The 115474-nt window shown below is 46.4% G+C and overlaps 4 protein-coding genes and 5 long non-coding RNA genes across 11 annotated transcripts; all 9 read left to right on the top strand.

Moving 5' to 3' along the window:
* Positions 1–8904: 8904 nt before the first annotated feature.
* LOC144100058 (uncharacterized) lies at positions 8905–14349 on the top strand. Its single transcript, XR_013307507.1, has 4 exons — positions 8905–8995; positions 12823–12933; positions 14054–14143; positions 14276–14349. It is a non-coding gene; the product is annotated as an uncharacterized LOC144100058 (long non-coding RNA).
* A 1154-nt stretch (positions 14350–15503) lies between these two features.
* On the top strand, positions 15504–18237 carry LOC144100057 (uncharacterized). Its single transcript, XR_013307506.1, has 4 exons — positions 15504–15630; positions 16014–16105; positions 16775–16848; positions 18077–18237. It is a non-coding gene; the product is annotated as an uncharacterized LOC144100057 (long non-coding RNA).
* An 8003-nt stretch (positions 18238–26240) lies between these two features.
* LOC144100056 (uncharacterized) lies at positions 26241–27809 on the top strand. Its single transcript, XR_013307505.1, has 3 exons — positions 26241–26324; positions 27461–27550; positions 27684–27809. It is a non-coding gene; the product is annotated as an uncharacterized LOC144100056 (long non-coding RNA).
* Positions 27810–29549: 1740 nt separating this feature from the next.
* On the top strand, positions 29550–49493 carry LOC144100055 (uncharacterized). Its single transcript, XM_077633103.1, has 12 exons — positions 29550–29598; positions 31082–31220; positions 32264–32391; positions 34413–34528; positions 36927–37000; positions 38530–38704; positions 40776–40848; positions 42690–42738; positions 43165–43308; positions 44058–44152; positions 48154–48264; positions 49410–49493. The coding sequence occupies exons 3-7, from the start codon at positions 32313–32315 to the stop codon at positions 40818–40820; spliced, it is 489 nt and encodes a 162-aa protein (XP_077489229.1). The 5' UTR covers positions 29550–29598; positions 31082–31220; positions 32264–32312; the 3' UTR covers positions 40821–40848; positions 42690–42738; positions 43165–43308; positions 44058–44152; positions 48154–48264; positions 49410–49493.
* A 147-nt stretch (positions 49494–49640) lies between these two features.
* LOC144100054 (uncharacterized) lies at positions 49641–53046 on the top strand. Its single transcript, XR_013307504.1, has 3 exons — positions 49641–49773; positions 51373–51420; positions 52920–53046. It is a non-coding gene; the product is annotated as an uncharacterized LOC144100054 (long non-coding RNA).
* Positions 53047–65145: 12099 nt separating this feature from the next.
* LOC144100052 (uncharacterized) lies at positions 65146–71463 on the top strand. Its single transcript, XR_013307503.1, has 5 exons — positions 65146–65225; positions 65975–66069; positions 69876–69986; positions 71106–71195; positions 71328–71463. It is a non-coding gene; the product is annotated as an uncharacterized LOC144100052 (long non-coding RNA).
* A 493-nt stretch (positions 71464–71956) lies between these two features.
* LOC144102158 (uncharacterized) lies at positions 71957–81601 on the top strand. Its single transcript, XM_077635473.1, has 9 exons — positions 71957–71992; positions 72137–72228; positions 72899–72973; positions 74309–74483; positions 76955–77027; positions 78583–78631; positions 79275–79420; positions 80963–81091; positions 81588–81601. The coding sequence occupies exons 1-8, from the start codon at positions 71957–71959 to the stop codon at positions 80980–80982; spliced, it is 666 nt and encodes a 221-aa protein (XP_077491599.1). The 3' UTR covers positions 80983–81091; positions 81588–81601.
* Positions 81589–91243, top strand: LOC144100051 (uncharacterized). Of its 3 annotated transcripts, none has more exons than XM_077633101.1 (8): positions 81589–81690; positions 81894–82006; positions 83299–83430; positions 85387–85560; positions 85933–86047; positions 89585–89730; positions 90437–90544; positions 91012–91243. In XM_077633101.1, the coding sequence occupies exons 2-6, from the start codon at positions 81909–81911 to the stop codon at positions 89654–89656; spliced, it is 591 nt and encodes a 196-aa protein (XP_077489227.1). In that variant the 5' UTR covers positions 81589–81690; positions 81894–81908; the 3' UTR covers positions 89657–89730; positions 90437–90544; positions 91012–91243. The 3 variants fall into 3 exon arrangements, with proteins under 3 accessions (XP_077489227.1, XP_077489226.1, XP_077489228.1); XM_077633100.1 differs by having other exon boundaries at positions 81891–82006; XM_077633102.1 differs by having other exon boundaries at positions 81589–81694; positions 81891–82006.
* A 2883-nt stretch (positions 91244–94126) lies between these two features.
* On the top strand, positions 94127–115200 carry LOC144102157 (uncharacterized). The gene is made up of 17 exons (XM_077635472.1): positions 94127–94215; positions 95244–95361; positions 96136–96267; positions 98037–98206; positions 99147–99331; positions 100016–100145; positions 101156–101290; positions 102382–102485; positions 103384–103508; positions 104323–104435; positions 107169–107297; positions 108699–108798; positions 109420–109520; positions 110048–110197; positions 112096–112242; positions 112365–113213; positions 113613–115200. Exons 1-17 carry the CDS (start codon positions 94180–94182, stop codon positions 114516–114518), a joined length of 3630 nt encoding a protein of 1209 aa, XP_077491598.1. The 5' UTR covers positions 94127–94179; the 3' UTR covers positions 114519–115200.
* Positions 115201–115474: the final 274 nt, after the last annotated feature.

Here is a 115474-nt window from a genome sequence, read left to right as displayed (position 1 = left end):
AGATGCGGTCTTTTCCTCATCACATGCCAGAGTGTTTGTGTGCAGCATCCGTGATGTGGCTAACTACGCCCGCCCTATGAGTTTGTACTTTCTAGCCTTGGGCCTTTGATCCGTGCCGCTTTTTCAATTAGATTCTTACAGCCGTGCCCACTCTTACTGAAATCAGTAGACCAGCACTGGTCTATCTTGTGTATACGTGCGCTGCCACTACGGCGTCTCTCTCGTTATGAGTACGGTCCTTAATGCCTAAGCTTCTCAGCATTGTTTTTTGCATCCTTTTATTTGTGCTCCAGTCTGACTGTTCTGCTTGGAAGCCAATGCTGGGCTCTCATAGGCCACTCTGCTCTGAGCAAAGTTTGAGTCTCTGCGGTCTGCACAGACTTCGTCACGGCAGTGGATGCGGATCCGCGCGGAGCATCTGCTGTGAGCCCAAGGCAGCTGGCATGCAGGAGGTGAAAAGGTAACGCTGTTCTTAACTTCTACACTTCCTGCAGAATAGCCTGCGAGGAGTGCTTAAGGCTGCTTTTTTTATGGAGGCTTTAGGATTGCGAGGCTGTGGAAATTATATAAAATCTTTTTTTTTTACTCAGTTACAAATGTGAGCTGAAATCAAGGGCGACGAAGTCTAAACACAAAAATGATTTTGCTCATGAGAGCGGTACACAAAGGTTCGGGAAAGTCTTCTGTAAGTGAGGCTTCAGCAGAGCAACACCCCCCCGCCCCCCCCCCCCCCCCCTTCCTTTATACACTGAAAAGCTTCAGCGTTGTCTGCTCAGTGCATTTTAGCCGCATGTTCTTTGTTTCTACATCAAACTCATGAGGGCCTTAACTTCAGGAGGTCCTTCGGCAGCAGCCTTGTGGTCAAATCCTAGCAGTATTCACTAGTCTGCATGAGTCTCCAGGAAACAAGTAATCGATGAATGGTAGCGCAGCGATCGCGCTTCGCTGCAATGTGCATAGCCAGACTGTCACGTATATGAGGCGTTCCGGAATTCAGCAATGTCTGGTCAATGGTACACACGATAATAGTTGTACCACGCATCAAGTAAGTAGGTAGCCTTGATTAGAGACAATATCTCTGGAATTTATGGGCCTCTTAGAGGCAATTTCGCTGACTGAAATCCTTGATAACGCAGGAGTGTTCCCTGTGATCCCTCAGAATATCTTTCAACGCCTGCTCTAGCTCCAGCAACCCATCTTCCCTTCAGGAGTCCACAGCAATGTTCCTCTTCACCTTAAGCATCATGAGGTTTAAAATATTGCCGGTATTGATAAGACTTCACTTGACAAAAACGAGGTCATTAAAGTGGTAGCTGAGCTAGTTGGTGCATTCTTCAAAGCATTGCAATCATACAGATAACAAAGTTGGCACACAGACAGGACTTTTATTTAATAGCTAATATTAGTGCACTTCGGTAATACGTGCTTGATTTTCAATATTGATATGCACGGCTTGAGAAGATGGGCAGTACAATAGTTTAAAATAGAGTGTAAATCATTTCGGATCAATAAGTAGTTAATAAAGTCGAGTGGAGAAGGCGTTTACATTTCTCGGCTATGTTAATATTTTTGTAGACATCCGCGAGTAAGCTTGTCCATATCAGCTCTTGTAGTCCTCTCCGGAGCAAGCAGATTGAATGTTTAAATAAGGTACGGGAATTCACGTACCCTTTTTGGATTTGGATGTAGCTTCACAATCACTGAAGGAAGAGAGGCACGAGCACAGTGTTCTTATCGCTGCAGTTGTGACATTAATTACTTAATTTACGGCAAGCCCCCTGCTCTACCGTTGAAGAAAAATATGCTCATATCTTTAGAACCCTGGTACGAAGTGTACGGAAAGAATAATTGAGGGAAAGAAAATGGCATCAGCTTGTTTAACATAGCATGGAATGAAGATGTGTGCAGCCTAATTCGAATTTCGCAAACAATGCATAATGCGTCATGAAATCTCAAGCAATGCACCTTGCAAGCAAATAAATAATTTCTCTTATTTTCGAGGCAGGGATTCATAAACCTTTAGAAGGCACATTGACCCACGTGCCGGGGTAATTAAAGTACTATTATAATCTTACTGTAATAGCGCCAGGATCCTCGAGATGCGACTTGTCTTCAATCTATATAGGGTACAGGATTTCGCGGACAAAGGAAATGGTCACTACTGGCCTGAAAAGCAGAACATGTGTCCCGAAAACTTTGGATCAACCCTTTATACATGCACTCCTGAGGTAGCGTCAGTTCGTCATCTCAGTACTAGCTTGCTACTAATCAAATAAGAGATCGTTGCGGCATTTCAAACTAAGAAATTTCATTATTCTAGAGTATAGATGCACACCAGTAGACAGCAGCTAACAGTGCTGGGTATACATGCATGTTTGCAGCGCCCATCCGTGGCCTGAATGCCCCCCTCTATGGCGAGGAGCTCATTAAGGCTGTTTGACCATCCTGAACAGCGTAAGTTGGCTTGCTTACTCCGCGTTTCGAAGGTGTCGTAATGCAAAACTGCCTGCGTGCTGTGTGATGTCGCCGCACGTTAAAAAACCCGAGGAGAGCTAAGTTGATCAGGCGCCATCATATACGGTGTCCGTCGTGGCCTCAGATAATTGGGGACGTTAAGCCCCCACAAGGCGAATCAACCATTACAGCATTCACTGAATGCAAACGATAATTTGCATATACGATGGAAACTGTAAGAATGCGCTGCGTGTATTGGTGTCGCGTTCTTCCTCTAACCGATTCGGGCGCGCAGTGTACAAAAGGGAAGAGCAATCGAAAAGACAATCAGCACTTATCGCCCGTTAGGACGGTGCAACTGTGCCTTGAACTGGCATCTTAAGCAGTTTGACCACGGCCGCGGCGGCTGGCTTTAAAATTATAGACGACCGTGTATTGTTCGAGTTCAGTGCACGTTAAAGAACTCCAGGTGGACGAAATTTCCGGAGCCCTTCACTACGGCGTCACTGCACATAACCGTCCTGTTATTTCTTCTTGCATGCACAGCGCCCCTCTCCAATATGTGCACGAATGCAGGGTAGCACCTTGGGTAGATAGATGAAGCATGGTTTGAGTGAGACGCGGCTGTGCAAGTCTGACACAGGAATAGAAAAGGGCGGCAGCAGAGAGCATCAGCTGCCCCGTGTTTGACCTCTTGAAGGTTTCTTTTGTGTCCCTATATTGTACACAGAGCCGAGTTTGACTGCTGTGCCTGCTGCTTTTTCTCGCATGCATAGACGGAGCTGCCTTGGCTCTCCTGGAATCGTAGCATTTGTAACAGGCAAAGGCAGTCTAGATGGTGGTTAACAATGAAGTGCATATTGCAGCCGCGCAAAAGTGCGAGGGACACATATTTGTACTGTGCTTTTTTCTCTTCGTCCCTCTTCGCTTTGCACGGTTGCAATATGCACTCCATTGTCATGGCTTCTCGTCGACTGCCACGGTTTGGGCGCCCGCGAAGATAGTGAGACTTGGATAGCCGCCTACACAGAGACCTTGAAATGCTCAGGGCCAAAGGTGCCTGTGTTGGTGGTTCTGTGTGCACCTCAGCCCACGATGCTGCTGCTGCAAGGTTGCGGCAGCTAGGCAAACTTTCGTCACCTTTTGAGCAAAGACTAACGAGGTTGCGTTGGCCCCTCTTCTGCACGATGTCGCATAAAATGCAAGTGCTCGCAATTATTGCTTCGGGCTTCCATTGACTTCCGACTTGCTCGTCATCTTTGGCGTGCTAAGAAATGGCAATGCGAGTGGGATTGTTAGTGACAGCGGGAAGGGGTGCCTTTTGCCGAGTTTTCGAGTAGTCTGGTGCGGTAGCGAGAACGAGGGGTAAGTGGCCTACGCACAGTCACTTATCCATTGGTCCGTATTCATACATATAAGGCGTGGGTCCACCGTGACAGACGCAGCCTGGAAGAGGGGCAATAGAATGGGGGCGAAGGAAATGGCGATGGCACAAGTGTCATCATTGTGTTCGGATTGATACTCTACTTATCCGCGTGTCTGGTTGTCAGGACGTCATGCTTGAAGTCGCTCTGCTCTGACCAATCAGCGTAAGTACCAGTGACCTTCTGCACAAAATGAAGATGAAACATTTTCTAGGTTGCATTATATAATGTGCAGGTTTACAGGCCAGTTATGACAAATCTGGCACCAAAAGAAAACGATGGGCTGCTTTTGGCTACTCTTGGCCTATGTGCGGATACTTTCTAAAACTGGTGGAGGGCTTAGGCAAAGATTGCTATTGTGTGTGTTTTATGCAGACGAGATAACACACTCGTTAAGGCCATTTCGTGTCTTCTGCAGATACCTGCACCTCTTCCTGACGTCAGCCTCACGTTGTGGCCTCCATGACGGGTACGTGGATGACTTTTCTGAACCTTTTATATTCCCTTGGTGATTAGTAATGCTCCTTTGTGACGCTAAATTATGGCCCCGGTAGAGTAAATACGTACGTGTAATAAAAATAACTACATATCCTGTTACTCAAAAGGCGCCCGAGCTCTCTGCGATGTGAGCTCATGTAAGAGATCCCCGGATTGCCTAAATTAGTGATTAGGTATTTTGAATAAACCCACGATTGCGATGTCTCTCTAGGCCATGTGTAGTTTCGGGACCTATAACCCTATGATTTAAATTTCATTGCAGCTATAGCCAGTAACGTAAATGTTGTACTAAAAACCGTTTTTGATGAGATTGTTCCTTAAAATGGGGCACATTCAGGCTGAAACCTTCACATTCGGGCTGAAAACGGTACACTAACGTCCTCTCTCTCTCTTGATGCTCAGGCCGATTCCGTGGTGAGCCTGCCGTCACTGTTGGACCAAGGTGCGGCTGCTGTGCCTGGACCGTTATCATCACGTGGGCACCCCTGACCTCCTGATTTCGCCCAGCACCGATCCATGAATCCCGACATCGGGAAGGTGAGGAAGACTGCCAGCCGATTTGCCCACGCACTAGACGCAGCCGTTGCTCCTTCGTCCGTTCTCCAACAAGTGGAATGTCAGGCACTATGTACAAGCCTTAACTCATAAAGGATAAGCATCTACTTCACTGAAACTTGTCAGGAAAGCGGCAAAAGGTAGGCAGTCACGATTATTGAAATGCACGTGGTAGATGCTACAGTGACCCCAGTTCATAATCTTGATTCTCAATTCAGTAAATGCGCGTAGTTCATCAGAAACATAAAGGCAATTGCCACAGCAGTCGAATTTCACTGGAGGTGAAATTCTAGACGCCCATGTAGTTTGCGATGTCAGTGCACATAGAACCACAGGTGGTCGAAATTTCCGAAGCCTTTCACTACGGCATTCTTCATTGCGTGAGGTTGCTTCGTGACGTTAAACCCTATTAAGCAAACCAAGAATAAAAGCAGTCATTGTATTAGACTGTTAGACTTTGTGGAATGCTCGTAACGTGCCTGTGTTTCGAGATCATCGCTCCCAGAGTATACAATCAGCCGAATTACACGCTTGCGAGCCGAGTAGTATTGGCGAGGAACTTTTAAGTGCTATGGGTTAACCCTAACGTTCGGAGTTTGTTCCTTTTCTGCTGTGGTCACTGTTACCTCTTGTTCAAGCAAAAAAAAGCTTGTATTTTTTGTGGCGTAGGATAACAATCAACCTAGAGAGGAACCATAGGTTTGTTGAAATCCATGCTGCGTGACGGCAACACTGCTGAAATGGATGTGTGCTTCTCTGATTTTTTTTATTATTTCCTATACTAAACAAGCTCTGCGCAAATCAGGCATGTGCGCTGCAAAGAAAAGGCATGAATGGAGGATTTGAGGGCTGCTGGAAGATATGCGCAGTGCGGTTTCGAAAAGAAGTGAAAAATACTATGAAGTGCACTTAAGTCTCCTTATGTGCAAGCTGTGCGTGGTCTGCCATCTGAATATGCATCTTGGGAAATGGCTAAGTGGCCGAGCTGGCCTCCGCTGCGTTACTACGAGCGCCATCTGTTGGGCGAGTGTCGTAAATTGCTAACAGGGTTTTCAGTGGGTGCCGCATGATGACGCAACGACACTCCAAGCAAGAGCATCTAATTTATCCGCCTATTACTTATATACGCCTCGGTACATATCTCGAAGATGCGCTTCTGAGACAACCCTGCATTCACTAGACATGCGTTTATCAGTAACAGCTGCAAACGTCGTACTGTCGTGGTGCACTGAAATCTTCCCCATCTTGCTAGCCGCAGGCCTGGTGCCAATTCCCGCATAGACTGCAAGTTTATTTTTAAAATGAAAACTTTAAACATAAAATTGCAGTCTATGCAATTGCAGTCTATGCAGTCTCTAAAATTAAAATAAAATCAGAATCAGGTGACGCACCAAACGACGTACGCTATCTTTGAACTCATAAGCGCAGCGTAGGAGCCCTCCAGCGTTTCTTCTTCCCGTACTGTGTAAACTTCCGCTTGGCGCTCATCAAGAAAGAGTGCTAGCTAGAGGCGGTCTGCTGATAATCTGCGTCTTTCTGCTCTATAGCAACAGCCGGAGGCCATGGCGGTTGGACCCTTGGTAGGACGCATGGGCCGGCAGCGTTCGCTTGCCATCGTCGCGTGGGTGTTACAGCAAAGGAAGCTGTGCCCCGCTTTCTTGGCACTAAGGCTATGATGGCAGCAAAGGCGGGGGCATCAGGTGAGGAGGAATTTCGAATAGCTCAACTATCACTTGAGTCATGTGACTCGCGGGACAGGATATAGGATATACCATTTTGGTTACCAAGTGCTCTGGACTCACCGAAAGAATGCTTGGCATCACTCATTACCTTGCCTTGGTTTTTTATAAACAATTTTTCTTTTGTAAGCTCTAACGTATGCGTCGAAGTAATCTCTCTCGGCGGTTTTGATGTCCACGAGTAATGTCCAGGCCAGAGTTAAATTACAAGTAATTCACAACTTTGTACTCGCCAACAACCGCTGCGATGGCTCAGTGGTTATGGCGCTCAGCTGCTGACCCGAAAGACGCGGGTTCGATCCCGGCCGCGGCTGTCGAGTGTCGATGGAGACAAAATTCCAGAGGCCTGTGTACTGCGCCATGTCAGCGCACATTAAAGAACCAAAGATGGTCGAATTTTCTCGAGCCTTTCACTATGGCGTCCCTCATAGCCTGGGTCGCTTTGGGACAAACCCCCATAAAATCAAACCAAACAAAACCAACCCATCGATGATGCAACCACCGTGGACGGGATTGAAGCCGCACAATTATGTATACTGTACTATGTCAATGCACGTTAAAAACTCAGTTCGAGATCGAAATTTTCCGAAGCGCTCCACAGCAGTGTCCCTGATGATAGCCTGAGTCGCTTAGGGACGTTGATCGTATAAAACCAAAGCAAATGTTCCATAATCCTATTTTGCTCACGTATTGAAACCTACACACATTTTTCGACATGCCATCCATGCTTCAGCACGAGCTAAAACGCTACACATCATAATAAATACACTCGAAATAGGTCTACATAGGTCTGCTTCAGCCTGCATGCAACAGAGGCGATGAAAAAAATTTTGGTTAATTCTGAGCTTCCTAAACTTTCGAGCATGAGTGTACTTGTCAATGCCTGTTGCTGTGCCTCCTCATATTCTTGGTATTCGCTTGCTACAAATGGTTTGTATCAGCGCATTGTTACGATTGAGAAGCGCCTCTAGAAAGAACTTTTAAATACAGACTGATGGCCCGATGTAGCTCTAACCTTTCGGGGGTGGATATGTTCAACGCAGTAGCCATCGGCACTTTGGATGCGCCTGCGTCTTGAATGCAGCTGGTATGGTCATCGTCTTGTCTGCCCTGAACTGATCGAGCTGCCCAGCATGCTCAGCGGGCCGCAGGGCATAAGTCATGAGTATTTTCAAATGAAACAGGGCTATTTCTAAGGGAGAGGTTTGAATCCCTTCCCAATAATCGGCCCCTGCGTTCTCAGACACTGTATGGCATAGGTTAATTGGGTGCAGAACGAGGGTGGAATCTGATGATCCCCGAGCGCTACACATCTCATTTCGATAGTAATGGTAAAAGGAGATTCTGTACTTAATACATTTTGATAAGCGGGTGAGCTCCTCGTATCAACTTCCTTTTAAGGCTGCATGAAGAGCGGGATAATCGGCGAAGGTTCCCACATCCTCCAACGTTGCCTTACGGTTCCTTTCATTCTGATTTTATTAATACGAAAGCATTAGATGGCTATGTCCCGATTGTGGTGTCAGCAAAACTTCTCCGCATGATTACGTCGTGCAGCCAAGATAAATGTGCAAAAGCTTGGTTGTGTTAGATAGCGTATGATGAGAAATTTGGTTGATGTGGTGTAATTAAATGGCAAAATTACACTTCGACTTCACCAGAGCCACGGACGTCGACGTAGCTTCTCCGCACGATTCTGTCATTCTGTAAAGATATATGTGGGAAAGCTTGATTAACATGTTAGGCAGTGCGTGATGAGATATTTTTGTGGAAAACTTTAGCTTGATGAATTGTTATTATTACACTTCAACGACACAATACCCGCAGGCGTCGACATAACACCTGGACGTGAAAAGCAAACTAACAATAAAAGACAATAAAAAACAAAAAATAATTGTAAATAGCAATAAGAAATAATAAAAATAAAAAGGAAATACAAACAACAACAAACAACAGGTTGCGTACTGGCGTTTTGAATAAAACCCGCGTTACAGTGTTTTCGCATTCCTCCACGTCAGCACTTGAATTCCCTGGTATTTTTCGAAATTTTTTATCGTCCTCCCCGGTCAGCTAATGCAACAGCACACTTCCCAATTGCTTAGTTCCAGTGAAAACATCAGATGTGAGCGTGTTGAAATAAGGTACCAATGAAATAGTTTTGTAACGCCCACTGTGTTCACTCGTCGCCCTGGAAACCACGTTTTGCTTCCCATCACCCACCTCTCTGCAGCGAAAGAGAAGGCGTCCGCTGTGGCGCTCATCCTGGAAACCCGCCATCTCCTCAGCGGACATACATGCCTTCAGCGGCCACCCCCGTACGTGAGGGTAAGAATGTCTCTTTTTTACAGCAGCACCAGTTGAGGCCACGTTTCCCCGTTTCTAGGGCCTGGTTGGCGTCGCACGAAGAATAAGCGATGTGCAACGAGGAACTGCGCTGCTCGGTGTGTTAAGGACCTGTGGCGTCCTCTATGCGTAGCGGCGTGAACTACGCTGGGTTTCTTTGAGCACTTGATTATTTGGGCTGTCATCAAGAAAGCAGTCAATGCTTCATCGCGAAACCTCCTGTTTTTTTTTCTTGTCTAGCAAAATTACGAATAGCGTCAGTCATGCCTTGGGAGTCACGTGAGTTGCTTTAGAACCATATAAATAAGCACTTAGGACTCCAACAAAGACAGTGCCATCTCGAAAGGTGGGGACGAAGGTTTTCCTCACACTGCCAAGAGTCAGTGCTTCAGGTCGGCCACCGCTGCCCCATTGCATGGCAGGGAAGCACACAACGTGCACTATAATAGTGAATTTTCTGTTTCGTCGGTGAGCAGGAATGATTGCAATTAGCTGATGCTATGTCGTTTCTGAGTCTGTTTGCTACATTGTACTGTCTTTACATGTGCAGAAAAAAAAACGAAATAGTTAACAAGAACCGTGACGGCCACACGTGGTAGCAGCATACTTGCCATCAGGTAGAAGTGACATTCATATGTTTGAGGAACTATAATGTTACATGCACAAGAGCCAATGAACGGAAAGCAGCTCTCTCGTCTTGCAGATAACCTGCAAGCAGTCCTAGGTGAACTTTAACATGAAATGAGTGCTACAGCCTGCCTTTGCTGCAGTCCGCATAGCCATGTTAAACATTCTAGGACAATAATATTGGGTATTTAAAAATTGTAAGATACTTTTATGTAAATATTGGAGGTAATGGTCCGTTCTTATGATGTGTAACAAAATGTTTTGAGATATTTCCATCTCTCGCATCCAGCAGTTAAGACGGCAGTAGCATGGAAAACTGATGGGGAACGCTTTTGATGATAGCAAAAAAAAAGGGTCTTGCCGTCGGGTGGTATGTAGATACATATATGGATTCTTATACTGTTCCCCGCTCAAAAATACTTTTGTCCAGAATTGTTGGGTGTGCGGGTTTCTTCATATGCTTGAAACGATTATAGTGCTACGGTAAATGGAAGCAAGGGATTTCACTTGCATAGCTGTGAAGTTTTTCATTATTGAGCCTGGAACGCCCCTATGAACATAGCTAGCCCAAAAGGTGTTTACATTATTTTCACACCATCTTTACCAGAGCTTCGGTTCCCAACCCTTAAAAAAACTTGAGACACTAAATAGATTCTCCATAAGCTTCTGCCTATAACGTCTATAGATGCTCTACAAACGAAACCTAGAGAACAGCCCATAGGCAGTTAAATGCTACAGTCTATAGACAATCTACATATTTATGACCATACACTTTTAGTAGACTTTTGTCTGTAGACAAGTCTTTAGACTACGAATGGAAAAAATTACCTATAGAAAGATAATTCTATAAGAAGTCTACGGACTGCACATAGGCCATTTTTATAAGGGCAAGGCACTTGATAGACTGCACTCGTTCGTTTTCGTGCCATTGATTTACGTGCGGCATCGCCGCATAAGAGACCCTGCTTCAGTGACAGCTTGAAGATTTATTCCGGCATTTAATTACACTGCATCGTGCTGACGAAATACTATAAAGCAAAATGCATTATATTCCTAAATTTTCCCGTGTTTTCTACTTTTTTTTTCACGTGAGTAGGAGTGCGATACAGATATCCTATCGTGTACAGATATCCTATCTTATGCTGATATCCTCTCCTGTTGCCTTTTTATTGCTTGTAAGACATTCCTATTTCCTGTTGGTGTTCTTATGTAGCAGTCTCTGGAAAATCGATTTGGGATATCCGGAGCTTAATATATATGTGATTAGTTTATACATATATACAATACGATTGTGGTATAGTTCGGTCGAAAGTTCCCAGGCCACAGGGTCTGCTTTTCTTCGGTATATCCTGCCACTTACGATGCCGATAAAGTTTTCAAAGTTCTCACAGGTTAGAATGATACCTCTTCTACTATCTACAGACATCTTGAGTTTCGGGGATACCGTAACATCCTCACTGTATTGCTCAAAAGAAGACCCTGTGGCCTGGAAAATTTTCGCCGACCCTACACATGCCGCAATAACTTCAATGTGTAGGGAGCTCATCTACTGAGTTGTAGGAATCGAATTCAGTCCAACCCCGGCAGCAGCTTATCGATAGAGGCAGAACTCAAAAAGCACCCGTGTGCTGTGTGATCTCGCGAACCGCTACAGATACCCAAGTCGTCCAAATTTATCCGGAACCCTCCACTACGGCGTCCCTCTTAGTCTGAGTAGCTCCGGGACATTAAACCTCATCACACCAAACCATGCCACACACTACTCCGTACCGTACCATACCATACCATGCCGTACCATACCATACTATACTCGCTAACTTTAACATGGCTTCGTTACTTCCTCTTGCATCGCCAACAGTTCGTATTTGTTAATAATCTGTCCTCTAACCTTTCCCCAGTTAACTCCGGTGTACCGCAAGGCAGTGTGCTTGGTCCCTTATTATTCCTTATTTATATCAATGATTTACCTAATAATATAACTTCTAGTATGCGAATTTTCGTGGATGATTGCATTATATACCACCCTATTAGATCTACTAATGACCACCTGGCGCTCCAATCAGACCTCCTTACTATTAACGACTGGTGCAACTCATGGTTAATGACTCTTAATGTATCCAAGTGCAAAGTCATCTCTTTCACCTGTAAAAATAACAAACTAGCTATACATACCGTATTCAAAATGATCTACTCTCTCACGTATCACATTACAAATACCTCGGCGTTAACTTTTCTTCAGATCTTTCATGGTCATACCATATCTCATCCATATGTGCCGTCGCCTCAAAGTCATTAGGATACCTACGCCGTAATCTCCGAAATTCACCATCTAATATTTGAAAACTAGCATACCTCACTTTTGTTCGTCCACAACTTGAATTTCCTTCTCCCATTTGGTCTCCCTATCATAAGAAATGATCATCGCGTTAGAATCTATCCAAAACAGAGCAGCACGATTCATTTCACGAAACTTTAACTGCCACTCAAGCGTCACTCAGATTAAAACAGATCTTTCTCTACAATCATTAAGCATGCGCCGTGACATCACTCTCCTCACACTATTTCACAAATACGCGCACTTCAATAGAACTACCTCATTTCAACTCGATGTCTCATCCCGCACGTCGAAAAGATTATATAATCAGTTTAGTTTCGCAAGAATATATGGTGACACATTGGCTTTTAACTCATCTGCATTACCACGAGCCATCAGATTATGGAATGATCTCGCAGACAACATCGCTTCCGCGTCTAATCTAGAATCTTTCCATTCTAAACTCGTCACATATTTCACTGAAACAGTCATTTAGCACACCTACGTTCAAGTCTATTATTGTTCTTTGCTTTGCTGCTACACTCGTGCCATTCGGATGTTTTCTTACTTATGTTTGCTTGCCATGTTTCCGTGTTTGCCTTAATCGCGCTTTGTTTCCACGTTCGGTGAGCACATCATCCTGTATTGTAGTGAATTATTTTGCGTCGCGTACGTTTCCTTTTGTTTCCTTTGGTTATTAATGCACTGTATTATATCTTTTTTTCGCCCCCCTTACACAATGCCCAATGGGCCTGTAAGGAATTTCAAACAAACAAACAAATATCAAACCCCCAATATTTTTTAAATACCTGACAAGTGCGCTGGAAGTACGCCACCAAAGCTCTCCTTATTTCATCCTGATTGACAGCTGGATGCTGAGCCTGTGCCTGGAGTGTTACCATCACATGGGTGCATCGACCTCCGGTTTTCGTCCAGCAACGCCTACCGCCAAAGCCCTGCGGCTGCACACAGGCTGAAGGTGAGGACGACTGCCCATGACTTTGCATGACTCCATTGTTCATGGTCTGAAATCCGCGACTAACGAACTGAAGAAAAGCCTGGGTATATCCAGAATTCCATACTAACATTAAATTCGATGCAGAACACTCAAGACACAAGACAGTCTAGTTCCCAGTCTGACGTTTTTCAGTCCGACTGGGAACTATAGACAAAACCCTCTCTCAGTTTTGAGAGAAGTAAAAACATAACTCATTCACTCTGTCGGTAGACGCCTCAAGAGCACCACGAACGCTGACTAATAACTTGGCAACTCAAGCTTTTAGTCGGCGTTCGTGGCGTGCTTGAAACGTACATCGAATAATTGAGCCAGCTATGCGTTATTTCCTTTTCTCAAAACCGAGCGACGGTTGAGCCGCGAATAAGGTCAGACTGTGAACTAGGTATTATTTTTGTAGTGCAAGTGAGTTCCGCGAATCGCCAAATATAATTAGCATGTACAGCACTACTCAGAGATTTTGCTCCCTTGAATATGCGTGCGTCATTGTGCCTGAAATATAAAGGTTGTCAAACGTACAGCCTGTCAAACATGCATACAGGCTTTCAAACATTTTGATTTTTGAGCTTTTGATTTCGGTAGATATCTCTGAGCACGCCCGTATTTTAAATATCCGCAGTGTCATTCAGCTTAATCATTTTAACTAGGAAACTGCGAAATCAGTGCGAAATATCCGTTTAGTGACGTGTGGGTGGTAAGCCGGGCGTTTTTTTTTTTCAATTTTCATTCAGAAAGCGATAAAGCAGGTACCTTCATTTGCTTCGCCTAGTTATCTGCATGAAAAATGAAAGGGGGGGGGACATGATTTACAGGATGATGTAACGCGACCAACCTTCAAAAACTAGTAAGGCGTGCCTAGTCAGGCTGCTGTGCTCACCACACGTTTCTGCTGTGTTCATCATTTGCTACTTATAAGCTGTGCCTGCCTAGCAAGACGGTCACATATGAAACTGCTGGGGAGCGTGCAGAATGCATTTTCTAAAGACTATAGGAAAAATTAGTTAACCGTGTAGGCCACGTTGCCATGTGTTAGTAGCTGCGAGTCGATAACCAAGTGATTTCTAAAACTGGTTTCTTTTCATAGCGGGGAGGCCTGAGCTCACCGAACAAATGAAGACGCTGCCATAGTCTGGGAGGCTAGCCATGGCGCTCGTGGACGCTGGCCTCCACTCTGGTGAGTATCTATGTTGGGGCGGGGCTTTTGGCACCCTTATTTTTTTAACTTGAGCTTGTTCTCGTATAGCATGCCACCGGAATTTTCTTGTTCATGCTTTTATTAACACTTAAGTGTGCCACCTCAACGCAGCCCCCCTGGTGTCTACGGTCGCCTTCTTCATCCTGAACTGAGAGCGCTGCCGAGCAGGCTCCGTGGGCATGCCGTGGAAAAAAGCTGAAAGTCGCTTTCCTCGCCTCCACGGCAATCAGGAAACTGAGGGAAACATCTTCGGGTAAGGAGGACCACGAAATGTTTTCCTATTTCGAAGCTCACTTAAATCGCATGGGCTGTTAAGTACGCGAGCGTTCTTAGTTGCATCAAAGCGCGCCGCTTGCACCGAAAACCTTTCCGATCTAACTAATGCTATGTATAAGCTTTTGGTTTGACAGCTACTAGGCATTGCTCTATGAGGTTACTGTATCTACGTAGTTGCTGGCTTCGGCCTCGTGTCAGGACTTATCCGGTGTTTGCAGCGTTCCTTTGCTGGCCTGTGAGCGAGAACGTATGATGTGCCTTCCTCGAGCACCAAGGAAAAGCTGCGCTTAAAGCTGTTTTAAACTAAAATAAACTTTTCGGACAATACATGGCTGGCATCAAATTTACTGCAGTGCGTAATTTTTTTTCTGTCTGTAGCAGTGACGCAGTATCTATAACGTTGCTGTGAGCCACAACTAGTCTGAATTTAACTGCGCAACACTGGTGTTCTTAATCTGTCACGTTCGATAAATTTGCTTCTGTTTATGAAATCAGGCTCCACTAATTCACGTTTCCAGACGCTGAGTGGGGCGCAGCAAATATTTGGTTGCTCCAAAATTTGTTTTTGTTTTTCATAACATGCACAAATAGAAAAGCAAATAAAAATCAAGGCAAACAATTGGAGTGGTATGGAGGGCATATGCAACAAATGTAAATAGCAATGAATGATTATTTCTTCACTTTATAAAGCCCCACATAGCTCGAGTCGCTTTGGGACTTTAAACCCCCATAAACCATAATACCTTCACTTATAAAGAACCCACCTTAGAGGAGAGCGCTGCTCTTCACAGCAAGCCTACTCAACTGTTAGATAACCTGCTGGATTCCCCAGACAGCGTATAAGTATGGGCGAAACTGTCCAGCCATTCAAGCTATAAATGCATGAGTGCAATACTGAGGCAACACATGCCACTGGTTATCATTGCTTTGAAGAAGGCGCGTCCCTCACCTCCACATTTGCATTACTGTATCAGCCGATTGATAACTGGAGTTCTATTTCTGTTTCATGGCGATCTTTTCCTGCGTTTATTATCTTTCGCATGTCTTCCCTCTTTCAGCCTGGGTGCCCTTCTTGGAATCCAAAGTGATGGCCCAATCGGTGCCGAACCCTTCACCAGCCATCTGGGCAGACCTCGTCACGTGTGCTGAGTCACTCGTCCGAATACATCGAAGCGGCCCAGGCGCACATGGTGAGGACCGAGAGGTCGCTTTTGTGTCTACAACACACCGCAAGGTGGCCCTAATTCGTTCGCTCCATGCATATAAATGCACAATATGCGTGCGGGATCCTGCATTCCTCAGATGAGATTGCGATGTGCGAAAACGACACAGGCTCATCTTATGGCATGACAGCTTGTAGCGTTCTGGTGCCAATCCTGAAGTTCAGGGACTGATGCTGTGTCCCACTTGCAACAGTCACTACAGCCAAGCGAAGCAGTTACTGAATATTGATCAGTGTTTATTGAACGCTACCAAGAGAGAAATTAAGATGTCTACCTGCATTCATGTGGTTTCATCGTACCTCGCTTCCACCGTATCAGCTGGACTGAAGAGGGTTTTTTGTTTTCCGCAGACCGCCAGCTTTGAACATGCCTGTGACCCCCTTGTGGACAACCCCAGCTGTGCTCTCTGGTTTCGGCGAGTGCTGGACTGCCCGGCCTCCCGGTAAGCCCGTACTCGTGATGTTACTACTTTGTGTAAGGGCTTTTCAGTGGCCTAGCACACCACAGCGGTAGGCAAGCGTCGACGGCTCTGTTGCACGAGACACTGCAGAATTTCTGCTCGCTTAGGGAACCGAAATCCTCCAGATAACCTTACCGGTGACTTGTGACCCTAATCTTGTTCGAACTCTCGGGCCGTGTTTCGTCTCAGGTCAGAAGCGCTCTGCCGTCTCGCCACCTATCGTTTTCATTGCAAAGCTGATACTGACGCTGCAGTTGAAAGATGAACCAGTATTCTTTAGGGTCCAATTCTGAGTACATGTCCGATACGGTTATCGCCAGTTAGGTGAAGCTCCGAATACTGATGCGATGACAGCTGATCAGTCTTTTTCCTCCACCCTGCACCTGTTCGAGTGGTCTGACTTCCCGGTTGCGCTGAGTGAAGAAAATTGCTTAGACTCGTTTACTAAAGGATTTTACTGATGAGCCAAGGTGGCAGACCATGGAATGTTGCGCCGCCGTCAGATATTCATGTAGCTGACCAGATAAGGCATAGCTATCCGCAATGCCAATTTCAAAAAGGGGAAAAAACTAGTCACTCAGAAATAGCTCTTGCATATTTGCCTACGATGTGGGCAAAGGTCTTGATTCCTATATTTCTCTTTCCCATCAGAGGAGTACGGGATCGTCGCAGGCTAGCGACGCTTTCCTGATGGCTTCGCATACATCGTGCCAAAAGCAGCCTCGGTGAGTGGTCAGTCTGCAGTCCTTGTAGCGAATGTTTTTAATAAAAAGAACTTGTATGCACTTCTAGACAGAGCGAAAAGGAAATTCTGCTTCTCTTAAAGGAAGTAAGTCTGTCACGACTGAAATGGCCAGCTTTGCATTGAGGTGTTTGAATTTAGGGACAGAAACAGCTTCATAGTGGGGCCAGGGACAAAAGTGATGCTAAAGTAGTATATACACCTAATATTGGTGGCCACGTTCTATTGTCTAATATAATGCGGAAGAGACTACCACTCATTAATATCCATGTGGTATTCACCTACGACGTCTAAATAATTAATAATCGCATTTTCCTGTCATGCTACATCGATATCGGTGTAAACCGCCGAACGATGGCTGTGACGTCAAATAGTGGTTTAGATCACGTGGGACATTTAAAAACTTTGATATAATCGCTGCTTCAGAGTTCTATTTCACTACAGTGCACGGTTCTAATAATGACTTACGTATCGTTACAACCAAGATAACACGCATCCAGATGTTTTTTGTGTAGACTCATTTAATTTGATCTGACTGAAATAAGCAACTCGAATTTAACACGAGCATCGCATCCAGTGTGTAGGACAGATCGATGTCCCTCAGGATAACGAAGTGGATTCCAGGAGAGGGTAATTCTAATAATGGGTGCCGTTAAGTAAGGTATGATGATGTGAATGTGGTGGGTGAATCAACCAAAGGTGTCGGTGTGAAAATATTGATCGGGTAGGCTTTTAAACAGCTTGATTTTAGAAAGATATAAGAGCTTAGAGCCACATGCTCTAGAGACTTCTTGCATACGTGTAGCGAGGTGCCTCATACGAAACATGTGCCGATCTGTTTGCAGCCTGTGCCCTGAATATGAGTGTTGAAGGTACGAAACGTGCCAAGTCAGTCACTATAAGTGTGCACGTTCTCAAAGATGCTGTCTTCTCCTCATTACATGCCAGAGTGTTATTGTGCAGCATCCGTCGTTTGGCTAACTATGCCCGCCCTATGAGTTTGTATTTTCTAGCCTTAGGCTTTTGATCTGTGCCACTTTTCCAATTAGATTCTTCCAAACGTGCCCACTCTTACTGAAATCAGTAGACCAGCACTGGTCTTTCCTGTGTGTAGGTGTGCTGCCACTACGGTGTCTTTCTCATTATGAATACGGTCCTTAATGGCTAAGCTTCTCAGCATTGTTTTTCGCATCCTTTTCTTTGTGCTCCAGTCTGGCTGTTCTATTGGGAAGCCAATGCTGGGCCCTCATAGGCCACTCTGCTCTGAGCAAAGTTTGAGTCTCTGCGGTCTGCACAGACTTCGTCATGGCAGTGGATGCGGATCCGCGCGGAACATCTGCTGCGAGCCCAAGGCAGCTGGCATGCAGGAGGTGAAAAGGTAACGCTGTTCTTAACTTCTACACTTTCCGCAGGACAGCGTGCGAGGAGTGCTTAAGGCCGCTTTCTTTATGGAGGCTTGAGAATTGCGAGGCTGTAGAAATTATCTAAACTCTATTTTTTTGCACTCATAAAGTCGCAGTTGTGAGCTTAAATCAAGGGTGTCGCAAAACACCGTTTCTTTCATGAGAGCTGCACACAAAAATTTAAGTCTTCTGCAAGCGAGGCTTGAGCAGACAGCAACCGCTTCCCCCCCCCCCCCAGCGTTGTCTGCTCGGCGCATTTTATCAGCGTGTTTTCGGTTTCTACAGCAAACTCATGAGGGCCTTAGCTTCACACAGGCTACTGGTCGGCCGAAAGCAGGAGGTCCTCTTGCAGCAGCCTTGTGGTCAAATGCTAGCAGTATTCACTAGTCTGCATGAGTCTCCAGGAAACAAGTAATCGATGAATGGTGGCGCAGCGATCACGCTTCGCTGCAATGTGCATAGCCAGGCTGTCACGTATATGAGGCGTTCCGGAATTCAGCAATGTCTGGTCAATGGTACACACGATAATAGTTGTACCACGCATCAGGGAGTCGGTAGCCTTGATTAGCGACAATATCTCTGGAATTTTTGGGCCGCTTAGTGGCAATTTCGCTGATTGAGATTCTTGATAACGCGAGAGTGTTCCCTGTGATCTCTCAGAATATCTTTCGGAGCCTGCTCTAGCTCCAGCCTAACCCATCTTCCATTCAGGAGTCTACACCAATCTTCCTCTTCACCTTAAGCATCATCAGGCTTAAAATAGTGCCGATACCGATAAGACTTCACTTGACCAAACGGAGGTCAATAAAGTGGGTAGCTGTGCTAGTAGGTGCATTCTTCAAAACAATGGAATTATAGTGACAACAAAGTGGCCACACAGACAGGAGTTTTATTTAATAGCTAATATTAGTGCACTTCGGTAATACGTGCTTGATTTTCAATCTTGATATGTTCGGCTTTAGAAGACAAGCAGTACAATAGTTTAAAATAGAGTTAAAATAATTTCAAAGCAATAAGTAGTTAATAAAGTCGAGTGGAGAAGATGTTTACATTCCTCGGGTATGTTAATATATTTGTGTACATCCGCGAGGAATTTTGTCCATATCAGCTTCTGTTGTCCTCTCCGGAGCAAGCAGATTGGCTATTTAAGTGAGGTACTGGAATTCACGAACCCTTTTTGGATTCGGATGAAGCTTCACAATCACTGAAGCAAGAGAGGCAGGAGCACGGTGTTCTTATCACAGCAGTTCTGCCATTAATTACTTAATTTGCGGCAAGCCTCCTGGTCTAGCGTTGCAGACAAATATGCTCATATCTTTAGAAACATGGTACGATGTGTATGGAAAGAATAATTGAACAAAAGAAAATGGCATCAGCTAGTTTAACATATCATGGAATGAAGATCTGTGCAGCCTAATTCGAATTTCGCAAAGAATGCATAGTGCGTCATGTAATCTAAAGATATGCACCTTGCAAGCAAATAAATAAATTCTCTTATTTTCGAGGCGGGGATTCATTAACCTTTAAAACGCACGTGGACCCACGTGCTGGGGTAATTAAAGTACTATTATAATCGTACTATAATAGCACCAGGATCCTCGAGATGAGACTTGTCATCAATCTATATAGGTTAACAACACCTGCTGACGGGCTAGATGGTGCATTGCAAATTGACGGAATAATAAGCGCACAGGACAACACACACAATAGCAGAGGAAGACACGGACTGGCGCCAGTCCGTGTCTTCCTCTGCTCTTGTGTGTGTTGTCCTGTGCGCTTATTATTCTGTCAATCCATAGAGGGTACAAGATTTCGCGGACAAAGGAAATGGTCACTACTGGCCTGAAAAGCAGAACATGTGTCCCGAGGACTTTGGATCAACACTTTATACATGCACTCTTGAGGTAGCGTCAGTTCCTCATCTCAGTACTAGCTTGCTACTAATCAAATAAGAGATTGTTGCGACATTCCAAACTAAAGAATTTCATTATTCTAGAGTATAGATGCATAGCAGTAGACAGCAGCTAACAGTGCTGGGTATACATGCATGTTCGCAAAGCCCATCCGTGGCTTGGATGCCCCCCTTTATGCTGAGGAGCTGATTAAGGCTGTTTGACCATCCTGAACAGCGTAAGTTGGCTTGCTTACTCCGCGTTTCGAAGGTGTCGTAATGCAAAACTGCCTGCGTGCTGTGTGATGTCGCCGCACGTAAAAGAACCCGAGGAGAGCTAAGTTGATCAGGCGCCATCATATACGGTGTCCTTCGTGGCCTCAAGTAATTGGGGACGTTAAGCCCCCACAAGGCGAATCAACCATAACAGCATTCACTGAATGCAGACGATAATTTGCATATACGATGGAAACAGTAAGAAGACGCTGCGTGTATTGGTGTCGCGTTCTTCCTCTAATCGATTCGGGCGCGCAGTGTACAAAAGGGCAGAACAATCGAAAAGACAATCAGCACTTATCGCCCGTTAGGGCGGTGCCGCTGTGCCTTGAACTGGCATCATAAGCAGTTTGACCACGGCCACGGCGGCTGGCTTTAAAATTATAGACGACCGTGTATTGTTCGAGTTTAGTGCACGTTAAAGAACTCCAGGTGGACGAAATTTCCGGAGCCCTTCACTACGGCGTCACTGCACATAACCGTCCTGTTATTTCTTCTTGCATGCACAGCGCCCCTCTCCAATATGTGCACGAATTCAGGGTAACACCTTGGGTAGATAGATGATCATGGTTTGAGTGAGACGCAGCTGTGCAAGTCTGACACAGATATAGAAAAGGGCGGCAGCAGAGAGCATCAGCTGCTCCGTGTTTGACGTCTTCAAGGTTTCTTTTGTGTCCCTATATTGTATGCGGAGCCGACTTTGACTGCTGTGCCTGCTGCTTTTCTCGCATGCATAGACGGAGCTGCGTTGGGTCGCCTGGAATCGTAGCATTAGTAACAGGCAAAGGCGGTCTGGTTGGCGGTTATCATTTTAGTGCATATTTCAGCCGCGCAAAAGTACGAGGGACACATATTTGTACTGTGCTTTTTTCTCTTCGTCCCTCTTCGTTTTGCATGGTTGCAATATGCACTCCATTGTCGTGGCTTCTCGTCGACTGCCACGGTTTGGGCGCCCGCGAAGATAGTGAGACTTGGATAGCCGCCTACAGAGAGATCTCAAAATGCTCAGGACCAAAGGTGCCTGTGTTGGTGGTTCAGTGCGCACCTCAGCCCACAAAGCTGCTGCTGCTGCGAGGTTGCGGCAGCTTGGCACACTTTCGTCACCTTTTGAGCAAAGACTAACGAGGTTGCGTTGGCCCCCCGTCTGCACGACGTCGCACAAAACGCACCTGCTCGCAATTATTGCTTCGGGCTGCTATTGACTTCTGACTTGCTCATCATCTTTGGCGTGCTAAGAAATGGCAATGTGTGTGGGATATTTAGTGACGGCGGGAAGGGGTGCCTTTTGCCGAGTTTTCGAGTAGTCTGGTGCGGTAGCGAGAACGAGGGTTAAGTGGCCTACGCAGTCACTTATCCATTGGTCCGTATTCATACATGTAAGGCATGGGTCCACCGTGACAGACGCAGCGAGGAAGAGGGGCAATAGAATGGGGGCGAGGGAAATGGCGATGACACGAGTGTCATCATTGTGTTCGGATTGATACTCTACGAATCCGCGTGTCTGGTTGTTAGGACGTCATGCTTGAAGTCGCTCCGCTCTGAACAATCAGCATGAGTACCAGCGACCTTCTGCAGAAAATGAAGATGAAACATTTTCTATGTTGCATTATATAATGTGCAGGTTTACAGGCCAGTTGTGACAGATCTGGCACCAAAAGAAAACGATGGGCTGCTTTTGGCTACTCTTGGCCTATGTGCGGATACGTTACAAAACTGGTGGAGGGCTTAGGCAAAGATTGCTATTGTGTGTGTTTTATGCAGACGAGATAACACACTCGTTAAGGCCATTTCGTGTCTTCTGCAGATACCTGTACCTGCCTGACGTCAGCCTCACGTTGTGGCCTCCATGACGGGTACGTGGATGACTTTTCTGAACCTTTTATATTCCCTTGGTGATTAGTAATGCTCCTTTGTGACGCTAAATTATGGCCCCGGTAGAGTAAATACGTACGTGTAACAAAAATAACTACATATCCTGTTACTCAAAAGGCGCCCGAGCACTCTGCGATGTGAGCTCATGTAAAAGATCCCCGGATTCCCTAAATTAGTGAGAAGGTATTTTGAATAAACCCACGATTGCGATGTCTCACTAGGCATGTGGTGTTTCGGGGCCTATATCCCTATGATTTAAATTTCATTGCAGCCATAGCCAGTAACGTAAATGTTGTACTAAAAGCCGTTTTTGATGAGATTGTTCCTTAAAATGGGGCACATTCAGGCTGACACTTTCACATTCGGGCTGAAAACGGGACACTAACGTCCTCTCTCTTGATGCTCAGGCCGGTTCCGTGGTGAGCCTGCCGTCACTGTTGGTGCAAGGTGTGGCTGCTTTGCCTGGACCGTTATCATCACGTGGGCACCCCTGACCTCCTGATTTCGCCCAGCACCGATCCATGGATCCCGACATCGGGGAGGTGAGGAAGGTGAGGAAGTCTGCCAGCCGATTTGTCCATGCACTAGACGCAGCTGTTGCTCCTTCGTCCGTTCTCCAACAAGTGGAATGTCAGGCACAATGTACAAGCCTTAACTCATAAACGATGAGCATCTACTTAACTGAAGCTTGTCAGGCAAGCGGCCAGAGCCACGGACGTCGACGTAGCTTCTCCGCACGATTCTGTCATTCTGTAAAGATATATGTGGGAAAGCTTGATTAACATGTTAGGCAGTGCGTGATGAGATCTTTTTGAGGAAAACTTTAGCTTGATGAATTGTTATTAATTACACTTCAACGACACAATACCCGCAGGCGTCGACAAGCACCTGAACGTGAATAGCAAACTAACATAAAAAGACAGTAAAAAACAAAAAAAAATAAATGGAAATAAAATAAATAATAAATATAAAAAGAAAATACAAAGTTAATATTGCAAAGAAGCAAAAATAAAAGAGCAGGTTGCGTACTGGCGTTTTGAATAAAACCCGCATTACAGTGCTTTCGCATTCCTCCACGTCAGCACTTGAATTCTCTGGTATTTTTCGAAATTTTTTATCGGTCTCCCCGGTCAGCTAATGCAACAGCACACTTCCCAATTGCTTAGTTCCAGCCAATCACGAAAACATCAGATGTGAGCCTGTTGAAATAAGGTACCAATGAAATAGTTTTGTAACGCCCACTGTGTTCACTCGTCGCCCTGGAAATCACGTTTTGCTTCCCATCACCCGCCTCTCTGCAGCGAAGGAGAAGGACTCAATTGTGGCGGTCATCCTGGAAAGCCACCATCGCCTCAGCAGACATACATGCCTTCAGCGGCCACCCCCGTACGTGAGGGTAAGAATGTCTCTTTATTACAGCAGCAGCGGTTGAGGCCACGTTTCCCTATTTCTAGGGCTTGGTTGGCGCCGCACGAAAAATAAGCGATGTGCAACGAGGAACTGCGCTGCTCGGTGGGTTAAGGACCTGTGGCATCCTCTATGCGTAGCGGCGTGAACTACGCTGGGTTTCTTTGAGCACTTGATTATTTAAGCTGTCATCAAGAAAGCAGTCAATGCTTCGTCGCGAAACCTCCTGTTTTTTTTTTTCTTGTCTAGCAAAATCACGAATAACATCAGTCATGCCTTGGGAGTCCCGTGAGTTGCTTTAGAACCATATAAATAAGCGCTTAGGACTCCAACAAAGACAGTGCCATCTCGAAAGGTGGGGACGAAGGTTTTCCTCACACTGCCAAGAGTCAGTGCTTCAGGTCGGCCACCGCTGCCCCATTGCATGGCAGGGAAGCACACAATGTGCACTATAATTGTGAATTTTCCGTTTCGTCGGTGAACAGTAATGATTGCAATTAGCTGATGCTATGTCGTTTCTGAGTCTGTTTGCTACATTGTACTGTCTTTACATGTACAGAAAAAAAAACGAAATAGTTAACAAGAACCGTGACGTCCACATGTGCTAGCAGCATACTTGCCATCAGGTAGAAGTGACATTCATATGTTTGAGGAACTATAATGTTACATGCACAAGAGCCAATGAACGGAAAGCAGCTCTCTCGTCTTGCAGATAACCTGCAAGCAGTCCTAGGTGAACTTTAACATGAAATGAGTGCTACAGCCTGGCTTTGCTGCAGTCCACATAGCCATGTTAAACATTCAAGGACAAAAATATTGGGTATTTAAAAATTGTAAGATACTTTTATGTAAATATTGGAGGTAATGGTCCGTTCTTATGATATGCAACAAAATGTTTTGAGATATTTCCATCCCTCGCATCCAGTAGTTAAGACGGCAGTAGCATAGACAACTGATGGGGAACATTTTTGATGATAGCAAAAAAAAAAAGGGTCTAGCCGTCGGGTGGTATGTAGATACATATATGGATTCTTATACTGTTCCCCGCTCAAAAATACTTTTGTCCAGAATTGTTGGGTGTGCGGGTTTCTTCATATGCTTGAAACGATTATAGTGCTACGGTAAATGGAAGCAAGGGACTTCACTTGCATAGCTGTGAAGTTTTTCATTATTGAGCCTGGAACGCCCCCATGGACATAGCTAGCCCAAAAGGTATTTACATTATTTTCACACCATCCTTACCGGAGCTTCGGTTCCCAACCCTTAGAAAAACTTGAGACACTAAATACTAGATTCTTCATAAGCTTCTGCCTATAACGTCTATGGACGCTCTACAAACGAAACCTAGAGAACAGCCCATAGGCAGTTAAATGCTACAGACTATAGACAATCTACATATTTAGGACCATACACTTTTAGTAGACTTTTGTCTATAGACAAGTCTTTAGACTACGAATCGAAAAAATTATCTATAGAAAGATAAGTCTATAAGAAGTCTACGGACTGTGCATAGGCCATTTTTATAAGGGCAAGGCACTTGATAGACCGGACTCGTTTGTTTTCATGCCATCTGTTTCGAGACCCTGCTTCAGTGACAGCTTGAAGTTTTATTCCGGCTTTTAATTACACTGCATTGTGCTGATGAAATACTATAAAGCAAAATGCATTATATTCCTAAATTTTCCCGCATTTAATACTTTTTTCCCACGTGACTAGGAGTGCGATACAGATCGTTTATGCTGATATCCTCTCCTGTTGCCTTTTTATTGCTTGTAAGACATTCCTATTTCCTGTTGGTGTTCTTATGTAGCCGTCTCTGGAAAATCGATTTGGGATATCCGGAGCTTAATATATATGCGATTAGTTTATACATATATATAATACGATTGTGGTATAGTTCGGTCGAATGTTCCCAGGCCACAGGGTCTGCTTTTCTTCGGTATATCCTGCCACTTACGATGCCGATAAAGTTTTCAAAGTTCTCACAGGTTAGAATGATACCTCTTCTACTATCTACAGACATCCTGAGTTTCGGGATACCGTAACATCCTCACTGTAGTGCTCAAAAGAAGACCCTGTGGCCTGGAAAATTTTCGCCGACCCTACACATGCCGCAATAACTTCAATGTGTAGGGCGCTCATCTACTGAGTCGTAAGAATCGAATTCAGTCCAACCCCGGCGGCAGCTTATCGATAGAGGCAAAACTCAAAAAGCACCCGTGTGCTGTGCGATCTCGCGAACCGCTACAGATACCCAAGTCGTCCAAATTTATCCGGAACCCTCCACTACGGCGTCCCTCTTAGTCTGAGTAGCTCCGGGACATTAAACCTCATCACACCAAACCATGCCACACACTACTCCGTACCGTACCATACCATACCATGCCGTACCATACCATACTATACTATATCAAACCCCCGATATTTTTTTAAATACCTGACAAGTGCGCTGGAAGTGCACCACCAAAGCTCTCCTTATTTCATCCTGATTGACAGCTGGATGCTGAGCCTGTGCCTGGAGTGTTACCATCACGTGGGCGCCATATCGACCTCCGGTTTTCGTCCAGCAGCGCGTACCGCCACAGCCCCGTGGCTGCACACAGGCTGAAGGTGAGGACGACTGCCCATGACTTTGCATGACTCCATCGTTCATGGCCTGAAATCCACGACTAAAGAACTGAAGAAAAGCCCGGGTATATCCAGAATTGCGTACTAACATTAAATTCGATGCAGAACACTCAAAACCCAAGACAGCTAGCTTGGTACCCAGTCTGAGCTTTTTCGGTTCGACTGGGAACTAGAGACAAAGCCTTCTCTCACGGTTTTGAGAAAAGTAAAAAACATAACTCATTCCCTCTGTCGCTAATAACTTGGCAACCAAAGCTTTTAGTCGGCGTTCGTGGCGTGCTTAAATGTACATCGACTAAGTGAGCCAGTAATGCGTTATTTCTTTTTCTCGAAAACTGAGCGAGGGTTTAGAGCCTCGAATAAGGTCAGACTACGAACTAGACTTGGTTTTCGCACTGCATGTGAGTTCCGCGAATCGTCAAATATAAATAGCGTGTACAGCACTACTCAGAGATTTTACTCACTTGAATAGGCGTGCATGGTTGTGCCTAAATTTAAAGGTTTCCTGACATACAGCCTGTCAAACATGCATACAGGCTTTGAAACATTTTGATTTTTGAGCTTTTGATTTCGGTAGATATCTCTGAGCACGCCCGTATTTTAAATATTCGCAGTGTCGTTCAGTTTAGTCATTTTAACTAGGAAACTGCTTAATCAGCGCAAAATATGTTTAGTGAGATATGGGTGTTAAGCCGGGCGTTTCATTTAATTCTTTTTTGTGAGAAAGCTGTAAAGCAGGTACCTTCATCAGCTTCGCCTAGTTATCTGCACGAAAAACGAAGGGGGGGGGCATGATTTACAGGATGATGCAGCGCAGCTAACCTTCAAAAACTAGTAAGGCGTGCCTAGTCAGGCTGCTGTGCTCACCACACGTTTCTGCTGTGTTCATCATTTGCTACTAATAAGCTGTGCCTGCCTTTCTGCTGTGTTCATCATTTGCTACTAATAAGCTGTGCCTGCCAAGCAAGACGGTCACATATGAAACTGCTGGGGAGCGTGCAGAATGCATTTTCTAAAGACTATAGGCAAAATTAGATAACCGTGTAGGCCACGATGACATGTGTTAGTAGCTGCAAGTCGATAACCAAGTGATTTCTAAAACTGGTTTCTTTTCATAGTGGGGAGGCCTGAGCTCACCGAACAAATGAAGACGCTGCCATAGTCTGGGAGGCTAGCCATTGCGCTCGTGGACGCTGGCCTCCACTCTGGTGAGTGTCTATGTTGGGGCGGGGCTTTTGGCACCCTTATTTTTTTTAACTTGAGCTTGTTCTCGTATAGCATGCCACCGGAATTTTCTTGTTCATGCTTTTATTAACATTTGAGTGTGCCACCTCGACGCAGTGCCCCTGGTGTCTACGGTCGTCTTCTTCGTCCTGAACTGAGAGCGCTGCCGAGCAGGCTCCGCGGGCATGCCGTGGAAAAAAGCCGAATGTCGCTTTCCTCGCCACTACGCCGATGAGGAAACAGGGCAAAATCTTTGGGTAAGGAGGACCACGAAATGCTTTCCTAGTTCGAAGTTCACTTCAATCGCATAGTCTGTTAACTACGCGAGCGTTCCTGTTTGCATCAAAGCACGCTGCTTGCACGTGGTATCTGTAATGTTTCTGCGGGCCAAGGCCAGTCATAATTTATCTGCGCAACACTGGTGCTCTTAATCTGTCACGTTCGATAAATCTGCTTCTGTTTATGAAATCAGGCCCCTCTAGATCACGTTTCCAGACGCTGAATTGCACGTCGCAGATTTTTGATTGCTCCATTGTTTTTCATATCATGCACAAATAGCAAAACAAATAAAAATAAAGGCAAACAATAGGATCGATATGGAGGGCGTATACAACAAATGTTAATAACAATAAATCATTATTTGTTCACTTTATAAAGACCCCACTTTGGAGGTGCTACACAAGCGGTGGAAGTACAAAGATTGCATGTGACTGCCGGCATTACATCGTTTCAGCGGTATATCGGTGCATTCTCCTATATCCGACCTGAAAATAGTATAATGAGCAGCACAAAATGACGCGAATAACACTATTGAGCAGCTGAACTAGTTTAGCACGTAGTGGTGCCGTGCACTCTCTCAGGGATGATTGTCAAGGCGAGAGCGTTGAGGAGTTTTCACAGCTGAAATCATTTATTTTTAAGAAAAATGCCGAGGTAATGCAGGTAATGCTGAGAAGTTACAGTGACAATTTTGCCTTCATGCACGCAGTTTGACCAAACAAGTTTGGTAGGGGTTCGACGTAGTTAGGCTGTGTTCATTCTTAAACAAGAGGGCCACTTAAGCACCGCCTCAAGGGTATGACTGGTAGGGACTGAGTGACCCGTGTTCTCTTCCCGAGCAACCTCTCGCGCAGGTGGAGTGAAGCTCCTCCGAACTTATCAGAGGTTACCCGAGTAACTCGGGTTTCTAGGCAACGACACAAGATCACACGTACGCATGGTGACAAGATTCTTAATCGGTGTTGGCGAGCGTACGAGTGCTTCCGCACTAAAATGCTTGCAGTTGCATTGATCCGTTTTCGGTGCCGACATGTGGTTGGAAGGATTGGAGGGAGAATGTGGGCTGGGGAGGGTGGATTCTGAGAGGAAATTGGTGATGGTGGTTGGGTGGCCGCCTACCTATGGTGACGTGTTGGAGGGGTGACAGATAGGTGGTGCTTAGGGGATGACACTGGATTTCCTACTGTTGCTTTAAATTTGATTTCGACGTCAGTTTTCCAGTTACGCTCTTGCATGCACTTCTACCGAGGGAAGGCTTTATGGAAGTGCATCGGTTGGTGGTCATTGTTTTGTGGAAGTGCAGCTTGTCGCAGCATATTTTTTTTTCTCGCACGTTTCTTTGCCAGAAACCGAGCTTGGGTAGAACATGAAGCTGCTGATACTTGTGATAGTTTTGAAACTGAAGTTTAGGTTGCTGCTGCAGGATAAACTTCCGTCACAGTCTGAGGTTCCCCTGAACCTTCTACAGAAAATGAAGATGAACCTTTTTCTCCGTGGCATCATATGCTGCACATGTCTACAGAGCTGTGATGACAACGTGGTGCTAAAGAAAAAAAAGATGGGCTACTTTAGGGCATTCTTGGCCACTGTGTGGCTACTTTCTGTAACTGCACGAGGGCAAGCAGCTTAGTCAACTCTGGCTATTGGGTGTGCTTAATTCAGCCGAGATAACACACCTGTTGAAACAATTTCGTGTCTTTTGCAGCTGCCGGCTCTGTCTAACGTCAGCCTCACATTTTGGCCACCATTACGGGTACGTGGAAGACTTTGCTGAACCTTTGATATTCCCTTCGAGAATAGTAATGCTTCTTTGTGATGCTGAATTACAAACTTTGCAGTAAATACGGACGTGTGATGTAAATAAGTATACAACCTGTTACTCCAAAGGCGCCCATGTGCTCTGCGATGTGAGCTCATGTTAAAGAAACCCAGACTGCCTAGTCACAAATCCTCAATAACGGAGTTCCTCATAGGCCTCGTGGCGCTTCACGACGTGAAACCCCTTAGAATAAATTTGATTGCAATTTCCTCCCCCAAGCCTCTCAGGGTTATTTGGAGTTACATGGGAGAGGCCTTTGCCCTGCAATGGGCGTAGGCAGGATGATGATAAAGATAGCCAGTAACGTAAATGTTGCCATAACATTCACGAGGGTGTTGTTGCTGCCTAGTTGGTTTAATATTGCTTAAAAGAGAACAGTGCAAACACAGGACCGAGAGAGGAACGTAAAACGCAGGCATTGACTTACAAGTGATGTTTATTGGCAAGGTGAATGCATGCATTAAGTAGCCTGGAGGCAAGCTCTCAGCTGAGTCAACGTCAGGTGTGGTGTAAACGGCCGGATAAAAGGATAAATTCACAAAAGCTATAAAGTGTTACCAACGAACGATGCCTGCGGAAAGGGTGACATGATAGAATGAATACAGCAAGATGCAGGTGAAGGATGGATAATAGGCATGCGTCTGGGTAAAAAAGAACCTGTCTAGCGCTTTATGTGGAAGAGTAAAGTGGTTTCACTTCCCTTAACAGGCAGTCCCGGTTGACAGTAGGTTGGTGGATGGACTGCTGACACAGGTGTCCCCACGGTATTGAATTTGGTAAGCTTCACGTATCTCCCGTGCGCGTTTCCTTGCTGTCCGTGTGCCAGCCTTTGACGCGTCAAATATTTTGAAACGATAATAGGGAAAAAGCACACTTGAGATGTATGAAGCTTACCTAATTAAAAACCATGGGGACACTTGTCAGCAGTCCATTCATCAACCTACTGTCAAAGGAGATTGCCTACCTTGACAAGTGATACCACTGTTTAGCTTTTTAACACTTTTACATGATGTGCAAGGCAGGTTGCTCTTTTACCAAACCGCATGTCCATTATCCATAATTCACCTGCATCTTGTTTTCATTATCTAATGTCACACTTCCCACAGGCATCGTTCCTTGTTAAGTCATTTATAGCTTTTAAGAAATTATCGCTTTTATCCGGCCCTTTACACTGCTTCTGAACGTTGACTCAGCTGACAGCTTGCCTCGAGACTACATATCGTAATACCTGTGTGCACCTTTCCAATAAACATCAGTTGTAAGTAAACGCCTGTGTTGTACGTTCCTCTATTTGTCCTGTGTTTGCGCTGTTCCCTTTTAAGCCAAGTTACCATAAAAACCTTTTATGATGCAGTTGTTCCTTAAGATTTGTCACACTCAGACTGGACAAACGCTCTGTCTCTCTCCTGATGCGCAGCCCAAATCTTTGGCTGACCTGCTGTCCCTGCTGAGGCAAGGTCCACCTGCTGTGCCTGCAACGTTATCATCACGTGGACACCACTGGAGAATCCTGCCTCTCACGTTTTCCACACGGGATCGGGAAAGGCGTGAAGATGGTGAGGAAAACTGCCAGCTGATGTGCACACGATGTACGCGCAGCTGTTGTTCCATCGTCCGTTGCACAACGTGCATGCCTACAACCATACAAGAAGGGCATTGACTTCACTGAAAGTTGTCAAGCAGGCGGCTGAAAGATCAGCTGTCGCGATTATTAAGTACGCGCGGCAAGTGCTTCAGTGACCTCAGTTCGCAACCTTCCATTTCACTTTATTAATGGCGCGGAGTTTATCAGATACACAAAGGCGGTCATTGTTTAGGCTCTTCCTTTGTAAAAATCGTCTATAGACAGTCTATAGACTACTTCTATAGTCTATTGTCTTCCTATAGATACTTTAGTCAACTGATAGTATATAGAAAGGCTATAGAAAAATTACTGCTAAAATGTATGGCCATAAATCTTTAGATTGTATCTAGACTGTCTATGGGACTTTTATTGCATATAGACTGTTCATTGGGTTTGTCTATGGGGAGTCCTAAAATTTATGGATATAAATCTATTAACAGTTAGTAGGATGCTCGAGACGTGCCCGTGTTTCATGCATGTGGGATTGGGGATGGACTGTCTGTGTTTTGATTTCACTCTAAAGAATGGAGCTTCTTCGATTTCGATTAGTCAAAGCGAAAAATAAGTGCTCAGTTTTATCTCACATTCGAGAATAAAATGCTTGTTTCAAGTGGTTTAAAATAACAATTATGTTTAAAACAACAATTACCGAGAAGAGGCCACATAGGTTCCGTGTAACTCATGTGACGCCATGACAACACTTCTGAGATGTGTGCATGCTTCTCTGAACGGTCTTTCGTATTTACGATGCTCAACAAGCTCTGGGCAAGTCTCGCATGTACGCTACAAAGAAAAGGCACGAATGGAAGAATTGAGAAATGCTGGAAGATATGCTCAGTTGGCTTCCTGAAAAGAACTGAAGGAAAAAAAAACGATCACCTCGGATGCAATTGCGCGTGTTTGTGAGAGTTCCACACGTGGCATTGATTGCCAGCATGTGATGAAATGATTTCGCACACTGCTTCTCCCTTTCAGAGCCGGAAATCCAGTGGTGTAGGCGGCCGCTGCATAGTTCACCGAACAAATGAAGCAGCCGCCATTGTCCGGACAGCTGCCGTCACTTGGTTGGATGGCAGACAAGGCAGCCGTTATTTATGGCCAAGGTGAAGTTTTCCTTAGTTTATATATTGATAGAGAGTTTTGAAATCTGCAAATACCTGAAGAGAGAAAAATTATTGCATTTTATTACTGCTACAATGCAAAGGGCTAAAATATTTTGGTATTGAGCTGTAATAAATGTGACCGCAAATTTATAGGTATGTTTAAAATGTACATGCCGGGTGTAGCTGAAAGTTTAAGCAATTTTTTAAACTAGACGCAGCGTTCTCTGTGCGAACTGAATGATGATGAGTGCTGTTTGGCTTCAGCAAAATTAGTTTGCTGAAGAGCGAAAGCTGTTTACTTATCTTTGTAATACTGCTAGCGGGGAAAACTTGTGAATTTGGAACATGTAGATCATTTCACAAAATTAGAGGCTGAAAAGTTTATAGCAAGCTATCATTTAGGTGTATTTTTTGTCGGGGCCAAAAAAAAAATGTACCGCCAATGGGATGGCAGTTACTAGTGCATACATGGGGGCCACTGCAATCGCAAAGCACCATTGTAGACGGCGCTGCGATGTGAGTGCAATTTATTCTTTGAAAGCGTGATAGGGTGCTGGAGTGACTTGGGGATCGCGAGATAGGTTTTGTTTTCAGCGGGCTTTCTCCATTTGTCCGGTAGAAATATCTACCTAAATAGCACCTTGTTCTAGATATTTCAGGGTGCTGTTCTTTAACGCGATCTAGGACTTTTTTCCTGAAGCCTGGCGCTTAAGTTAGTAATCAGTCTTTACTAACTAACTTTGGGGAACAAAACATTTACTGCGCGTTAAGTTACCGCTTTCAACAGTACTCAGTTTGTTTCGCTCGCATTGCATAGTGTCATATCTAAAAACTTTGATATGTTAGCCTAAGACTCCTTGTATAAACTTGTTTTATGATCTGTAATTTGTGCTCATTTTAAAACATTTCAAGACATATTAGAGCCAGACTCCTCAGGGTAGAACTTCTGTTTTCGATGTGGGCAAGACAATGACCTTCAGTACCTCACAAGGTCAAACCGAGATTGACTGAGTGGTGTTATGGCCCAAGCTATAGTAGTATTACCACTTGAACATATGACTCTGACCACTGGCTACCTGACCTTCACCTTTGACTTTGACCCTTGACCTTGAAATTTGAAAAAGCTTAACAGAGCTTTGGCTCGTATAACTAGGTTCAAGCGACGTTGAACCCCAGTCATTTTTCTTTACTGTGGGTACAGTGTTTTTGTCGCAAGGTGCTAAGACAAGCCATCAGTGAAAGAAAGCGACAAATTGTGATGGCTTTTTTCACACCGCTGATCTGCCGCGACCAGGAATACAGATGAGGTATTCTATCTTTCAACAAGGAACTCTGTGGAGTCTACCTGCCATAAGTGACAGTTTTCTTACTAAGAAATTTCTCCTTTCCGGTTGTCAAATCAACAGCTCTTTCGCAGACATGTACGGGTGACAACAAATGTTTTTGGCGCCACTGCCAAGAAACTTACACCTAGTGGCTCTTTTGAATGCACGAAGAGCTTAATGGTGTGCACTACTTTTTAACCTCGCACCGCAGTGCTCAATATCTCACCACACCTCTAGGCAGCTAGGAGAGAGAGAGAGAGAGAGAATAAACACTGATTATGTAAAAGGAGACGACCGGATTGTGGATGGGGTCCGCTGTCAAGAATTCCAGTAGCTCCCGCTGCCGTTTCGGCGGGGACGACTAGCGCCTCCTGGTCTTCCAGGGTGCTGCTAGCCAGCGGCATGTCCTACTGCTCCAGGCCCACGTTGGGCGGCTTTAAGCGGTTGAGGTTAGCTGTGCATGTCCATGTAATGTGTGTGAACGTAGGAATACCAACACATGTGGCACATCTATCTGCATATAATGTTGAATACACACACAATCAATATGGTGCACCTCGGCAGCTAGAAATTCAGCTCTTTTGATTCTTCGCCGGTTCCTAGAATTTCTAAGGCCAGCTGTACAAGCGCATAAACTCTAGAAGCGGTATACCGAATAAGTGCAATACTCATGTTCTGATTTTTTTTTTATGTTAGCAGCTGCAATAGCCCGGTGTGATCGGACCCTCGGTGCAGAAGAAGAGGGCATTGAGATTGAGATGTGCGGTCGTCCCGTGGGTGCTACAAGAAGCGGAACGCTTTCTGCCACCACGGTGAGTATAACTAGGAGGAGTTCCCCCTTCAAGACTCTTGGGTGCCGTATCGAACCGGCATACTCGCTGACGAAAGCTTAGAAGGCAGCACTTGTCTTAACATACTGTTAACATACCGTGGTGGGATTTTTTTTTTTACAGCAAGAACTGTAAAACGAACGATTCCGTGGCATACACAATGAACACCCAGTCATGTGACGGCATGAACTCACGGTCACGTGACGAGCGCCGTGATGGCAGTGAGAGTTTCCACAATGTTTTTGTCCTAAATTGTCATACAGGCCTTACATGCTGGGACACAGCAAGAAGCACAGTGAAAGCTTTCGCTGAGTTTAGTGTATTACGAAGTCTGAATCTGGGTTTAGCGTGTTACGAATTTCTGCTTTGAATGTAAGTTTGGGGGGGGGGGGGGGTCCGGGTTTACACCGAGATTAGGACGTCTTCGTGCAATAATAGCCGAATTCGCTCACAAACTTTTTTGTTCTGATGGAATATCCTCAAGGTGTTAGGCCTTCTGGTTTGGAACATCACCAGTGGCGTAATCTGGGCAAAAAAATGATACTGAAATCGAACACCTGAAAGCTGCTCCAGTAGAGTTTGTGTATTGCTAGTGGGTCTCTAATTGCCCACAGAGATAATTGCTATCATGGACAAAATGTTCTTGAGTACAATGTATGATCTTAAGTGTTTTCATTTTTCTCTCCTTGAATTGTTACCTACGCACTCGATATAGCGGCATCTGGGCGGGTTTGACTCAAAAATCAGAGCTGCAACCTCTCAGAACGCAACAGTTTTCAATTGACAGGGCAGTCATTGTGCCGTCCGCTGAGGCTCACCATTTAAGCACTCCCGCGACTCCCTGCATCTGCGGCGACGAATAGAATACTCTGAGTATGCTGCAAAAAAAAAAGAAAAGAATCAATCCCTGTCTCGCGAGTCGCGCAGTGATCGCGTGAAACACTTTCTCTAAAGCAGTCTGCTCCCTTAGTTAGCATAAGCGATGCTTATGTGCAATATGTGAATACTGTTGGTGTGCAGAATGTGAATACGCTCTTCTTAAGCAGTTGGAGCGGTACTCTTCATAACAAGCCAACTCAACTGTTAGATAAGCTACTGGATTCCCCAGACAGCGTTTAAGTACGGGCGAAACTGCCCAGCCACTCAAGCTACAATTGCATGAGCGCAATACTGGGGGTACACATGCCTTTGGTTATCATTGCTTTGAAGAAGGCGTGTCCCTCACCTCCACATTTGCATTACTGTATCAGCCGATTGATAACTGGAGTTCTATTTCTGTTTCATGGTGATCTTTTTCTGCGTATATTATGTTTCGCATGACTTCCCTCTTTAAGCTTGGGTGCTCTTCTTGGAAGCCATAGCGATGGCCCAATCGGTGCCGAACCCTTCACCAGCCATCTGGGCAGACCTCGTCACGTGTGCGGAATCACTCATCCGAATACATCGAAGTTGCTTAGGCGCACATGGTGATTATCGAGGGGTCGCTTTCATGTCTCCAACACACCGCAAGGTTGCCCTAATTCGTTCGCTCCCTGCATATAAACGCACGTTATACGTGCGAGGTCCTGCGTTCCACAGATGAGATTGTGATGTGTGAAAACGACACAGGCTCATCTTATGGCATGACAGCTTGTAGCGTTCTGGTGCCAATCCTGAAGTTCAGGGACTGGTGCTTGGTCCCACTTCCAACAGTCACTACCGCCGAGCGAAGCAGCTACTGAATATCGATCAGCTGTTATTGAACGCTACCAAGAGATAAACTAAGATGTCTACACGCATTCATTCGGTTTCATCGCACCTCGCTTCCACCGTATCGGCTGGACTGAAGAGAATTTCTGCTCGCTTAGGGAACCGAAATCCTCCAGAAAACCTTACTGATGACTTGTGACCCTAATCGTGTTCATACTCTCGTTTTGTCTCAACTCTGAAACGCTCTGCCGTCTCGCCACCTATTGTTTTTATCGCAAAGCTGACACTGACGCTGCAGTTGAAAGAGTAATCAGTATTCTTTAGGGTCCACATGTGAGCACATGTCCACTACGGTACTCGCCAGGTAGGTGAAACTCTGAATACTGATGTGACGACACCTGACCCGTCTTTTCCTCCACCCTGCATTGTTCGAGTGGTCTGACTTCCCGTTTGCGCTGAGAAGAAAATTGCTTAGACTCATTCACTAAAAAATTTTTCTGACGGGGCATGGTTGCAGACAATGGAATGTTGCGCCATCGTAAGATATGCGTGTAGCTGACCAGATAAGGCATAGCTATCCGCAAAGTCAATTTCAAAAAGGGGATAAAACTTGTCACTCAGAAATAGCAGTGGCTTATTTGCCTACGATGTGGGCAAAGGTCTTGATTCCTATATTTCTCTTTCCCATCAGAGGAGTACGGGATCGTCGCAGGCTAGCGACGCTTTCCTGATGGCTTCGCATACATCGCGCCAAAAGCAGCCTCGGTGAGTGATGAGTCTGCAGTCCTTGTAGCGAATGTGTGAAATAAAAGGAACTGAATGTGCTCCTATACTCTGTTTCGTACATCAGGTGCAACTCTGTGAAAGGTACGCAAGTCGTCCGCATGGGAAAACAAAGGGAGGCTTGTTACTCCGCGCTTGTTTGGTGGCCGAGTGGTCTAAGGCATGAGAAAGCGACGGCGTGTCATCAGCGATGAGGGCGCATTTAATAAATTAGATGACAAATGTATCACGTAGTAAGCCTGCAGGCAAGGGACTTACTGTGTAGCATTTACTGCAAGGAGCGCACTACTGTTGGTCGCGGGTGCAGGCAGCGCAAAAAAGAGCGCTAGCTTTCACAACGTTGCATCTGATGTATGACACGGAATATAGACTAAGCGAACAGGAAATTCTGCTTCTCTTAAAGGAAGTAAGTCTGCAACGACAGGAATGGCAAGCCTTGTATTGGAGTGGGTGAATTTAGGGACAGAAAGATGTTCATAGTGGGGTCATTGAGGAAACTGATGCTAAAGTAGTATACACACCTAATTTTGGTGGCCACGTTTTATTGTCTAATATAATGCGGAAGACACTGCCACTCTTTAATAACTATGTGGTATTCCCCTACGATGTTTAATTTATAATGCTATATCGATATCGGTGTCAACCTCCGAACGATGGCGGTGATGTCAAAAAGAGGTTTTATGTCACGTGAGACATGGAAGAACTTTGCTATAATCGTGGTTTCAGAGTTTCATTTCACTACAGTGCATGGTTCTAATAATGCTTTACGCATCGTTACAACTAAGAAAACACGCACTCAAATCTTTGTTGTGTATACTCATTGAATTTATTCCTGGCTTAAATAATCAACTCGAATTCAACACGAGTGTCGCATCCGGTGTGTAGGACAGATCGATGTCCCTCAGGATGACGAAGTGGATTCCAGGAGAGGGTAATGCTAATAATGGGTGCCGTTGAGTTAGTTAGGAGGATGTCAATATATAGTGGGTGAATCGACCAATGGTGACGGTGTGAAAATATTGATCGGGTAGGCTTTTAAACAGCTTGATTTTCGAAAGATGTACGAGCATAGGGACACATGCTCTAGACTCTTCTTGCATACGTGTAGCGAGGTGCCTCATACGATACATGTGCCAATCTGTTTGCAGCCTGTACCCTGAATATGGGTGTTGAAGGTATGAAACGTGCCAAGTCAGTCCCTATAAGTGTGCACGTTCTCAAAGATGCGGTCTTCTCCTCATCACATGCCAGAGTGGTGTACAGCATCCGTGATGTGGCTAACTATGCCCGCCCTATCAGGTTGTACTTTCTAGCCTTGGGCCGTCGATCCGTGCCGCTTTTCCAATGAGATTCTTACAGCCGTGCCCACTCTTACTGAAATCACTAGACCAGCCCTGGTCTATCCTGTGTGTACGTGCGCTGCCACTACGGTGTCTCTCTCATTATGAATATGGTCCTTAATGCCTAAGCTTCTCAGCATTGTTTTTTGCATCTTTGTCTTTGCGCTGCAGTCTGGCTGTTCTGCTTGGAAGCCAATGCTGGGCTCTCATCGGCCACTCTGCTCTGAGCTTTGCTCTGAAGCTTGAGTCTCTGCGGTCTGCACAGACTTCGTCACGGCAGTGGATGCGGATCCGCACAGAGCATCTTCTGCGATCCCGAGGCAGCTGGAGGGCAGGAGGTCAAAAGGTAACGGTGTTCCTAACTTCTACACTTCCCGCAGGAGTGCTTAAGGCCGCTTTTTTTATGGAGGCTTTAGGATTGCGAGGCTGTGGAAATTATCTAAAATCCTTTTTTTTGGACTCAAAGTCGCAAATGTGAGCTGAAATCAAGGGCGACGAAGTCGCAATACAAAAATTATTTTGAGCGGTACATAAAGGTTCGGGAAAGTCTTCTGTAAGTGAGGCTTCAGCAGACAGCAACACCCCCCCCCCCCCCCCCCCCTCCCTTTATACACTGAAAAGCATCAGCATTGCCTGCTCAGTGCGTTTTAGCAGCGTGTTTGCTGTTTCTACATCAAACTCATGAGGGCCTTAACTTTCCACAGCCTGCCGGTCGGCTGAAAGCAGGAGGTCCTCTTGCAGCAGCCTTGTAGTCAAATCCTAGCCGTATTCACTAGTCTGCATGAACTTCCAGGAAACAAGTAATCGATGAATGGTAGCGCAGCGATCGCGCTTCACTGCAATGTGCATAGCCAGGCTGTCACGTATATGAGGCGTTCCGGAATTCAGCAATGTCTGGTCAATGGCACACACTATAACAGTTGTACCACGCATCAGGCAGTCGGTAGCCTTGATTAGTGACAAAATCTCTGGAAATTTTGCGCCTCTTAGTGGCAATTTCGCTGACTGAAACTCCCAGAATATCTTTCGGCGCCTGGTCTCTCTCCAGCCTAATCCATCTTCCCTTCAGGAGTCTACATCAATCTTCCTCTTCACCTTAAGCATCATCAGGCTTAAAATATTGCCGATACCGATAAGACTTCACTTGACCAAAAGGAGGTCAATAAAGTAAAGTGGGTAGCTGTGCTAGTTGGTGCATTCTTTAAAACAATGGAATCATAGAGACAACAAAGTGGCCACACAGACAGGAGTTTTATTTAATAGCTAATATTAGTGCACTTCGGTAATACGTGCTTGATTTTCAATCTTGATATGTTTGGCTAGAGAAGACGAGCAGTACAATAGTTTAAAATAGAGTTAAAATAATTTCGAAGCAATAAGTAGTTAATAAAGTCGAGTGGAGAAGACGTTTACATTCCACGGGTATGTTAATATTTTTGTGTACATCCGCGAAGAAGCTTGTCTATATCAGCTCCTGTAGTCCTCTCCGGAGCAAGCAGATTGGCTATTTAAGTGAGGTACTGGAATTCACGAACCCTTTTTGGATTCGGATGAAGCTTCACAATCACTGAAGCAAGAGAGGCAGGAGCACGGTGTTCTTATCCCAGCAGTTCTGCCATTAATTACTTAATTTACGGCAAGCCTCCTGGTCTAGCGTTGCAGACAAATATGCTCATATCTTTAGAAACATGGTACGATGTGTATGGAAAGAATATTTGAACAAAAGAAAATGGCGTCAGCTAGTTTAACATATCATGGAATGAAGATCTGTGCAGCCTAATTCGAATTTCACAAAGAATGCATAGTGCGTCATGAAATCTCAAGATATGCACCTTGCAAGCAAATAAATAAATTCTCTTATTTTCGAGGCAGGGATTCATTAACCTTTAAAAGGCACATTGACCCACGTGCTGGGGTAATTAAAGTACTATTATAATCGTACTATAATAGCACCAGGATCCTCGAGATGCGACTTGTCATCAATCTATATAGGTTAACAACACCTGCTGACGGGCTAGATGGTGCATTGCAGATTGACGGAATAAGCGCACAGGACTACACACACAAGAGCAGAGGAAGACACGGACTGGCGCCAGTCCGTGTCTTCCTCTGCTCTTGTGTGTGTTGTCCTGTGCACTTATTATTCTGTCAACCTATAGAGGGTACAAGATTTCGCGGACAAAGGAAATTGTCACTACTGGCCTGAAAAGCAGAACATGTGTCCCGAGGGCTTTGGATCAACACTTTATACATGCACTCCTGAGGTAGCGTCAGTTCCTCATCTCAGTACTAGCTTGCTACTAATCAAATAAGAGATTATTGCGACATTCCAAACTAAGGAATTTCATTATTCTAGAGTATAGATGCATAGCAGTAGACAGCAGCTAACAGTGCTGGGTATACATGCATGTTCGCAGAGCCCAACCGTGGCTTGGATGCCCCCCTCTATGCTGAGGAGCTGATTAAGGCTGTTTGACCATCCTGAACAGCGTAAGTTGGCTTGCTTACTCCGCGTTTCGAAGGTGTCGTAATGCAAAACTGCCTGCGTGCTGTGTGATGTCACCACACGTTAAAGAACCCGAGGAGAGCTAAGTTGATCAGGCGCCATCATATACGGTGTCCTTCGTGGCCTCAAGTAATTGGGGACGTTAAGCCCCCACAAGGCGAATCAATCATAACAGCATTCACTGAATGCAGACGATAATTTGCATATACGATGGAAACAGTAAGAAGACGCTGCGTGTATTGGTGTCGCGTTCTTCCTCTAATCGATTCGGGCGCGCCGTGTACAAAGGGACAGAACAATCGAAAAGACAATCAGCACTTATCGTCCATTAGAACGGTGCAGCTGTGCCTTGAACTGCCATCTTAAGCAGTCCGACAACGGCCGCGGCGGCTGGCTTTAAAATTATAGAGGCCCGTGTATTGTTCGAGTTCAGTGCACGTTAAAGAAGTCTAGGTGGTCGAAATTTCCGGAGCCCTTCACTACGGCGTCACCGCACTTAACCGTCCTGTTATTTCTTCTTGCATGCACTGCGCCCCTCTCCATTATGTGTACGAATTCAGTGTAACACCTTGGGTAGATAGATGAAGCATGGTTTGAATGAGACACGGCTGTGCAAGTCTGACACAGGAATAGAAAAGGGCGGCAGCAGAGAGCATCAGCTGCTCTGTGTTTGACGTCTTGAAGGTTTCTTTTGTGTCCCTATATTGTACGCGGAGCCGAGTTTGACTGCTGTGCATGCTGCTTTTTCTCGCATGCATAGACGGAGCTGCGTTGGGTCGCCTGGAATCGTAGCATATGTAAACAGGCAAAGGCGGTGTGGTTGGCGGTTCTCAATGGATTGCATATTGGAACCGCGCAAAAGTACGAGGGGCACATATTTGTACTGTGCTTTCTTCTCTTCGTTGCTCTTTGCTCTGTGCGGTTGCAATATGCACTCCATTGTTGGGGCATCTCGTCGACTGCCACGGTTTGGGTGCCTGCGAAGATAATGAGACTTGGAGAGACGCCTACAGAGAGATCTCGAAATCCTCAGGGCCAAAAGCACCTGTGTTGGTTGTTCTGTGTGCACCTCAGCCCACGATGCTGCTGCTGCAAGGTTGCGGCAGCTGGGCAAACTTTCGTCACCTTATGAGCAAAGACAAACGAGGTTGCGTTGGTCCCCCTTCTGCACGATGTCGCGTAAAATGCAACTGCTTGCAAATATTGCTTCGGGCTGCTATTGACTTCCGACTTGCTCATCATCTTTGGCGTGCTAAGAAATCGCAATGCGAGTGGGATTGTTAGTGACGGTGGGAAGGGGTGCCTTTTGCCGAGTGTTCGAGTAGTCGGGAGCAGTAGCGAGAACGAGGGTTAAGTGGCCTACGCAGTCACTTATCCATTGGTCCGTATTCATACATATAAGGCATGGGTCCACCGTGACAGACGCAGCCAGGTAGAGGGACAATAGAATGGGGGCGAGGGAAATGACGATGACACGAGTGTCATCATTGTGTTCGGATTGATACTCTACGAATCCGCGTGTCTGGTTGTTAAGACGTCATGCTTGAAGTCGCTCCGCTCTGAACAATCAGCATGAGTACCAGCGACCTTCTGCAGAAAATGAAGATGAAACATTTTCTATGTTGCATTATATAATGTGCAGGTTTACAGGCCAGTTGTGACAAATCTGGCACCAAAAGAAAACGATGGGCTGCTTTTGGCTACTCTTGGCCTATGTGCGGATACGTTACAAAACTGGTGGAGGGCTTAGGCAAAGATTGCTATTGTGTGTGTTTTATGCAGACGAGATAACACACTCGTTAAGGCCATTTCGTGTCTTCTGCAGATACCTGTACCTGCCTGACGTCAGCCTCACGTTGTGGCCTCCATGACGGGTACGTGGATGACTTTTCTGAACCTTTTATATTCCCTTGGTGATTAGTAATGCTCCTTTGTGATGCTAAATTATGGCCCCGGTAGAGTAAATACGTACGTGTAACAAAAATAACTACATATCCTGTTACTCAAAAGGCGCCCGAGCACTCTGCGATGTGAGCTCATGTAAAAGATCCCCGGATTCCCTAAATTAGTGAGAAGGTATTTTGAATAAACCCACGATTGCGATGTCTCACTAGGCATGTGGCGTTTCGGGGCCTATATCCCTATGATTTAAATTTCATTGCAGCCATAGCCAGTAACGTAAATGTTGTACTAAAAGCCGTTTTTGATGAGATTGTTCCTTAAAATGGGGCACATTCAGGCTGACACCTTCACATTCGGGCTGAAAACGGGACACTAACGTCCTCTCTCTTGATGCTCAGGCCGATTCCGTGGTGAGCCTGCCGTCACTGTTGGAGCAAGGTGTGGCTGCTTTGCCTGGACCGTTATCATCACGTGGGCACCCCTGACCTCCTGATTTCGCCCAGCACCGATCCATGGATCCCGACGTCGGGGAGGTGAGGAAGGTGAGGAAGTCTGCCAGCCTATTTGCCCATGCACTAGACGCAGCTGTTGCTCCTTCGTCCGTTCTCCAACAAGTGGAATGTCAGGCACAATGTACAAGCCTTAACTCATAAACGATGAGCATCTACTTCACTGAAGCTTGTCAGGCAAGCGGCCAGAGCCACGGACGTCGACGTAGCTTCTCCGCACGATTCTGTCATTCTGTAAAGATATATGTGGGAAAGCTTGATTAACATGTTAGGCAGTGCGTGATGAGATCTTTTTGAGGAAAACTTTAGCTTGATGAATTGTTATTATTTACACTTCAACGACACAATACCCGCAGGCGTCGACAAGCACCTGAACGTGAAAAGCAAACTAACATAAAAAGACAATAAAAAACAAGAAAAATAAATGGAAATAAAATAAATAATAAATATAAAAAGAAAATACAATGTTAATATTGCAAAGAAGCAAAAATAAAACAACAGGTTGCGTACTGGCGTTTTGAATAAAACCCGCATTACAGTGCTTTCGCATTCCTCCACGTCAGCACTTGAATTCTCTGGTATTTTTCGAAATTTTTTATCGGTCTCCCCAGTCAGCTAATGCAACAGCACACTTCCCAATTGCTTAGTTCCAGCCAATCACAAAAACATCAGATGTGAGCGTGTTGAAATAAGGTACCAATGAAATAGTATTGTAACGCCCACTGTGTTCACTCGTCGCCCTGGAAATCACGTTTTGCTTCCCATCACCCGCCTCTCTGCAGCGAAGGAGAAGGACTCAATTGTGGCGGTCATCCTGGAAAGCCACCATCGCCTCAGCAGACATACATGCCTTCAGCGGCCACCCCCGTACGTGAGGGTAAGAATGTCTCTTTTTTACAGCAGCAGCGGTTGAGGCCACGTTTCCCTATTTCTAGGGCTTGGTTGGCGCCGCACGAAAAATAAGCGATGTGCAACGAGGAACTGCGCTGCTCGGTGGGTTAAGGACCTGTGGTGTCCTCTATGCGTAGCGGCGTGAACTACGCTGGGTTTCTTTGAGCACTTGATTATTTGGGCTGTCATCAAGAAAGCAGTCAATGCTTCGTCGCGAAACCTCCTGTTTTTTTTTTTCTTGTCTAGCAAAATCACGAATAGCGTCAGTTATGCCTTGGGAGTCCCGTGAGTTGCTTTAGAACCATATAAATAAGCGCTTAGGACTCCAACAAAGACAGTGCCATCTCGAAAGGTGGGGACGAAGGTTTTCCTCACACTGCCAAGAGTCAGTGCTTCAGGTCGGCCACCGCTGCCCCATTGCATGGCAGGGAAGCACACAACGTGCACTATAATAGTGAATTTTCTGTTTCGTCGGTGAGCAGGAATGATTGCAATTAGCTGATGCTATGTCGTTTCTGAGTCTGTTTGCTACATTGTACTGTGTTTACACGTACAGAAAAAAAACGAAATAGTTAACAAGAACCGTGACGGCCACACGTGGTAGCAGCATACTTGCCATCAGGTAGAAGTGACATCCATATGTTTGAGGAACTATAATGTTACATGCACAAGAGCCAATGAACGGAAAGCAGCTCTCTCGTCTTGCAGATAACCTGCAAGCAGTCCTAGGTGAACTTTAACATGAAATGAGTGCTACAGCCTGCCTTTGCTGCATTCCGCATAGCCATGTTAAACATTCTAGGACAAGAATATTGGGTATTTAAAAATTGTAAGATACTTTTATGTAAATAGTGGAGGTAATGGTCCGTTCTTATGATGTGTAACAAAATGTTTTGAGATATTTCCATCTCTCGCATCCAGCAGTTAAGACGGCAGTAGCATGGAAAACTGATGGGGAACGCTTTTGATGATAGCAAAAAAAAAGGGTCTTGCCGTCGGGTGGTATGTAGATACATATATGGATTCTTATACTGTTCCCCGCTCAAAAATACTTTTGTCCAGAATTGTTGGGTGTGCGGGTTTCTTCATATGCTTGAAACAATTATAGTGCTACGGTAAATGGAAGCAAGGGATTTCACTTGCATAGCTGTGAAGTTTTTCATTATTGAGCCTGGAACGCCCCTATGGACATAGCTAGCCCAAAAGGTGTTTACATTATTTTCACACCATCTTTACCAGAGCTTCGGTTCCCAACCCTTAAAAAAACTTGAGACACTAAATAGATTCTCCATAAGCTTCTGCCTATAACGTCTATAGATGCTCTACAAACGAAACCTAGAGAACAGCCCATAGGCAGTTAAATGCTACAGTCGCCCCTATGGACATAGCTAGCCCAAAAGGTGTTTACATTATTTTCACACCATCTTTACCAGAGCTTCGGTTCCCAACCCTTAAAAAAACTTGAGACACTAAATAGATTCTCCATAAGCTTCTGCCTATAACGTCTATAGATGCTCTACAAACGAAACCTAGAGAACAGCCCATAGGCAGTTAAATGCTACAGTCTATAGACAATCTACATATTTATGACCATACACTTTTAGTAGACTTTTGTCTATAGACAAGTCTTTAGACTACGAATCGAAAAAATTACCTATAGAAAGATAATTCTATAAGAAGTCTACGGACTGCGCATAGGCCATTTTTATAAGGGCAAGGCACTTGATAGACTGCACTCGTTCGTTTTCGTGCCATCGATTTACGTGCGGCATCACCGCATAAGAGACCCTTCTTCAGTGACAGCTTGAAGTTTTATTCCAGCATTTAATTACACTGTATCGTGCTGACGAAATACTATAAAGCAAAATGCATTATATTCCTAAATTTTCCCGCGTTTTCCACTTTTTTTCCCAAGTGAGTAGGAGTGCGATACAAATCGTTCATGCTGATATCCTCTCCTGTTGCCTTTTTATTGCTTGTAAGACATTCCTATTTCCTGTTGGTGTTCTTATGTAGCAGTCTCTGGAAAATCGATTTGGGATATCCGGAGCTTAATATATATGTGATTAGTTTATACATATATACAATACGATTGTGGTATAGTTCGGTCGAAAGTTCCCAGGCCACAGGGTCTGCTTTTCTTCGGTATATCCTGCCACTTACGATGCCGATAAAGTTTTCAAAGTTCTCACAGGTTAGAATGATACCTCTTCTACTATCTACAGACATCTTGAGTTTCGGGGATACCGTAACATCCTCACTGTACTGCTCAAAAGAAGACCCTGTGGCCTGGAAAATTTTCGCCGACCCTACACATGCCGCAATAACTTCAATGTGTAGGGAGCTCATCTACTGAGTCGTAGGAATCGAATTCAGTCCAACCCCGGCAGCAGCTTATCGATAGAGGCAGAACTCAAAAAGCACCCGTGTGCTGTGTGATCTCGCGAACCGCTACAGATAGCCAAGTCGTCCAAATTTATCCGGAACCCTCCACTACGGCGACCCTCTTAGTCTGAGTAGCTCCGGGACATTAAACCTCATCACACCAAACCATGCCACCCACTACTCCGTACCGTACCATACCATACCATGCCGTACCATACCATACTATACTCGCTAACTTTAACATGGCTTCGTAACTTCCTCTCGCATTGCCAACAGTTCGTATTTGTTAATAATCTGTCCTCTAACCTTTCCCCAGTTAACTCCGGTGTACCGCAGGGCAGTGTGCTTGGTTCCTTATTATTCCTTATTTATATCAATGATTTACCTAATAATATAACTTCTAGTATGCGAATTTTCGCGGATGATTGCATTATATACCACCCTATTAGATCTACTAATGACCACCTGGCACTCCAATCAGACCTCCTTACTATTAACGACTGGTGCAACTCATGGTTAATGACTCTTAATGTATCCAAGTGCAAAGTCATCTCTTTCACCCGTAAAAATAACAAATCTAGCTATACATGCCGTATTCAAAATGATCTACTCTCTCACGTATCACATTACAAATACCTCGGCGTTAACTTTTCTTCAGATCTTTCATGGTCATACCATATCTCATCCATATGTGCCGTCGCCTCAAAGTCATTAGGATACCTACGCCGTAATCTCCGAAATTCACCATCTAATATTCGAAAACTAGCATACCTCACTTTTGTTCGTCCACAACTTGAATTTGCTTCTCCCATTTGGTCTCCCTATCATAAGAACATGATCATCGCGTTAGAATCTATCCAAAACAGGGCAGCACGATTCATTTCACGAAACTTTAACTGCCGCTCAAGCGTCACTCAGACTAAAACAGATCTTTCTCTACAATCATTAAGCACGCGCCGTGACATCGCTCTCCTCACACTATTTCACAAATATGCGCACTTCAATAGAACTACCTCATTTCAACTCGATGTCTCATCCCGCAAGTCGAAAAGATTATATAATCAGTTTAGTTTCGCAAGAATATATGGTGACACATTGGCTTTTAACTCATCTGCATTACCACGAGCCATCAGATTATGGAATGATCTGCCAGACAACATCGCTTCCGCGTCTAATCTATAATCTTTCCATTCTAAACTCATCACATATTTCACTGAAACCGTCATTTAGCACACCTACGTTCAAGTCTATTATTGTTCTTTGCTTTGCTGCTACACTCGTGCCATTCGGATGTTTTCTTACTTATGTTTGCTTGCCATGTTTCCGTGTTTGCCTTAATCGCGCTTTGTTTCCACGTTCGGTGAGCACATTATCCTGTATTGTAGTGAATTATTTTGCGTCGCGTACGTTTCCTTTTGTTTCCTTTGGTTATTAATGCACTGTATTATATCTTTTTTTCGCCCCCCTTACACAATGCCCAATGGGCCTGTAAGGAATTTCAAACAAACAAACAAATATCAAACCCCCAATATTTTTTAAATACCAGACAAGTGCGCTGGAAGTGCGCCACCAAAGCTCTCCTTATTTCATCCTGATTGACAGCTGGATGCTGAGCCTGTGCCTGGAGTGTTACCATCACGTGGGTGCATCGACCTCCGGTTTTCGTCCAGCAACGCCTACTGCCAAAGCCCTGCGGCTGCACACAGGCTGAAGGTGAGGACGACTGCCCATGACTTTGCATGACTCCATTGTTCATGGTCTGAAATCCGCGACTAACGAACTGAAGAAAAGCCTAGGTATATCCAGAATTCCGTACTAACATTAAATTCGATGCAGAACACTCAAAACCCAAGACAGCTAGCTTAGTACCCAGTCTGAGCTTTTTCGGTTCGACTGGGAACTAGAGACAAAGCCCCCTCTCACAGTTTTGAGAGAAGTAAAAACATAACTCATTCACTCTGTCGGTAGACTCCTCAAGAGCACCACGAACGCTGACTAATAACTTCGCAACCAAAGCTTTTAGTCGGCGTTCCTGGCGTGCTTAAATGTACATCGACTAAGTGAGCCAGTAATGCGTTATTTCCTTTTCTCAAAACCGAGCGAGGATTTAGAGCCTCGAATAAGGTCAGACTACGAATTAGACTTGGTTTTTGCAGTGCATGTGAGTTCCGCGAATCGTCAAATATAAATAGCGTGTACAGCACTACTCAGAGATTTTACTCACTTGAATAGGCGTGCATGGTTGTGCCTAAATTTAAAGGTTTCCTAACGTACAGACTGTCAAACATGCATACAGGCTTTGAAACATTTTGATTTTTGAGCTTTTGATATCGGTAGATATCTCTGAGCACGCCTGCATTTTAAATATTCGCAGTGTCGTTCAGCTTAGTCATTTTAAATAGGAAACTGCTTAATCAGCGCGAAATATCTGTTTAGTGAGATGTGGGTGTTAATCTGGGAGTTCTTTCGTTTAAATTTTTTTTCTGAGAAAGCCATAAAGCAGCTTCCCTCAACAGCTTCGCCTAGTTCTCTGCATGAAAAACGAAGGGGGGGGGGGGGGCATGACTTACAGGTTGATGCAACGCGACCAATTTTCAGCGACCAACCTTCAAAAACTAGTAAGGCGTGCCTAGTCAGGGTGCTGTGCTCACCACACGTTTCTGCTGTGTTCATCATTTGGTACTAATAAGCTGTGTCTGCCGAGCAAGACGGTCACATATGAAACTGCTGGGGAGCGTACCAAATGCATATTCTAAAGACTATAGGCAAAATTTGTTAACCGTGTAGGCCACAATGACATGTGTTAGTAGCTGCAAGTCGATAACCAATTGATTTCTAAAACTGGTTTCATTTCATAGCGGGGAGGCCTGAGCTCACCGAACAAATGAAGACGCTGCCATAGTCTGGGAGGCTAGCCATGGTGCTCGTGGATGTTGGCCTCCACTCTGGTGAGTGTCTATGTTGGGGTGGGGCTTTTGGCACCCTTATTTTTTTAACTTGAGCTTGTTCTCGTATAGCATGCCACCGGAATTTTCTTGTTCATGCTTTTATTAACATTTGAGTGTGCTGCCTCGACGCAGTGCCCCTGGTGTCTACAGTCGCCTTCTTCGTCCTGAACTGAGAGCGCCGCCAAGCAGGCTCAGCGGGCATGCCGTGGAAAAAAGCCGAATGTCGCTTTCCTCGCCACTACGCCAATGAGGGAACAGAGGGCAAAATCTTTGGGTAAGGAGGACCACGAAATGCTTTCCTAGTTCGAAGTTCACTTCAATCGCATAGTCTGTTAACTATGCGAGCATTCCTGCTTGCATCAAAGCACGCCGCTTGCACGCGGTATCTGTAATGTTTGTGCGGGCCAAGGCCAGTCATAATTTATGTGCGCAACACTGGTGCTCTTAATCTGTCGCTTTCGATAAATCTGCTTCTGTTTATGAAATCAGGCCCCTCTAGATCACGTTTCCAGACGCTGAATTGCACACCGCAGATTTTTGATTGCTCCATTTTTTTTCATATCATGCACAAATAGCAAAACAAATAAAAATAAAGGCAAACAATAGGATCGATATGGAGGGCGTATACAACAAATGTTAATAACAATGAATCATTATTTCTTCACTTTATAGAGACCCCACTTTGGAGGTGCTACACAAGCGGTGGAAGTACAAAGATTGCATGTGACTGCCGGCATTACATCGTTTCAGCGGTATATCGGTGCATTCTCCTATATCCAACCTGAAAATAGTATAATGAGCACCACAAAATGAAGACTCGAATAAAACTATTGAGCAGCTGAACTAGTTTAGCACGTAGCGGTGCCGTGCACTCTCTCGGGGATGATTGTCAAGGCGAGAGCGTTGAGGAGTTTTCACAGCTGAAATAATTTATTTTTAAGAAAAATGCAGAGGTAATGTAGGTAATGCTGAGAAGTTACAGTGGCAATTTTGCCTTCATGCACGCAGTTTGACCGAACAAGTTTGGTAGGGGTTCTTGTAGTTAGGCCGAGGTGACGAGCACGTGTTCATTCTCAAACAAGAGGGCCACTTAAGCACCGCCTCAAGGGTATGACTGGTAGGGACTGAGTGAACATTGTTCTCTTCCTGAGCAACCTCTCGCGCAGGTGGAGCGAAGCTCCTCCGAACTTATCCGAGCTTACCTGAGTAATTCGGCTTTCTAGGCAACGACACAAGATCACACGTATGCATGGTGACAAGATTCTTAATCGGTGTTGGGTGGCCGCCTACCTATGGTGACGTGTTGGAGGGGTGACAGATAGGTGGTGCTTAGGGGATGACACTGGATTTCCTACTGTTGCTTTAAACTTGATTTCGACGTCAGTTTTTCAGTTACGCTCTTGCGTGCGCTTCTACCGAGTGAAGGCTTTGTGGAAGTGCATCGGTTAGTGGTCATTGTTTTGTGGAAGTGCAGCTTGTCGCAGCATATTTTTTTTCTCGCACGTTTCTTTGCCAGAAACCAAGCTTGGGTAGAACATGAAGCTGCTGATACTTGTGATAGTTTTGAAACTGAAGTTTAGGTTGCTGCTGCAGGATAAACTTCCGTCACAGTTTGAGGTTCCCCTGAACCTTCTACAGAAAATGAAGATGAACTTTTTTCTCCGTGGCATCATATGCTGTACATGTCTACAGAGCTGTGATGACAACGTGGTGCTGAAAGAAAAAGATGGGCTACTTTAGGGCATTCTTGGCCACTGTGTGGCTACTTTCTGTAACTGCACGAGGGCAAGCAGCTTAGTCAACTCTGGCTATTGGGTGTGCTTAATTCAGCCGAGATAACACACCTGTTGAGACAATTCCATGTCTTTTGCAGCTGCCTGCTCTGTCTAACGTCAGCCTCACATTTTGGCCACCATGACGGGTACGTGGAAGACTTTGCTGAACCTTTGATATTCCCTTCGAAAATAGTAATGCTTCTTTGTGATGCTGAATTATAAACTTTGCAGTAAATATGGACGTGTGATGTAAATAAGTATACTACATCCTGTTACTCCAAAGGCGCCCATGTGCTCTGCGATGTGAGCTCATGTTAAAGAAACCCAGACTGCCTAGTCACAAATCCTCAATAACGGAGTTCCTCATAGGCCTCGTGGCGCTTCACGACGTGAAACCCTTTAATATAAATTTGACTGCAATTTCCTCCCCCAAGCCTCTCAGGGTTATTTGGAGTTACATGGGAGAGGCCTGTACCCTGCAATGGGCGTAGGCAGGATGATGATAAAGATAGCCAGTAACGTAAATGTTGCCATAACATTCACGAGGGTGTTGTTGCTGCCTAGTTGGTTTAATATTGCTTAAAAGAGAACAGTGCAAACACAGGACCGAGAGAGGAACGTAAAACGCAGGCATTGACTTACAAGTGATGTTTATTGGCAAGGTGAATGCATGCATTAAGTAGCCTGGAGGCAAGCTCTCAGCTGAGTCAACGTCAGGTGTGGTGTAAACGGCCGGATAAAAGGATAAATTCACAAAATCTGTAAAGTGTTAATTACCAACGAACAATGCCTGCAGGAAGGGTGACATGATAGAATGAATACAGCAAGATGCAGGTGAAGGATGGATAATAGGCATGCGTCTGGGTAAAAAGGAACCTGGCTAGCACTTTATGTGGAAGAGTTAAGAAGTTAAAGTGGTTTCACTTGCCTAAACAGGCAGTCCCTGTTGACAGTAGGTTGGTGGATGGACTGCTGACACAGGTGTCCCCACGGTATTGAATTTGGTAAGCTTCAAGTATCTCCCGTGCGCGTTTCCTTGCTTTCCGTGTACCAGCCCTTGACAAGTCAAATATTTTGAAACAATACTACGGAAAGCGCACATGGGAGATGCATGAAGCTTACCTAATTAAAAACCATGCAGACACTTGTCAGCATTCCATCCATCAACCTACTGTCTAAGGAGATTGCCTATATTGACAAGTGATACCATTGTTTAGCTTTTTAACTCTTTTACATAATGTGCAAGGCAGGTTGCTCTTTTACCAAACCGCACGTCCATTATCCATAATTCACCTGCATCTTGTTTTCATTATCTAATGTCACCCTTCCCACAGCCATCGTTCCTTGTTAAGTCATCTATAGCTTTTAAGAAATTATCGCTTTTATCCGGCCCTTTACACTGCTTGTGAATGTTGACTCAGCTGACATCTTGCCTCGGGACTGCATATCGTAATACGTGTGTGCACCTTTCCAATAAACATCAGTTGTAAGTAAACACCTGTGTTGTACGTTCCTCTATTCGTCCTGTGTTTTCGTTGTTCCCCTTTAAGCCAAGTTACCATAAAAAACTTTTATGATGCGGTTGTTTCTTAAAATTCGACACACTCAGACTGGACAAACGCTCTGTCTCTCTCCTGATGCTCAGCCCAAATCTTTGGCTGGCCTGCTGTCACTGCTGGGGCAAGGTCCACCTGCTGTGCCTGCAACGTTATCATCACGTGGACACCACTGGAGAATCCTGCCTAGCTCTCATGCCCTCCACACGGGATCGAGAAAGGCGTGAAGATGGTGAGGAAAACTGCCAGCGGATGTGTGCACGGAGTACGCGCGGCCGTTGTTCCATTGTCCGTTGCACAACGTGCATGCCTACAACCATACAAGAAGGGCATTGACTTCACTGAAAGTTGTCAAGCAGGCGGCTGAAAGATCAGCTGTCACGATTATTGAAGTACGCGCGGCAAGTGCTTCACTGACCTCAGTTCACAACCTTCCATTTCACTTAATTAATGGCGCGGAGTTTATCAGATACACAAAGGCAGTCATTGTTTAGGCTCTTCCTTTGTAAAAATCGTCTATAGACAGTCTATAGACTACTTCTATAGTCTATTGTCTTCCTATAGATACTTATTTTAGTCAACTGATAGTATATAGAAAGGCTATAGAAAAAATTCTGCTAAAATGTATGGCCATAAATCTTTAGATTGTATCTAGACTGTCTATGGGACTTTTATTGCATATAGACTGTTCATTGGGTTTGTCTATGGGGAGTCTTAAAATTTATAATTATAAATCAATTAACAGTTAGTAGGATGCTCGAGACGTGCCCGTGTTTCGAGATCTCTGCTCCCAAAGTTGACAATCAGCCTATTTACAGGCTTGCGACGCATGTGGGATTGGGGATGAACTTTCCGTGTTTTGATTTCACTCTAAAGAATGGCGCTTTTTCGATTTCGATTAGTGAAAGCGAAAAACAAAGTGCTCTGTTTTATCTCATATTCGAGAAAGAAAAGCTTGTTTCGTGTGGTTTAAAATAACAATTACGTTTAAAATTAAAATTAACCAGAAGAGGACACATAAGTTCCGTGTAACTCATGCGACACCATGACAACACTTCTGAAATGCGTGCGTGCTTCTCTGAAGGGTCTTTCGTATTTCCGATGTTCAACAAGCTCTGGGCAAGTCTCGCATGTACGCCACAAAGAAAAGGCACGAATGGAGGAATTGAGAAATGCTGGAAGATATGCTCAGTGGGCTTCCTGAAAAGAACTGAAGGAAAAAAACGATCACCTCGGATGCAATTGCACGTGTTTGTGAGAGTTCCACACGTGGCATTGATTGCCAGCATGTGATGAAATGATTTCGCACACTGCTTCTTCCTTTCAGAGCCAGAAATCCAGTGGTGTAGGCGGCCGCTGCATAGTTCACCGAACAAATGAAGCAGCCGCCATTGTCCGGACAGCTGCCGTCACTTGGTTGGATGGCAGACAAGGCAGCCGTTATTTATGGCCAAGGTGAAATTTTCCTTAGTTTATATATTGATAGAGAGTTTTGAAATCTGCAAATACCTGAAGAGAGAAAAATTATTGCATTTTATTACTGCTACAATGCAAAGGGCTAAAATATTTTGGTATTGAGCTGTAATAAATGTGACCGCAAATTTATAGGTATGTTTAAAATGTACATGCCGGGTGTAGCTGAAAGTTTAAGCAATTTTTTAAACTAGACGCAACGTTCTCTGCATGAACTGAATGATGTTGAGTGCTGTTTGGCTTCAGCAAAATTAGTTTGCTGAAGAGCAAAAGCTGTTTACTTATCTTTGTAATACTGCTAGCGGGGAAAACATGCGAATTCGGAACATGTAGATCATTTCACAAAATTAGAGGCTAAAAAGTTTATAGCAAGGTATCATTTAGGTGTATTTTTTGTCGTGCCAAAAAAAAAAGTCCCGCCAACGGGATGGCAGTTACTAGTGCATACATGGGGGCCACTGCAATCGCAAAGCACCATGATAGACGGCGCTGCGATGTGAGTGCATTTTATTCTTTGAAAGCGTAATAGGGTGCTGGAGTGACTTGGTGATCGCGAGATAAGTTTTGTTTTCAGCGGGCTTTCTCCTTTTGTCCGGTAGAAATATCTACCTAAATAGCACCTTGTTCTAGATATTTCTGGGTGCTGTTCTTTAACGCGATCTAGGACTTTTTTCCTGAAGCCTGGCGCTTAAGTTAGTAATCAGTCTTTACTAACTAACTTTGGGGAACAAAACATTTACTGCGCGTTAAGTTACCGCTTTCAACAGTACTCAGTTTGTTTCGCTCGCATTGCATAGTGTCATATCTAAAAACTTTGATATGTTAGCCTAAGACTCCTTGTATAAACTTGTTTTATGATCTGTAATTTGTGCTCATTTTAAAACATTTCAAGACATATTAGAGCCAGACTCCTCAGGGTAGAACTTCTGTTTTCGATGTGGGCAAGACAATGACCTTCAGTACCTCACAAGGTCAAACCGAGATTGACTGAGTGGTGTTATGGCCCAAGCTATAGTAGTATTACCACTTGAACATATGACTCTGACCACTGGCTACCTGACCTTCACCTTTGACTTTGACCCTTGACCTTGAAATTTGAAAAAGCTTAACAGAGCTTTGGCTCGTATAACTAGGTTCAAGCGACATTGAACCCCAGTCATTTTTCTTTACTGTGGGTACAGTGTTTTTGTCGCAAGGTGCTAAGACAAGCCATCAGTGAAAGAAAGCGACAAATTGTGATGGCTTTTTTCACACCGCTGATCTGCCGCGACCAGGAATACAGATGAGGTATTCTTTCTTTCAACAAGGAACTCTGTGGAGTCTACCTGCCATAAGTGACAGTTTTCTTACTAAGAAATTTCTGCAACCCATCCTTTCCGGTTGTCAAATCAACAGCTCTTTCGCAGACATGTACGGGTGACAACAAATGTTTTTGGCGCCACTGCCAAGAAACTTACACCTAGTGGCTCTTTTGAATGCACGAAGAGCTTAATGGTGTGCACTACTTTTTAACCTCGCACCGCAGTGCTCAATATCTCACCACACCTCTAGGCAGCTAGGAGAGAGAGAGAGAGAGAGAATAAACACTGATTATGTAAAAGGAGACGACCGGATTGTGGATGGGGTCCGCTGTCAAGAATTCCAGTAGCTCCCGCTGCCGTTTCGGCGGGGACGACTAGCGCCTCCTGGTCTTCCAGGGTGCTGCTAGCCAGCGGCATGTCCTACTGCTCCAGGCCCACGTTGGGCGGCTTTAAGCGGTTGAGGTTAGCTGTGCATGTCCATGTAATGTGTGTGAACGTAGGAATACCAACACATGTGGCACATCTATCTGCATATAATGTTGAATACACACACAATCAATATGGTGCACCTCGGCAGCTAGAAATTCAGCTCTTTTGATTCTTCGCCGGTTCCTAGAATTTCTAAGGCCAGCTGTACAAGCGCATAAACTCTAGAAGCGGTATACCGAATAAGTGCAATACTCATGTTCTGATTTTTTTTTATCTTAGCAGCTGCAATAGCCCGGTGTGATCGGACCCTCGGTGCAGAAGAAGAGGGCATTGAGATTGAGATGTGCGGTCGTCCCGTGGGTGCTACAAGAAGCGGAACGCTTTCTGCCACCACGGTGAGTATAACTAGGAGGAGTTCCCCCTTCAAGACTCTTGGGTGCCGTATCGAACCGGCATACGCGCTGACGAAAGCTTAGAAGGCAGCACTTGTCTTAACATACTGTTAACATACCGTGGTGGGATTTTTTTTTTTACAGCAAGAACTGTAAAACGAACGATTCCGTGGCATACACAATGAACACCCAGTTACGTGACGGCATGAACTCACGGTCACGTGACGAGCGCCCTGATGGCAGCGAGAGTTTCCACAATGTTTTTGTCCTAAATTGTCATACAGGCCTTACATGCTGGGACACAGCAAGAAGCACAGTGAAAGCTTTCGCTGAGTTTAGTGTATTACGAAGTCTGAATCTGGGTTTAGCGTGTTACGAATTTCTGCTTTGAATGTAAGTTTGGGGGGGGGGGTCCGGGTTTACACCGAGATTAGGACGTCTTCGTGCAATAATAGCCGAATTCGCTCACAAACTTTTTTGTTCTGATGGAATATCCTCAAGGTGTTAGGCCTTCTGGTTTGGAACATCACCAGTGGCGTAATCTGAGCAAAAAAATGATACTGAAATCGAACACCTTAAAGCTGCTCCAGTAGAGTTTGTGTATTGCTAGTGGGTCTCTAATTGCCCACAGAGATAATTGCTATCGTGGACAAAATGTTCTTGAGTACAATGTATGATCTTAAGTGTTTTCATTTTTCTCTGCTTGAATTGTTACCTACGCACTCGATATAGCGGCATCTGGGCGGGTTTGACTCAAAAATCAGAGCTGCAACCTCTCAGAACGCAACAGTTTTCAATTGACAGGGCAGTCATTGTGCCGTCCGCTGAGGCTCACCGTTTAAGCACTCCCGCGACTCCCTGCATCTGCGGCGACGAATAGAATACTCTGAGTATGCTGCAAAAAAAAAAAGAAAAGAATCAATCCCTGTCTTGCGAGTCGCGCAGTGATCGCGTGAAACACTTTCTCTAAAGCAGTCTGCTCCCTTAGTTAGCATAAGCGATGCTTATGTGCAATATGTGAATACTGTTGGTGTGCAGAATGTGAATACGCTCTTCTTAAGCAGTTGGAGCGGTACTCTTCATAACAAGCCAACTCAACTGTTAGATAAGCTACTGGATTCCCCAGACAGCGTTTAAGTACGGGCGAAACTGCCCAGCCACTCAAGCTACAAATGCATGAGCGCAATACTGGGGGTACACATGCCTTTGGTTATCATTGCTTTGAAGAAGGCGTGTCCCTCACCTCCACATTTGCATTACTGTATCAGCCGATTGATAACTGGAGTTCTATTTCTGTTTCATGGTGATCTTTTTCTGCGTATATTATGTTTCGCATGACTTCCCTCTTTAAGCTTGGGTGCTCTTCTTGGAAGCCATAGCGATGGCCCAATCGGTGCCGAACCCTTCACCAGCCATCTGGGCAGACCTCGTCACGTGTGCGGAATCACTCATCCGAATACATCGAAGTTGCTTAGGCGCACATGGTGATTATCGAGGGGTCGCTTTCATGTCTCCAACACACCGCAAGGTTGCCCTAATTCGTTCGCTCCCTGCATATAAACGCACGTTATACGTGCGAGGTCCTGCGTTCCATAGATGAGATTGTGATGTGTGAAAACGACACAGGCTCATCTTATGGCATGACAGCTTGTAGCGTTCTGGTGCCAATCCTGAAGTTCAGGGACTGGTGCTTGGTCCCACTTCCAACAGTCACTACCGCCGAGCGAAGCAGCTACTGAATATCGATCAGTTGTTATTGAACGCTACCAAGAGAGAAATTAAGATGTCTACACACATCCATTCAGTTTCATCGCACCTCGCTTCCACCGTATCGGCTGGACTGCAGAGAATTTCTGCTCGCTTAGGGAACCGAAATCCTCCATAAAACCTTACTGATGACTTGTGACCCTAATCTTGTTCATACTCTCGTTTTGTCTCAAGTCTGAAACGCTCTGCCGTCTCGCCACCTATTGTTTTTATCGCGAAGCTGACACTGACGCTGCAGTTGAAAGAGTAATCAGTATTCTTTAGGGTCCACATGTGAGCACATGTCCACTACGGTACTCTCCAGTTAGGTGAAACTCTGAATACTGATGTGACGACACCTGACCCGTCTTTTCCTCCACCCTGCATTGTTCGAGTGGTCTGACTTCCCGCTTGCGCTGAGAAGAAAATTGCTTAGACTCATCCACTAAAACATTTTTCTGACGGGGCATGGTTGCAGACAATGGAATGTTGCGCCACCGTAAGATATGCGTGTAGCTGACCAGATAAGGCATAGCTATCCGCAAAGTCAATTTCAAAAAGGGGATAAAACTTGTCACTCAGAAATAGCAGTGGCTTATTTGCCTACGATGTGGGCAAAGGTCTTGATTCCTATATTTCTCTTTCCCATCAGAGGAGTACGGGATCGGCGCAGGCTAGCGACGCTTTCCTGATGGCTTCGCATACATCGCGCCAAAAGCAGCCTCGGTGAGTGATCAGTCTGCAGTCCTTGTAGCGAATGTGTGAAATAAAAGGAACTGAATGTGCTCCTATACTCTGTTTCGTACATCAGGTGCAACTCTGTGAAAGGTACGCAAGTCGTCCGCACTGGAAAACAAAGGGAGGCTTGTTACTCCGCGCTTGTTTGGTGGCCGAGTGGTCTAAGGCATGAGAAAGCGACGGCTTGTCATCAGCGATGAGGGCGCATTTAATAAATTAGATGACAAATGTATCACGTAGTAAGCCTGCAGGCAAGGGACTTACTGTGTAGCATTTACCGCAAGGAGCGCACTACTGTTGGTCGCGGGTGCAGGCAGCGCAAAAAAGAGCGCTAGCTTTCACAACGTTGGATCTGATGTATGACACAGAGTATAGACTAAGCGAACAGGAAATTCTGCTTCTCTTAAAGGAAGTAAGTCTGCAACGACAAAAATGACAAGCCTTGTATTGGAGTGGGTAAATTTAGGTACAGAAAGAGGTTCATAGTGGGGTCATTGAGGAAACTGATGCTAAAGTAGTATACACACCTAATTTTGGTGGTCACGTTTTATTGTCTTATATAATGCGGAAGACACTGCCACTCTTTAATAACTATGTGGTATTCCCCTACGATGTTTAATTTATAATGCTATATCGATACCGGTGTCAACCTCCGAACGATGGCAGTGACATGAAAAAGAGGTTTTATGTCACGTGAGACATGGAAAAAGAAAACTTACCTATAATCGTGGTTTCAGAGTTTAATTTCACTACAGTGCATGGTTCTAATAATGCTTTACGCATCGTTACAACTAAGAAAACACGCACTCAAATCTTTGTTGTGTATACTCATTGAATTTATTCCTGGCTTAAATAATCAACTCGAATTCAACACGAGTGTCGCATCCGGTGTGTAGGACAGATCGATGTCCCTCAGGATGACGAAGTGGATTCCAGGAGAGGGTAATGCTAATAATGGGTGCCGTTGAGTTAGTTAGGAGGATGTCAATATATAGTGGGTGAATCGACCAATGGTAACGGTGTGAAAATATTGATCGGGTAGGCTTTTAAAGAGCTTGATTTTCGAAAGATGTACGAGCATAGGGACACATGCTCTAGACTCTTCTTGCATACGTGTAGCGAGGTGCCTCATACGATACATGTGCCAATCTGTTTGCAGCCTGTACCCTGAATATGGGTGTTGAAGGTATGAAACGTTCCAAGTCAGTCCCTATAAGTGTGCACGTTCTCAAAGATGCGGTCTTCTCCTCATCACATGCCAGAGTGGTGTACAGCATCCGTGATGTGGCTAACTATGCCCGCCCTATCAGGTTGTACTTCCTAGCCTTGGGCCGTCGATCCGTGCCGCTTTTCCAATTAGATTCTTACAGCCGTGCCCACTCTTACTGAAATCAGTAGACCAGCACTGGTCTTTCCTGTGTGTAGGTGTGCTGCCACTACGGTGTCTTTTTCATTATGAATACGGTCCTTAATGGCTAAGCTTCTCAGCATTGTTTTTCGCATCCTTTTCTTTGTGCTCCAGTCTGGCTGTTCTGCTTGGAAGCCAATGCTGGGCTCTCATCGGCCACTCTGCTCTGAGCTTTGCTCTGAAGCTTGAGTTTCTGTGGTCTGCACAGACTTTGTCACGGCAGTGGATGCGGATCCGTGCGGAGCATCTGCTGCGAGCCCAAGGCAGCTGGCATGCAGGAGGTGAACAGGTAACGCTGTTCTTAACTTCTACACTTCCTGCAGAATAGCCTGCGAGGAGTGCTTAAGGCTGCTTTTTTTATGGAGGCTTTAGGATTGCGAGGCTGTGAAATTATATAAAATCTTTTTTTTTTTTACTCAAAGTTACAAATGTGAGCTGAAATCAAGGGCGACGAAGTTGCAACACAAAAATGATTTTGCTCATGAGAGCGGTACACAAAGGTTCGGGAAAGTCTTCTGTAAGTGAGGCTTCAGCAGAGCAACACCCCCCCCCCCCCCCCTTCCTTTACACACTGAAAAGCTTCAGCGTTGTCTGCTCAGTGCATTTAAGCCGCATGTTTTCTGTTTCTACATCAAACTCATGAGGGCCTTAACTTCAGGAGGTCCTCTTGCAGCAGCCTTGTGGTCAAATCCTAGCAGTATTCACTAGTCTGCATGAGTCTCCAGGAAACAAGTAATCGATGAATGGTAGCGCAGCGATCGCGCTTCGCTGCAATGTGCATAGCCAGGCTGTCACGTATATGAGCCATTCCAGAAGTCAGCAATGTCTGGTCAATGGTACACACGATAATAGTTGTACCACGCATCAGGGAGTCGGTAGCCTTGATTAGGGACAAAATCTCTGGAATTTTTGGGCCTCTTAGTGGCAATTTCGCTGACTGAAATTCTTGATAACACGAGAGTGTTTCCTGTGATCCCTCAGAATATCTTTCAATGCCTGCTCTAGCTCCAGCCTAACCCATCTTCCCTTCAGGAGTCTACACCAATCTTCCTCTTCACCTTAAGCATCATCAGGCTTAAAATATTGCCGATACCGATAAGACTTCACTTGACCAAAAGGAGGTCAATAAAGTGGGTAGCTGTGCTAGTTGGTACATTCTTCAAAACAATGGAATCATAGAGACAACAAAGTGGCCACACAGACAGGAGTTTTATTTAATAGCTAATATTAGTGCACTTCGGTAATACGTGCTTGATTTTCAATCTTTATATGTTCGACTTGAGAAGACGAGCAGTACAATAGTTTAAAATAGAGTTAAAATACTTTCGAAGCAATAAGTAGTTAATAAAGTCGAGTGGAGAAGACGTTTACATTCCTCGGGTATGTTAATATATTTGTGTACATCCGCGAGGAATTTTGTCCATATCAGCTTCTGTTGTCCTCTCCGGAGCAAACAGATTGGTTATTTAAGTGAGGTACTGGAATTCACGAACCCTTTTTGGATTCGGATGAAGCTTCACAATCACTGAAGCAAGAGAGGCAGGAGCACGGTGTTCTTATCCCAGCAGTTCTGCCATTAATTACTTAATTTGCGGCAAGCCTCCTGGTCTAGCATTGCAGACAAATATGCTCATATCTTTAGAAACATGGTACGATGTGTATGGAAAGAATATTTGAACAAAAGAAAATGGCGTCAGCTAGTTTAACATATCATGGAATGAAGATCTGTGCAGCCTAATTCGAATTTCACAAAGAATGCATAGTGCGTCATGAAATCTCAAGACATGCACCTTGCAAGCAAAGAAATAAATTCTCTTATTTTCGAGAAATTCTCTTATTTTCGAGGCAGGGATTCATTAACCTTTAAAAGGCACATTGACCCACGTGCTGGGGTAATTAAAGTACTATTATAATCGTACTATAATAACACCAGGATCCTCGAGATGCGACTTGTCATCAATCTATATAGGTTAACAACACCTGCTGACGGGCTAGATGGTGCATTGCAGATTGACGGAATAAGCGCACAGGACTACACACACAAGAGCAGAGGAAGACACGGACTGGCGCCAGTCCGTGTCTTCCTCTGCTCTTGTGTGTGTTGTCCTGTGCACTTATTATTCTGTCAACCTATAGAGGGTACAAGATTTCGCGGACAAAGGAAATTGTCACTACTGGCCTGAAAAGCAGAACATGTGTCCCGAGGGCTTTGGATCAACACTTTATACATGCACTCCTGAGGTAGCGTCAGTTCCTCATCTCAGTACTAGCTTGCTACTAATCAAATAAGAGATTATTGCGACATTCCAAACTAAGGAATTTCATTATTCTAGAGTATAGATGCATAGCAGTAGACAGCAGCTAACAGTGCTGGGTATACATGCATGTTCGCAGAGCCCAACCGTGGCTTGGATGCCCCCCTCTATGCTGAGGAGCTGATTAAGGCTGTTTGACCATCCTGAACAGCGTAAGTTGGCTTGCTTACTCCGCGTTTCGAAGGTGTCGTAATGCAAAACTGCCTGCGTGCTGTGTGATGTCACCACACGTTAAAGAACCCGAGGAGAGCTAAGTTGATCAGGCGCCATCATATACGGTGTCCTTCGTGGCCTCAAGTAATTGGGGACGTTAAGCCCCCACAAGGCGAATCAATCATAACAGCATTCACTGAATGCAGACGATAATTTGCATATACGATGGAAACAGTAAGAAGACGCTGCGTGTATTAGTGTCGCGTTCTTCCTCTAATCGATTCGGGCGCGCCGTGTACAAAGGGACAGAACAATCGAAAAGACAATCAGCACTTATCGTCCATTAGAACGGTGCAGCTGTGCCTTGAACTGCCATCTTAAGCAGTCCGACAACGGCCGCGGCGGCTGGCTTTAAAATTATAGAGGCCCGTGTATTGTTCGAGTTCAGTGCACGTTAAAGAAGTCTAGGTGGTCGAAATTTCCGGAGCCCTTCACTACGGCGTCACCGCACTTAACCGTCCTGTTATTTCTTCTTGCATGCACTGCGCCCCTCTCCATTATGTGTACGAATTCAGTGTAACACCTTGGGTAGATAGATGAAGCATGGTTTGAGTGAGACGCGGCTGTGCAAGTCTGACACAGGAATAGAAAAGGGCGGCAGCAGAGAGCATCAGCTGCTCTGTGTTTGACGTCTTGAAGGTTTCTTTTGTGTCCCTATATTGTACGCGGAGCCGAGTTTGACTGCTGCATGCATAGACGGAGCTGCGTTGGGTCGCCTGGAATCGTAGCATATGTAAACAGGCAAAGGCGGTGTGGTTGGCGGTTCTCAATGGATTGCATATTGGAACCGCGCAAAAGTACGAGGGGCACATATTTGTACTGTGCTTTCTTCTCTTCGTTGCTCTTTGCTCTGTGCGGTTGCAATATGCACTCCATTGTTGGGGCATCTCGTCGACTGCCACGGTTTGGGTGCCTGCGAAGATAATGAGACTTGGAGAGATGCCTACAGAGAGATCTCGAAATCCTCAGGGCCAAAGGCACCTGTGTTGGTTGTTCTGTGTGCACCTCAGCCCACGATGCTGCTGCTGCAAGGTTGCGGCAGCTGGGCAAACTTTCGTCACCTTATGAGCAAAGACAAACGAGGTTGCGTTGGTCCCCCTTCTGCACGATGTCGCGTAAAATGCAACTGCTTGCAAATATTGCTTCGGGCTGCTATTGACTTCCGACTTGCTCATCATCTTTGGCGTGCTAAGAAATCGCAATGCGAGTGGGATTGTTAGTGACGGTGGGAAGGGGTGCCTTTTGCCGAGTGTTCGAGTAGTCGGGAGCAGTAGCGAGAACGAGGGTTAAGTGGCCTACGCAGTCACTTATCCATTGGTCCGTATTCATACATATAAGGCATGGGTCCACCGTGACAGACGCAGCGAGGAAGAGGGGCAATAGAATGGGGGCGAGGGAAATGGCGATGACACGAGTGTCATCATTGTGTTCGGATTGATACTCTACGAATCCGCGTGTCTGGTTGTTAAGACGTCATGCTTGAAGTCGCTCCGCTCTGAACAATCAGCATGAGTATCAGCGACCTTCTGCAGAAAATGAAGATGAAACATTTTCTATGTTGCATTATATAATGTGCAGGTTTACAGGACAGTTGTGACAAATCTGGCACCAAAAGAAAACGATGGGCTGCTTTTGGCTACTCTTGGCCTATGTGCGGATACGTTACAAAACTGGTGGAGGGCTTAGGCAAAGATTGCTATTGTGTGTGTTTTATGCAGACGAGATAACACACTCGTTAAGGCCATTTCGTGTCTTCTGCAGATACCTGTACCTGCCTGACGTCAGCCTCACGTTGTGGCCTCCATGACGGGTACGTGGATGACTTTTCTGAACCTTTTATATTCCCTTGGTGATTAGTAATGCTCCTTTGTGATGCTAAATTATGGCCCCGGTAGAGTAAATACGTACGTGTAACAAAAATAACTACATATCCTGTTACTCAAAAGGCGCCCGAGCACTCTGCGATGTGAGCTCATGTAAAAGATCCCCGGATTCCCTAAATTAGTGAGAAGGTATTTTGAATAAACCCACGATTGCGATGTCTCACTAGGCATGTGGCGTTTCGGGGCCTATATCCCTATGATTTAAATTTCATTGCAGCCATAGCCAGTAACGTAAATGTTGTACTAAAAGCCGTTTTTGATGAGATTGTTCCTTAAAATGGGGCACATTCAGGCTGACACCTTCACATTCGGGCTGAAAACGGGACACTAACGTCCTCTCTCTTGATGCTCAGGCCGATTCCGTGGTGAGCCTGCAGTCACTGTTGGAGCAAGGTGTGGCTGCTTTGCCTGGACCGTTATCATCACGTGGGCACCCCTGACCTCCTGATTTCACCCAGCACCGATCCATGGATCCCGACGTCGGGGAGGTGAGGAAGGTGAGGAAGTCTGCCAGCCTATTTGCCCATGCACTAGACGCAGCTGTTGCTCCTTCGTCTGTTCTCCAACAAGTGGAATGTCAGGCACAATGTACAAGCCTTAACTCATAAACGATGAGCATCTACTTCACTGAAGCTTGTCAGGCAAGCGGCCAGAGCCACGGACGTCGACGTAGCTTCTCCGCACGATTCTGTCATTCTGTAAAGATATATGTGGGAAAGCTTGATTAACATGTTAGGCAGTGCGGGATGAGATCTTTTTGAGGAAAACTTTAGCTTGATGAATTGTTATTAATTACACTTCAACGACACAATACCCGCAGGCGTCGACAAGCACCTGAACGTGAAAAGCAAACTAACATAAAAAGACAATAAAAAACAAGAAAAATAAATGGAAATATAATAAATAATAAATATAAAAAGAAAATACAAAGTTAATATTGCAAAGAAGCAAAAATAAAACAACAGGTTGCGTACTGGCGTTTTGAATAAAACCCGCATTACAGTGCTTTCGCATTCCTCCACGTCAGCACTTGAATTCTCTGGTATTTTTCGAAATTTTTTATCGGTCTCCCCGGTCAGCTAATGCAACAGCACACTTCCCAATTGCTTAGTTCCAGCCAATCACGAAAACATCAGATGTGAGCGTGTTGAAATAAGGTACCAATGAAATAGTTTTGTAACGCCCACTGTGTTCACTCGTCGCCCTGGAAATCACGTTTTGCTTCCCATCACCCGCCTCTCTGCAGCGAAGGAGAAGGACTCAATTGTGGCGGTCATCCTGGAAAGCCACCATCGCCTCAGCAGACATACATGCCTTCAGCGGCCACCCCCGTACGTGAGGGTAAGAATGTCTCTTTTTTACAGCAGCAGCGGTTGAGGCCACGTTTCCCTATTTCTAGGGCTTGGTTGGCGCCGCACGAAAAATAAGCGATGTGCAACGAGGAACTGCGCTGCTCGGTGGGTTAAGGACCTGTGGTGTCCTCTATGCGTAGCGGCGTGAACTACGCTGGGTTTCTTTGAGCACTTGATTATTTGGGCTGTCATCAAGAAAGCAGTCAATGCTTCGTCGCGAAACCTCCTGTTTTTTTTTTTCTTGTCTAGCAAAATCACGAATAGCGTCAGTTATGCCTTGGGAGTCCCGTGAGTTGCTTTAGAACCATATAAATAAGCGCTTAGGACTCCAACAAAGACAGTGCCATCTCGAAAGGTGGGGACGAAGGTTTTCCTCACACTGCCAAGAGTCAGTGCTTCAGGTCGGCCACCGCTGCCCCATTGCATGGCAGGGAAGCACACAACGTGCACTATAATAGTGAATTTTCTGTTTCGTCGGTGAGCAGGAATGATTGCAATTAGCTGATGCTATGTCGTTTCTGAGTCTGTTTGCTACATTGTACTGTGTTTACACGTACAGAAAAAAAACGAAATAGTTAACAAGAACCGTGACGGCCACACGTGGTAGCAGCATACTTGCCATCAGGTAGAAGTGACATTCATATGTTTGAGGAACTATAATGTTACATACACAAGAGCCAATGAACGGAAAGCAGCTCTCTCGTCTTGCAGATAACCTGCAAGCAGTCCTAGGTGAACTTTAACATGAAATGAGTGCTACAGCCTGCCTTTGCTGCAGTCCGCATAGCCATGTTAAACATTCTAGGACAAGAATATTGGGTATTTAAAAATTGTAAGATACTTTTATGTAAATATTGGAGGTAATGGTCTGTTCTTATGATGTGTAACAAAATGTTTTGAGATATTTTCATCTCTCGCATCCAGCAGTTAAGACGGCAGTAGCATAAAAAACTGATGGGGAACGCTTTTGATGATAGCAAAAAAAAAGGGTCTTGCCGTCGGGTGGTATGTAGATACATATATGGATTCTTATACTGTTCCCCACTCAAAAATACTTTTGTCCAGAATTGTTGGGTGTGCGGGTTTCTTCATATGCTTGAAACGATTATAGTGCTACGGTAAATGGAAGCAAGGGATTTCACTTGCATAGCTGTGAAGTTTTTCATTATTGAGCCTGGAACGCCCCTATGGACATAGCTAGCCCAAAAGGTGTTTACATTATTTTCACACCATCTTTACCAGAGCTTCGGTTCCCAACCCTTAAAAAAACTTTAGACACTAAATAGATTCTCCATAAGCTTCTGCCTATAACGTCTATAGATGCTCTACAAACGAAACCTAGAGAACAGCCCATAGGCAGTTAAATGCTACAGTCTATAGACAATCTACATATTTATGACCATACACTTTTAGTAGACTTTTGTCTATAGACAAGTCTTTAGACTACGAATCGAAAAAATTACCTATAGAAAGATAATTCTATAAGAAGTCTACGGACTGCGCATAGGCCATTTTTATAAGGGCAAGGCACTTGATAGACTACACTCGTTCGTTTTCGTGCCATCGATTTACGTGCGGCATCGCCGCATAAGAGACCCTGCTTCAGTGACAGCTTGAAGTTTTATTCCGGCATTTAATTACACTGCATCGTGCTGACGAAATACTATAAAGCAAAATGCATTATATTCCTAAATTTTCCCGCGTTTTCCACTTTTTTCCCAAGTGAGTAGGAGTGCGATACAAATCGTTCATGCTGATATCCTCTCCTGTTGCCTTTTTATTGCTTGTAAGACATTCCTATTTCCTGTTGGTGTTCTTATGTAGCAGTCTCTGGAAAATCGATTTGGGATATCCGGAGCTTAATATATATGTGATTAGTTTATACATATATACAATACGATTGTGGTATTGTTCGGTCGAAAGTTCCCAGGCCACAGGGTCTGCTTTTCTTCGGTATATCCTGCCACTTACGATGCCGATAAAGTTTTCAAAGTTCTCACAGGTTAGAATGATACCTCTTCTACTATCTACAGACATCTTGAGTTTCGGGGATACCGTAACATCCTCACTGTATTGCTCAAAAGAAGACCCTGTGGCCTGGAAAATTTTCGCCGACCCTACACATGCCGCAATAACTTCAATGTGTAGGGAGCTCATCTACTGAGTTGTAGGAATCGAATTCAGTCCAACCCCGGCAGCAGCTTATCGATAGAGGCAGAACTCAAAAAGCACCCGTGTGCTGTGTGATCTCGCGAACCGCTACAGATACCCAAGTCGTCCAAATTTATCCGGAACCCTCCACTACGGCGTCCCTCTTAGTCTGAGTAGCTCCGGGACATTAAACCTCATCACACCAAACCATGCCACACACTACTCCGTACCGTACCATACCATACCATGCCGTACCATACCATACTATACTCGCTAACTTTAACATGGCTTCGTAACTTCCTCTCGCATCGCCAACAGTTCGTATTTGTTAATAATCTGTCCTCTAACCTTTCCCCAGTTAACTCCGGTGTACCGCAGGGCAGTGTGCTTGGTCCCTTATTATTCCTTATTTATATCAATGATTTACCTAATAATATAACTTCTAGTATGCGAATTTTCGCGGATGATTGCATTATATACCACCCTATTAGATCTACTAATGACCACCTGGCGCTCCAATCAAACCTCCTTACTATTAACGACTGGTGCAACTCATGGTTAATGACTCTTAATGTATCCAAGTGCAAAGTCATCTCTTTCACCCGTAAAAATAACAAATCTAGCTATACATACCGTATTCAAAATGATCTACTCTCTCATGTATCACATTACAAATACCTCGGCGTTAACTTTTCTTCAGATCTTTCATGGTCATATCATATCTCATCCATATGTGCCGTCGCCTCAAAGTCATTAGGATACCTACGCCGTAATCTCCGAAATTCACCATCTAATATTCGAAAATTAGCATACCTCACTTTTGTTCGTCCACAACTTGAATTTGCTTCTCCCATTTGGTCTCCCTATCATAAGAACATGATCATCGCGTTAGAATCTATCCAAAACAGAGCAGCACGATTCATTTCACGAAACTTTAACTGCCGCTCAAGCGTCACTCAGATTAAAACAGATCTTTCTCTACAATCATTAAGCATGCGCCGTGACATCGCTCTCCTCACACTATTTCACAAATATGCGCACTTCAATAGAACTACCTCATTTCAACTCGATGTCTCATCCCGCACGTCGAAAAGATTATATAATCAGTTTAGTTTCGCAAGAATATATGGTGACACATTGGCTTTTAACTCATCTGCATTACCACGAGCCATCAGATTATGGAATGATCTCGCAGACAACATCGCTTCCACGTCTAATCTAGAATCTTTCCATTCTAAACTCGTCACGTATTTCACTGAAACAGTCATTTAGCACACCTACGTTCAAGTCTATTATTGTTCTTTGCTTTGCTGCTACACTCGTGCCATTCGGATGTTTTCTTACTTATGTTTGCTTGCCATGTTTCCGTGTTTGCCTTAATCTCGCTTTGTTTCCACGTTCGGTGAGCACATCATCCTGTATTGTAGTGAATTATTTTGCGTCGCGTTCGTTTCCTTTTGTTTCCTTTGGTTATTAATGCACTGTATTATATCTTTTTTTCGCCCCCCTTACACAATGCCCAATGGGCCTGTAAGGAATTTCAAACAAACAAACAAATATCAAACCCCCAATATTTTTTAAATACCTGACAAGTGCGCTGGAAGTACGCCACCAAAGCTCTCCTTATTTCATCCTGATTGACAGCTGGATGCTGAGCCTGTGCCTGGAGTGTTACCATCACGTGGGTGCATCGACCTCCGGTTTTCGTCCAGCAACGCCTACCGCCAAAGCCCTGCGGCTGCACACAGGCTGAAGGTGAGGACGACTGCCCATGACTTTGCATGACTCCATTGTTCATGGTCTGAAATCCGCGACTAACGAACTGAAGAAAAGCCTGGGTATATCCAGAATTCCATACTAACATTAAATTCGATGCAGAACACTCAAGACACAAGACAGTCTGGTTCCCAGTCTGACGTTTTTCAGTCCGACTGGGAACTATAGACAAAACCCTCTCTCAGTTTTGAGAGAAGTAAAAACATAACTCATTCACTCTGTCGGTAGACGCCTCAAGAGCACCACGAACGCTGACTAATAACTTGGCAACTCAAGCTTCTAGTCGGCGTTCGTGGCGTGCTTGAAACGTACGTCGAATAAATGAGCCAGTTATGCGTTATTTCCTTTTCTCAAAACCGAGCGACGGTTGAGCCGCGAATAAGGTCAGACTGTGAACTAGATATTATTTTTGTAGTGCAAGTGAGTTCCGCGAATTGCAAATATAATTAGCATGTACAGCACTACTCAGAGATTTTACTCGCTTGAATATGCGTGCGTCGTTGTGCCTGAAATATAAAGGTTGTCAAATGTGCAGCCTGTCAAACATGCATACAGGCTTTCAAACATTTTGATTTTTGAGCTTTTGATTTTGGTAGATATCTCTGAGCACGCCCGTATTTTAAATATCCGCAGTGTCATTCAGCTTAATCATTTTAACTAGGAAACTGCGAAATCAGTGCAAAATATCCGTTTAGTGAGGTGTGGGTGGTAAGCCGGGCGTTTTTTTTTTTCAATTTTCATTCAGAAAGCGATAAAGCAGGTACCTTCATTTGCTTCGCCTAGTTATCTGCATGAAAAATGAAAGGGGGGGGGGCATGATTTACAGGATGATGTAACGCGACCAACCTTCAAAAACTAGTAAGGCGTGCCTAGTCAGGCTGCTGTGCTCACCACACGTTTCTGCTGTGTTCATCATTTGCTACTAATAAGCTGTGCCTGCCGAGCAAGACGGTCACATATGAAACGGCTGGCGAGCGTACCGAATGCATATTCTAAAGACTATAGGCAAAATTAGTTAACCGTGTAGGCCACGATGACATGTGTTAGTAGCTGCAAGTCGATAACCAAGTGATTTCTTAAACTGGTTTCTTTTCATAGCGGGGAGGCCTGAGCTCACCGAACAAATGAAGAGGCTGCCATAGTCTGGGAGGCTAGCCATGGCGCTCGTGGACGCTGGCCTCCACTCTGGTGAGTGTCTATGTTGGGGCAGGGCTTTTGGCCCCCTTATTTTTTTAACTTGAGCTTGTTCTCGTATAGCATGCCACCGGAATTTTCTTGATCATGCTTTTATTAACACTTGAGTGTGCCACCTCGACGCAGCCCCCCTGGTGTCTACGGTCGCCTTCTTCATCCTGAACTGAGAGCGCTGCCGTTCATGCTCCGTGGGCATGCCGTGGAAAAAAGCCAAAAGTCGCTTTCCTCGCCACCACGGCAATCGGGAAACTGAGGGAAAAATCTTCGGGTAAGGAGGACCACGAAATGTTTTCCTATTTCGAAGCTCACTTTAGTAACATGGTCTGATAAGTACGCGAGCGTTCCTGTTTGCATCAAAGCACGCCGCTTGCACCGAAAACCTTTTCGATCTAACTAATGCTATGTATAAGCTTTTGGTTTGACAGCTTCTAGGCATTGCTCTATAAGGTTACTGTATCTACGTAGTTGCTGGGTTCGCCCTCGTGTCAGGACTTATCCGGTGTTTGCAGCGTTCCTTTGCTGGCCTGTGAGCGAGAACATATGATGTGCCTTCCTCGAGCACCAAGGAAAAGCCGCGCTTAAGCTGTTTTAAACTAAAACTTTTCGGGCAATACATGACTGGCATCAAATTTACTGCAGTAATGCGGGGTCCTGCATTCCTCAGATGAGATTGCGATGTGCGATAACGACACAGGCTCATCTTATGGCATGACAGCTTGTAGTGTTCTGGTGCCAATCCTGAAGTTCAGGGACTGATGCTGTGTCCCACTTGCAACAGTCACTACAGCCAAGTGAAGCAGTTACTGAATATTGATCAGTGTTTATTGAACGCTACCAAGAGAGAAATTAAGATGTTTACCCGCATTCATGCGGTTTCATCGTACCTCGCTTCCACCGTATCAGCTGGACTGAAGAGGGTTTTTTGTTTTCCGCAGACCGGCAGCTTTGAACATGCCTGTGACCCCCTTGTGGACAACCCCAGCTGTGCTCTCTGGTTTCGGCGAGTGCTGGACTGCCCGGCCTCCCGGTAAGCCCGTACTCGTGATGTTACTACTTTGTGTAAGGGCTTTTCAGTGGCCTAGCACACCACAGCGGTAGGCAAGCGTCGACGGCTCTGTTGCACAAGACACTGGAGAATTTCTGCTCGCTTAGGGAACCGAAATCCTCCAGATAACCTTACCGGTGACTTGTGACCCTAATCTTGTTCGAACTCTCGGGCCGTGTTTCGTCTCAGGTCAGAAGCGCTCTGCCGTCTCGCCACCTATCGTTTTCATTGCAAAGCTGATGCTGACGCTGCAGTTGAAAGATGAACCAATATTCTTTAGGGTCCAATTCTGAGTACATGTCCACTACGGTACTCGCCAGTTAGGTGAAGCTCCGAATACTGATGCGATGACAGCTGATCAGTCTTTTTCCTCCACCCTGCACCTGTTCGAGTGGTCTGACTTCCCGGTCGCGCTGAGTGAAGAAAATTGCTTAGACTCGTTCACTAAAGGATTTTACTGATGAGCCGAGGTGGCAGACCATGGAATGTTGCGCCACCGTCAGATATTCATGTAGCTGGCCAGACAAGGCAGAAGCCTTGGCCATGTCATTAAGTTCAAGACGGGAAAAATTAGTGACTGAGATATAGCTGAGACTTATTCGCCCACGATGTGGGCAAAGGTCTTGATTCTTATATTTTTCCTTCCCAACAGAGGAGTCTCGGGATCGTCGCAGGCTCGCGACGCTTTCCTGATGGCTTCGCATACATCGCACCAAAGGCAGCCTTGGTGAGTGGTCAGTCTGCAGTCCTTGTAGCGAATGTTTTTAATAAAAAGAACTTGTATGCACTTCTAGACAGAGCGAAAAGAAAATTCTGCTTCTCTTAAAGGGAGTAAGTCTCTGTCACGACTGAAATGGCCAGCTTTGCATTGAGGTGTTTGAATTTAGGGACAGAAACAGCTTCATAGTGGGGCCAGGGACAAAAGTGATGCTAAAGTAGTATACACACCTCATATTGGTGGCCACGTTCTATTGTCTAATATAATGCAGAAGAGACTACCACTCATTAATATCCATGTGGTATTCACCTCATAATCATCATCATCATCAGCCTTACTACACCCACTGCAGGGCAAAGGCCTCTCCCATGTCTCTCCAATTAACCCTATCCTACGACCCTATCGTAGGTATTCACCTACGACGTCTAAATTAATAATCGCATTTTCCTGTCATGCTACATCGATATCGGTGTACACTGCCGAACGATGGCTGTGACGTCAAATAGTGGCTTAGATCACGTGGGACATTTAAAAACTCTGATATAATCGCTTCTTCAGAGTTCTATTTCACTACAGTGCATGGTTCTAATAATGACTTACGCATCGTTACAACCAAGATAACACGCATCCAAATGTTTTTTATGTAGACTCATTTAATTTCATCCTGGCTGAAATAAACAACTCAAATTTAACACGAGCATCGCATCCGGTGTGTAGGACAGATCGATGTCCCTCAGGATAAAGAAGTGGATTCCAGGAGATGGTAATCCTAATAATGGGTGCCGTTAAGTCAGGTAGGGTGATGTGAATGTGGTGGGTGAATCAACCAAAGGTGTCGGTGTGAAAATATTGATCGGGTAGGCTTTTAAACAGCTTGATTTTAGAAAGATGTACGAGCTTAGAGCCACATGCTCTAGAGACTTCCTGCATACGTATCGCGAGGTGCCTCATACGAAACATGTGCCGATCTGTTTGCAGCCTGTACCCTGAATATGAGTGTTGAAGGTATGAAACGTGCCAAGTCAGTCACTATAAGTGTGCACGTTCTCAAAGATGCTGTCTTCTCCTCATTACATGCCAGAGTGTTACTGTGCAGCATCCGTCGTTTGGCTAACTATGCCCGCCCTATGAGTTTGTTTTTTCTAGCCTTAGGCTTTTGATCTGTGCCACTTTTCCAATTAGATTCTTACAGCCGTGCCCACTCTTACTGAAATCAGTAGACCAGCACTGGTCTTTCCTGTGTGTAGGTGTGCTGCCACTACGGTGTCTTTTTCATTATGAATACGGTCCTTAATGGCTAAGCTTCTCAGCATTGTTTTTCGCATCCTTTTCTTTGTGCTCCAGTCTGGCTGTTCTGCTTGGAAGCCAATGCTGGGCTCTCATCGGCCACTCTGCTCTGAGCTTTGCTCTGAAGCTTGAGTTTCTGTGGTCTGCACAGACTTTGTCACGGCAGTGGATGCGGATCCGTGCGGAGCATCTGCTGCGAGCCCAAGGCAGCTGGCATGCAGGAGGTGAACAGGTAACGCTGTTCTTAACTTCTACACTTCCTGCAGAATAGCCTGCGAGGAGTGCTTAAGGCTGCTTTTTTTATGGAGGCTTTAGGATTGCGAGGCTGTGAAATTATATAAAATCTTTTTTTTTTTACTCAAAGTTACAAATGTGAGCTGAAATCAAGGGCGACGAAGTTGCAACACAAAAATGATTTTGCTCATGAGAGCGGTACACAAAGGTTCGGGAAAGTCTTCTGTAAGTGAGGCTTCAGCAGAGCAACACCCCCCCCCCCCCCCCCTTCCTTTACACACTGAAAAGCTTCAGCGTTGTCTGCTCAGTGCATTTAAGCCGCATGTTTTCTGTTTCTACATCAAACTCATGAGGGCCTTAACTTCAGGAGGTCCTCTTGCAGCAGCCTTGTGGTCAAATCCTAGCAGTATTCACTAGTCTGCATGAGTCTCCAGGAAACAAGTAATCGATGAATGGTAGCGCAGCGATCGCGCTTCGCTGCAATGTGCATAGCCAGGCTGTCACGTATATGAGCCATTCCAGAAGTCAGCAATGTCTGGTCAATGGTACACACGATAATAGTTGTACCACGCATCAAGTAAGTAGGTAGCCTTGATTAGGGACAATATCTCTGGAATTTATGGGCCTCTTAGTGGCAATTTCGCTGACTGAAATCCTTGATAACGCGGGAGTGTTCCCTGTGATCCCTCAGAATATCTTTCAACGCCTGCTCTAGCTCCAGCCTAACCCATCTTCCCTTCAGGAGTCTACACCAATCTTCCTCTTCACCTTAAGCATCATGAGGTTTAAAATATTGCCGGTATTGATAAGACTTCACTTGACCAAAAGGAGGTCATTAAAGTGGTAGCTGAGCTAGTTGGTGCATTCTTCAAAGCATTGCATTCATACAGATAACAAAGTTGCCACACAGACAGGACGACTTTTATTTAATAGCTAATATTAGTGCACTTCGGTAATACGTGCTTGATTTTCAATATTGATATGCACGGCTTGAGAAGATGGGCAGTACAATAGTTTAAAATAGAGTGTAAATCATTTCGGATCAATAAGTAGTTAATAAAGTCGAGTGGAGAAGGCGTTTAAATTTCTCGGGTATGTTAATATTTTTGTGGGCATTTGCGAAGAAGCTTGTCTATAGAGAGTTTTAGTTTCATGTACGTAGAAGCTTCACATACATAGAGCTCTTACGGGTGACCAGTGCGCATGCGCAGAACGCAAAGGGTATGCGCGAGTCTCACATACGTACGTGAGATTCGGATTTTTACGTTGCGGTCTTTGCGTTGCTTGCGTACGTAGCGTTGACAAACATGGCGGCGCCCTGCCCGCCGCTTCACGGCGATAACAGCTTCGTCGCTAATCACTCGAGGCGATATGGTGTTCTAAACTGCTGTATTCGCCTTCGATTTGCCCATTCTTACCCTCGCATAAGGTTTCAAGCGACAAATAGCTTTTGTTTTTCAGACAGAAGGGCGATTTTTCAGCTGCTAAGCCTGACGAAGTAGCGTTGGTCGTTGTCATAGCAACGGTCTCGCTATGAATGACTTCGCTTAATGACTTGTCTTGGATGATTTTGGCTACAACCAGTGTCTGTGTTTCTTTCGCGTACGCGTAACCATAAGGGTTTCAAACCACCTGCGTGCAGGCTACGTAGACTTCTCACGTTTGCGTACGTGAACCCTCTACGTACGTGAAACTAAAACTCTCTTATATCAGCTCCTGTAGTCCTCTCCAGAGCAAGCAGATTGGCTATTTAAGTAAGGTACTGGAATTCACGAACACTTTTTGGATTCGGATGAAGCTTCACAATTATTGTAGGAAGGGAGGCATGAGCACGGTATCCTTATCGCAGCAGTTGTGCCATTAATTACTTAATTTGCGGCAAGCCCCCTGCTCTAGCATTGCGACAAATATGCTCATATCTTTATAACCCTGGTACGATATTTATAGAAATAATAATTGAGGGAAAGAAAATGGCATCGTCTTGTTTAACATAGCATGAAATGAAGATGTATGCAGCCTAATTCGAATTTCGCAAAAACTGCATAGTGCGTCATGAAATGTCAAGCAATGCACCTTGGAAGCAAATAAGAAATTTCTCTTATTTGTGAGGCAGGGATTCAAAAACCTTTAGAAGACACATTCATGCGGTAATTAAAGTGACTATATTAGTGCCAGGATCCTCGAGATGCGACTGGTTCTCACTCTATATAAAGTACAGGATTTCGCGGACAAAGGAAATGGTCACTACTGGCCTGAAAAGCAGAGCATGTGTCCCGAAAACTTGGATCAACCCTTTATACATGCACTCTTGAGGTTGCGTCCGTTCCTGATCTCGGTACTGGCTTGCTACTAATAAAGTAACAAGAGATTGTTGCGATATTTCAAACTAAGAAATTTCATTCTTCTAGAGTATAGACACACAGCAGTAAACAGCGGCTAACAGTGCTGGGCATACATGCATGTTCGCAGGGCCCATCGGTGGCATGGATGTCCCCCTCTATGGAGAGGAACTCATTAAGGCTGTTTCACCGTCCTGAACCGGGTAAGTTGGCTTGCTTACTCCGCGTTTCGAAGGTGCCGTAATGCAAAACTGCCTGCGTGCTGTGTGATGTCGCCGCACGTAAAAGAACCCGAGGAGAGCTAAGTTGATCAGGCGCCATCTTGTATGGCGTCCGTCGTGGCCTCAGCTTATTGGGGACGTTAAGCCTCCACAAGGCAAATCAATCGTTACAGCATTCACTGAATGCAAACGATAATTGCCCAACACAATTTGCATATACGATGGAAACAGTAGGAAGTCGCTGGATGTATTGGTGTCGCGTTCTTCCTCTAACCAATTCGGGCGCGCAGTGTACAAAGCGGCAGAACAATCAAAAAGACAATCAGCACTTATCGCTCCTTAGGACGGTGCAGCTGCGGCTTGAACTGGCATCTTAAGCAGTTTGACCACGGCTGTAAGCGGCTGGCGGTAAAATTATAGAGGCCCGTGTATTGTTCGACGTCAGTGAATGGTAAAGAACTCTAGGTGGTCCAAATTTCCGGAGCCCTTCACTACGGCGTTGCCGCACTTTACCGTCCTGTTATTTCTTTTTGCATGCACAGTGCCCCTCTCTATTATGTGCACGAATCCAGTGTAACACCTTGGGTAGATAGATGAAGCATGGTTCGAGTAAGACGTGGTTGTGCAAGTCTGACACGGGAATAGAAAAGGGTGGCAGCAGAGAGCATCAGCTGCTCCGTGTTTGACATCTTGAAGGTTTCTTTTGTGTCCCTATATTGTACACGGAGCAGAGTTTGACTGCTGTGCCTGCTGCCTTTTCTCGAGTGCATAGACGGAGCTGCCTTGGCTCTCCTGGAATCGTAGCATCTGTAACAGGCAAAGGCAGACTAGTTGGTGGTTAACAATGGAGTGCCTATTGCAACCGCGGAAAAGTACGAGGGACACATATTTGTACTGTGTTTTCACCTCTTCGTCCCTCATCGTTTTGTGCGGTTGCAATATGCACTCCATTGTCGTGGCATCTCGTCTACTGCCACAGTTTGGGCGCCCGCGAAGATAGTGAGGCTTGGGGAGCCGCCTACACAGAGACCTTGAAATGCTCAGGGCCAAAGGCGCCTAGATTGGTGGTTCTGTGCGCACCTCAGCTCACGTTGCTGGTGCTGCTGCAAGGTTGCGGCAGCATAAAACGCACCGCTCGTAATTATTGCTTCGGGCTTCCATTGACTTCCGACTTGCTCGTCATCTTTGGCGTGCTAAGAAATGGCAATGCGAGTGGGATTGTTAGTGACGGTGGGAAGGGGTGCCTTTTGCCGAGTCTTCGAGTAGTCGGGTGCAGTAGCAAGAACGAGGGGTAAGGGGCCCAAGCCCAGTCACTTATCCATTGGTCCGTATTCATACATACAAGGCGTGGGTCCACCGGGACAGACACAGCCAGGAAGAGGGGCAATAGAATGGGGGCGAGGGAAATGATGATGACACGAGTGTCATCATTGTGTTCGGGTTGATACTCTACGAATTCGCATGTCTGGTTGCTATTGTGTGTGTTTAATGCAGATGAGATAACAAACTCGTTAAGGCCATTTCGTGTCTTCTGCAGCGGCCTGCTCCTGCCTGACGTCAGCCTCACATTGTGGCCTCCATGACGGGTACGTGGATGACTTTGCTGAACCTTTTATATTCCTTTGGTTAATAGTAATGCTCCTTTGTGACACTGAATAATAGACCCTGCAGAGTAAACACGTACGTGTAATAAAAATAACTACATATCCTGTTACTCCAAAGGCGCCCATGCGCTCTGCGTTGTGAGCTCATCGAAAACATCCCCGAAATGTCTAAATTAGTAAGAAGCCCACGATTACGACGTCCTTTTAGGCCATGTGGCGTTTCGAGACGTATAACCTTATGATCTAAATTCGATTGCAGTTTTAGCCAGTAATGTAAATGTCGCAATAAAAACATTTTTTTGATTCGATTGTTCCTCAAAGTGCAACACATTCAGGCTAAAACCTTAACATTTGGGAGTGGCACTCGGCTGCTGAACCGAAGGACGCAGGTTCGATCCCGGCAGCGGTGGTCGAATTTCAATAGAGGCAAAATTTCAGAGGTCTGTGTACTGTGTGATGTCAATGCACGGTAAAGAACTCTAGGTGGTCGAAATTTCCGGACCGGAGCCCTTCACTACGGTGTCCCCTATAGCCTGAGTTGCTTTGGGACATTAAACCTCAATAAAACAATAACATTCGGGCTGCAAAGAGGACACTAACGTCCTCTCTCTCTGCTGATGTTCAGCCCGACTCCGTGGCGAGCCACCGTCACTGTTGGAGCAAGGTGCGGCTGCTGTGCCTGGACCGTTATCATCACGTGGGCACCCCTGACCTCCGGATGCTGCACAGCACCAATCCATTGCCCCCGACATCTGGAAAAGCGTGCTAAAGGTGAGGAAGACTGCCGGCCGATTTGCCCCCGCACTAGATGTATCCGTTGCTCCTTCGTCCGTGCTCCGAGTGGAATGTAAGGCACAATGTACAAGCCTAAACTCATACAGGATGCGCATCTACTTCACTGAAACTTGTCATGAAAGTGGCTAAAAGTAGGTAGTCACGATTATTAAAATGCGCGTGGTAGAAGCCACACTGACCTCGGTTCATAACCTTGCTTCTCAATTCAGTAAATGCGCGTATTTTATCAGAAACATAAAGGCAGTCGCCATGGGGGTCAAATTTCACTGGAGCTGAAATTTTAGAGGCCCGTGTAGTTTGCGATGTCAGTGCACGTTAAAGAACCCCAGGCTGTCGAAATTTCCAGAGCCTTTCACTACGGCATTCCTCTTTGCGGGAGCCGCTTCGTGACGTTAATATCTATTTACCAAACCAAGAATAAAGGCAGTCATTTTTTTAGGCGAGCCGTGTGGTATTGGCGAGGAACTGTCCGTGTTAAGGCTTAACCCTAATGTATGGAGTTTCCTATAAGTTTCTGGTCACTTTTCTCTTTTGTTCAAGCAACAAAAAGCGTGTTTTTTGGGGTTTAGAATAATAATCAACCAGGAGAGGTACCATAGGTTTGTTGCAACCCATGCTACGTGGCGACAACACTGCTCAAAATGAATGTGTGCATCACTGAATTTTTAAAAAATTTCCGACACTAAACAAGGTTGGCGCAAGTCAGACATCTACGCTGCAAAGAAAACGCACGAATCGAGGAATTGAGAAGTGCTGTTAAATATGCACAGTGCGCTTTCTGAAAAGAACTGAAGAAAAAAAAGAAGCTGCATCTCCTTACGTGCGGAAATTCGAAAGATGTGCGTGGTCCGCCATCTGAACATGCATTTTGTGGCATGGCTGAGTGGCCGAGCTGGTGTCCGCTGCATAACTACGAGCGCGTCATCTGCTGGGCGAGCATCGTGCATTGCGAAAAGGGTTTTCAGTGGGTGTCGCATGATGGCACTGTGACACTCCAAGCAAGAGCATCTTATTTATCTGCTTATTACTGATGTACGCCTCAGCACATGCCGATGACGTTTCCGAAGGTGACGTTTCTGAGACAACCCTGCATTCACTAGCGGTGCCTTTATCACTATCAGCTGTAAACGTCGAGCAGTCATGGCACAGTGGAATCTTCCCCGTCTCGCTAGCCGCAGGCCCAGTTTCAAAGTCCCTCATAGACCGTAATTTTATTTTTCTCCACTGACTGTGTGCCTTCTTGTGTTCTGGATAGGATTGTGGATTACTGTTTGCATTTTGGATTATGGATTTAATTATGGATTGGCTTATTGGATGGCTGTAGGTTGGTTTGCAGATTGACTATCGATAGGTGAAAGCGTTACAAATTCTGTCCCCGCCACTCATGAAGCAAGAAATCGTTTCACATTAAAAGTGATCATCTGGCATACAATTCCATGCATTATTAAGTATTCCACGTGCCGGCGATTGCCAGCGTGTTATCAGAATGGTTTACCGCACTGTTTTTTTTTTCCATAGCTAGAGGTGCAGTGGTGTAGTCGGCCGCTGCAGCCCACCGAACAAATGTAGCGGCCGCCACTGTCTGCAACGCACTGACATACAGCTGGGTTGGATGGCTGACACAGCAGCAGTGACTTTGAGGCCAAGGTGAAGTAATTACAACGCTTTTTTCTAAACATATTCTTGTGGTCACATTGCGGCGAATAAATCTTTTATCATACAAATCCCCGGTGAAAAAAAAATTATGGCAATTATTATTACTGCTATAATACGAGCAGCAGTGATATTTTGGTATTGGGCTACATTAAACATGACGAGAAATATGAGTATATAGGTATATATCAAACGTGTATGTAAATGTAAATGTAAGCAAATTTTTAGACAGTGTTCTGTGCGCGAACTGAGTGACGCTGAGTGTCGTGTGGCTTAGCCTTCATAATCATGAATTGGGACCATTGAGTACTGACCTTGACCTTTGATGTTGACCCTTGACCTTGACATTTGGACCCCAGCCATATTTCTTTAGTGCGAGTACAGAGTTTCTAGAAAAGTCATCGGTGAAAGAAAGCGGCAAATTGTGATGGCTTTATTCACACCTCTGAACTGCCGCGGTCAGGTATGCAGATCTCCGTGCTCCTCGCAGGTGGTGTTGGTGTTATGCCGCGCCGACACAGCCGAGTGGAAGGTAGCTTCTGGTGTCGGCTTGTCTGTCCTGAGCTGGAGGTACTCCTCGGGAGCACTTCAACGTGAGTGCGTGAACGCAGATATTATCTGCACAACATTTGGAACTTTTGTAGTCCTCAGGAATACCATACAACAGCGTTGCGAGTGGTTCCAATTGTAGCTGTCAGAAATTAGAACTCCTAAGGCCGGCTGTGCAGATGCATTATCTCTAGAAACTGGTTACCGAAAGCGGAGCAGTGATGTTCCGATTTTTTTACTGTAGCAGTCCCAAGATCCTGGCATGATGAGACCCTCGATGCAGAAGAAGAGGGCATTGAGATTGAGCTATCCGGTCGTCACGTGGGTGCTACAAGAAGAGGATCGTTTTCCGCCACCACGGTGAGTATAACCGGGAAGAGTTCCCCCACCCCCCCCCCTCAAGACTCTTGGGTTGCGTGACCAACCAGCGTATTCATTGACAAAAGCTTGGCAGGCAACTCTTGTCTTAACATACTGTGGTGTGATTTTTCTTGTAGAACAAGGATTGTTAAACGAACGCAGGCCTTAGGCGCTGGGAAATGGGAAGCAGCACAGCGCCAGCTTTCGTTGAGTTTAGCATATTACGATGCATAGCCTAAACACACGATTTCCTCTTTGAATCTAAATGTGGGGGGTCCTGCTTTGGACTCAGATCAGGACAATTCGTGGAATAATGTCCAAATTTGCTCACGAACTCTTTTATTTTTCCTTTACGTCGCAAGATATAAAATACCGTCACAATTTTAGGCCAGTCCAGATGAACTTTCTCAATTGTCAACTGGTTGGAACATCTCAAGCGACATAATCCGGTCAGAAAAGATACTGAAACCGAACCCATGAGACCTGCTCCAGAAGAGGGGTGTGTCCCTAATTGGTCTCTAATTTTCAACGCAGGTAATTGCTATCATGACCAAAATTAAGTACGATCTCTGATCTTACGTGTTTCCGCTTTTCTCTGCTTGAACTGGATATGGCGACATCTGGGCGGGTTTAGCTGAAAAATCTGGTGCTGCAACCTCTTAGAACGCAACCCGTTTTCACTTCACAGGGTAGCTATTGTGCCGTGCGCTGAGGCTCGCCAATTAAGCTCTCCCGTGACTCGCTGCATCTGTGGCGACGAATACAGTGCTCTGGAAATGCTGCAAAAAAATAGAGAGAATCATTCCTTTTCGATAGAGTTACGTAGTGCTTGCGCGAAACACTTTTAATAAAGCAGTCTGCTCCCTGAGTTGAGCATAAGCATCGCAAGCATACAGAAAGTATACCAGCGTCATTTGACTTTTTAGACAGACAAGAGCGTACAAACTCCTAAAGTATACATTTTATACTTTTGTGTACAGACGTGAATAGGCTTGTCTAAAGCAGCTGGAGTGGTTCTGTTCATGGCAAACCAACTGTACTGTTACATAAGCTATTGGACTCCCCAGCCAGCGTTTAAGTACGGGCGAAACTGCCCAGCCATTCAAGCTAGAAATGCATGGGTGCAATACTGGGGTACACATGCCATTGGTTATCATTGCTTTGAAGAAGGCACGTCCCTCACCTCCACATTTGCATTATTGTATCAGCCGATTGATAACTGGAGTTCTACTTCTGTTTCGTGGCGATCTTTTCCTGTGTTTATTATCTTTCGCATGTCTTCCCTCCTTCAGCCTTGGTGCCCTTCTTGGAAGCCAAAGCGATGGCCCTATCGCTGCCGAACCCTTCACCAGCTGTCTGGACAGACCTCGTCACGTGTGCGGAGTCACTCGTCCGAATACACCGAAGCAGCCCAGGCGCACATGGTGAGGATTGAGGGGTCGCTTTCGTGTCTACAACACACCGCAAGGTGGCCCTAATTCGTTCGCTCCATGCATATAAATGCACAATATGCGTGCGGGGTCCTGCATTCCTCAGATGAGATTGCAATGTGTGAAAACGACACAGGCTCATCTTATGGCATGGCAGCTTGTAGCGTTCTTGTGCCAATCCTGAAGTACAGGGACAGATGCTGTGTCCCACTTCCAACAGTCACTACAGCCAAGCGAAGCAGTTTCTGAATATCGATCAGTTGTTATTGAACATCGTCAAAAGAGAAATTAAGACGTCTATATGCATTCATTCGGCTTCATCGCCCCTCGCTTCCACCGTATCGGCTGGACTGAACAGGGCTTTTTTTACCGCAAAATTCCAGCGCTCGCCATCTTGCGAGCTCCTAGTGGTCAAAGCCAGCTGTGCTCTCTGGTTTCGGCGAGGGCTTAACTGCCAGGAATCCTGGTAAGCCGGTACTCGTGATGTTACTCGTTTGTGCAGGGGCTTTTCAGTGGCGTAGCACACGACAGCGGTAAGGCAAGCGTCGAGGTCTTTGTTGCACGAGACGGTGCGGAATTTGATTGGGGCGGGCCCTTTCTTATGCTTTGGGGAAGTGAAATCTGCCAGAAAACCATACTCATTGATGACTTGTGACCCGAATCGTGTTCGAACTCTTGCGCCGTGTTTCATCTCAAGTCAGAAGCGCTCTGCTGCCTCCCCACCTATCTTTTGTACTGAGTAGCCCCGCACTGTCAGTGCAGCATAATGGCCCGTATTCTGCAGTTTGCATTTTTAGTTCATGTCGACTTCGGTACCCACCAATCATTTGAAGCCACAACTGGTGCAACGACAGCTGACCACTCGTTCTTATCCGCCACGCTCCTCTTGTTCTAGCGGTCTGATTTTCCGCTCGCGCTGAGAACAAAATTGCTTAGACTCATTCACTAAAAAGTTTTTAAAGCGTGAGCTCTTACTCATCATGTTTCTCGATTTCTTGGGGTTTGCTACCACCTCCCTTCGGCGTGAAGTTTTCCGTCCGAGGAATTCAAGATGGCGGCCCCCATAGTAAATCGATATAGCAACCCGATTAATGATTGACTGGTGGCATCGTTGTTATATCGAATTACTGATTGTTGACGTCACTGATATATCCAATTGGTGATTAATTCGCGACATCATTGGTGACGTCTTTTACAAATCCAAGATGTCGGCCAATAATAACAATTGATGGCGTCCTTAATTCGAGATGGTGGCCGACTTAGGCCGCCACATGACTATGAATTGATAATCTAGATGGCGGCCAAATTCGGGTGCCAGTGATGACGTTAAAATCCGATGCGGCGGACAGAAGCGAAACCATGTGATTATGACGTCATATTCATCAGTTCTAGTAAACCAAACAGCTGACGCTCGCTACTTCGTCTTCCAGGCGCTGGCAGCATATTTTCTTATGAGTCATGGTGGCAAACCATGGAATGTTGCGCCCATTCCGGAGCCCTCCCCTACAGCGGCCCTCATAGCCTGAGTCGCTTCGGGACGTTAGACCTCAATAAACTATGGACCAAACATATAGGCATACTTTTTTGTCATTGTTACTTCATAGGCGCGCTTATGTGTTGCCCTCAGAGAGATATTCCAACCGCATAATCACGTGGCCTTTCCTATAACGAGACGGTTGGGTTTCGCACCTTGTTTCATCCATATCTTCTATGCGCTGCAACTTTCCGGGATGTCCATTTGAGCTTCCACGTAGGGAGTTCATAAAGAGAATGACTATGCTGCTTGTTTTGAACGGGCTGCCCTTTTTAATCGTTCATTCTTTGCGCAGACTTCGAACCTTTACACACCAGACTGCAGCACCGGCAATCCCGCCGATGTCCCTTATTATCTTACACATACTCAAAATGGCAATCTCTAACCACTGCCTTTTGGAATCTTGTCTTTCTTAGTCTCCTCGAGCCTGGCTGCCTTCCTTGGAAGCCAATGGTGGCCCCAGTGTCGGGTTTGCTCCAGACCTTGTCGGAGCACCAGACTTTCGACTGGCTTCGTCATGGCTGCGTCACGTCAGCGTCATGTTGGCTTCCTAACAGAACAGCCAGCTCCAGACAGCTGCGATGCAGGAGGTGAGGAGATGCTGCTGCTCTTAACTGCGCCAGGCGCCGGAGCGCAGCGTGCATGCGTGTTCTCGTTGCAGCCGCTGTTATTGGTGGAGACGCCAAAGTTGCTGGGAAGAAAACTATACAGCGTTGATATGAGTCTTTCGGTGCATTATAGTCACGAATATTCCAACGATTGAAGCAGATGAAGTCTTAATTCAAATACCGCTTTTTCTGGGATGACTGCAGATTCACTTGAGTGAAAGCCTTACATAAGCGAGGTTTCGGCAGGCAACTCTTTCGGCTACTGTAACTATTTTCAGCTCATTTGCTCAATGACTTCATGCTAGGCCTTTTTACGGCGGGCACTGAACTAAGAAGGGCATTCACTTTTCGCAGGCCTTGGGAAAAGGACTGCTGCAGCCCCCTTGTGAACAATGCCAGCTGTGCTCTCTGGTGTGCGCGACGCTTCGAGCGAGCACCAATCAACGAGGCAGCTCTGCTCGGCAAGGAAGTACGTATGGCGTTCCGAAATTCAGCAACGCTTCGATGACGCAACAACCGGCAATAAAGTTACAGCATGCGTCAGGGAATCAGTAGCACAAAGTATAGTTGATATGTTGGGCATGCTTTGAAGCTTCTTGAAGGTAGCTCTGAGTACCGAAATTTCAGATGAGACGGGAGTGTGCCCTGCAATTCTTTTCAAGCATCTTTCTCAAACTTGTCTTTCCTCCATTCTGAGCCATTTTTGTTGCTACATTTCCTTTCAGCCATCTTCTTCAACCTAAGTAATATTACGAGTGCAAAAAAGTTACGGAGAGCACTTAAGACTACTTATGTGCTGTGAATGTGAAAACATTCACGCGGAGTGTTCGGCTGCGGCGATGGTGCACTGCTCCTATACAGTGGCCAGCGAAGCTGATTGGTTTGCCCTGCCCGAATGGAAGTTGAGAAAGACGATGATACCCAGACCCATCGCTAGAGACTAGCATTTTAGCGAAGTGTTGTTCTGCGGTGATGGCGGAGTGCTCTAATGAAGTGGCCAGCGCCGGCTTGGGCTCGAAGCCCACTTCAGAAGAACTTTAGGTTAGGTTAGGTTACTCATTTCTGATGATGTAGGCACTGCATGAGGTCACGTGGGCTTTACGAGCATCCGGCTTGAATGACAACGCCAGTGTGATACATGCAGCGTATTTGCTGCAGGCGACCACTTCGACGTATGCGCCATGTGATGCAATGGGCATTTTAAATCCTGTACGAACGATGCATAGCGGCAACAGTTGCTCATTGATGTCTTAAAAGTATCAACTAGTGTCCAAAATTTTCCAGCCTCTCTAATGTTACCTGTTTAGTATATACTTCCCATATATCGGTCTTGCTTTCTGGTACTCTCATCTCCGGCAGTAGACCGTTCTCTCTTATACGGATCCCATGTCAAATACAAGTAAACTTCATTTATTCTCTTTCTACTAGCCTGTAATCAGCTTTCGTTCGTTCTTAGCTTGCCTTTATTTTTTTAACTTTACGAGCACTTCTGCAGGCGGACCTTGGAGGAATTTTCCTTCCTTCATTGATGTTGCGAATCTCTGAGGCTGACATAAGAAGGTTGCGTGGTTCAATATTGAACAAAGTTTTGTTTTAAAACCGATAGTGCACTTTTGTCACACATGGAAGCCAGACAAAAGACAACCTGAATGTTGGAAGCGAAGAAAACCGATGCTTGGCGGCGCCACAGGCGGCCAGGAGATCGAGTTTCAATTTGTTATGGCGCTTCGTGTCTATGAGCTTTGCGTGCCCCGTGGTTTTGTTTTTGACGTGCCTCGATTTACAAGCGCCAAACAGCAGAGGAATTCCAAGTGCCGCTTCAAGTGCTAGTTAACCTTTGAAGGAGCCTGTTAAGTCTGGTCAGATGATCGCCACGATCGACGAAAAACTACAAGGCAGTTAGCAGTATAAAGGGCACTTGTGTCTTCGCACGCTCTCCCGGCAAAACATTCCCGCATCGGAAGAGTGCATTCACTAGATGCGCCTTTATTCACGGCGAAAGCTTGAGCCATCGTGCCGGAGTGGAAAAAAAAAAAAAGCCGTCGTGGCGGAGTGGCAGCGTCTCCGCCTCAAACGCCAAAGGCCCTGGTTCGATTCCGAACCTCGGCACAGGACTTTTCTTTTATTCAGTGAGTGGGCGGGGGGTTTCAGTGGCTCCCATAGATGCCGCCACCGAATACGTTGGTTAGCGGTTAAGTGCAGGCTCTGTTTAGGCGCGTTTATACTCCGGCGTAACGCGCGCGCGCGCGCTGCACGGCGACGTCACGTTGGCCAAAGCGGGACCCTCTATACACCAACTGCGCATGACCGCCGACGCGTTCGGCGGCTTCGGCGCACTCTGATCGCACTGGCGGAGACTTGGAGCATGTCTCTATTTCGCGCCGAGTGCGTCAGCCGCCGCCGGCCCGGCCAGGTGCATGTTGTGATGTCATTCAATAGCTTCGGCAGTTGGGCGGAGCTCTTTTTTTTTTTCGAGCTCTCGGCTAATTTAATCCGTTCACTGTACACATTTGAAGGTACATGCAAGTGGGCGAAAGAGCCTGATACAGTGGACCCGTTAGATCTAGCGGAAGCCGTTGAAGCGTCGTGCGCCGGCTTTACTTTCAAGCCGCCAACTTTAAACGCGACGCCCTTGAGCACCCATCTGTTTTTTGTGGCAAAAAAATAAATAAATAACCTGGCCCTTGCAACCGTGGCAGACCTCGACACCGCCTGCTGCACCGTGCAACCACGCCGTTCAAGGAATCGCAATCCATTGGCCCCAAAACCCCGGCCAGCCTCCGATGGGCGGGACGCGCCGACCTTGTCCTGGCCCCTCGCGACTCCCTGCACTGGAGTTACGATATTTAATTTGCAACGGCTGCTCACGGTGGAAGGGGGAAACGACCCACCAGCGCCTAACCTAACTGTGCTCCCTCAAAAGCATCGCACGCTCTGTGGGGCTTAGGGCGCTGAAATAATAATAATTGGTTTTTGGGGAAAGGAAATGGCGCAGTATCTGTCTCATATATCTTTGGACACCTGAACCGCGCCGTAAGGGAAGGGATAAAGGAGGGAGTGAAAGAAAGGAAGAATAGGTGCCGTAGTGGAGGGCTCCGGAATAATTTCGACCACCTGGGGATCTTTAACGTGCACTGACATCGCACAGCACACGGGCGCCTTAGCGTTTTTCCTCCATAAAAACGCAGCCGCCGCGGTCGGGTTCGAACCCGGGAACTCCGGATCAGTAGTCGAGCGCCCTAACCACTGAGCCACCGCGGCGGGGTGGCGCTGAAATGCAGGCGGGAGTTTTTGCGAGAACTTCGTCGTCGGGTTCGGGAACGGGATCCACCGTAAATCTGGCAAGATGCCGGTGAAAACGTAACCGAAGCGATGGTGGCGACCCCCGATAGATGCCTTCAGTGTGCGGCAGCGGTAGCTTTCATTTCGGCTCATGCTAGAGCGCACCGCTAGCCGTCAGAAATCACGGAGTCTGCGTTTACATCATGTTCCACGTCACTCTGTCCTATGACGTCATAAGAGTGCGCCATGACGTCATAAGAGTTTCCGAGTTTGAATCGGAGCGGCGGGAAAAACTTTTTCGACTTCGGATCCAATTTTCTTTGAAATAAATGCATCTTTCGCTCCCGGACAAGCCGCAACAAAGCCATGAAATGCCAAAATATCAGATTTTGCTCACAAAAAGAAATTTGATAGAGTTCTCCTCACTGTCCTTTTAACCTCGTCCGCCCAACTAACCTTGCTCCCCCTGCTACGCTGGCCTTCTCTTGGAATCACTTTGTTACCCTTAAGGACCTGCGGTTACCTTGCCTTCGCATTGTGTGCCCTGCCCAAGCCCATTCTTCTTGCTTTCGACTAGGACGTCTTTAACCCGCATTTGTTCCGTCACCCACTCTGGCCGCTTCCCGTCTCTTAACGTTGCACATAGAAATGCATCAAGGATGCCTTAGCGCTACGCCTTCTGTGCGTCACACGTTCAACTAAGGTGGGCATCTCCTCTCCCCAGGCTGCCGGTTGGCGCTGGCACGGAGAAATCGACAGACGCCTTGCGTCGAATGCCAGCGGCGCTCTCTGGTGAGTGTCACGCTGCAAGCGGCCACATATGGACTTGTGCTAGCGCGGCGGCCATGCTTCGCTACAAAGCCCCATCAGGTACGTATGACATCCTGATTGTCAGCAACGTCTCGCTTACACAACACTTGGCAGGAGTTGGAGCATGCGTCAGGAAGTCGGTTAAATTGCACCAATCACTGGGGAATACCTAAGGCATATTTTCTGGCTCTTGGTCGGAAATTAACGTGCGAAAATTATTGAGAGAATATAATGTGTCCAGTCATGCATCAGAAGTCTGCACGTGTCAGTCTGCAGCATGTGCTAAGTGTCCCGTGCGACGGTTTCAGTGAGGAACTCGTGGCTTATAATGGGCGCATCATTTCAGTTGGAGTATTCTATAGAATTCGCGTCCAAACAAAGTGTTGATACTACCGCGAATGTTGTACCCTCCCTAAAAGTATTGAAATATATCAGGCAATTTCTCCCCCTCTCCAATGTTTCCTGTCCCTTCCAGTATCTATATACAACTCTCTTGCGGTACGGTATGGAGTATGCTGCGGTAGACCGTTATGGAGCATTACAGCATTGCCTGAGCACTGTGTCCAAGACAGCTACGTGGATTTTGTTTCGACTTTCACATGGTCACGTTTCGTTCGTTATCTAATGTATGCTAGAAGGCTGCAACAAGCGGCAACAAAGCCATGAAATGCTGAAATATCAGATTTTGCTCACAAAAAGAAATTTGATAGAGTTGTCCTCACTGTCCCAAGACAGCTACGTGGACCCGTCATTTCTTTGTCCCCAGGTTCCAGTAGCCCTGGTTCCCGGGATGTCTGCAAAGAGGTCGTCACGTGATGGGCCGTGTCGGCGCCGAGGCCACTAGCTGTGCTCCGGATTCTGCGATGTTTCGCCCGTGAGTAGGGCAGTGGGCGCAAATTAAATGCAGAGCGACCTGGCCACTAGAGAGATTATACCGTGACTGTGAGCGCGGCAAAGTTTTTGCAGAGAATGCTGGCATTTGTTGTTCTTAACGCACGCTATATGCAAACTTTGGACTTAAACGCAGGTCATTAAGAGGTGCTCTGTCTGTAGAGCTGTTTTCAGTGAAACTTACTTTTTCTTGAAACGTGGTTACTCAGCTCGGCTGCTGACATGGCTAAGGCGAAAAAAAGCGCTCTACTTACTTAAAAAGCGTATTTTTAAAAATTGCATATAGCCGCACTGAACTACAAATCATGAAAACCTTCTCATGTATTTAATGTACGTTGTCAGTTCCCCTACTCTTGCTCCACACAGCCCAGCTGCAGAGCGCTTTGAGTTGTATTGCATTCCCAACGGTCCTGCAGTAAAAGCGAGCTGGCGATATTCTTATCATGACAGGAACGAGTACCACGGCGACGCGGACTTCCCTGACGGACGACCTGGGATAACAGAACAGCGTGGCAGAAGATTGGAAAGAATGCGCAGCGGTTACGCCACATGGTGGTGCCTGCAAACCACTGCCAACTTGGGCTTGCCATCCTCAAGATGCAACAGCGCTGGTGTGTTCCACCTTTGCTGCGTATGTGAGACACCATGACACAAAACGAATAAAAGCCTGGAATAAAATCTCTCCTTCCCGAGGTAGGGAAAGCAAGAATTTCTCTGGTGTGTGCCGAGTTCCAGTGCGCAGTGTTGTTACTCCCCACTGGCGTAAGTTCGCTTAGCGTTCTTTGTCTCATTGAGCTGGGATCATACAGACCGATAATGCAGGCAGCTGCATGTGCTCGTGTCTGCATGTGCCTGAATGAAGTGCGCGTGACTTTAGGAATTGAACCTGTGTGCTTGCTATGCCAACTAAGCGGACCTTCAATTCAATCCGCGCGGATCAGCTGAGCATCAGATTTTGGGTTAAAAGTGTAAGCAGCACTGTCCGGTTCACGTGTCAGCCAGTCGACTTGCGTGAAGCTGTTTGACAGGTTCAACAGCCACAAGCTCTTGGGGACGTACGCAATCGTACCAAACGCTGAAGCCTTCGTTCTTGTCGGCGACAGCATATCTGACAACGAAAGGGAGGCTCCTGGGGAGGAGCGTCTGTTGCACTCCGACAAAGTTTGCCTGTTGCACATTCCGCGGTACCTTCAGTCTATCACTCGTGCAGTTAGCACCATCTGTTGCTCAAAGGGGGTCATAAAAAGTGCTTTTCGCCCCGTGGCTTCCACCAGGGAGCGGAGTAAACAGCTTTGTAGCAAACATTGAACCCCCTCCCCTGTCATTCTTTCAACCATTTAATAGGCAGTTTAGTAGTGCCACTCAAGGTCAAGCTTTGCCGTTGCGGGGTACGCCACCGTAAGACAGCTAGAGCACTTAATATTCCTACAAGCTGCTCTTCTCGCTGGCTGGGCCGCATAATCGTCGATTACAGTCGCGTGGCATAAAAGTCTATAAACGCGAAAATTTAGGACCTGGACAGAATAAATCTCAGTAAAAAAATTAGATGCCTGTTTAGTCCTTTCACCACACTAAATAGCCTCTCCCGATTCAAGACTAGTTGACGTTACCCTGAACAGAGGTGTTGCCAATGAAATACCAGAGACACTTTCCTGCGTGGGTATGCTAGCTCAACAACTGAGCATGCCCTAAAAGCCCGGTCATATGAATCTCCCTTAAGGACGAGAACTTCGCAAGTAGTGCATTTTTTTGCACTTAGACTGCCTCTGCCCCTCCCTTGCGTTACACGGGGCTTATCACGTGACAAAGCTACACGCACACATCGCCTGAGCACGAACTCTGCCTACACGTTGTTGTTGCCTGAAAAGATGATGGCACATACCTACGGTGGGGGATTGGCCAGGGTTTGGTGCAGGTCCAAACAGGGAATGTCTAATCCAAGTGAATCTCAACCGGCTTATCAATTAGGATGCACGAGGTTTGCCGCGCCACCTCGCTTATGTGCGTCGCGTGCGCTTATATGGGTAATGTGAACTATTTTCTTTTAGCGTCCACACGTTTTTCTAATGAGCGTGGTCCATCACTGGGAAACTTGAGGAGGAGGAGGAAAAACGAGCATCAATCCTGGGTGATTTCAAGAGGAGACTCTATTGGTCATCATAATCTGGCCTCTATCAACCAACAATTTCTTGTCGAGGGGACTGTGGCTACGAAGGGTTGCCTCCCGGCGCTCATCTGTCGGATCGGGATTGCTGTCCAAGGCTGGGTGTTCTTGACATTTTTCAAACTGTACGAACGAGTGCGGCAACTGCTCCACAGAAAAAACAGGACGAATCGTATCTGTCTGGATACCATTTATTCATTAATTAGGGATTGGGAAAAGTGCAGTTGCGTGAAAATGTGCTCTTCAAACTTGATGTTATTCCAAAGCAGGCTGGGACTCCCTTTATACACATCCACGGAGCACCTACTACAGCTGGGGATCCACAACACCATCGAGGACCTAACTGAGCCCACTACGTTAACCAGATTGTCATGCTCAAAATTTGGAGGACGCTTAAGCTTCGCCTTAAGAGCAGGACGCGACAGCGTGTTGCAGCATTGCCAAGGAATCCACGGAACTCCATCGTCCTTCGGTGCGACCCCTTGCCCGGACCAGCGCCTCCTTCCCGGACAATTTAAGGAAAGGAAACATATATTGGTGGACACCCGAACCGCGCCGTAAGGCAATTAAAATGAAAAAATTTTTGAAGGAAAGGAAAGGACGCCTGTCTCGCATATCTCGGTGGGCACCCGAACCGGGCCGTAAGGGAAGGAAATTGAAATGAAAATTGGTTTTAAGGAGAGGAAACGACGCCTGTCTCACAATTCTCGCTGGACACCCGTACCGAGCCAGGAGGGAAGGAAAAGCCCTTCTCTTACGGCGCGGTTGAAGTGTCCACCGAGATGCGCCATTTCTCGCTCACGGCCAAAGACGCCGACGACACCGGCTTTTCTGCGACACGAGCTCCTTAACTCTGTCGCGTTAATATTACAGAAGCTTAACATCAGTCCACCCCGGGAAGTCGCCGACAACACCGACATGCCCATTCATATGAGATCACACAACTCGCCCCGTACCAAAGCGCATGAATGAGGAACACAACAGTGGACAACTTGAGATTTAACGTTCCGTTGGACGATGCTTCTCACATCATGTCCCCTGAAGGCTCCCGAACTGAACGGCGATCAGTGTAAAAATCACTGTTGATAGTTTTAGAGCACGCTGGTCTTATGGGACAGTGCTACAGAGGCAATCATTGAAATCAGTGACTAAGGCAGAGCAGTGGCTGACAGGCTTCTGAAAGGCTTATTTCGCCCGTACATTAGCAACAACCACCGCCACCTCCATGCACGTGTAGAAGACGCAAAAGAACAGCGCGTGAAGAAAACGAGTCAGAAGAAGAATAGTCATTGGCCGTGTTGCACGTGCTGTCCGGTGTTCTCCGACCGCCCGCAGCATAGGCCTGCACAGCATTTGCACGTCCTTCTGCATCTTCCGGCCGGAGAAGTGTAGGCTGGATCTCCCGGCCCCGGAGTGTTCCGCCTTTGCCTGGTCCCACCTGACCTGCTGCCATCATGACGGAAAGCGAGGAGGAAAGCGGGTCGGGGGAGGTAGGCTTCACCTACGCGGTAGAACTGGTGTATCTCCCAATGATGGTGGCACTTTTATGGCACTTACGGATTCCGCTGTGGAAGAACAGACTGTACCCTCACGGCTCAAACCCGCCGCGATGGCTCAGTGGTTAAGCCGCTTGTCTGCTAGTACCCGGGTTCGAACCCGACAGCGGCTGCCGCGTTTCGATGCAGGTGAAACGCGAAAGGCACCCGTGTGCTGTGCGATGTCAGTGCACGTTCATGATTCCCAGGCGGTCGAAATTATTCCGGAGCCCCCCACCACGGCACCTCTTTCTTCCTTCCCTTCTCTCAGTCCCTCCTTTATCCCTTCTCTTACGGCGCAGCTCGGGTGCCCACAGAGATAAGTGAGAGAGTTATTGCCGTCATTTCCTTTCCTCAAATACCAATTTTTCATTTTTTCCCCAGAGGCTCTAGCCCCGCCGCGGGGGCTCAGTGAGTGGTTAGGGCGCTCGACTACTGGTCCGGAGTTCCCGGGTTCGAACCCGACCGCGGCGGCTGCGTTTTTATGGAGGAAAAACGCTAAGGCACCCGTGTGCTGTGCGATGTCAGGGCACGTTAAAGATCCCGAGGTTGTCGAAATTATTCCGGAGACCTCCACTACGGCACCTCTCTCTTCCTTTCTTCTTTCATTCTCTCCTTTTTCCCTCTCCTTACGGCACGGTTCAGGTGTCCAACGATATATGAGAAAGATACTGCGCCATTTCCTTTCCCCTAAAACCAATTATTAATTATTTCCCCAGAGGCTCAGTTTGCAGCCGACAAGCTGAAAGAGTGTGCGATCGCTGCTAAACCAATTTGTAGTGGCGGTGAAAAGGGTTGCCTGTAGCTAGCCGATAGAAATGAAAGGTGATCCGACTCACCCCTTGCCCTTGAACACTAGTGCAACCTAGTGGCTACGATGCGAGAGCGCTCGAGATGTATGGCCGTGCAACAGCCGTTATGTACAGTACATTGCGGGACATGTAAGTATCAACTGAGCGCGCATCATGTGCATATGGGCGCAGGAGACGACGCAGGCTGGCTTCCAGAGCCGCGCCCACAAGCTGGCCACGCTGTTCATCATGACGGCCGGCAGCGCCAACGCCACCCGCTTTCCCGAGATGTCCATCGCCCACGGCGGAAGTGGGTATACTCAAATCTTTCTTCCAGGCAGTGGTCATTAGGGATGTTTCGTATCAGGAGGAAGGGGACGTGTGATGTAGGACCTTGTAAACACTACGGTTTCAGTAGCAGATTAGCGCGTTCGGCTTGGTCATTGCAGGACACCTTAGTTTTCTGGATGCAGTTTACAGAAAGCTCTAAAACAATGACAGCTATCTGATAAAAAAGCGGAATTCTTCGCGGCCACTAAAAACCACTTCACAATGCCGACCACCTGAATTACTGAGCTCAGGCTCATGGATAGTCAACTTGCGGTCGTTTGCCAACTTCCGTTTATTGTGTTTTAATTCCAGAAGAGGGCAAATACTGGCTCGTTGGTACATTTTTGAAGACCTGGATAAAACAGCGCTACGGAAGACGAGACAAGAGAAGGACTAACACCAGCGCCGGTGATTCTCCTTCTCTCGTCTTCCGTGGCGCTGTTTTATCCAGTTCTTCAAAATTGTATTTGAGTTCACTTCTGCACAGTAGTAGCCCTTCTCACCTCTACCCTTGTACAGTCGGGGGACAAAAGTCCATGGACCACGTGCTCCGTAAACAAACTCCATAGCTCTAATATTAGCCGTCGGATTGAGACCACACTAACAATAAACATAAATGCTGCTAACAATAGATCTGTCGGCTGAGTTTACGGAGCACGCGGTTCAGAGACTTTTGTCCTCCACTTCACTTGTGCCGTGTTCTTCAGTTTGGAGCTCATAAACTGGTAAGAGGCCTACGTATGGTTCTCTGCAGTTCCGTTCATGCTGGCCTACCTGGCGCTGCTGGTCGCCGTGGCGATGCCCATCATGCACCTCGAGAGCAGCCTGGCCCAGTTCTCCGAAGACGGCAACCGCGGCATATTCGGCGCAGTTCCACTCTTCATAGGTGTGTCGTCCCTGACGGGGAGCGCAATCAATACCCCGACGTCGAATAGCTGGTTGCTCGTAATTTTTGTCCAGAACAGTAGCACAAAGCGCTAAGCAAAAAAAAACCCCTTAAAACAGAGCGACGCTATCTATCGTCAGTTCTTTTTTCTTTCTCTCATTGCTTGCGCCACATTTCTGAGTATTTGCTGATATAGAACTGAAATCAGCGGATGGCGTGCCTAAGACAAACGCATCGATGCATGTACCGGCGCTAAATGGCTCAGATGTGCTTTGAATACTTGAACTCCGTGCCTGTCTTGATCATCATCATCAGCCTGACTGCGTACACTGCAGGGCAAAAGCTTCTCTCTCGTATCTCTCCAATTAACACAGACCTGTGCCAGCTGCGGCTACCTTAGCGACAATTTATCCCACCCGCCGACCTAACTTTCTGCCGCCCCTGCTACGCTTGCCTTCTATTGGAAGCCGTTCCGTTACTCGTGCTCGTATTATCAGCCTAAACAACATCATTGTTTCAGATTTTTGAGAATGTATCCTTGCTGGTCATCTCGAAAATGAGGGTACTGCGCGAAAACCAAGGACAGCGGAACAAGTGGGCAGGACATGTTTTTTCGCGCAGTACCCCTTTTTACAAGATGAACATTAACAAACTGCCCAGCTTACCGCTCTACAATATCCTAGATGACTGACTCCTATTATAGGCAACATGTTCTAATAACCAATATCACCTTGCGTTCGGCGCGTTATGTCTCAAGCCATCACTGCGCCATTAACCTTATTTCTACCACTGCTAACTGTACGAGGACATGCTGTCTTGTAATGTGCTAACTGCATTCACGTACATGCAGAATTTAAAATTTTATCCTTCCCAATTTATCTCTTAAATATTTAATACAAATTTGAAAGTTCCTTGAGCCATTTGCCACGTTTGTGTTTTCATCACATTTTATAACGATACAATTTCCTTCCCAACCTCAATCATCACTGTACAACTCCGAATGCGTTACCTTTCTTATCGTCCAATATGTCATTGTAGTATACAACGCCGTTTCTGTTTGCCAGTAATACTCTTGACTAGATAAAGTACACTTTCATGCTTTCCTGTAAATTTCGCTGAAATTTTTTGTACTGTGATGCTTGCACTCCTGTAACTTCTGCCACGCTTGATGTGATTCATGCTGGTTTATCGCTCTGTTTTTCGTCTCTGCTTGTTTCGCCATTTTATTTTTGAAATAGCGCCTCCGGTGTTATCAATACCGGTCATATCAATCAAAAATGGCTAATGGGGTCCTTCCCTTGCCATCTTCCCTTTCTTTCCGGGCTCACTAGCTCTCCTGCCTATTCCATCTGAGGCTGGTAACGTAGAGGCCCGCCTGACCGCGCCGCAACGTAGAACCCACACAAAACGCCGGTCAGCGCCCAAGCCTGAGTGTCGTAACGTGCGGCTCCAGTCGGAGTGCGACACATCGCAGATGTCTGGTTAACGGCGCGTCCACACTGAGCCCATTTGAAGGCGGATTATGTGATAGGCATTCACAATATGGGCAGCGTTGAATGTAACCGGCTCATTCTGAGTTTTTTTAATGAGACATCTCCAAGCAATATTGCCCCTTTGTTGTTGCAGGCCTTGTAAAAATAGCTTAAATAAATAGAAAGAGCGCCTGCTAAATGTGCTCACACTTGTTTGTAATTTAACTGGGGCTAAGACACGGCGAATTAAACAGTCTAAAAACTACATCAATATGGTGATTTGGCGGCCGTCCGCAGGCCTGGGCTACACCATGAGCCTGTGCGCGGTGGTGCACATCTTGGGCGACTCGGTGACGCTGTCCCAGCACCTGCTCCACCTGGTGTCCTCGCTGCGCAACCTCTCGTGGAGCGGCTGCCCCGCCGGGGAACTGGTGGCCAGCGACCGGGCATGCTACGCCGCACCGGCGGTGAGCCTCTTTGCGCACGCGTTCCCCGCTTTTTGGTGGGGCAACGAAGACGTGGCAGTCTTTGCCGAAAGTTCCCGGTCCACTTAACGCCCGGTTACGGGAGCAGTCCTCGGATGGTGCATTCGGGTGGTGCTTCTCCCCGTTCAGTTCGTCCTTCTCTATCCGTTTTTTCCCTTCGGATACTACCTTTCTTTAACTCACAAAGATGCTGATGAGGTAACGAGATTTCTCTGGACGATCTGGGGAACTAGTTTGTCATAAATGACTATTGGACAACGGAGCACAGCAATGACAGATATGACAACAGGAACAGATATGAGTGGTCTCTCATGCACAATACTACCCCTTTCCTGGCACACGCCGTCATGACCCAATTACTACCACTAGTATCGCGATACTACAGCAATAATACTGCCCCTAACAACAAAATTACAGCTACTCCAGGCATTGACAGTAATGCTTGCTGCCATTATAGTTCCCAACTACGTAACCCGCCTCTTCGCGGGCTGAGGACCGAAGTGCTGCTATCTGTGTGCCTGAGGCCAGCGGAGGCAGGGTGTAGTAAAATAAATAATAATAATGAAGGCGCGGGTGACAAGCAGCGTTGAAGACAAATTCAGAGCGCGGATTCACATATAGTCTTGGTCAAAAAATATTAAGGCCACGGCGTTCAGCTGCTGCGAAATGAGTGCTCCTAGAATGCTCCGTGTAGCGGATCATTCGAAACACAAGTGAAGCAGGAAGCTTCTCTACCAAAAGAAGAACCCTTCTGCTAGCTTTTCAAGGTCATTCGGTCTTTAATAGTGCTGTAGTGGCCCTGTTATGCGGCTGAAGAGAAAAGCCTTTGGCCTCAAGTCTTTTGACCGAGACTGTACATGCAGTCTTGTACTGCCCCTACAGTCACCCTGTTATTCGATGCTTTCCTGTGGCCGCATCGCAGCCGCTGTGCAGTAACGTGCGCTCGCGGCTGGCTGAGTCTTTCCGTCGGGAGCAGCTCGACCAGGGGCTGCCTACCTCCAGTGGCGACGATGGAGGTCTGGTGGTTGCGGTGCCCGCCAGAGACTACCGCCACGAAGCCGCAGGCTGCATACCGGGTGTCTATAACCCTGTGCACCAGCCGCAGCCGTGAGTCGAATATATCCGCCATCTTTATTAAATGCTTGTACGCTTTCACTGCGCCGCTTTACGTCAGTGAACGCAGCAGACCGGCTTATCGTGTACGCTGTACGACGACCCACACTACGAGAGTTGTGCAATAAATAATACTTCCTGGGCCGTAAGTGTTCTTAGTAAGCGACGGGATTGGAAAATGCTGTTCACACGATAATGATATCCTATAGTTGAAATCAAGAAGAGGAAATGAGCATAAGCTATGTACGTAACCCGAATAAGGGGCAACCGATGGTTCCTTGGGTAACAGAGGGGAGGAACGCGGAGATTTCAAGAGAAAACAAGCGTAACAGCCCTTTCAGAGAGCCAGGTGGCCAGTTGCAGTTGGTAAGTGCAGCTGGCGCATGATAGGGTTTTTGAAAGTCACGGGAGACGGATTTGCCCTGCAGTAGACGTTGTGTAGGCTGGAGGTGACGACATTTCCGCAATTCTGGAATATCGTCATTGCGAGGGTTCGAAGTTCCGTGATCAGTACGCTAGCCTGTGCATTCCGTTGTGGCGGAATACATATGAGGGGGAGATGGGACGAGTCATGTGGTTTTGCTGCAGAAGTGGCGGCCGGTTTGTGGTAATTACGTTTTCTACATGAACGTTCGTTAACTATACGCTGCTGAGAGGTGACCCCTTCGGGGATCGCAGGCGTCGTGCCGGAGTCCCCTGGGACGGCGGCTCCTTCGACGAGATCCGGGCGCAACCGCTGCTCTCGCTGGCCGCAGTGTGGGTGCTGGTGTTCGCGCTCGCTCGCCACGGACTCACCAGCGCCAGGCGGGTGAGTGGACGCTCTTGAGGGTGGCTGGAGGAGGGTGGGGGAAAAGAAAGCCGTGTAGCTGTCTCAGGGAGGGGTGAAGGAGAGATGTGATTGGAACGAGTAACAGAGGGGCCCTATAGAGTGCCGGGTGTCGTAAAAGAGCGTTGACAAACCCCAGCTTACAGGCTTTTACAGTGACATCTATTCGGCGTTGTCATCGGCGTAGCAACATGACGTACTGATTGGTCTACATGCGGTGAAGTCAAGCATGCCGTACTGGAACGCGACATTGCAACGCATCGCTCTGAGTCCTCAGAACGCAGTGACATCACGACAGTGACAGCATAGTGATGTGACGCGCACTGTGACAGAGAAAGCAGGCACATTAATATAACCTGGAACACATGTCGGTGATATCAGGCACCTGTCGGTCATTCTCACGTTGCACAGTGGAAATGTCAGGAAGCATTTTTTTTTCTATGTCACCTGCAGCGAAATCCGGCCGACATTCACGCAGGATTCAACCCCCTGCCGGGTTCGGTCTCAAGTATGTTCACACAGGTTAACCAACATGGGCAGACGAATTATTAGATTCCTTTCTTCGCAGACCCCAGATTTTTTGGAGAATTAACGACGTCTTTAACGCTATCGTTTAAATATATACAGACACAGGGAAAACAGGAGACCATATATACTCAGTGCAATAAATATGGCTGAATTCTTAGCCCACCAGCTATATCCAGATGATGTGCAGTCGTCCACATACTTGACTAGAGCGCTCCAACGGCGCGCTCTTTTTTGTGTTTATGGCAACCTGCTGCATGGCAGGCCCGGCACAGCTTTTCAGTGCAGCAATGGTTAAAACACGATCCATGGCAATGTGCATGCACTTTAATGTCTTGTTTCGACCTTAGGTCGCTCGTAAATGTCGGGTGTGTGCTCCCTGGTGGGCCGTTCACGCGCTCTAAAAATGTGTGTAAACCACTGTACTTTCTGACACGCCGCACACCTGGCATGCCCTTTTTCCGCAGTTCTTCTACGCTATGGTCCTACTGCACCTGGTGACCACCGCCTTGCTCCTGGTGCGCGGAGCAGCCCTGCCCGGTGGCCTGGGTGGCCTCGGCATGTTGTTCTACGCCGACTGGGGCAGCGTGGTCAACGTAGAGGTCAGTTTCAGTGCTGGAGCAGCTTTGCAGTGGACCTACATTTAGCATAGCAGTTTGCAACTGTGGGACAGCACTTGTTAAAAATAGATCTTTCTATAAATACTCTTCAATATGCAGTTTTCATACTACATGTTCCTAAACCAGGATAAGACTTCACTATCTCCGAAACACGTGAGCCTCAACAGAAGCCCATACCCCTGATTAGCCAATGGCTGGAGACCACACTTATGGGATTAAAGTCGGACATGCAGGCTGTGAAGTTTTGTACTGCAATGAGCTTTTCCCTGAAAAACACAGCACCTACGCGCCAAAATCGCTTTTCAAGCGTGATGGAGACTTTTGTAGCGATAGCTACATTACGGTAGCATTTCGAGCCTTCAAAGTGTTGGCGCCGTGACTGTGGCGGCGCCGCCCCCCTGTGGCTGCGCCGCCACGCTGTCACGTGGTTGGTCACGTGGTGCGGAGCAGCTGCAGGCGGCGCGTTGCCATGGCTGAACCAGGTGACGTGGTTCGTCACCTGGTTGTTCACGTGACCAGCCAAGTGGTGCAGAGCAGCTGCTGCTGCCGGCAGCGCGGTGCGCCGGCGAAACCGAGCTGCCACAGCTGTATGCATGTGCCGTGTCAGGTGGGACGAAGATGAAGGAAGGCCCAGCGAAACGGAGAGGCGAAAGCCAGACTTTGCAATTCGACTGAGCTAGTTCCATTCAGCCAGCTGTACCAATCGCGTCACTCCAGGTTTAACCAGAGCTGAACCACCGCCAATTTTTGTCGTCAGTAGTACAGTCATAGTATAAATTAACGCACTAGAGGTGACTGTGGTGGGATTTGGGTTCAGCAACAACTGAAAACGGTAGATCATTAATGAGGATGGCTATATATACCTTCTCTACAGAGAGCTTCAAGCATGAATTTTGACCCTAAGAAATCACCCAAAGCTTTATAAAATAAGTTCGGACCGCATCTTGCTTGCTGTGACCACAGCTTGCATTTTCTTACATTTTTTGCAAGTCGTACTGAGCGCATTTGTACATGTCGACAAACATTGCAGTGTGACTTTTTTATACCACACAAATTCTCTCTCCACCTGGCAGATGTGGTCCAACGCTCTCTACGTGTGCCTTGAGAGCGTGGGCGTCACGGGGTCCGTCTACCTTGGCGTGGCGAGGCTCAACAACTTCAAGAACGACTACCACGAGTGAGGAGCTTTCGTGTGGTTTTATGCAACTCAGATCTCTTCCAGAATTGCGCTATAAGCAGTTGGACCTTGATCAGAATAATTTTTTCTAGTCGGAATATTCATAAATTATTGTAATCTTTTGTCACTGATTTCGTTTACCGGAACCACTTAGAATATGCGCTTTGTGTGAACGGCTGTGGCACGAGGGAATGAAATCGGACATACATAGAGTTAAGCCTATCCGAGCGTTAAAGATTGCTGCACATTGCAAAAGTCCACTTTGTTTATTTGTTTATTTGATTCCGCAAGTGTCTCTTATTGAGACATTACATGGGGTAGTGGGCATATTGCATGCCAAATAAATACATTAAAAACGTTATCAATGTTTCCGTTGAGCCGCTTGAGGGCTAGTGAGTCGATGATGATGGCTACTTCGGTGGGAAAGCCATTCCAGTCCCGTGCTGTGCGCAGGAAGAATGACTGCTGAAAAGTCGTAGTATGTGTTCGGGGGGATGCACTTCATTACGGTGGCTGGAGCGGGCGATGCGGTGGGCTCTTTTTATGTGCTTGTTATCAGAAGTCAAAGAATAGAAAAATTTATGAAAAAGGCTAAGACCCGCTATCCTCCGGCCTGAGGCTAGAGGGGGGTAAGTTGATTTGAGCTTTTAGTGCTAAGATGTTCGCATCGTGACAATTATTGGACAAAGCGAATCGTGTTGCTCGGTTCTGAGCCGACTCGAGGGTGTTAGGTTATTGTGGTGTGGGTCAAAATTGCGTTAGCATACAATCAACACAATTTAACCCTTACCACGTTTAACGCGTGGCAAGAGTCAAAGAGCAACCACAGGTGTTAATTGACGCCTGTTGCATCGTTCGCTATGGTTCAACCGTCTCCTGCCGATTTCTCCCTTTTCAGGGACGTCATATTCGTGCTGGCGGCCGATACAGCGAGCAAGGGTCTGCTCACGGTGATCACCTTCATGTTCCTGGGACACCTCTCCACCAGCATCGGCGTCGACATCCAGATGCTCGTCGACTCCGGTGCGCACTGCGGGAGAATTTTACAGAATATATATCTAGAAATTAAATTACAATGGGCAAAATAAACCAAGATATGGATATTGCGGTGCTTTGAGTTACAGTAAATAGTGCACCGAAAATAATGTACACAAACTTTGTCCAAATACAAAGTGTGTGTTATACCTTATGTAGGCTTGAATGTCTGCTTTTTTTTTCGACACCATATGCGTGTTGTGCTAAAGCATGAAAAATTTATAACGGTGCATGTAGCGTATTTTACAAAATAGCCTCGCAACCTTGGGAGACATCGTACTATAGGAAGTAGTAAAAAAATTCACTGGTGGTTCAATCCGCCACTTTTTGTGCTTATGCTATTATGCTGTTATGGTTAGAGGTCACAATAGAGAGGACCTTTCTGCCTATCGTTTGGTGTTCTCAGTAACCCATCGGAATACGAGCAAAAAAGAAAGTAAACGCTGCCACTTTGCAGCGACAGTGATTTATAGCAGAACTTATAACTTCCGCTGTCTGCCGATATATAGTACGGATCCACAGCACATTTCGTCCGGCAAGCGCTTTCATTTAAGCAGGTGTGTCACCACCACCTCGGTGCATTGAACGATGTCTTTCAAGTAAAACCTATGCAGCAGTACAATGCGCGTTTATTGACCGGGCATCAGATCGATACTCGCTCTGCGGTAGCTTAGAGCGCAGGGTTGCATACCGCCAGGAGTAAATCTTCGTGAACTCTGCTTGCTGATTCCCAACGCCCTTCCACTTACGTTGATAATAATGGGAACCTGCAACGATCACTGCCAACTACTAATCGGTGCAGAGTCCGATCCCTCGGCAAGCATCGTGCCCCAAGCCATGAGTGCGGTGCCGTGGCAGCAGTTCTGGGGACACGTCCACTCCATCTGGATCGTCTCCACGGTGCTCCCCAAGTTTGTGAGTGCGCGCTTCCTTTGACCGTGTTGCTTTGTTGTCATGGCGTAGAAGTAACGCACTCAGTGTGTGCAGTTTAAAAGTCTCAGAGGTGCACGTGGGTTATGAAAGATGCCTTAGTGGAAGGCGCCGGGTTAATTCCGACCATCTGCGTTTTTTCAACGTGTATTTCTTTATCGCAAGGCACACGTGCATTTTTATATTCCGCCTCCGCCGAAATCCGCGCGCCTAGTCACGATTCCATTCCGTGATGTTGGTTTCAGCAATGGGGTGATATGCCCCATTGGTGGACCTGCGCCGATGCTGACATGTGACGGAGCAGGACGACGCTTTTTGATTGGCGGAGATTTTCAGTGCGTCGGCCTGACTATTAGTGGCTGCAGTCGGGCGGCGGCGACTTTCCCAGATCGGCGGTGCCTGAGATCTACCATTTGCTTTCCCATGTCGGCTTTCGTCACGACTGACATCAGGGTCATATCAATTGAAGACAAAATGAATCGTTGCGTCATACACTTCTTGGTTATGCGTGCTACATACGGTTTACCGCGTTCACCTTGGTCTCCCATCGGCACTGTGCTGGTGAAGGCGAGGGGGTGGTTATCTCGTGGTTTCTTGTCATGCTGGTTATGCAAGCTCAGCACTAAACCGCACTCTTGGCATCGCTTTGATAACGAAGGTTCTTGTGTCTCGTCCTTGTCTTTTCGTGGTTTGCATGCTCTGGCGCTATTTTCTTCAAATCAAGTATGCACCAACTCGCCCAAAAAGAAGTGTTAATGAAGGTTCTTACCGTTTGGACACGTATATCAGCGAGGATAGATAATTATGAAAGACAGGAGAATTTGCAATTTGTGAAATGTGGTGCTTAACGTCCCGAAGCGAAACATGGCTGTGAAGGACGCCATAGTCGACGGCTACAGGTTAAGACGACCTGGGTTCCTTTAAAGTGCTCTGTCTTCGCATGGCACATCGGCTGTTCTTGAATTTCGCGGTAAGCCTGCGCGAATAGGACGAAGACTAGAGGCAAATAAAAGAACGCGGCAACTCCTCCGTTCACGCAGTCTAGTCCTAACTTTCCTCAAAATGAAACGAGTAGCCCGCAAGAACGTTCTGCTACTGTATTTCGCCGTCATCGAAGTGGGACAGCCGCGGCCAGAATCGAACCCGCTACCTTGAGATCAGGAGCCAAACGCCGAAACCACTTATCGGCCACCGTGACAGCTGACAGGAGAGTGCTTGCTTAAATTGTTGCCGTCATGGCACTGTTTTACTCATGCTACTGCAGAATCTAATCGAATATTTTGCTTGCATTCATAACTTTCCATACATTCACGCCGCGACCATGAATGACATAACTTCGTGAATCAAATGATGATAAAGTCGCGCCTAAAGAACGCACACAAGACAGGACACGGAACAAGCGCATGAAGGAACAAGTAATGATTGGACCACATCTGAAGAAATATACTTAAGTACAGCATATTTTTGGGCTAATTGGTGTATAACTCTTCAAACATGGTCAAGTCGCGAAAAAGAACCCATCACATGACCGGATTCGAGACTAGCGCAAGTTGCCAGTCCTGTGTCCTGTCTTAATTATCTTGAACAAACAGCGCGAACAAAGACGAGCACAAAAGACAAGAAAGCGAACGACACGGCGCTGCTTTTGTGCTCGTCTTTGTTCGCGCTGTTTGTTCAAGATGCTTAACCAACTAGCCCGCCAAAACGTGTTAACGCTGTCTTAATTATGCGTGTTCTTTTCGCGCAACTTGACCGTGTTTGTAGAATTAAACCAATTAGCTCAATGTTTCACTCAGGTCTTTTTCTTCTTCGGCGCCCCATCTTAGGGTCCCTTCATGCGCTAGCCCCGTGAAATGATGATGAACCTGATGGTCATCCACCACATGACCACTGGCGGCCCAATTCTCGAGAGCACCATTCGCCGGCCACACGACCGTCATGGCTGAGGCTCGCTTAAATAATACGTCCTTGACGTGCTTTTCATGAGTGTGCCTCATGGTTAGATGTCATGCGTGTACAAACAACTCTGCTCGTTTGTGATGAGTCTATTTCACTAATTTTAACGCTGTAACGTCAAAGGCCCCGTTCACCACAAAATCCAGTGTCGGGGTTGTCGGCGTCGACGTTGTGAACAAAAAATTACGGGCATGGCTCTGGCATGTGGTCCTCAGATAGCAACCTGTAAGGCAAGTGGGCCACCTAGGTCACGTGACTTTGCGGCGTCATTATAACCTGCCAACCGGATTGTGAGCAAACTGGCAACTGTGGCAGGAGCCAGTTAATGATTGGTCAACCTGGGCCGCACAAGTCCCGCCACTGGGAGCACCTGCCATTGCAGGGCAGTGGCGCATCGCTTAACCACTGCGCCAGGAGGGTATGGGACTCCCAGGGATCTATGAATGTAGAGAGTGGCCTTCTGCATATATGGAACTAACCCGTTACGCTATAGGGTCACACTCTTAAGGTGGAGCTTGTATGTCCCCTTCAGTTTTTTACCTAGTGCCTGTATACCAAAAGCCTTTTGCCCATCCTTGAGCCTTGAAGTCCATTTCAGCTGTAGTGTGTTTGTTAAAACCCTGGAGTACAGGCTGAAGCCTTGATCTTTGCTTGCCTTTAATTTCCTGCACGTATCAACATATCACATGTCTCCAATGCCTTATTCGTGGGCATTCACTTGCGGGTAAGTTTGACACCACTTCTTCTCCCCGCATTGTATAGCTGATCGTGCCGGACATCCTGCTGGAGCTGCTGGCTGCCTCGCACCCTCTGGTGGTGGCCAACCGGACCCTGGTGCACTTCTTCCTCTGCGTCCTGCTCGTCACCGCCAGCACCGTGGTCTGCAGCCCCGTGAGTGAAGCTGCTAAGTGGGATACTGTACGCGAAGAGCGCGACGGTGAAATTCACGATGCGATATACCCAGAGTTCTGAAAATAAACCCCTTCTAGCTGAAATCATTTAAATATGACAGTATTTCCTAACCCTTCTATTAAACAATGCTTTTACCCGCCCGCTTTTTCCTTCACACCTTTTCTCCCTGCCGCGATGGCTCAGTGGGTTAGCCGTTCGGCTGCAGATCACAAGGTTGCTGGATTGAATCACGGCCGTGGTGATCCTTTCTCGATGCTGGCGAAATGTCCGTATGCTATGCGATACCAGCGCATAGTAACAAACTCCACGTTTTCTAAATTCATCTGATGCTTTTACCTACAGCGTCCGCCATAGCCCATGTGCCACCTCGATACGTTAAGTGCCACATGTCACCACCATCAGCGCCTTTTACTGCGTAACCAGTGCTATTGTAACTGGTCTGGTCTGGCACGCTGGTCTGGGAGACTGGGCTGGGAGGCTGGGCCGGAGGCCCAAGCCACGCACCCACTGCCACCCTCGATCCCCCTCCTCACCACACCGCCTCCCACCTTCGCTCTCCAATAGCCCCATCCACCACCCACCCAACAACCTCCAACCTCCACAATGTCTTCACTCAATGGAATGCACCCACACAGCTGAGGATCGAACTAACGACGGCGCGATTGAATTCAGAAATTGGTTGAGAGAGCCTGCTGTTCTCCAAAAGTACCATTCCCCTAGCTTGGGTGCTGCCCAATTCGCTTCCCCCATGCAGCAGCCCTCACGACATAAAGCAATAGCAGCAAATGTATAAGCATAAAATCATTAGTGAGCCATAGAAGATCATCTGGTGTAACTTTTAGGCTATGGAATGCGGCAAAAGAGAAAAGCATTAAAGGGAAAATCGTCATCCTAAAAGCACATCTTCCATACGCAGTTCATTGCATCGAACCATTTGAGCGTCTGTCAGTTTTCTTCCTTTTTTTCCCGAGCAAGCGGAGAGCATCCTAACAAACTGACGCAACAGGTACTGTTTGTAAGCAGGTGTGTTTTTAGCCGCTGCATTCATCCGTTATATTGTTCGCAGTCTGCCCAAAGCTCTGTAGGTGAATTTTTGTCCAAAAATTCTATGCCCTGACATTCGTACGCAACGGGGGCACTTATTCGAACGGGGCTACGTGAGTTTAAGCAGCCGCTGCACTGTGTGCATTGTTGGATTTACGCTGATGCAGTGCAAGTGGACCTAGGTATTGATGGGTTCGGAAGAGCAGGTGGTGGGTGTATGTTGAAACGGTCGCGCACAGGTCTACGCTTTAATGGCACTGCCGCAGATTTCAAACAGGCCAGCAGCGGATACAGCGAAAATTGGTTTCCTTCTTTATGTTCCTCCATCGGCACCAGGGCGGCGCCACCATGGCGTCCATTTTCGTCCACAACCAGGACCGGGACATGCGCTTCTTGGTGCTGTTCCTGGAGTCTGTCGTGGTGCTGCAGTTCTGCGGTGCGTTGTTTCTATCTAGTGCAGCTGATAGTTCCTGTCTTTAATTTGAAAAGAGCGCACTTAAATTTTAACGAAGAGCGTGTGTGCGGCAGTCATTGCGTGGCGCCTTGCCGTACATCCTGAACAACACTTCAATTAGCATCATTTTTTGTACTTTCGGCATCCTATCTCAAAAAGTAGTAAGCCGTCCACATCTGAAAGCAGTGGCCACCGATTCCGGCGTTGCGGGACGAAATAAACAACCCCTATTTTGCTAGAGGCAGGTACGGCAGTAAGGTGATATGTTCGTAGGCCAAAGCTATGTATACATTCGTTCCGGTCGGTCTTTGTAATTAAGATTTTCTTCTTAATAAATAAAGGTGGCCGAAGCGGCATCTGTTATGTCTCTCTTCAGCTCGGATAGCAAACACTGATATATACTGAGTTCAGTTCATAAAAATCCCGCCATGTTCAGGCGATGACAAATCCAAGCATATTATCGAAGTGAAGACTCTATTCGTCTCATTGATTTTTCTCTACTACGCCTGCCACGTGACTAATGGTGGTCGCAGAGCTTTCCTTCCCCAATAATGGTGGTCGCAGAGCTTTCCTTCCCCAATAACTCGTGCCCTTATTTCGCAGGCGTACACAGGCTCAATATTATCTCCGAAATGATGACCGGCCGCGAATGCAGCTTCTTCGTGAAGGTCTGCTGGACGTCGGTCATTCCCATCGCCGTAATTGTGAGTGACCGTGAAAGGAGTCTTTTTTTCCATTAGCAGTCATTTTTACCCATTGGATGTTCAAAAGGCGTGCTGGGGATGCATTCGCAACTGAATTTATATTGCTACCCGTCAGTGGCGTAGCGTGACACGTTACAGCAGTGGCGTTCCCTTCGGATAATTTTTCGTTCTTCAGGAAATTTTAGGACCAAAATTTGCGAAAAATCATAGGTTTTCATACAATTTTAGGGCTCAAAATTCTTTTGTCTTAAAATTGCTGTATCTTCCAAGCTGCTTCAGGGAAAAAGGGCAGAAATGATAATATTTGGGGTATAAGAGAAATTTCGAATAAGGCATGGAGAATAACTGTCCTGACTACATTTTAAGCGCTAAAATTGGTCATTGTCGGCGTCCGAAGCCGGAGCTGGAGCTATAGAACGCTTTCAATAAAAAAAGCAATTTTTTTCTACAGACAGGGTTAAGGCCCAACCGCCATCCACTGCGTCATTATTGGCAGCTCCTTTGGAAATATTGTTTCTCCTTCGCAGTGCATCTTTTGCGTGGAGGCGTCCTTTGGGTACAAGGGAGCCAGCTTCCAGTACCCCATATGGACCTACGCCGTCACGGTGTGGCTGTATCTCGTGCAGCTCAGTTGCATCCCAGTGTTTGCCATTGTCTTCATGAACGAAACCGGTTTGGTGAGTGCAGTAACAGAGTCGATTAGGGCACGATTTGTTCGAACGGGCCAGCATGTGTTGTTTGTTTGCTCGCTATCCCATTCCTAGCGCTTTGCGACCGTAATTCTGAATGAACCCTTTATGCTTTGCCTGTGCTTTTAATTGACGTTTACAATTCAAGACTGTGGGGGTGAATGCACTTCAAAGGAGGCCTTGCAACCGTCGGTACCATGCAACTCGTCGCGGTCAACCTGGCGACGTCATGGCATTTGTCGGCGTCATTGTTTAGAAGTCGTCCTTTGAACACCGTCCGCTTCTGAGTTGAATGTTTGAGTAGCATGCAGCTGGGGAAATCTTATCAAAACCTACCATCAGCTCCTCTCTTGAATGAAGTGAAGCGCACGTTGTCTTGTCCTGTAATGAAAGGAGTCGAACATTACGCTCTTTGGAGGATATGGCGGTAGGCCACTCCAATAAGGCATAACATACCTGAAGAACCACAAAAAATAGCACAGGACATTGGAGGGAGTCAGAGCAATGCGTTATTGTCGCATTGATGTGTTGCGCCTATAATTTATGACCTAAAATCGAATGCAAGAAAGCTTCCATACCTGATTTTCATAAGCATGACAAATCAAAAGATATGCAAAGTTCACTGAGAAGTCATGATAAAAAATACGTTTCGTGCTCAAAGCGCATGCTTTGCCTTAATGACCGAACTTGCCCAGACGTCCATAAAACTCCTCTTATCGAAACGTTGAAAAACGGACTAAGGTCCACTCTGACCTTTGATCGTTTTGCACTTTACCGCGTCAGAATGCGGTTCTTCTCAACTGAACTATTCAGATCCGTTTGACTAGACCATACACAAATATATCGACAAAATAACGAACTGCCGTAATGAATTGATGCAGCGCCAAAGAAATCAAATTAAGGCACAGTGAATTTCGTAAGAGTTCAGACTGCGAACATTACCAAGGCATTTCTTCACGTCCAGCTGTCTCTTGCTGCACCCAGTTTAGAGCATTTCACACCTGAGTAAGTCCCACGCTTGCCCAGAGAAGATAAATGCTCATTAGAAGACTGATCAGAGGCATAGAAGACATTTGAAACCGGTGCCTTTCGAGCATTAAAAGCGGTCTACCCCAAAGCCGCCACATGCACAACCGTCGTCATGCTGGTGGATAGGGCTAAATCTATGCACAGCAGTCTACAAGAAGTGAGCACGGGCAGCAGCGGATGGTTGTCAGGAAACCCGCTTTTGCTTAGCTGGATTTTCTGTCAACGCGGCTGCACTTTAGCGCACCCGCTGATTCTACAGATATTACCTGCCACGGCAGTCAGCCGTCTTGATAGCAGAGATTTCAGCCACTCAGGACTTGTAGACAAAACCTGATGCTGAGTGTATGGGCCATAAATGAGCAGGCCCCCAAACTAAGATTCATGAAAACTGCGAGCGTACCAGCACTCTTTCATGTTGCTGTTGTCCTCCGCGCTTTGTGTTATCTCTTCTTCATCCGTGATTGGCGAAATGTGGCCGCGTGCCGCATCGATCAGCTAGCAGTGATATTATCTGATTGAAAAAAAAAAACATGTCACGCTCAAGCACGAAACACGAAAGCGTACGATTGCACGAATGACTACATAAATTGTGAATTAGTTTTCTATCAAGAACTGAATAAAATCCAGATGCAAAACATTACGAAAGCTGCGTGTTCTTTCTTGCATTGGCAAGTTCTGGATCCTATCGGCAGAACTCCTTCGCAGTGAGGAGCAAGAACAGTAAAGATGAATCTGGCGGGAAAATCGTAATGCCGCTACTCCTTCGTACGGAGGAATCGCAGGTCAAATTTTCACTCGGAAAAGCTTCACGGTAGCAATCGCGATAAACAGCGCCGGCTTTCTCCTCCCGTCGACAGAATATGAGGGACTGCCTAGTCCCTCTTCCGGCGTGGGTCCCGGCCGCCTGGGACCAGGTCATGGTGTACAGGCAGCTCATGGTCCTGGAAGGAATGGACACGGAGGCCCGTCAGAAGCCCCCAGAAGGACAACGGCCGAAGGCAAAGGTGCTTCGCGTTTCAATGTTTGGCTCTTCCGTGTCCAACATTCTTGGACAAGAATTTTGAATATTATAAAACTGGAAGTATTGGTATAGAAGTTTGGGTCATCACATAAAAATTCCTTGCAGGTACTCCGCCGCGTGGCAGTGAAGAAGAGCGAGAGTTCCTCGTCGAGTACCGAGGTTCTCGGCAGCCCTGATCTGTTCGTGGCCAGCCACACGAATCCGAGCCCCGGTTCGGGCAACTCGCGCAAGGGCAGCCTCGGCTCGCCGCGCAATCGGGCGGGCAATCCCGGCCCCGGCGTTGTCCCCGACTCTGGCACTGTCCACGTGTCGCGACGGCTGAGCTCCATCAGGCGGTCCATGATGCGCCCCAAGCCACCCACCGTGGAATACGTCTCGTCGGAGGTAACGAAGAGCTCAAGACCCGCGGCAGCCTCCACGGGAACATCGGGTGACGAACCACCCGACCATCGGCCTCACAAGACAGGTTCAGACCGGGGAGCATCACAAGTCGAGGGCCCGTACCTACCCGAAGCGCCGGGTCAAGCCGACAACCAGGCGGGCATCGCAGCATTACTTATGCCAGGTCCTCAACTGGAACCAGTTGCCCCAGACATTCCTAAGAAGATTCAAGAGGAAAAGCTGCCAGGAAAAATGCAAGATGCTGCCGTCGTATTGCAACATGGACAGGCTGAACGCGAACCCAAGAAGAGTCGAGCCCAGAAAGCGGTTTCCAAAAGCAAGCTGTCGAATAAGTCTAGCGTGTCTGAGAATGCTGCAGTTAAGCCTGAACAGAAGGCGGGCACTGTGTCACAAGGCAGTGGTGCTTCTCTGAAAAACCTTGCAGGCGCTCAGGAGTTGCGTCCAGTGGAACGCGTAATTGCGGCTGAAGTGGATCTTCCTCCTAATCCTGATGCAAGGAAGACTGCGGGAAGTTTACAGGAGGAGCCAAAAAAAGCGTTGAAACGGCTGAAGGTAAACTTTCTTATTTTCTTTTTCTTGGGCGTAATCTGTTGCTAGAGATGGTTATTTTCTTTTTTACTTTAGTCCATTCAGGTTGTGTAAGCAGCGCGCATGTTATTTGTCTTAAATATAGAAAAGTCCCGATCGATAAGAACACAATTTTTTCTTCCCTTCCCAAAGCAATTCTGTTGCCACACCAACTAAGGTCGCGCGAAATTTGGTTAATTACATGTGCTGTGGTCTCAAGACAATGGTGCTCCTCGTGGATTCTGTCGTGCAACCGACTTCTGTTGCGACTTATGTCACTGTACACCGTGCGCAAGGGTGCCGTCATATCAATGAGCATGTGTCAGGGCATGCCGCGCAAGGAAAAAATTGATCCTAATGCTTTCCTCGTGCTACCTTTTGCAGGAAGGCGTTGTACTACGACGGAAACGCCGGAAGCACAGGAAGGCGGCCTCCGCTCCACATGCAGTCCGCGCTGAATCACAAGACGACGCCAGAGCACCGGCCGCAAGCAGCCCGGAGAGCGACTCTGCCCGTCACACGGTCGTCGTACGCGCTCCTTCCGTGTCCACCATCGACAAGTCTACAGCGTTCCGCTCTATGCTGCGGAACCTGCTCTTGAGACCGGAAGAGCGCGCCAATATGCTGCAACGGACCGGAAAGGTTACATCCAGCGAAGCTGTAGCGAAAGGGCGCATCTTAGCGTCCTCACCCTGGTTTTCGCTCGACAGCCTTCGGACAGCGCCCTCTGCTGGGGCCGCACCTCAAGAAACGACGGCTGTCATGACGAGGCCTGGGCAAGGACTCGGCGTTCTTCAACGAGAGGGCGCTACTTCCGGAGGCCGTGGCATTCCTGGAGTGATGAGGGGCAGCAATGCATCACTACGTACCGGGCAACCAACGGTCGCCGAGGCTCAGCCCAAGGATAATGCACCCTTGCAACACGCCAAACGACAAGCGAGAAGGAAGTTGAAGGCTGACGACTGGAAACGAAAGGTCTCGGTCGTCGGGTCGGTCCAGGAACGTGAGAACCACAGGAAGGCCTCAGCCCCATCTATGTCGGACAGTTCTAGACATAAGAGGCCATCCGGAAGCCAAGCAGAGTTGGCCTTCCAGGCTTCCAGCGCACAAGCGCCAGGAGCAACTTCTAGAGAAACGCGTCCGCAGTCGTCGATGGTTGTGTCGACGCGCACTAAGCGCTCCGAACACGCAGATGGTGCTGGAAACACTGTTCGTGAATCGAGAAAATCCGCTGAGGGGGAAAATGACCAGAAGGACAAGGAGGGACGACAGAAAAGCAATCGCGCTTAAAAGCGACAGTGCCCGGCAACGCGGGCTGCATATGACATGGCCTACTTGAGGTGCCAGTCCAACGTGACGCTTAATGCTGGTAGCCGAAAGCTTGAGAATTTTACTATAGGGGAGAATTCGGCATTGTTCTATTTTTCGTGTTATGAGATGCTGAACGGCCTGAAATTAGTACAAGGTGCTGCGGAGCCCCGATAGAAAAAGTAAAACCTGGCGGCAAGGAAATAGAACTACACTGCTTGAGAGTGGCTTTAGTCTTCTAAACATGCAAATTTGCTTCTATGCACAAATCAGTGAAAATATGCGATGCATGCAAGACCTCATTAGAGAACGCCAGTCAGTGCTTGGTTCCGGACTCTCTGCGGTTACAGAAAGCAAGGGTGCACGTAAAGGCGCTCATCGGTGTTCATGTGCAGGTTATGCAAGTCAGCTGCGCTTGGATATACGTAAGGGGGGAACATTACTAGTGATATCAGCAGTAGGAATACGGGCGGTGCTTCCAAACGTGGCCTATATTCGGCAATGCTTATCTTTGTTGGAACAAGACGTCCCTAGCTGCATCCCAGAACGGCAGAGCCGTTTAAATGCCGTAGAAACCTTGGTCAAGCAATAAGCATGGTTTCATGAAAGGTACAATTCCCTCAGTCTGGTGCTTGGCTCTCTTGGCGTGAAATGCTTAGAAAAGGAGAAGGTTTGTAAACAAGTGAAACTGACGATGTAATTCGCAAGACGTATCGGAATAAAGATTAGGTTTGTCGTCTTTGATTTTAGGTTGGATGGGCTCCAATGAGCAGTTACTTTGCTTTGCCTGGGAGGAAGGTTTGGATAGAGGAGACTGCCTATTTCCGCGACCACAGACGTGTGAACAGTAGACGAGACTGTAGCGCCCCTCGCGCCGCGCTCTGCTCTCAGGCCATGGCACGCGGCGACGGAAAATTAAGAAGGAGGAAGTTGGGCTA

The sequence above is a fragment of the Amblyomma americanum genome, chromosome 8 (assembly GCF_052857255.1).
Source record: "Amblyomma americanum isolate KBUSLIRL-KWMA chromosome 8, ASM5285725v1, whole genome shotgun sequence".
Taxonomy (NCBI): Eukaryota; Metazoa; Arthropoda; class Arachnida; order Ixodida; family Ixodidae; genus Amblyomma; species Amblyomma americanum.
Note: the sequence above shows the minus strand (reverse complement) of the source record. Positions and strands in the feature narration are given on the sequence as shown.

What these genes read in the sequence shown, in the direction of transcription:
- LOC144100055 (XM_077633103.1), top strand. Translation starts at nt 32,313, where the DNA reads ATGAAGCAGCCGCCATTGTCCGGACAGCTGCCGTCACTTGGTTGGATG. An exon ending in AGCCGTTATTTATGGCCAAG is followed by an intron (nt 32,392 to 34,412) that starts GTGAAGTTTTCC and finishes TTTTTATGTTAG; the next exon opens with CAGCTGCAATAGCCCGGTGT. An exon ending in GAACGCTTTCTGCCACCACG is followed by an intron (nt 34,529 to 36,926) that starts GTGAGTATAACT and finishes CTTTCCCATCAG; the next exon opens with AGGAGTACGGGATCGTCGCA.
- LOC144102158 (XM_077635473.1), top strand. Translation starts at nt 71,957, where the DNA reads ATGCTGTGTCCCACTTGCAACAGTCACTACAGCCAA. An exon ending in GGCATGCAGGAGGTGAACAG is followed by an intron (nt 74,484 to 76,954) that starts GTAACGCTGTTC and finishes GCATGTTCGCAG; the next exon opens with GGCCCATCGGTGGCATGGAT. An exon ending in CATTGTGGCCTCCATGACGG is followed by an intron (nt 78,632 to 79,274) that starts GTACGTGGATGA and finishes GCTGATGTTCAG; the next exon opens with CCCGACTCCGTGGCGAGCCA.
- LOC144100051 (XM_077633101.1), top strand. Translation starts at nt 81,909, where the DNA reads ATGATGAGACCCTCGATGCAGAAGAAGAGGGCATTGAGATTGAGCTAT. An exon ending in GATCGTTTTCCGCCACCACG is followed by an intron (nt 82,007 to 83,298) that starts GTGAGTATAACC and finishes TCCCTCCTTCAG; the next exon opens with CCTTGGTGCCCTTCTTGGAA. An exon ending in AAGCAGCCCAGGCGCACATG is followed by an intron (nt 83,431 to 85,386) that starts GTGAGGATTGAG and finishes TGTCTTTCTTAG; the next exon opens with TCTCCTCGAGCCTGGCTGCC.
- LOC144102157 (XM_077635472.1), top strand. Translation starts at nt 94,180, where the DNA reads ATGACGGAAAGCGAGGAGGAAAGCGGGTCGGGGGAG. An exon ending in AGGAAAGCGGGTCGGGGGAG is followed by an intron (nt 94,216 to 95,243) that starts GTAGGCTTCACC and finishes ATATGGGCGCAG; the next exon opens with GAGACGACGCAGGCTGGCTT. An exon ending in CGCAGTTCCACTCTTCATAG is followed by an intron (nt 96,268 to 98,036) that starts GTGTGTCGTCCC and finishes GGCCGTCCGCAG; the next exon opens with GCCTGGGCTACACCATGAGC.